Source organism: Narcine bancroftii, chromosome 12 (assembly GCF_036971445.1).
Source record: "Narcine bancroftii isolate sNarBan1 chromosome 12, sNarBan1.hap1, whole genome shotgun sequence".
Classification (NCBI taxonomy): Eukaryota; Metazoa; Chordata; class Chondrichthyes; order Torpediniformes; family Narcinidae; genus Narcine; species Narcine bancroftii.
Window position 1 is genome coordinate 97,305,006 of NC_091480.1, and position 124,044 is coordinate 97,429,049.

At 42.5% G+C, this 124,044-nt stretch overlaps 1 protein-coding gene across 3 annotated transcripts; it reads left to right on the plus strand.

Annotated features, from left to right (window-relative positions):
* The first annotated feature begins 59,346 nt into the window (after positions 1 to 59,346).
* On the plus strand, positions 59,347 to 119,523 carry gosr2 (golgi SNAP receptor complex member 2). Of its 3 annotated transcripts, XR_011347069.1 has the most exons (7): positions 59,347 to 59,451; positions 69,714 to 69,778; positions 73,893 to 74,001; positions 76,242 to 76,374; positions 83,302 to 83,442; positions 105,757 to 106,027; positions 113,774 to 113,861. XR_011347069.1 is itself a non-coding variant. In XM_069905062.1 (6 exons), exons 1-6 carry the CDS (start codon positions 59,423 to 59,425, stop codon positions 113,933 to 113,935), a joined length of 639 nt encoding a protein of 212 aa, XP_069761163.1. In that variant the 5' UTR covers positions 59,347 to 59,422; the 3' UTR covers positions 113,936 to 119,523. The 3 variants fall into 3 exon arrangements, 2 of the variants coding, with proteins under 2 accessions (XP_069761163.1, XP_069761164.1); XM_069905062.1 differs by lacking the exon at positions 105,757 to 106,027 and having other exon boundaries at positions 113,774 to 119,523; XM_069905063.1 differs by lacking the exons at positions 83,302 to 83,442; positions 105,757 to 106,027 and having other exon boundaries at positions 113,774 to 119,523.
* The last annotated feature ends 4,521 nt before the right edge of the window (positions 119,524 to 124,044 follow it).

Genomic DNA, 124,044 nt, shown 5'->3' on the forward strand with positions numbered 1-124,044 from the left:
CTAAAGTCAACAATCAGCTCCTTCGTTTTGATGATACTGAGTGCAAGGTTGTTGTTGGTGCACCATTCAGTTAAGTTTTCAATCTTCCTCCTGTATGTTGACTCATCCCCTTTCTTTATACAACCCACTACCCCGGATTTATCAGCAAATTTGTAGGTGGTGTTATTGTTGAACCGAACCACGCAGTTATATGTATGAAGTGATTGGAGCAGGGGACCTTGTGGTGCTCTGATGAAAATTGTGGAGGAGATGGTCTCACCAATCCTCAATGACTGTGGTCGGAGGTGAGGAAATCCATGATCTAATTACATAGTGGGGTGTTGAGTCCCAGGTCTTGATCAGTTTTGAGGGGATGATGGTGTTAAATGCCGAACTGTAGTCGATAAAGAGCATCCTGGTGAATGCCTATTTATAGTCCAGGTGCTCCAGGGCTTTGTGTAGAGCCAGTGAGATTGCATTCGCTGTAGACCTGTTGCTACAATAGGCGAACTGTAATATATACAAGTCACTGCTCAGACAGGAACTGATATACTTCAACACCAGTCTTTCAAAACACTTCATCACTGTTGATGTAAGTGGTACTGGTCGGTCGATAGTGATTACGGCAGGTTACTATGCACTGTTGTGGGAAGTGGCCTTCAAAGTTTCTTTGACTCCATGGAATTCTTGGGCACATGACTACTTACAATAGTGAAGGAACATCTGGGATGAACTAAGAACTTCAGCCCCATGATACAGGAGGCCACCAACGTCCAAACTATCTACCCGCACACACACACACCACCAGGCGCCTCCTGCACCCACCGCGAATGACTCTATTTCCACGATCTCACAAACTATCATGCCAGCATCCATCCCAGAACCCACAGAAATGGAGTGGAAGCAATTCATCCTTGACCTGAGAGTAGAAGACTTTTGTGGTTTCCCTCTGATTTTCCCATGGCTCACTGCTGTACTCAGACATGGCTAGAACTCCTTTGGATCAGCCTCTAAAAGGCACCATGCTTATATTTCAATCACGCAAGGATTTTTTCCTCTGGACCAAAACGTAGCAAGTTCCCATTGGTCAATCATTGTAAGGGAAGTATAATGCCCATTCCCCAAAAAAAACTTCTGGATGCTGTGCAAATGGAGCAAGCACTGTGGTATCTGTAGAACCAACTCCACCAAAGAACAGTGAACACTGAGCATAGAGTCTCAGGCACTGGAGTTGGAATAATGGACGATGTTAAATTAGGAAAGAAAATAAAATGGATTAAGAGAGAGTGATCATAGAGACCAATCAAAATTCTGTTTAATGTTCCACACAACATTCACTAAACTAGAATCAGAATTTATTGTCATGAAGATTTCACGAAGTTTGCTTTTTTGTGGCAGCGTCACAGTGCAAACATTTATATTACCCCCCTTACAAAACAAATAGCAATAGTGGAAGAAAAAGAAAAAGCCAAGGGCAGTGTCTGTGGTTCATTGATCATTTGGGAATCTGAAACTGTCCTTGTGGCGCTGAGTGCTCATCTTCAGGCTCCTGGACCTTTTTCTCAATTGGAGAAGAGTGAAGAGGGCATGCCCTGGGTGGGTGAGGGTCCTTGAAGATAGAGGCTGTCTTAAGACACTGCCTCATCGAGATGTCCTCGATGGAGTGAAGACTCGTTGCACCCGGTTAATATCTCCCTTCCTATTCTGAAACTTTGAATGTAGAAATTTGCTCTATTCCAACAATCACTATTCCTGAACTCATGAAAAGATGATATTAATTTGAATTCATTCTTACTTTTGATCCAACACAGCCTCGACCACGCAAACCGCTTCTGAGATGATCTTTTTTGCATGCAAGAGAGTGGGGGAAATTAGTTGAATCCAATATCTTGCAAACTGGCTTTACTGCCAGAAAAGAAGAGAAAATTGCTACCAATGAGGCTTTTTTTTCCATTTATTCCAGAGATTTGGAAGCAACTGACAAGGTCAGTATCATTGTCCATTCCTAAACCCACCTTGGAATGGATGTCTTGCTTTACCACTCCGAACACCCAAGATTTGGCACCTCAATTCATAGAAATGTTTCCAAAAAGATGTAGAGGTGGTTCGAAGACACAGACCTCATGGTCATCAATACTCATTCCACCTGTGGAGATCAGACTTCAGATTTATTGTCAGAGTACATTCATGACATCGCATACAACCCTGAGATTTCCTTTCATACAGGTGAGGCAGAATTTACCATTTATTGGCAGTGCAAAAAAAAATGTACACAGCGTATACATGTAAACAAATAAAGAAATGTAAACCAATTGACTGTACAATACAGAGAGGGGGAAAAAAAAGTGCAAAGGTAAGAGTCCTCAAATAAGTCTCTGATTGAATTTGTTGTTGAGGAACCTGAGGGTGGAAAGGGTAACAACTGTTCCTGTACCTGGTCGTGTGAGCCTCTTTCCTGATGGTATCAGCGAGAACAGAGTGTGTACTGGGTGCTGTAGATTCTTGATGATTGCTGTTGTGCTCTGACAGCAGCATTTCCTGGAGATGTTCTCGATCATGGGGAGGGTTTTGCCTGTGATGTCCTGGGCTGTGTCCACTACCTTTTAGGAGGGATTTCTGCTCAGGGGTATTGGTGTCCCCATTCTAGACCCTGATGTAATGAACAACAATAACAGCGACCACAGGGTACAAATTATTTCATCTTCTTGTCAACAGAAGCTCATTGAATGCACTGCCAAGTCAGATCATTTAACATGGCATTAAAACTGGAATACTGAATTTGATGTTAAACCAGGTTCAGAGGGTAAAATAGAGGGCAAGTGTTCTTTCGATGCTCAGCTCCCATTGCTTCTTTGGATTTTTAAACATTTCTTTTTCTCCCTTAGGAATATTAAGCTTCTCGTTCTTTCTTACAAAATGATGCACAGCATGCATTATGGCCGTTCAATTCCGTGCTCATTCTGCAGATTTGTTTTATTGTCCCCAGTACTCGTTGCAATCACATTACAAAATGGACTTCTTTTCTATCTCCCAAGTCCAATTCATTTAAAAGCGATCAACTGGCCTGTTCTCAGGTTACACAGACTCAGTGGATCTGAAAAACGAACCGAGACCATGCCCTTTATGTACCTTACAAACTTTATGTTGCACCTTTCTTGTTTCACGAATAAAATGATTAATGCAGGTTAAAATATTTTCATGAAAATTCAAATAAAAAGAGAAAACCAGTGAAGTGCATGACCTGGCTTATCTGTTTTCCCTGCTAGAATGGGTTTCAGATGCCCCCAGGCCTGGGGTTGTGACCTCTTCACCATGTCCCTGGCCGGGGCACAAGGTAAAGTATTAAAACAATCAGTACTTTTTTTCCTTCAAGTTACACATTCTCAGTTCGGGGGTGATTGTCAGATTAAGGCTAGTTCAAGAATGTTACCACACAAGATTAACTCCTTGAATACCAAACCCACTTCCAAATATAATTTTTTTAAAATATAGACTTACAACATGGTAACTGGCCCTTTCAGCCCCTGAGCCCACGCTGCCCAATTAACCTACAATCCCCATACATTTTGAAAGGTGGGAGGAAACCAGAGCACTTAAAGGAAACCCACGCAGACACAGAGAAAAAGTACAAACTCCTTACAGACAGCACGGGATTTGAACCTGGGTCGAGGTGGGTTTCATCTTGGCACACTATGGTAACGGCTTCATTAAACATGCTGCCCAAATATGCTCAGTTCTCAAACACCTTCATGAAACTTTCAAAATAAATCCATCAACTTTGCAATGGGAATAAAGGGAATAAATGAAACTAAACACAGTAAGTGATTTGGATGTAGTAAGGCACTGTTATGCTATGAATGGCTGCTGCCGGCTGGACATGCCTCCTGAGACCAATCCTACCCATAACCCCTTGCATGCTCCCCATTCCACTCTGCCTCAATCAATCAATGAGGTTGATGGCTGTTCCAGTATATAGTTAATAAAAGCCTGATAGTTTCACAACTCCAGTCCTCTGTGATTATTGATGGTGCATCACTGGAAAATTGAGATAACTTGCTCGATGGTAATTTTTGGGTGCCTTTCCCTTCATTTAGCTCTCCCATTTGTGCATGCTATTAATATATATTGTTGAATCATTTTGTTGCATTTTCATATTTATCAAGGAAACAAATCTGCACTACAAGACTATTTCTATTAGCAGAATCCTTCAATTAATCATGCAATTTTAATTGCTGTGGTGAGCAATTTACACTTTGCAAGGCGGTGCGATTACAACTTCACTAATTCAATCTTTAAAACACAAGTAATCCTGACGGTGATTCACTACTCCAGGCAATCAACTTGTGTGATCCAGTGAAGTGGAAGCACTGCCACACATGCTGTGGTTCCTTCAGATCTGACTGATGCTGTGACAACTTCTTGACTCTCAGGCAGTGGCAACTCGTGAGATGATAGAGAACACTCATTCTAACTCACAAAGAACTCCAAGCCCCACGGACACCTCCTTCCACCAGGAGGTTCAACTCAGGATAAAATGAAAAAAAAAAGGTTCTGGGAATTGTAATTGGTGGCCATAGGAAAGAAGTATTTTCCGATAGCAAGGTTGGTGGTCGAAAGATCAAAACAAGAGTGGATCAGAGAGGTGAAGGCAAGGCTAAAGTTAAATAAACCTGATATGAACTCTTCAGGAAGTTAGGTGTCATCCGGCCCGATGAGGCAACAAACACCAAAGTGTAGAAGGTTAAGGACCAACAACTGGTAAATGCTTGATGGTCAAAGTTCAACGTTCAGATTTATTGTCAGAGTACATACATGACATAACATACAACCCATTAACAATTCATATCCTGAGACAAACAGTAAAAGGTTCTCCTATTAGTATGGGAATGGAGCTATTGTCTTGGAGGTAATTTGAGACTATCCTCAGTACATACTGGTTGTTGGACATTGTGAGAAAATTTTATTTATAGTTTTACTAACTCGTATTAGCCAGGTATTGAAGGGAACAATCTTCTCCTTTTACAGGTCATTATTTGCTGAGTCCTCTCTTTTTCCTTTCCCTGCCCTCACCTCCTCCTCCCACCCCCCACACCCACCAACCTCAGTAAAGGCATAAAAATCGATTACTGTAAATATTCATGTATAATGCGACCCGTGTATAATGTGACCCCCCCATTTTTGAGGGGAAAAAGGGGGAAAAATTTTACCCGTGTATAATACGACCCCTCCCCTCACCGGCCTGAGTCACGCTGGCGTCTCTCACGACTCTCCCTCCCCTCACCCGCCTGAGTCGAGCTGGTGTCTCTCACGACCCCCCTCCCCTCACCCGCCTGAGTCGCGCTGCCACTCACCTGCTTGCCCATCTGAGTCATGTTGCTGTTCGCCTGCCCGAGTCGCGCTGCCGCCGGCCACCCGCTCGCCCAAGTCGCGCTGCCATCTACCGCGCCCGCTAACCTGCAGAAAAATTTTTTAAAATTTTACTCTTGAGTATAATGCGACCCCCCCCTATTTTTGAGGGGAAAATTTTTTTGCATTATACTCGAATATTTATGATACTAAGAATAATAAAATATATACATGGAGAGGGGAAAAAAATGGGGGTAGCTGGCAGGACTTCCAAATTCTTTGTTTTTCAGTATTTCAGGAATTGTGTGATCCTGTTTTTCACTGTATTCCTATTGAGAAAGGTCGTGGGAAGGTTAATCAGACCTGCGTTTCGACGAGCCGCAGGTATGGCTGCCACACATCAATGAATGTGTCATGCCTCCCTCTTAAATTATAAGTCATTTTCTCCAGGGGAACACAGCTCTTCATCTTGCTGTGTGTAGCTGAGAGTTAGATTTCCAGGTAACCATTAGCATTTCCTGGCCACTGCCAAGGCGACCTTCACAAATTGAATTTGGTGTTTGGACAATCTCAGACTCATGTCCATGATATCCTCCAGCAGGAACAGCATTGGATCTTGCGGATACTCCAGGTCTGTAATTTTTTTCAAAATGTCTCCTAATTCTACCCAGAAGGGTCTCACCTTGGCGCATAGCCACGTTGAATGCACAAAAGTTCCTGTCTCTGTGCTGAACCTAAAACACAATTCAGGGATTTCTGGTTTGACCTTATGCAATTTTTGCAGCATAAGGTATGGCTGGTGCAAAAAATTGTATTGCACCAGCCTACATCTGGCATTATGTTGGATGTTGTGTGGATCTCCAGTGAACTTCAAGTGTTAGAGGCAAGGCAGCAGATCCATGGTAAGCAATTAATCAAATGATATACTATTCAAAAAGAATCATCTATCAGAATCCATGCTTACCAGGACTCTGCTTCTGGCTGATGTATTCAGTCAGTCAACGGATACTGAGTGGCACTCAGGAAGTCACATATCAGAGACAGGAAATGAGGTGTGGTAGCCCACTGGAAGACCCACAATATTGCGCACCGCAGGGTAGTGTTAATGTTTATTTAATTTTATTTACCACACGGTAGAAACCGATTCCAGCCTTTTAAACCCGTGCCACCCAATTACCCTCAATTAATCTACAACCCCATTATTTTGGAAGGAGGGAGGAAACTGGAGCACCCAAGAAAATCCCACATAGGTCACAGGGAGAACAGGCAAACTCCTCACAGACTGTGCCAGATTGGAACTCAGATCGCCGGTGCTGTCATGACATCAAGTTAATTGCTAAGCTAACCCCGTGGTTGATGGAAGATGACAACCCCACGTTGACATACCAGTTTACTCTTCATGCTGCATAGTAACAAGGATCGAGGAGTAAATTAATTGATTATTTCTGATGTATTAATAATCTAACTACATATACAAGTGTAAAAGGTTCTGAGTGGTCATTGGCCAGAGGTCCCATTTTGTCATCCTGAAGTTTTAATAGAGAGTTTGGGGAGCATCTCTTCAACCACTGGGAGCCGGTGGTAGTCATTCATTGCACACACCATCAGCAGAGCTTATCAAAGGCAGTCATGTGATGTTATCATCCATATTTGCTAGAATTTAGAAGAATGAGGGGATCTTATAGGGCGGCCTGGTTGGCGTAGCGGTTAGTACAATGCTTTTTCAATGCCAGCATTTGGGACCGGGTTTCGAATCCCACACTATCTGTCAGGAATTTTTACATTCTCCCTTCTCCCGGTTTCCTCCCACTGTTCAAAACGTACCAGAGATGTAGGTTAATTGGGTGTAAATTGGGCGGCACGGACTCGTGTGTCTAAATGGCCTGTTACCTTGCCATATGTCTAAATTTAAAAAAAATTAAATGTATAAAATGATGAAAGGCATAGATAAGACAGAAGTATGTAAATTGTTCCCATTGGTGGAGGAGACTAGAACTAGGGGACATAGCCTCAAGATCCAGGGGAGTAGTGGAGGTGACCTCAGTGAATATTGGTAAGACAAGGCTGGATAGATCTTTATATAGAAGGGGAATTAAGGGATATGGGGAAAAAAGTAGGTAGGTGGAGATGAGCCCATCATCAGATCAGCCATGATCACATTGAATGGCAGAGCAGGCTCGACGGGCTGAATGGCCAACTCCTGCTCCTAGTTCTTATGCTCTTTTGAGCAATGCCATATATACTCCTCTGTTTAATATAGTGAGGTATGATTTTTAGACCATAAGATCATAAGATATAGGAACAGAATTCGACCATTCGGCTCATCGAGTCTGCCTTGGCCATACTGCTTTACTATTCATTTCAACCCCATTCTCCTGGCTTCTCCTGTACCCTTGATCCCCTTACAAGAATTTACCAACTTGTCTTGAATGTACCCAATAACTCAGAGTGAAACACGAAAGTCTACAGTCACTGGGATTGTAGTAAAAACGCAGAAATATTGAAGAAACTGAGCCAGTCCCAGCATCCATAGGAGAGAAAGATATATTACCGACATTTCAGGCCTGAGCCCTTCTTCAAGGTTCGACAAGGTGTGACCAATAACGTTCTTCACATCCGTCCGTGGCAACTAATTCCATGGATTCACCATCCCCTGGATAAAGAAATTCCTCCACGTCTGATCTAAAGGGCTATTTTTGTATTCTGAGGCAGTGCCCTCTGCTCCCAAACTGCCCCCCCCCCACCCCTCCCACCACTGGAAACATACTTTCCATATAATCTTTTCCGAAAGAGGTTCAGGAACTGGTGAGCGCTTGGGAGTTAGTGGAAAAGAATTCGAAAAACAGGCAAGATGGAAGTGACTGTCTATCACTTCCAGTCCCCCCACCCTTCCTATTGTTCTGGGGTGAGGAAATAATGATAATAAAGGAGGAATATCATCACAGGGTCCTAGCCCACACTTAACAAGGATCAAGTACTTCTCAATTTGACTTTGATCTTTACTAACAGAGAAGATGCCTGCCTTGTTCCTGACTGCTTTATGAATAAAACCACTGCATTACCTATTTTTATGCTTGGACACCAAGTATCCTAGAATTGTCAAATTTTAAATTTAACTTTTAATCTGGACACATGGCACGGTAACAGGCCATTCCGGCTAAAATACTTCAATTAATTTACAAACCTTGTCCATTTTTAGAGTGTGGGAGGAAACCGGAGCATCCAGAGTAAACCCATGCAGACAAAGGGAGAGCATGCAAACCCCTTACACACAGCGGTGCATTCGAACCTGGTTCGCAGGCGCTGTTGTAGTGTTGCACTAACCACTGTGTCTTTTTCTCAACGGGGATCCAGATTATTTGAGTCATTTTGAACGGGTGTCGTGTACTAAAGCAATAATACATCGCCCATTTTATATTTACTCACAAGGAGGCCATTCAGCCCATCCAGTCTATGCTGGAACCACTTTTCCGCGTCACCTAATCTCTTGTAGGTGCCACGAGACTCTGCTCTGATCTGTGCCCACAACTCCCATAGTAGTGTGCTCACCACTGGATGAGATCCATTCCTGACTTCACCTCAGTTTTCTGGAGGTGTGGGAAATTCAAGGTCCAATCTAGAGTGAACCAAATTATTTTAGAGTTGGACTGTGGAAGAGAGATCAGCAGCTGAATTGGACATAAATTTCCCTGACATTCAGAAGGAAGGCTGAAATTATGGGTGGAGTCAGACGAGAAGAAGAATGACCTTGCTGTGCCCTTGACCCAGATATCATGAATTACCAGCTGAGGAGAAGGCAAGACATTTACACAGCACAGCACCACACTAAAGATGGCAGATGCTGGTGTCTAGAGAGAAAAACAAACTGCTGGAAGAACTCAGCAGGTCAGGCAGTGTGTTTGAAGGAAATGGACATTTGAGGTTTCAGGTCGATGCAAGGTCTTGACCTGAAATGTTGACCTATCCTTTCCCTCCATAGAAGCTGCTTGGCCTGTTGACTTCCTCCTGCAGTTTGCTTTGTTGCAGAGCGGTAATGAAATGGGGTCAGGTAAAGACCTAGGGGACCTGATAAGCCTTCTCATCAGGTAGGCTTTGGAAAACTCAGAGGGGAACTTCAGAAATAGGAGTAGAAGTATGTCATTTGGTTCTTCAAGATCTTTCTGCCATTCAACATGGTGAGGATTCACCTGATCTTGACCTTGGTTCCATGTTGAGGCTTTTTCCAAAATGCCCTAATTCCCCATAGTTCAATATTCTGTCTTGAATACATTCAATTACTTTGTTAAATTGAAAGAAGATACTTTTTTGAGTGCTCTTCATTTTATTTATGCTTTTATTCTTTCATTTCAAGTCTGTGGGAAATCTATATTTCATTGAAAACAGTTCAATTACTTCATACTGACTGAACCATCCAACCTTTAGTTTCTGGATTCAACCTCCCGGGAATTTTTTTGAGCAATAATTGTGAATTTTGGTCTTAATGGCTGTGAATAATTAGTCATTTTACCAATGTATTGTTTTGGAGGAACGCTTTAACCTTGTCAATATTGTTTCTTTTGAGTCACGAACAATGGGGGAATGTCGTGACTAATGGAAAATCCCCACTCATTTCAGAATTTAGGAGGGGATCTGGAACTTGGTGGGATGCATGGGAAGAAACTATACACACAGTGTGGTAATCATGAGCACTGGCCAGGTATCGTGCTTGTGAAAATAACTGTATTCATGCACCCATGACTTTGCTTTTATATTTCCTGTGACTGAATGCTCAGGAAAACAGTGTGCGTATTTGTACACTTAACCCTGCATGGGAAGATTCAGGAAAACAGTGTGCGTATTTGTAAACTTAACCCTGCATGGGAAGATTCAGGAAAACAGTGTGCGTATTTGTAAACTTAACCCTGCATGGGAAGATTCAGGAAAACAGTGTGCGTATTTGTAAACTTAACCCTGCATGGGAAGATTCAGGAAAACAGTGTGCGTATTTGTAAACTTAACCCTGCATGGGAAGATTCAGGAAAACAGTGTGCGTATTTGTAAACTTAACCCTGCATGGGAAGATTCAGGAAAACAGTGTGCGTATTTGTAAACTTAACCCTGCATGGGAAGATTCCACCCAGATTCAGCAGGGGTGATTTTCGGCTTGACACTTTTAATTGAAGTAGGATGTCAGATCACCTGCCTGTTATTAAAAAAAATGGTTGATTTTCACCTCTACTGGAGACAAATGACATTTCTCTCTCTCTTTCCAAAATTGTAAGTCAATTGGTTTCTCAAAAACTCGCTCCGGGACTGTAAGCGGAACTACCCAGTTAACCCATCCTTAGATTAAAATGATTTTTAAATCAGAAAGCACAGATTTAAATAGCTCTGGTATAATAAAGTGATCCAGGTTTGGATCTACCACTGTCTAAAAGGTGTTTGTATGTTCTTCCTATGTCCGCGTGGGTTTCCTCCCACAGTCTAAAGTTGTACGGGGCGAGAAGGTTAATTGGTCACATGAGGGTGTTTGGGCGATGTGGGCTCATGGACCAGAAGGGCCTGTTACTGTGATGTATCTCTCAATTAAAAATTAAAATATAAAATAAGCCATTTATTCAAATTCTCAACCCATCTTCGGTGATAATGCGCTGCATCTTATTTGCAATTCAAAAAATAAGTGGTGAACTTGGCTGAACACAGCTAAGTCACTCAGTGAAGAATTCCATACCAGGTCACTCGTCTGAGTCCTTCTGGTACCTGTAACTCAGTACTAACTGTCACATGGTCAGGTAGTCGGCGACTAAACTGGCTCCCCCACTAGGCTTGCCTGGTGAGGAGGGTGGATAGACCCTGCAGGATGAAAATCGAGACCTGTCAAAGGGAGGATGAACACTCTCGTAGGGCCAACGAACATCTAGCGAACATGTGCTGTGAAGTGCAGAAAGGGCTTCCCTTCCATCGAAGCTTGGTCTGGCCATTCACTGCAACAGAACTTCTCCCAGCCATCCTGGACCTCGTCATGCCACTGGATCCAGGAGGAGATGTCAAGAGGGTGGGTCTGGACGTGCAACCTCTGACTCACCTAAATCCATTCACGCACATGTTATGCCTTTCTGAGGAGTCGGGTATCAACACATCCAAGTCCTGTAGCGATGGACAAGTGGCGAAGCAGTCGGCTTGACCATCTGGGAGCCGTGGTCACAAGTCTGCATCCAGGCAGCAGAATACCAGAATAATTCATTTTGGGGAAAGATTCGGAAAAAATGAATGCCACATAGACAGTGGCTGTGGAGAATTAACAATGTGGCCTGCACCATGAAATATGAGGTAAAGCTTTATACACACCCACTGATTAAAGAGCCCTGGATCTGGTCAATATAATGATTGACAAGGGTCAGATGTCAAAGGCCATCCAAAGCACCACATTTTAAATTAAGTCTTAATCATTTTGGGAGGAAAATGTGCTTTAGACTTTTGAATTTGAATAAAGAGCAGTTCAATGCATGCTTGTTGATGTTGTTAATTATGGTCAGTTTAAGGTGTAAAATGGATTTTGATTCTGCAGATTTGACACTGTTTAGATTAGCATATTCCTTCAGAAAATATTTTGGTAATATGTTAATCTAATAGGATAAAACTGCCTTGTATGTAAACTTAAATAAAGTAGCAAGAAGAACAGCTCACATTAATAATCTAATCACAAATATAAACAATATTTGTAATATGTAATAACAATAATCTGATTTGTAACTGCAAGTTTGAACAAGAGTGAGAGAGAGTGAAAACCCAGCGCTGGAGAAGCTCAGCAGGTCAAACAGTGCACTTTGTAAAGCAAAGATATAGGTACAACACCAACTTTTAGGACTTGAGCCTTCCATCTAGGTAGAATCAAAATGTAGACAGGCGCCAAATGAAACAGTGGGAGAGTTTGATAGAACCCATTGGGTCTTGAATGGTTGTTGTTTTATTGTGAACAGCAGAGCAGAGGGTCTCTGTGAAACATTGACTTCTCTGGTTTCTGCTTGACCACTCCCCGTTTTCCCTCCCTTCCTTATCCCTCTGCCTACCTCTATACCCCCTTCCCTCTCCATTCACAGAGCCATCCCCCTCACACCTTATCCACCTATTACCTCCTGCCTGTGGGTCTATGCCACCTGCTTTTAACATCAATCACTGCATCTGCAGACTTTCGTGTTTCACTCACCGAGAGGCTGTTCCAGGAACACTAGTGTTCCCAGCAAAGGTACACCATCAAGTCAGAAGGAAAATTATGGAAAAATCTCGGCAACTGGATTTCCTGCACCTCTGGCAAATTTCTGAATGATTGATATGGAAAATCCACCTACAAAGTTCCCGTACACAGTTCTTCCTCACCATCGCCAAATTTCAACAATCTTTCAGGGAGATTTCCATGTGTCTAACCTGCAGGTACTGAAACCCTTGATGGGACAGCAAATATGTTCTGCCAAGCAGACAGTCCATTCGTTGTAGGAACCAAATGCCATACCATACATCTATCCCACTCTGTCCATATCCTGAGCTGCAATTTACAGGAGTTTAGAAGAATGAGAGGGGTCTTTGCTGATTGGTCACCTAACTGTAGGGAGGATATGAATAAGATTGAAAGAGTGCAGAGGTTTACTAGGATGTTGTCCAGACTTCAGGAACCAAGTTACAATGAAAGGCTAAACACGTTGGGACTTTAATCCCTGGAGCGTAAAAGAATGAGGGCACATTTGAATTCAAATTATGAAGTAAATGTAGATAGGCTTTTTCCACTGAGGGGAGGTGAGATACAAACCAGAGGTTAATGGTGAAAGAGGAAAGGTTTAGGGGGAACTTCTTCACACAGAGAGTGGTGGGAGTGTGAAGTGGTGAATGCAGGCTCAATTTTGACATTTAAGAAAAATTTGGACAGGTCCATGGATGGAAGGGGTGAGGAGGGATATGGATTGGGTGCAGGTCAGTGGGACTCGGTGGAATAAAATTTGGCACAAGACGAGAAGGACTGAAGAGTCTGATTCTGTGTTCAATGGTTCTAATCCTGATGGGATTGGACAAACAAGATTCAGGAAGGATCTTCCCAATGCTCATGAAGTCCACAATCAGAGGTGACAGCTGAAGTATACAGAGTATGCCATTTATTACTGATTTGAGGAGAAATTCCTTCACACAAAATGTCAGGAACCTGGTACCACAAAATACATTTGAGAAAAAAGCATTAAATATATTCAAGGGGTCAGATGTCATACTATGGCTAAAGAGATCATAGGATATGGAGACAAAGGAGACACATGGTGCTCATTTGGAAGATCAGGCGTCATTGTACTCATTGGTGGGGCATCCTCATGGAGATGGGTGAATGGCCTCTCCTGTGCAGATGTGTATGCTTATATTTCTGCAAAAAAAAACTCCATCAATAATGCTAGAGGTCATGTGATGGCATGTATGTACTCTGACAATAAATCTGAACTTTGAACATTAATATTTTCTTGCAACCTGGAACTATCCTCAACTCCATCACTGGCAATTTTCACACAATCAACCACCTTCTTAATCAATGTTAGAGACATATCATTAAAAGAGAGGGGGTGGGGAAACAGAGCTGCATTATCAGGCTCATCATCTGAGATTATTGTTAATCCAACTTGCCACTTTCCATGAGTCCTGTGGACTTTGAGATCAATCCACAAGGGCCATAAAGGTGGCAGAGAGGATCACTGAAGTCTCTCTCATCCCCACTGGTGTGATCTATCGGGATCATTGTCTGAAGAGGGTGCGCACTCTGCACACGACATCTTTCAACTGCTTTCCTCAGTAAAGAGATACAGGAGTATCAGTCAGCTTTACTAGGCTGAGGAACACCTTCTTCCCACGGGCATGAGAATGGTGAACAACTAAATAAACTGCTCACACTAACCATCCGAAACTCTCATATGTATGAAACAATATTTATTTATTGATTTGTATAGATGAAATACTTGTCCTGCATATGTATTGTTTGCCTGTATGTGTTATATCTGGTTGTATGTCTGCGTGTTTTGCACTGAGTCCAGGAGAATGCCATTTGGTTGGGGTGTACTTATGCAATCAGATGACAATAAACTTGACTTGATATTTAATGGTGATATATATGTGTGCATAAATCGCTCCTAACATTTGTAATTGCTTTACTGGCAAATGGAACCTGACTGCACATTGGATTTTAAGAGATGCGTTTCTTTTCTAAGAAGAGGCTCCAAGCAGACCAGGTGCACCTGTGGTGAGGGAACAAATCTTTGCTTCAGTGCTCCCACACCCTCAGTGGTAAACAGCAAGGAACAGTTGAGAGACAAATTCATTAGTGTTTTGTCTTGCTCTTCACATTGAATCAAAGGCACGAAGTGTTATGGCCAGACACACAGGTGCACGGAGAACGATGTATCAGTGTGACTGTATCTGAGGAAACAACTTCTATCCCGTTTTCCTTGCACTGCACGGTGCATTGATCCGACATGTCCCCATCATTGGGAATATCCTGGAAACAATGCCTTCACCAATTTTACACTTTTTTGTGTTGCATGTCATCAATTTAACATTATTGACTTCTATTCTATCTACACACCACAGGGTTTGTAAGTAACAGAGTGTTTTTACACGGCAGTGTGGGTGTTAACATCTGACAGAGATGTCAAGACAAAGTTAAAGACTCCTCATCAGAATGCACAAAGCATTCGTAAGCCCTACCTGCATCGTGGGACGAACCTCAAAACATTGTGGCTGTTATGTATACAAAGCAGATGGAATTGTGGAAAATGACTGCAGTTTTCAAAAGTAATTTGGCAAATTTGCTTGTAAGAGAGAATCAGAAGCTGTATGCACTTCATACTTACTGAAATGTTTACCGTATAACGCATGTGTTATATGCATTTTTTACAAACCAGGTAAATCTTCCCATTAAATCATGTCTGATGAGGGTCTTAATTTGATGGATATTTAATCAATACAATCCTTTGATATGAAACATCTCATCATTTCCTTCAAGGAAAGAAGAAAAAAATGGTGGCACTGCCAGAACTGCTGGTGCAGACCTGGGAGAGCGGAGAGTGGGGACACGTCACTGCTCCAAAGGATCAGCCGCCCAGTCCTAATGCCGAAGATTCCATACAGGTTTTAAATGGCCTGTTAAAAGAACCAATGGTTTTTTTTAAATCCTGAAAGCGCAGTATTTGTGGATGGTTACACTGGAGCCACTGAGTGCTGATGGTGGAGACACTTGAGTGTTTAGGGCAGTGGATCAGGTGCCGCTCGAGAGTTATTGGGATTGCATTGCAATTTTAAATAAATTTTAAAATAACCAAATATTTTTTCCTTTCCAAGATATTACATTTGTACAGTGTAAGTTCCCACTTGAAAAATGGCACTTCCTGATCGTTTGCCCTCCCTTGTGTGGAATGGTTACTCTATAAAACCCACACTTCTAATTAACCAGGAGTTATGGAGCCAGCCCTCCCCTGTGACCCTGACTTTACTCTGCATTACAAACCTACCCACTGAAGGAAGTGTGAAATGGGCAAGTGACCATCCCCCTTGCATTCTCTGCCCTGTGTGGACATTTACTTTGGCTCCTGCCCTCTTGTAAGGCTAACTTAATAATTTAAATGAAATATTCCTTCAAATTTGACAATGGAAAACATTTGGCACGTGTGTGTGTGTGTGTGTGTGTGTGTGTGTGTGTGTGTGTGTGTGTGTGTGTGTGTGTGTGTGTGTGTGTGTGTGTGTGTGTGTGTGTGCACGCAGAGTGTTGTTTTCTTTCAGATTAGTCAAGATATGCCCCATACTTCAAGTCAATGGAATCTCCAGATACTGGGATAAGCATGTTACCACACAGGGAGGATTGGCTGCCTTGTTCCCACTAATGAAGTTATATCTGTTGTGCCTTTCTTTGTTCACAGACAGGTGGATAATTTGAGGTGAAGGGGGTCAGGCTGTCCTGCTGGTGTGTCCCAGATTTGCCTCAGGGTCATTGGGTAAGATTGAGGGTCCCTTGAGAGCAGCCAGGTCTCTGGGTTAAAGGTACGACATACTCACAGGAAGAAGGGACTGGGGAAATTAGTTGTCCAAACTGTTTGTAATATTTAAAGTCGCAGATTGTCAGGAGGTTTTTGTCTCACTCAGACTGATGCACAACAAATGGATGTGCCTGGAGGATTGTGGAGTCCAGCAGTAAGATCAAAAGCATACTTAACTGCAGAACAAAGAAGGACAGTTATTGTGTCTAGTTTACCTAGTTGTTCCTTGCTTGTTCTTTATTTCTTGGTGGAGCTTTAACACTTGGGAGATTAAACAGAAATCCTGTAGCAAGAGAAAAGAAAGCATGATTCTGACACCACAGAAATCTGTCCAACAATGGATACCAGTAAGGGTGACCCAACCATCAGGCTCAATGCGTGGCCTATGTACTCTGCCAGCCACAGTGGGCAGAACTACCATTTGGGGTGAGCACTGTTGATTTAAAGTTGACACTTGAAATAATCTTCATCCTTCTCAAGTGAACTCTGGGAGCAGAGAGGAGGAATTTTCTTTGTTGAGGCAGAACAAGAACTGCCTGCAAAATATTTTGACAATCGATGAAGTAAAAATACTTCAAAATACTGTGGCAGAAGTTGTCACGGACTTCTTCCTCTACTCTGTGAAAGGCATGTGAAGGAAATATTGCCAGCAACTCTGGAAGTACAGGTGGGAAGGACACGATTAGTTTATCATGACCAAAAAGAAGGTAGAGCACGACTGATCTGAACATCAAGTTGCTTCCCATCTGCGTTTATATGGCACCCAACTATAGTAAAACAAAGTCACCTCCAGTTATGCAGAGGGTGCCATCTGCTCATTACTCACTGGACTGCTCCAAAAGCACCTCCAACTTCCACAACTTTCATCTCCAAGAAGGGGTGGGGACTTCAGGTGCACATGAAAATGAAACCTCATCCCAATTTATCCTCTTCTTTTTTCATCATCACCTGGCACATTCCAGGATACAGGATTACATGCTGAAGGACACACTGGGGCTTGATCCAGTCAATGCAAGAACTCTTTGGAGAAAGATCACAGTCTGGAGTCCTTTCACTACTGGATATTGAGGGGCTAAGATTGATGAGGAAGTCCCTGAAACAACAGAAGTCGAAGTAACCTTAACAGAGATCACAGTAGTGGCCATGGGGCTATCAATAGTTGATATTACAGGGTACAATAACAATATTTCAAACTAATGCAACACTATGTTTTATTTTGTGTCAGCACAAATACAGCACTAAAAATGTGAAGACCATGCACTGTACATATATTTTTTCTATTGTGAATAAACTCTATTTTAGGAAAAAAAATCACTGGGTCTAAGCACTAAAGCTCAGTACTTTTATGGAATTTTTCTAACCAGGTTTCAAGGAGGTGGCTCACTTCCACCTTCTCAAGGGCAATTAAAGATAAGGCATAGAAGAAATATGTTATTCACCACATCAAGTCTGCCCCACCATTTAACCATGAGCTGATCCATTTTCCCATAGTTCCACTGCCTGCCCTTCTCCCCATAACCTTTGATGGTCCTGGCTAACAAGAACTCTGCCTTAAACACATCCAAAGACCTGGCCTTCACAACTGCCTGCGGCAACAAATTCCACAGATTCACCACCCTCTGACTCCCTTCAATCTTGAAGTTGTGTCCTCATCCTAGACTCTCCCACCATGGAAAACAACCTTCCTATATCTACTCTGTCCACACCTTTCAACATTTGAAAAGTACAGGCCGAGAACTGCCAAACACTTCTCATATAATAACTCGAAATCATCCTTGTGAACCTCCTCTGAATCTTCTCCAACATCAGCACATACTTTCTTAAATGAGGAGCCCAAAACTGTTCACAATTCTCCAAGTGAGGTCACACCAGTGCCTCATGAAGCCTCAAGATCAGATCCTTGCAATGGGCAATAAAACGCTGGCCTTGTTCGTGACATTCACGTCCTTTTAAAAAAATAATAAGTGGGAACAAAGAGAGTGTGTTTGGGAGCACTGAGGAATCAGCAAGACTAACTGTGAGGAGCAGGGATAAGCAATGAAGTTGCCAAGTCCCGACAGTTCCAAGAGGCTTTGACAGATTGATACTAATTTGGTGAAGAGATGAGACAGAATGTATGATTAATTTACAAGGGGAAAGGTTCAGTATTAAAGCAGTTCAGCTTGGAGAGACTACAAAATTCATTATTGCTGAAATTGCATGACCTAAAAAAGTTTCAGATCTCAGACAATTCTCTTGGTAGAAAAAAAAATCATTCTGAGGTGATCATTGAAAATGAGTATATTGTTAAATACATTGTACAATGTACATATCCACTAAAATTCTTAATTACTGCGGCTGGTAAGAGCGTAAAGCCCTGCAAAAGGTAGTGGACACAGCCCAGGATATCACAGGCAAAACCATCCCTACCATCAAGAACATCTACAGGGAATGCTGCCGTCAGAGATCAGCAGCCATCATCAAGGATCCACATCACCCAGCACACACTCTGTTCTCGCTGCTGCCATCAGGAAGAGGTAGAGGTGCCATGAGACTCGCACCAGCAGGTTCAGGAACAGCTGCTCCCCCTCCACCATCAGATTCAACAACCAACTCCATCAAGGACTTATTCAAGGACTCTTAGTCTTTTAAATTTCTTTACAGGTGTGTATTGAGTCCGTTTGTTTTGCACTACCAATAAGTGGTAATTCTGTCACGCTTGCAAAAAAAAGAATCTCAAGGTTGTATGTGATGTAATTTGTGTTCTCTGATAATAAATCTGAAATCTGAAACAGGCACTTTGTTGAGAAACCAACAAAATAGCTAAAAAACATAATAAATACTTAATTGAATTAAAAAGACAAATATTCAGTTCTCCTAGTTCAGAAACATTCAGAAACCTTGCCTTTTTGTCCATTAACTGTAGGAGAGAGATTCTCCGACTGAAGTTCTGAACAGTTGAAAATCAATTTGAATCACTTAGTGCTTTACTGTGTAGAACAAACTTTTTATATCAGCTAAAATTTGTCAGAGAGAAGCACAGAGGATGAAATGGCAGTATTTGTGGTAAGTGTGATGAATGATTTTGAGGTTTTATGAGAGGGATGGGTAAACGGCAGGTGGGGACTTGTTTAGCAATCCCAAGCATAAAACTGAGTCTATGAGATTGAAATGTGAAAACTGGTCGTCACTTTGGTTGTACATAATCAGTGATGTGCAAATATAATTGAATAATGAGTGACTATGTATCTTCTGGGCAATTAAGAGGAGCAGCTCGTCCAGATCTAGTGGATTAAAACCAACTATATAAAGAATCAAGGTTTTGCAAACGACTGCCGTCTCAACAGAGCTGCTGGAAGACCATCAACTCGGTGAAAGACGCACTTCAGTCTACCTGAAACCTGTTGGTCTTTCAGCAAATGGAGATGTCGGTCCAGCAATGCTACTGACTGACACATTCCAGATTACACGAGTGCATGCTGAGGAACACACTGACGATCGGTGCAGCCAACATGAAGGCGCAGTGGAGAAGGACCACAGTCTAGAGTCCTCCCATTACTGGGCATAGAAGGGCTGAGTCCGAGGGAAGCCCCTCAAACACAGAGGGGGGAGAAATGTCAAGGTGCCACAGGGGTGGTAATGGTGCAAATAGAAATTAATGTAAGAATGTTCAGTGAGGAAATATATGGATATGAAACTAAGGGTGGGAAGAGACTTTGAATGGGTTTGTTTTTGTAAATGATTTAAAAATAATTAGCATACAGCACAACAGGCTCTTTCGGCCCACAAGCCCATGCCGCCCAATGACACCCAATTGACCTACCACCCTGGTACGTTTTGAACGGTGGGAGGAAATCCATGTAGACACGGGGAATACATAGAAACTCCTTACAGACAGCGCCAGATGCAAACCCTGGACACTGGAACTATAACAATGTTGCATTAACCTCCTATTGTGGATTTATAAAGTCTATTTTTGGAAAAAACAGTAAAGATTGTGAAATCTTATGCATTCATCTACCATCATCCTATTGTGTATTTAGGAGATGTTAATGATCATCTGAGGGATGTACTTTATCATGTAGAAGTGAGGTCGCTCGGGAAGGGTCAAGTCTTGAAGAGACTGGTCATTGCAGCTGAAGATCAAATTGTGAGAAGCTTGTGACCCCACCTGAGAACAATATTTATTTCCTGATGGTACTACCCATCTTACTGATCTGAACATTAGACCAGGGAAAGGAATGGCACAGGCTTAACCTCTCCAGCCAATTCACAACCTCACAGACTGAACTGAATCTGTTCTTCTTCCCCTCCGGATCGAGGAGTGTTTGCTTCCATTTTGGTTCTGTGGTTCTAAAGTGGCTGGTTTTAAATTAAATGTATTTACAACATGGTAGAAGCCAATTCTGGCTCATGAAACCCACACTGCTCAATTACACCCAATTAACACACTGGCTCTGTTCATTTTGAAAGGTGGGAGGAAACCGGAACCCCCGGGGAAAACCCACGCAAGTTACGGGGAGGACGTAACATAACATAACATATAACATAACAATTACAGCACGGAAACAGGCCATTAGGCCCTTCAAGTCCGCACCGAACCAAACACCCCTCTCTAGTCCCACCTCCCTGCACAATGCCCATAACCCTCCATCTTCTTCTCATCCATATACCTGTCCAACCTTTTCTTAAATAATACAATTGACTCCGCCGCCACTATTTCTCCCGGAAGATCATTCCACACGGCTTCCACTCTCTGAGTAAAGAAGTTCCCCCTCATGTTACCTCTAAACCTCTGCCCCTTAATTCTTAACTCATGTCCTCTTGTTTTAATCTTTCCTCCTCTTAACGGAAATAGTCTACTTCTATCAAATCCCCTCTCAACCTTCTTCGCTCCAAAGAATAAAGACCCAATCTGTCCAATCTCTCCCTATACTCTAGATGCTTAAACCCAGGTAACATTCTGGTAAACCTTCTCTGCACTCTCTCCACTCTGTTTATATCCTTCCTATAATTAGGCGACCAGAACTGCACACAGAACTCCAAATTAGGCCGCACCAACGTCTTATACAATCTCAACATCACCTCCCAACTCCTATATTCCATGCAATGATTGATAAAGGCCAGCATACTAAAAGCCTTCTTCACCACCCTATTCACGTGAGTTTCAACCTTCAGGGAACGATGTACCGTTACTCCTAAATCTTTCTGCTCTTCTGTATTCCTCAATGCTCTCCCATTTACCACGTATGTCCTATTCTGATTCTTCTTACCAAAATGAAGCACCTCACACTTATCAGCATTAAATTCCATCTGCCATTTTTCAACCCACTTTTCTAAGCAGCCCAAATCCCTCTGCAATCCTTGAAAACCTTCTTCATTATCCACTATTCCACCTATCTTAGTATCGTCTGCATATTTACTAATCCAATTCACCACCCCATCATCTAGATCATTAATGTATATAACGAACAACAATGGGCCCAATACAGATCCTTGAGGCACACCACTGGTCACCGGCCTCCAACCTGACAGACAATTATCCACTACCACTCTCTGGCCTCTCCCTTTCAGCCAATGTTCAATCCATTTGACTATCTTAAAATTTATACCTAAAGACTGCACCTTCCTAACTAACCTTCCATGTGGTACCTTATCGAAGGTATGTTATATGTTATGTTATGTTACGTCCTCCCCGTACAAATGCCTTACAGTGTTGGATTCAAACCCAGGTCACTGGTACTGCAATAGCACTGTGATAACCACTACACTAACTGTGCCTCTCTGATGAAGCCATTTTGGGAACCACAGACTCTTTCACAGGTGAGGCAGGAGATGATGGTAGTTTGCAAGGTGGTCTTCTCCTGCCAATGCTGAGGCTGACACATGGATGAGAGATGCCAGCCTGATTTTTCCTTCTCCCCTATGTATGTTAACAGACCAGAGGTTGCATGTTTGCAAGTTTTAAAACCTTAGAACATAAAAAAATAGGAGTAGAGTGGACCATCCGGCCCATTCCGCCTGCTCCGCCATTCAATAAGATCACGGCTGATCTGATGATAGACTCACCTCCACCTACCTGGCTTTTCCCCATATCCCTTAATTCCCCTACTTTGTAAAAATCTATCCAACTTTGTCTTAAATATATTCACTGAGGTCACCTCCACTGCTTAAATGGGCAGTGAATTCCATAGATTCATGACCCTTTGGGAAAAGCAGTTCCTCCTCATCTCCATCCTAAAACTTTTCCTGTCTGTCTGCTTATCTCTTCCCAAGCAAGAGCTGGGATTGAAACTCTTCCAAACTTATCTGCAGTGAGGTGATCTCTCTACCTTCCCTACCGCAGCAGGTGTTCTCCGAGGAGAGTGGTAACTCAAGCACCAACTCTGAAGTCATGGGAAAACTTCAATTTTCATTTAAGCAGGGAGTCTCAGATGTCCCGAGTGACACAGAAGAACTGATTATTTCCTGGCCCTATTCCAAGCAACCCAGATGCAGTAGAATTGAGTAATGGTCATGAACTTGTCAGTGTTCAATCTCTGGTCACACCAGCCTCTGAAAACAGTGCTCCAACTCACCTTGCAGTGAATTGTACATGGAGAATCTACTGTGGAAAACTGTTCTAAATTACAGTGAGGAGCCTAGAAGTCTATCTGTCCAACAAAATGTTCATTTATGAGAGTAACTTTTCTTGGCAGAGTCACAGCAAATCAATGCAGCCAGCTGGATTATAGATAATAATCTTGAATCAGAACTCCGTCCAGCAGTATTGAATATAAAGCCACAAATCATCTTCCAGAAGTAATTTCTTGTTAATCCCAAGAAAGCAACCACAGAAAAATGTGTATCATTTTAATAACCAAATTGCAATAAACTTTATTGAATAGTGAATATTTAAAATCAAGGGTGAACTTCAAAACACAAACCTTTATTGAATGTTCATGAGTGAAAAAAACTGGAAACATAATTTCGAATATATTTCAAATGAAAATTCCCCGTATCTTAAAAGATGATCCCACTGTTTGAAACATACCGGGGTGTAGGTTAATCGGGTGTAAATTGGGCAGCTCGGACTCATGGGCCTGTATGTCTAAAAAAAAGCTCTAATATTTGTTGAATTGAATTGTTTATTGTCACATGGTCTGAGATAAGATGAAAAGCGTTGTTTTCTTCCTTCGATGAATAGAAGGAAGTGCAAAACAAGACAAAAACACGGAGTATAGATTTACAGAGAAAATGTTCAGTTCAAACAGTCATGTGCAGTAGCATTTTAAGATAATTGTGACTTAATATATGTATAATTAATATGTATAATTAAGTAAGGACTGCCTAAAGAAATCTCTTGGTGCCTGCCACATTGACCACCGCCAGTGGGCTGATCTCGCCTCCAACCGTGCATCTTGGCGCCTCACAGTTCGGCGGGCAGCAACCTCCTTTGAAGAAGACCGCAGAGCCCACCTCACTGACAAAAGGCAAAGGAGGAAAAACCCAACACCCAACCCCAACCCACCAATTTTCCCCTGCAACCGCTGCAACCGTGTCTGCCTGTCCCGCATCGGACTTGTCAGCCACAAACGAGCCTGCAGCTGAAGTGGACTTTTACCCCCTCCATAAATCTTCGTCCGCGAAGCCAAGCCAAAGAAGAAGAATTAAGTATTTAGAATGGGTCCCAGCCATGCCTGCCTTTTTGTTGGTTACGTGGAGCAATCCATGCTACAAGCCTCCACAGGCAAGGCTCCTCGACTTTGGTGCCACCTCATGCACCCATGAAGAGTTTGTCAACTTTATCCACTTTGCTGCCAACCTCCACCCTGACCTCAAATTCACTTGGCTCATCTCTGGTAACTCTCTCCCTTTCTTGTGCCCATTTTGGGAGACAAACTATCTATAGACATCTTTTATAAACCCACTAACTCCCACAGGTCCTGCGACTATCCTGTGTCCCGTTTGGATTCCATTCCTTGCTCTCAGTTCCTCTGTCTCCACTGCATCTGCTCCCAGGATGAGGCTGTTCATACCTGGTGCTCCCGGGATGAGGCTGTTCATACCTGGTGCTCCCGGGATGAGGCTGTTCATACCTGGTGCTCCTGGGATGAGGCCGTTCATACCTGGTGCTCCCGGGATGAGGCCGTTCATACCTGGTGCTCCCGGGATGAGGCCGTTCATACCTGGTGCTCCCGGGATGAGGCCGTTCATACCTGGTGCTCCCGGGATGAGGCCGTTCATACCTGGTGCTCCCGGGATGAGGCCGTTCATACCTGGTGCTCCCGGGATGAGGCCGTTCATACCTGATGCTCCCGGGATGAGGCCGTTCATACCTGGTGCTCCCGGGATGAGGCCGTTCATACCTGGTGCTCCCGGGATGAGGCCGTTCATACCTGGTGCTCCCGGGATGAGGCCGTTCATACCTGGTGCTCCCGGGATGAGGCTGTTCATACCTGGTGCTCCCGGGATGAGGCTGTTCATACCTGGTGCTCCCGGGATGAGGCTGTTCATACCTGGTGCTCCCGGGATGAGGCTGTTCATACCTGGTGCTCCCGGGATGAGGCTGTTCATACCTGGTGCTCCCGGGATGAGGCTGTTCATACCTGGTGCTCCCGGGATGAGGCTGCTCATACCAGGTGCTGACCTTCTTCAGAAAGCATGGCATCCCCTCTACTGCCATTAACTCAGTCCTCATACACGTCTCCTATTTTTCCTGTCCTGTGCCGCTCCACTCCTAAACACAAGGGCAAATTCTCCTCATTCTCACCTAACACCCTACCAGCCTTCGCATTCAACATATAATTCTCCACAAATACTGCCACCTACAATGGGATCTCACCACCAGATACATCTTCCTCTTTCCTCCCTCTCTGCTTTCCTTAGGGATCACTTTATCCGTGAGCCCCCCTCATCCTTTCCCACCAATCATCCCCTTGATAACTATCCCTGTGACCTCAAGGCAACTCTACAGCGGGAATGTTGCTTAAATAGGGCTCAAAGAATTATTGAGGATCCCCACCACCCATCACATAGGATCTTTAACCCACTACCATCAGAAAGGAGGTACAGGAACATCAAAATCAGGACTGCCAGGCTGGGAGAAAGATGAACAATACCCTGTAACCGTAAATTATTCCAAAATATTGATATATATATATCAATATTTTCTATTATATTTTTATCCGTAAATGGTTATATGGTTATATATGTACAAATGTGATCATTGTGTGTCTATGTGCATGCATGGTGGCCTGGAGAAAGGCTGTTTGGTCTGGTTGTCTAGATGATAATCATCTTGACCTTGATTTTAAGGAAGTTCTATTTCCTGCTGCCCTAGCCTGTATTCGTCTCTCAACCTTTGCCACTAGAGCACATAATCATATTTGAAGGAATCAGCTTAATTCTGAGTTTTACAGTTTGCATGAGGCAACCATGTGTAAATATTAAATACATTTATCTAAATTTTAAAATGCTTTAATATTGTAAAGAGTGTCACAATGTAAATTCTTCCTCTTGGGTCCAGGGCTTTGGCCAGCAGGTTCAATGATAAACATCAGGAGATACTTAACCTTATTACCTGTTGAAATGCACTGATATTGTTATATTATGGATGCAATCTAAAACATAATGGGCATGAATTGACACCTTGTGGTTAAAGTGATCTTACTGAGGGAAGGTTTTGAGCATCTGATTACTTCTGTTGCCCTTCTCATTCTAAACAAAGCTTTATTCTGCACATATATGATAGACTAGATTTGAGGTTTTGAGTTTGGTTGGATCACAGGATTAAATTTGTTTAATCCTCTATTCTGGTGATTGAGCAGCTTAAATTAAATATATTTCTGTAATTATATACACCTTTAGTGACCTCAAGTTTAGAGCAACTTGGTACGATTCAAATGGGTGAGAGAGTAGGTCAGGTGGTTCATAATGCAGAGTCCCAGGTTCGACCTTCAGCCGCTATCAGCACAGAAGTTGCACAGGCTTCTCCCCGTCACCGCATGGGTTTTTTTTCCAGGTTTCTTCTCATGTCCAAAGAATGTGCAGGTTGGTAGGTTAATTGGCCACTGTAAATTCCCTCTACCGTGTTAGGGAGAGGTAGAATCTGGGGGGGGAGTTGATGTGTGAAAGGTACGTTGCAGAGAAAAATTTGTTGAGGGGATCAAATCACTTTGTGAGGCAGAATCGATGTGATGGGTTGAATGGCCTCAATTTTTGTTGTGAAGCAACATAGAGCTGACTTTTCCAATAGAGGATACGCAGGAGCCAATTTATGGACAATAAGGTCAACAAATAAAATTGTGATTATGACCAGATCATCTCAGGTTCAGATTTCAGATTTATTGTCAGAGTACATACATGACATCACATACAACCCTGAGATTCTTTTTCCTGTGGGCCAGGCAGAATTACCACTTATTGGTAGTACAAAAAAAACTCTACACAACATACACACGTAAACAAATACAGAACTGCAAACAGATAAAGAAATGTAAAGAAACTGACTGTGCAATACAGAGAGAATAAAAAAATGAATAAAGTGCATAGTGACAGTCCTTAAATGTGTCCCTGATTAAGTTGTTGAGGAGCCTGATAGCGGAGGGGTATCAGCTGTTGCTGAATCTGGTAGTATGGTGACTTCCAAGATAGTGCCAGTGACCCACAGTAACATTCTGTGGGCTGCGGAACCCCCTAATTATTTTCCCTAATGATCCATGTTGTTTCTGGCACTGCTCTTTTTCAAGTACTGCTATTGGATCTTTTATACTCACTTGAAGCCCATGTTTCACAACTCTGTGGGATGGTATTGTGCTGTCATCTAAGGACCGGAGAATCTGGTTATGTTGGGTTGTACCTGATACAATCAGATGGTAATAAACTTGACTTACTTGTGCCATTTGAGGCACCTGGTCTGTGTAAATTGATTGCTATAATTCGGTGCATTATAAATGTGATTACACTTTAAAAGTGCTATGAGATGTTTTGAAGCCTGGAATCTGCCCTGCAGGACTGTTCTTAAAATAAGGTTAAAGTTTAAAATATTCTTATGTAATTGAGAATAAATCTTTTGACCAAGAATGTAGAAAATTCAGGATGAGCAAAGTATTTTCAAACGATGAAAACCTCTGCCCTTGCTTCATTAAAACATTCTTAATGGCCTCCAATTCTACTTTGAATAAGCCCAGATGTTTTGACTTTTATGCATGAAGGGGTGAGAATTCCCAATACAGAAATGAATCCCACTGTTGCCATGAGTTTCATGATTGCCAACTGTGTGAATTCTCTGGAATTAATTTTAAGGTTGGTCTTGGAATCCTGAAATAATGCATTCCCATGGTGAAAGGAGAAACATTATCACTGAGATTGATACATTCATTCCAGTCACAGTTATGGCTTGCTCTCACTGGTGGAAAATTGTAAACTGGAGTAGCGGGGAATTCTGGGAGACTTGTGGGCATTCTGGGATATTTATGGGAATTCTTGGAGACTTTCCACCTCCCTGATAGTTACATCTGCACGAGGTGCCTTGAGTTGCATGCAGCTCCTTATAATGCTAGAGAAATGGTGCTACAGCTCAGTGGCCTTCAGTGAGTACAGGAAAATGAGGAATTCATAAATAGGAGCTACAGGGATCCAATCTCACCGAAACTGCAGGAGGAAGGAAGTGAGGTGACTGCCAAGAGAGGGAGAGCCAGGTAGTGCAGGGTTCTCCTGTTACCAATCCCCTCAATAATAAGTACACCGCTTTGGACACTGTTGGGGGGGGATGACCCACCAGCGCAAAGCCGCAGTGACCACTTGTCTGGCACTGAACCTGGCCCTGTGGCTCAGATGGGAAGGAGGGAGAGAAGGAGTGATAGGGGATTCAATAGCTAGAGGGGCAGACAAGAGGTTCTATGGATACAGTTTGTTGCCTCCCAGGTGCCAGTAAATGGACACTTTGGATCATGCCCATGGCATCTTGAAAAGGGAGCTAGCTAGGAAGCCGAAAGAAAGGTGGTAATCTCAGGATTACTGCCTCTGCCATGTGCCAGTGAGGGTAAGATTAGGAGGATATGGTGGGTGAATGCATGGCCATATAACTGGTGCAGAAGGCCAGGTTTCAGTTTTCCGGATCATTTTCTGGGGAAGGTACGATCTGTACGAAAAAGGAGGAGTTACACCTGAACCAGAAGGCACCAATATCCTGGCGGAGAGGTTTGCCAGAGCTGTTGAGAAAGGGGTTAAACTAGTTTGGCAGGGGAATAGGAGCCAAAATGAGAAGGCAGAGAATAGAGGAGATGGGGAAAAGTTGATGCAATGTGCAGAGAGATTGTGAGAAAGGACAGGCAGTGGAGGGAGCAGAAATGTGTTTATTTCAATGCAAGAATATGAGAGATGAATTTAAAGCATGAATTATGATGTGCCCATTAGAGTGATTTGTCTGGAGGAAGGGCAGGATTAATTGATGCAGGCACTGGGGTTTAGATGTTTTAAAAGAGATAGAAAGGGAGGTAAAAGAAGGGTGGGGCAGTAGAGTTACTAACCAGGATTGGTATCACAGCTAAGGAAAGGGAAGACATTGTGGGCAGATTGTCGACTGAGTCAGTGTGGGTGGAAACACGATGGGAGGGATCACTCTATTCGGAGTCTTCTATAGGCCCCCAAATAGCCCTTCAGACACCGAGGAGCAGATAAGTAGGCATTTTGGAAGGGTACCGAAATAACGGGGTTGATGTTATGGGAGACTTCCCAGATACTGACTGGCACCTCCTTACTGCAAGAGGGATAGATGGGGCAGAATTTGTCAGGTGTGAAGGATTCCTGACTCAATATGTGGACCATCCGACTAGAGGAGGGGCTGTACTGAATCTAGTACTGGGTAATGAACCTGGTCAAGTGACAGACCTCTTTCGGTGTTTTGGTGACAGTCACCAGGAGCATTGCTTCAATAGGGTTCGAGGAATTATTGAGGATCCCAACTATCCATCACACAGTATCTTTAACCCACTACCACCTGGAAGGAGGTGTAGGAGATTCACAATCAGGACTGCCAGGCTGGGAAATAACTTCTTCCCACAGGCTGATGAATAGTATCCTGTAACCTTATCTTTCTATAAGTGAAATGGAGTGAATTATTTATACATATTTATTTTATATTATTTTATATGTATGCATGAGATTATTATGTGCTGAATTTGTGAGAAATTTATTACGTGTGTACACCGTGTTCTGAAGAAAAGTTATTTTGTTTTGTATATGTGCGGTCAAAGGATATTGAACTTGAACTTGCTTGGCCCAATCAGATTGTTTTATACCATGGCAATAACTCATCTGTTGTAATATTTTAATCCTTCCCCCACCAAACCCATATGATTTTATGGGAGAGACAAAAAAACAATAAAAATCCAATCTAATTGGAAAAACATTTCTGGAAAATTCCTTCCCAATGTGTCCCTGATGACACTACATGTTGTTTGTACATGATTATCCCTGCCTCAGCCAGATCTGGGCTGGCTCTTGCGTGATGGCTTTTGGTGAATTCAGGTCCAAAGCCAGAATTGACAGTCTGTTCACCATACCTTGGGGAAAGAACGGCTTCCTGGCGTCCAACTCAGCTCTCACCGAACTCACAATTTTACAGTGAATTGTTAATAGGTCCTTCCGGCCCATGAACCCATGCCACCCAAATACACCCATGTGACCAATTAACCTACTAACCCCATACATCTTTGGAACCGGACACCCAGTGTAAGCCAAAGCGGACAAGGGGAGAAAATCCAAACTCCTTACAGACAGCGCTGGATTCGAACCCCAGGTTGCTAGCACTGTAATATCATTGCACTAACGGCTACAATAACTGTGGCTCTCCCCAGATTTCCCTCATTCATTGACCTATTGTTTTGTTTTGCTTTGGAGCAAACTTTGGAGTTTTGGAACTAGCTTTGGAGCTAGTTCTTTGCTTATGTTCTCACCTTTGGATGAGGAATCCTACCCCACACATAGAATCTTTCTCCTGCTCCCATTAAGGAAGAGACCAGCAGCACCAGGCCGATAAACAGCTTCTTCCCACTGGCAGTGAGAATGCTGACCGACCAAAGGAACTGCTCAACACTAACCATCCGAGACTCTCCTATTTACAAAGCAAAATTTATTTATTTCTGTATATTATTTATTTTGCATCAAGGACCAGAGAACGCTGTTTCATCAGGATGTACTTGTGCAATCAGATGACAATAAACGACTTGACTTCACCCTCTGAGTGAAAAGGTTGCCCCCTGAAACCTCTCTTAAATCTCTCCCCTCCAACATTAAAGTGATGCCCCCCTAGTTCCACAATCATCAATCCTCTCAGCATTCACATTATCCATCCTCTCACATACCTTATACATTTTATGTACAGAACATAGCTTGGACCATTGATAAAGGTAAATGTCATTTGAGTGGTTTTTTTTGAAAAAAATGAGTCAAATTCAGTGTTGACAGGTAGAATAAATGCACTAGTAGAAGATGGAAGACAGCAACACCAGAACGTAAGAAAATCGGTATTAGACGAGACCGCAAAGTCCACCAAATCTGCCCCATTCTATATATTTTTAATATGATTTTTAGAGTTACAGCACGGTAATTATCCCTTCCAGGCTGGCCAAATTATAGCAATGGGTAGTCTCAGCTGGGCTACAATTTCTCTTCTTTGCCAAATGCCCTCAATTTCCTGATCTTTCAAAAATGTATCTACCTCTTCTTTGGGTATCTCCAGTGATCTGGCTGCCGGCGATGGAAATTTACTGCCCCCCGCGACAAGAAATTCCTCTGCACCTCAATTTTAAGTCACTGCTCATTATTTTGTAACCGTGGCCCCTTGTCCTGTGAGAACTTCTCAACATCTAACCTATCATGCCTGCCTTTTGTTTAAGTTCAAGTTTATCATCATCTGACCCCTCCCCACACACCACAGACCCCCACCACCTAAGCCATGCCCTCTTCAAACTGCTGCCATCAGGAAAAAGGTACAGGAGCCTGAAAATGAGCACCCAGCGACATAAGGACAGCTTCTTCCCCTCTGCAATCAGATTCCTGAATGATCAATGAACCACAGACATGACCTCACTTTCTCTTGTTTTCTCGCACTATCTATCTATCTATCTATCTATCTATCTATCTATCTATCTATCTATCTCTTTATTTTTGAAATGAAAATTTTAATGCCGCTGCAAAACAATTATGATTTTAACACAGAAATAAAGGAAATATTCCATTAAAAATTTGCATACTTACCTCCAGAGTGGTAGTTTACACAGAAAGGTGATTTACACCTTTACACTGCCTTCCTGTGTTGTCAGAAGGTGAACGTTGTATTCATTAGCCCAGTTTCTTACGGAGTGCCTATGGCCAATTTATACCGCAGCCACTCTGTAAAAATGTGTGGGGGTCTTGGTGGAAAAATTACAGGATGGAATTTAGCAAATCAATTCCGTCGAGTCATTTTTACACTGCCAGCGGAGCGGGAAATTTGAGCAAACTTTCTGTTTCTCAGAAGTTGTGTAGAAGTGCCTAAAGCAAATTTTTTTTTTTCATTTCTCACATCATTAATCCTTAGGATTACTCTGTCTGAATTCAAATGAATAAAAAATTAGAACCAGTTTTAACCTGGAAGGATTGTGTTGCCTTGTTTCACACAAGGCTTATAAAACCAGTACAGAGAGAAGATTCTTCTTCCATCAGTCTTCAATAGATTTGAATGTTGACCCTGGGGATACAAAGAGAGAGTGCTAAACTGTGGTGTTGCCCTGATGAATCATTTCTAATTTTACTATAAGGAAAAAGCCAGGGATCTAAATTTGGGGATCTGAAATCTGGTTTATAGAATCATGGAAATCAAAGAATCATTGAGTATTTATGACGCTGGAGGCTATTTGCTCCACGTTAACTGTATTGGTCAGATGTTGATATGTTATGCGGAGGGAGCAGGATAATGGTTCTGAGCTAGGGAATCAGCCATGGCTGCATTAAATGACAGAAGAGGTATGAAGAGCTGAATGGCCTAACTTACACCTCGTTTTACTGTAAGTAAAAACACAATGTTGGGGAAACTCAGCAGGCCACATTGGTACTTTAGTGTGTTGATAAAGATGCATAGCCAACTTTCAGGCTATGGAAAAATGTAGACAGCTGCCTAAACAAAATGGTGTGGGAAGGAGCACAGTCTCACAGGTCGAGGTACAGTTGAATAAGGGAGGGAGGGTACAATAGCAAACAAGTGGAGGGAAGATATCCCACTGTTATGCCCTCCTTCATCCACCTATGACCTCCTGCCTGTGGGACTGTGCTCCTCTCCCTGTTCCTTCCCACACCATTTTATTCAGGCATCTGTCTACATTTTGCTCATACCTTGATGAAGGGCTCAAGCCCAAAATGTTGGTTAGTACCTTTATCTTTGCTATATAACAATGAAGACGCTGTTTACATCCAGTACCGCACGGATGGCAGTCTATTCAATCTGAGGCGCCTGCAAGCTCACACCAAGACACAAGAGAAACTTGTCCGTGAACTACTCTTTGCAGACGATGCCGCTTTAGTTGCCCATTCAGAGCCAGCTCTTCAGCGCTTGACGTCCTGCTTTGCGGAAACTGCCAAAGTGTTTGGCCTGGAAGTCAGCCTGAAGAAAACTGAGGTCCTCCATCAGCCAGCTCCCCACCATGACTACCAGCCCCCCCACATCTCCATCGGGCACACAAAACTCAAAACGGTCAACCAGTTTACCTATCTCGGCTGCACCATATCATCAGATGGAAGGATCAAAAATGAGATAGACAACAGACTCGCCAAGGCAAATAGCGCCTTTGGAAGACTACACAAAAGAGTCTGGAAAAACAACCAACTGAAAAACCTCACAAAGATAAGCGTATACAGTGCCATTGTCATACCCACACTCCTGTTCGGCCCCGAATCATGGGTCCTCTACCGGCATCACCTACGGCTCCTAGAACGCTTCCACCAGCGTTGTCTCCGCTCCATCCTCAACATCCATTGGAGCGCTTTCATCCCTAACGTCGAAGTACTCGAGATGGCAGAGGTCGACAGCATCGAGTCCACGCTGCTGAAGATCCAGCTGCGCTGGGTGGGTCACGTCTCCTGAATGGAGGACCATCGCCTTCCCAAGATCGTGTTATATGGCGAGCTCTCCACTGGCCACCGTGACAGAGGTGCACCAAAGAAAAGGTACAAGGACTGCCTAAAGAAATCTCTTGGTGCCTGCCGCATTGACCACTGCCAGTGGGCTGACATCGCCTCAAACCGTGCATCTTGGCGCCTCACAGTTTGGCGGGCAGCAACCTCCTTTGAAGAAGACCGCAGAGCCCACCTCACTGACAAAAGGCAAAGGAGGAAAAACCCAACACCCAACCCCAACCAACTATTTTTCCCCTGCAGCTGCTGCAACCGTGTCTGCCTGTCCCGCATCGGACATGTCAGCCACCAACGAGCCTGCAGCTGACGTGGACTTTTACCCCCTCCATAAATCTTTGTCCGCAAAGCCAAGCCAAAAGATAAAGTACACTGTTTCTCCGTGTTTTTACTTCAATCATGGTGGCTGCAGACTTTCGTGTTTTACTCCTTGTTTTACTATGTTATTTGTCCCACATTCTAGAAGAAGGTTAACAGCTCTGCAGGACAGGCCTCTTCCGCACACCTCCAAGTACCTTTTAAATGAGATGAGGATTGCTGGCCCCATCACCCTTTCAGGCAGCAGATTTCTGGCTCCACCCAGAGGACTTATTTTTCCCTCTGATCCTTTCACAATTTTGAATCTCTGCCTCCTGGTTTCCCTTCATCGCTGACAATGACCCATCTTGCAGCTTGCTATCTCATTTCAGGAATCTGGAGCATTCTGACTGGTTGCATCACTGCCTGGTGCAGAGGTGCCAATGAATGCACAGGACAGGGAAAGGCTACAGAGAGTTGTTAACTCGGCCAGCAACATCATGGGCACTTCGTCGAGGACATCTACAAGAGGCCGTGTGTTAAGAAAGTGGCCTCTATCCTCAAGGACTCCCACCACCTAGGGCCATCAGAGCAATGCCCTCTTCTCACTGCTACCATCAGGAAGGAGGTGCAGGAGCCTGAAGATGAGCACCCAACAGTATAAAAACAGCTTCTTCCCCCCTGCCATCAGATTTCTGAATGGACAATGAAGCACAGACATGTCTTCATTTACTCTCCTTTGGCACTAATTATTTATTTTTAAAATGTAATTTATAGCAATATTTGCACCTATAATCCTGCTGCAAAGCAACAGGTTTCATGAAAATAAATTCTGGTTCTGATCTGGGCATAGCTTTACGATAGCTGTTCTGGTTTGTCAATTTCATTTTCCAGTCCTAATTATTTCTTCATCCCCTTATTATCTGTCAGGTGAAGACAACAGAAAATTCATTTTGATGTGGGCGGGGTTTATGATCATAGCTTCAGGGAGAGAAATTCCTCTATGGACTTTCTACAAGGCCTGCAGAGGCGCATAGTTGCATAGCCCTTGCCCGTACATGTGGCTGTGTTTCTGTACGTCTGATAACATCTAGAATATCTCATTTACGTGCCTGAAATATTAGGTAATGCTAAAGCAAATGTATCCAACCTAAAGTGACCAGAATCGGCACTGAGTTTTCATTGCAAATTCAAAGTGTTTTGACAGAAGCAAATGTAACAATCTCAGCAATTTCGAGAGGCAACTATTATAACAATGGTGGCTTAGCAAAACAACAGTGATTACGATGTTCCTTTGCCCGGTTGTGCAGACAGGTATTAGCCTGAGGTGTTGTTTATCTTTTAAATCAGCTTTATCTTTCCATCAAGGGCGTCCAACTCCAAATAAATCAAAAACAGTAGCCTAATGGTTTTAATACAAGAATAGTAAGGCAAAGGTCCCAACTTCAAATCTGTCCACTTTAATCTGGGCTATAATACGTCCTTCGAATAAATGGAGTCTGCCTACATCTTCCCCGCCCTGTGCGATGACTCTGAATATTCCAATTTGCTATTAAATTTTAAAATTTAGACGTAAAGCATAGTTACAGGCACTTCTGGCCCATGAGCCCATGCCGCCCAGTTACACCCAATTAACCTACAAAGCCTGTACATTTTGGAAGGATGGGAGCAAACTGAAGCACCTGAGAAAAACCCGTGCAGAGTGAAACACAAAATCCTGCAGAGGCTGTGATTGTAGTAAAAACACAGAAACGATGGAGGAACTCGGCTGGTCTCGCAGCGCCCATAGGAGGTAAAGATATAAGACTGACATTTTGGGCTTGAACCCTTCTTCAAGCAGACACGGGGCGGGGGGGGGGGGGGGGGCGGAAACGTGCCAACATCTTACAATGCCAGATTCAAACTGAAGTTGTTGGCTCTGTAATACCATTGCCATTGTGCTAACTGCTACACTAACCATGCCACCAGATTCTTTTATGAAAAGGAAAAAAAAATTGCTGTAAGGTATGATAGAATGTTAGAGTGGGACAATCTCAGACAGCCAAGTTTTCCTCATTAACTTCTCTGAAGGACTGCCATTCTGATAAATTTCATATTTATTAGCCAGCATCTTGTTGGCCACATCCTCAATGCTGAGAAAGTGAGGACTCCACTTGATGAAACAGGAGCAAGGAACGCCCTTTGAATTTTATATCAATTGCTTTGAGTTTGCTTGGCTGATTTTCAAACAAACTAACCAGCTCATGACACTGTGTTGGGTGGTGAGGGTATCAATGCAAGCAGGCTTTTCCCACTGAGGTTGGGTGAGTCAAGAACTAGAGGACGTTGGTTCAGGGTGAAAGGACAAATGGTTAAGGAAAGCAGTAAAAAAAAATCACAGGTCAAACAGTGTCCTTTATTTAGCAAAGGCAGAGATACAGAACTGATGTTTCAGACTTGAGCCCTTCATCAATGGTTGTGGGGGAACTTCTTCATTCAGAGGTTGGAGAGAGGGTGGAAAGAGCTGCCATCTGAAGTGGTGGGTGCGGGTTTGATTTTGACACGAGAGAACTTTGGATGGGAACATGGATGGGAGGGCTATGGTACGGATGCAGGATGACGGGATGAGGCAGAATAATTGTTTGGCAGGGAAGGGCTGAAGGGCTGTTTCTGTGATGTAATGTTCTGTGGAACCATCTGCCTGAGCTGGCCCTTGTAAACATAATAGCCCACTTTTGCAGTGATATAGAGTTTCAGCCAGCCCCCCCCACATCTCCATCGGGCACACAAAACTCAAAACGGTCAACCAGTTTACCTATCTCGGCTGCACCATTTCATCAGATGCAAGGATCGACAACGAGATAGACAACAGACTCGCCAAGGCAAATAGTGCCTTTGGAAGACTACACAAAAGAGTCTGGAAAAACAACCAACTGAAAAACCTCACAAAGATAAGCGTATACAGAGTCGTTGTCATACCCACACTCCTGTTCGGCTCCGAATCATGGGTCCTCTACCAGCATCACCTACGGCTCCTAGAACGCTTCCACCAGCGTTGTCTCCGCTCCATCCTCAACATTCATTGGAGCGCTTTCATCCCTAACGTCAAAGTACTCGAGATGGCAGAGGTCGACAGCATTGAGTCCACGCTGCTGAAGATCCAGCTGCGCTGGGTGGGTCACGTCTCCAGAATGGAGGACCATCGCCTTCCCAAGATCGTGTTATATGGCGAGCTCTCCACTGGCCACCGTGACAGAGGTGCACCAAAGAAGAGGTACAAGGACTGCCTAAAGAAATCTCTTGGTGCCTGCCACATTGACCACCGCCAGTGGGCTGATCTCGGCTCAAACCGTGCATCTTGGAGCCTCACAGTTCGGCGGGCAGCAACCTCCTTTGAAGAAGACCTCAGAGCCCACCTCACTGACAAAAGACAAAGGAGGAAAAACCCAACACCCAGCCCCAACCAACCAATTTTCCCCTGCAACCGCTGCAACCGTGTCTGCCTGTCCCGCATCGGACATGTCAGCCACAAACGAGCCTGCAGCTGACGTGGACATTTACCCCCTCCATAAATCTTCGTCCGTGAAGCGAAGCCAAAGAGAAAGAGAGTTTCTTTCTCAAGTATTTACAGGATGTGAACGTCATTAGGCAGAGACAACGTTAATTGTCCAGGCTTATCTGCTCTTGAACTCACAGAAAGGTTCAGAGTGATTACACAATCTGCAGTAAGTAAAACTTTAATTCAATCTGTACGTTGTACTTAGGTGTATGACAATAAGTTTCATTCATTCATTTCAAAGATAGGTCTGAAGGGTGGTTACTAAAACCAGTATTAATTTTCTTAAATTCTGGATTTATTTAAATTTCCCTGCTGCAAGGTAGGAATTTAATGTAAGGCTTTGGGCCAATACTTCAGAACTGATACAAGATGAAAATTAATATAAAGAGGAAGAACTTTATGAGGAGTTTGAGGAGATTCGGAATGTCACCAAAGACGGTGTTGCAAATTTCTACATCAGTACCATTCAGAGCATTCTGACTGGTTATGTCACAGTCTGGGATGGAGGTGCCAATGCGCAGGACAGGAAAAGACTACAGTGAGTTGTGAACAGTCAGTGCCATCAGTCTCCACTCAATTGAGGACAGCTTCAAGAGGCGGTGTCTTAAGAAAACAGCATCTGTTCTCAAGGAACCCCTCTTCCCCCCCCACCACCCAGACCATGCCCTCTTCTCATTGCTACCATCAGGAAGGAGGTACAGGAGCCTGAAGATGAGCACCCAACAGCACAAGGACAGCTTCTTCCCCTCCACCATCAGATTTCAGAATGGTCAATGAAGCAGACACTACCTCACTTTGTTTCCTTTTCCACTAAATATGTTTTTAAAAATTTAATTTATAATATTTGCACTTGATGCTGCTGCAAACCAACGAATTTCGTGACATGTTCATGTCAATAAATTCTGATTCTGAGGACCCCTGATGATAACAATCATTCATAAAAAAAACAATGCTTTTTACAAGACAAGTAATTTCATGTCCATACACAAAAGTGCTGGAGAAACTCAGCAGGTCATGCAGGCATCCATAAGAATTAACCATATAACAATTAACAATTGCAGCATAGAAGCAGGCCAACTTGGCCCTTCTAGTCCATGCCAAACACTGACTCCCCCTAACCCCATGGATCTACACTCGCCCCTTGACCCTCCATTCCTTTCCCGTCCATATCCATATCCAACTTCTCCTTAAGTGCTAATATTGAGCCTGCCTCCGCCACTTCGTCTGGAAGCTCGTTCCACACACCCACCCCTCTCTTGAGTAAAGAAGTTCCCTCTCATGTTTCCTTTAAACTTTTGCCCTCTAACTCTCAACTCATATCCTCTTGTTTGTATCTCCCCCTTTCTTAAAGGAAAAAGCCTCTCCACGTCAACTCTATCTATACCCCTAATAATTTTTACCTCAATCAAATCCCCTCTCAACCTTCTACACTCCAAAGAATAAAAACATAACTTATTTAACCTTTCACTTTGGAAAATTACTACCTCTAAAGGGTTCCTTTAGATCAAATCCAGTTCATCCCAACACCAAATCTAAAATGGCCATTTCCCCTGTGGACGTGGCCACAAGCCACTCTAAAAAGCATCTCAGAGTATTCCAGCGTTTTCTTTCCTGGGATCTAATGCCAACTTGATTTTCTCTGTTTACCTGCAGATTGCTCCTGGCATAACGATCAATTCTCTCACTGCCCTTCCTAACTCCTGTTGTGATCTACAGCCACATCCTTGCTGCTTTTTGAAGGCTTCTATGTGATTCCCTTTAGGGTATTTTTATCCTTGCATTTTCTAAACTCTACAATGACTCTGAACCCCCATCATCCTGTGTCCCATCGTGCTAGACATACAGCATGGTAACAGGCCTTTTCGGCCCATGAGTCCGTGCCGTCCATTTACACCAATTAACATAAATCCCCAGTATGTTTTGAATGGTGGGAGGAAACTGGAGCCCTTGGGGTAAACCTACACTGACACAGGGAGAACATGCAAATTCCTTACAGACAGCATGAGATTCTAACCCCAGTCCCGATCACTGGAGCTGTAACAGCATTGCTACACCAACCATTCCACAAAAAAAGTAAATAGAATGTTCCCATTGAAATGCTCAGGTCAAAATGTCACCTGCTTTTTATTTCCTATGGATACTGTGTGACCTGTTGAGTTTCTCGGGCATTTTTGTGTACTGCACTTGACCCCAGCACCTGCAGATTTCCTAGGTTAACTCCATTTCACTGCTCCACTGCGAAATCTCTTCGAGGGATGCATACCCTGGAGAAGTTCTCTCTTCACATTCTTGACAAAGGGCTCAAGGCCAAAAATCTTGACTGCCCTTTACCTTCTATTACTGCTATGTGACCTGCTGAGTTTCTCCTGCACTTTTGTGTATTGCATTGGATCTGCAGGTTTTTGTGGTTAACTTCATCACAGGAATCAACCGAGCGAACCTTCTCTCCGCTATTTCCACAGGGCTAAAATATACATGGAACTGCAGGTGTAATCTAATCAGTTCCCTGTAAAGTTGTCTCAAAATCTCCTCACTGTTATACTTCATATGCTTTGCAGTGAAGGCCACCAATCCATTAGCTTTCTCAGTTAGTTGGTGAACTTATGTCAATCCCTTGTGTTTCATGTACAGAATGCGCAGATTCTTTGAGCTGCAACATCTTGTTGTCATTTTGCAGAAGAACTTTGATGGTAGGTAAAGTAGGAAGGCTGTACAGTTTATCGTAGATCAATCCTCAAATTTCCAAACAGGACACTGATAATTGCACTGGCATAGATCCTGCAAACCTGAAGGACATTTTCCATCTTTTGTTCAATTCAGGTGGCTTCATGTTCAGTGAAAGCTAAAGACAATAACTTTTTTTTGGACCTGTTACAAGAAACATTTGGTAATACTTTATGACAAGAAGAGCCAAAACAAGAAAGGCATTTATGTCTGATGCCATATCCTCAACGTGTGCTATGCATCCCCCCCCCCCCCCCACCCCCAGTCAACATTACTGGGTGAGGTGTAGATTCTCCCACGCCTACTGTTCATCATTGATCACATTGGACAACAATTTTTTTTCAAAAGGTTTGCTTCCTGAAACAAATTGGATTATGACAGACAACCTCAAGCTGACCACACAGATAATTTCAGATTTGCTGTATCATGTAGGTTGTAGGGAGTTGGAGAAATGTTAAATTAACTTTTATTGAATTTAGCATGTTTAATCGGATAATGATGTTGACACATGGCATTAGTTCAACTGACCTAAAAATGTTTTGCCACTAAGTTTCATTTGTACTCAGCATCTGATGCCTCTTGAGTCAGTGTCCAATAATAGTCGGTCGGCATTGATGGATTCCAGTTGCCCTAATACTACTTTTCCATGGTTGTAATGTCCTGGTGAAACCTTTCATCATGTTCGTCATTGACGGCACAAAGATCAGCAGGGAAGATGCAGAAAATGAACTTTCAATGACATGTTGCACTTCGTGGTTTTGTAGTTTAAAGTAGACAAAATATGAAATCAAATCACCAAAAAATGTTATATCTTAAAAAAGGGTATGTGATAGGAAAATTTTAAGGGGACTTTTGTGATGAGCAGCCCCACAATCCATAACGTACACCCAAAAGTGTTCAGGAAGCAAAATCTTCATTGTCCAGGGTCATCAATCCTGAAAAAAGTTCTTGCAAAAACATGCACAGCAGAAACATTCATGTTTTCTATGGTTGGTGGGAACTTCAAAACCATAATTCATCAGAATTAATGGATCAACACTGCTGTCGAAATGAGTTGACTCAATTCACTACGGGTCTGTGTTTTCAAATTAAATCGTAAGTGACAAGTTGAGTTGAGCTATGGTAAAGAGGGCAGTGCATTACTTAGAGGGTTAACATTAAAGTAACTCTGAGGATCTGCAGCTCTTTTGGGAGCTTTTGATGGATGATCTCCTTACACACTTGTCAAGTTTATCCCCTGCAGTGGTGGAAGGTATAGCTGGGACCTGTTTTGTGTAACAGAGGCTGACAAAGCTGGGATGTGTCAGCCCACATCTCCAGGTGCTTCACTTAACAAAGTCATCAGCTCTTTGCTTTTCGTTTCCCCCACTGTCTGCCCCAGGACATGAAGGCTCCTCCTAATAAAGCTCTTCGTTTGTCTTCCGTCCTGGGCGAATCTGGCTGAGCTCCAGTGAGAGGATCACCTGGGGACATGCAGTACAGTGGTAGCGAGCTGTCCCTGATATTCTAATCCTATTTACAATACTTTGGCTTTATCTGACATGCTTCATTTGCTTGTTGCTGCTGGCTGTTGTGGCTGTGTGAACGGAGTTATTGACCAACTGTGGTGAGAGGAGATTGATTGGTCTCTGATGGATTTCCTCGGTCACACACACACCTGCCCTAATTCAGCACAAATCTGCCCAAAAATGACTAACTTCCAGCTATAATTTTCTCGTTGACTAGTGAACTCCCAGAGCAATGGGCTTGTACCAGAGCTAGTCAGAAAGTTCCATAGGTAAGGGTTTTCTTTTTAATTTCCCTTAATTAAGATCAATAAGCCTGGTTTCTTTCAGAATTTCGTAGGGGGGTGGCACAGTTAGCGTAGAGGTTAACACAACGCTGTTGCGGCGCAGTAGGGACTGGGGTTCGAATCCTGTGCTGTCTGCAAGGAGTTTGTACGTTATCTCCACGCTTGTGTGGGTTTTCTCCCACCTTTCAAAACACAGAGGTTGTAGGTCAATTGGGTCTATTTGGGTGGTATGGTTTCATGGGTCAAAAGGGCCTGTTACTGTGCAGTATGTCTAAATTTAAATTTTTTTTAGCACTATCTTTTATGAATTTCCAGCATTTCCATTTTTCTTTCACAGGTAATTGCCTTTTCATCTTTACAAAGTGTCCAAAATCTACATTTTCCAATAGTATTCATGTAGCCATATTTTTAAAAGTTATTGCAATTGAAATGGCTTGACCCTGATCTGCTTCACTACCCGGACGTTCCACAAAGGATGAAAGCTACACCACACATTGGAAAAGGCAATCTCTGCTCCGCTTGCTTTGATTTACAGAGAAAAAATGTGGTGGCGCAGCCAGAGCTTCTGTAATAGCAGTACTACTGCTGGTGTGGACCCAGCAAAGAGTGGGGAGCAGAGACTCAGCTCTCCCCTGTGGTGTCCAACCACTCAGTCTGATGGCCGTTGGCTCTGTACGGGCTTTAAAGGGCCTGTGAAATCCTGGGACCACGGGGTCTGGGCCCAAGATGGCAGCGCCTATGTTCAGCAGAGGCTTCAAGGGGTTGCACATTCCATGGAAGCAGAAAACTGGCGCAGGGCACCAGAAAACTGGGAGACCACCTGCCCATTTGAGGAGAAGCAGAGGAAATGACCCATGGGTCGATGACCACGCAGCGGACCGGCGAGGGGTCTCTAAGGCTGAAGAACACACAGGCAGCGGGCTGTTGGTGACTTGAAGTGAGGTATTCATATGGAGTGCTGGTGACTGCAGTCAAAGGACTCACACCAGGCTGGCTCAAGACTGGACAGAGGGACACCAGGTATTGGAATTAAGAGGCCAGATGGTACTAAAGGCGCTGAAGTCTTCCTGTTTGTGTCAGAGGTTCGTTATGGAGCTTGGGTTGCCAATGGTTTGGACTGAACGCTGTGTGGATGTGGAACACTGGAGACGGATCCATGGAACTCTGTGGGCACTCTCTTTTGCTTCTCTTTCCTGACTGTAAGGGGCACCAGGCAATTAGTGCTAAGGGCAAATCTTTGCCTTGCTATTCTCAGCAATAGCCTCATGAATTTTTATGCATCCTTACCATCTTAATTGACATCTTGCAAATCTGGGTGACCAGAACTGTGTTCAATACTCCATGTGGACTGAAAAATATCTTGTACCTTTATAATCTGATGTCCCAACTTCTTCATTCAATCGCCTGTTCAATGCAGACAAAAGGGCCTTCTTCACCACATGGTTCCCGCACCATTAGGGTTCTCTCTTAGATCACTCTCCAGGGCACTGACATGGACTGTGTAAGTCCTCTTCAGGTTTAATGTACCAAAATGTTCTGTTTTGTTCATGAAATAGAGCAAACTGGGATGTAATTCTTTATCTGTCATTAAGCATGCCACAGAACATTTGATTCCAATGTGAAGAGCTGGATGGTGATTCACAAAAACAATGTACCGTATCATCTTCAAAGAACACCTACTTTCATCCCACTGAGCTGATACAACCCATTCAGTTTAATTATAACTGATTTGTCTCTCAACTTTATCCATCCACCTGCGTTCCATATTTGAATGAGTTTTTGAGGAGTGCAATGTTCTTTGTCAATGTTCCTGCCCCCATATCTTGCTTGGCCATTTCTATCTATATAACCCTCCTTTGTTGTCTTATTTTTTTATTTTTATTTTCCTTGAATCCATGGTAGCCTCAATTAATAGCTGTGGCAGCATATTCCCTGCTCAACCGTTTATCTGTTCAGGATTTTCTCCAAAATTCCCTTTTGTGTTAATTGGTGATGATCTTACAGATTATCACTTGGACTATGCCTGAACAGAAATTCAGATGTGACATTAATCCTACTTGTTGGAGTCAGAGTGCTTGGACCAGTAAAGTGAAGCTGTAAGCTCCTCACCTGATACCAAAGGCAGCTACCTTCCAGGTATTCCACTTTGAATGGCGAAGAGGTCATTGCACTAAAGGCACAGTTAGTGTAGCAGTTAGTGCAGCGCTGTTACAGCGCCAGCAACTGGGACCAGGGTTCGAACCCCACTGACAGTAAGGAGTTTGTATGTTCTCTCCATGTCTAGCTTTCCTCCGAGAGCTCCAGATTCCTCCCACTTTTCAAGATGTACTGGGGGTTGTAGGTCAATTGGGTGGCACGGGCTCATGGGCTGTTACCGTGCCATATGAATATCTAAATTTTGTCAACTGGATGTACTCATAAGGAGTCTCTCCTCACTGCTCATTTAGTTTTACTATCTAGTTTGGGAAAACAGTGTGTAAACATCAAAAATATGCAGGAGAACTCAGCGGGTCAAGCAGCACGATGTGGGAAACAAAGAATGGCTCAGAACTCTCCCTCAGGACAGTCTAGATTCAGTCCAATTTGATGAAGGGCTCTAACCTGAATGTTAAAAAGTACTAAATAGCTAATACCAGTGATGAACTAATATTTTGAGTACATGTTTGGGTGGGGCTCTTTGGTGGAAAACCAATTGCATCAACGTTTAAGAATAAGCTAGAACGCAGGTGAACACAGTTTTGAACCTACAAGAACTGGCTTGAGTTCCCTTGTGGCAGGAATTTGTTTTTGAGAATCTTTGCTGTTGTTTTATACCTTGGCCCTCTGATCCATCCCTTATCCAGCAGAGCTCTAAGTTGGGATCACTGCCACCAACGGAAAAGCATTGATTTCTACTGCACATTGGTTAAAGCAACAGTTTTCTATGGTAACCACTGCATGAGGTCTATAACATGATATCATTTTATGTGGAATTAGGACAATGTAATTAACGTTGACTGCAGCTGGATCCAGATTATCCAAATTGATTTGCCCAAGATGCTTCTAATTCACAGGAATGTTTAATAACAGTTTACATTATGCTGAAGAATGTGTCATCACACCAGGCTGGAAAGGACAGTGTCCAAATTGACAGCTCCTCCCAGTCCACAGGGGGTTAGCTCATTTGGGGATTAACATAAACCTTAACAAGTCTTATAAACAATTGAACATCAATTGGAATGACCTGTTACTGTTTACACAGTCTACACTTGTAGGTGAGATAATCATGAGGTGAAACAATTCAAGGAATATTTTGAGGAAATTGATGATTCTCTCATTCAACCTTCCAGTGGAAAACGACCTTTATAGGAACACACCTCAGGAAGTCATAAGCACTTAAGCCAAATGATCTTTACTTCGATTAATTTCTTGGCAAATTTGAATCTGCCAGCTTTGCTAACAATTATTTTATTAGATATGTTTCCTACATTTGGCTCTCCACTTGGTCAGCTTGATTATGATGTAACCAGCAAAAAGAAAACTTTTTAATCCCTCTTATCAGGAATCGAAGGTTTTGGAGTATAATTTAGAGGGGGACATGGGGTCTAATCATTTCAAGCTGCTGGAGTTGTACATGCATCCTGATGTAGGCCACTGCAGATATACCTCAGGCTCAAATCAGAAGTAGATGCCAGTTCTGTTATTTATCCAGATGCATCCCGGTATATTTATTTTTCAGTATTAAATTACGAGCAATGGTGTAGCGGCCTATCACTTGCTCTGCTCACAGTTGCCACAGACCCCTTGGCATCAAGAGCGTCCTGGCTGGCTGCATCACAGTGTGGTATGATTGGTGGAGAGATTGGGGTCAATCCAAAGGACCACAAGAGCAGTTAAGAGGATCGCTGGGGGGGGGGGAGTCTCCCTCCCCCATCTTGACGTGACCTACGGGGATCATCGTCTGAAGTTGGTTTGCAAAATCATTGAGGTCCCCTACCACCCTGCACGCAGCACCTTCCAGCTGCTCCCATTGGGAAAGAGATACAGGAGGATCAGAGCCAGCAGGGTTAGGAACAGCTTCTTCCACGGGCAGTGAGAATGCTGAACGACTGATGAACTGCTCACACTGACCATCCGAGACGCTACTATTTATTTAATATTTATTTCTCTCTCTCTCTCTCTCTCTCTCTCTCTCTCTATTTTTAATATATATGTATGCTGCAGATAAATCATTTGTAAATAAATCATTTGTAAATATGCATGCTATGTCTATCTGTGTTTGCATGTTTTTACACCAAGGATTGAAGATCACTATTTCATCCAGTTGTACATAAAACTTGGACTTAACTTAGTAGTGAACACCACTTACAGATGTTTCTTCTTCACCCGGAGTTGCACCTATGCAGACAGATGAAGCAGGACCTTGCTGGTCCCACCTTGATTCCCCCACCTGGGACAAACTGAGGCCTTGAAATTGGCAAGAGGTCTGGAGTCTAATTTTAGGTGATTGTAAAGATCTCAGTCGGAGTCCGGATAATGGAGCAAACTGTTGGCAGATGCAGGGACTGCAGAATGCTGGAATCTGAAGCCAAACACAATCTGCTGGAGGAACTCAGTGAGTGAAACAGCATCAGTGGGAGAAAAAGGATGGTCAACATTTTGAGCAGAAGCTCTTCACTGGATGTAAGGGTAGATAAGAGTTAGAAGTGACAAAAGGAACTAGATGATTCAGTGACTGATGGAGTTCATCATGACAGATTCACTTTGTATCCAACATAAATGGTTTGAGACCCTCCTGGCCACAAGCCCGAGCATCTAAACATTTTGAAGGGTGGGAGCATCTGGAGGAAACCCACACAGACACGGGAAGAATGTACAAACTAACTGTGACACCCTTGTGGTGAGAATTTTGGAGGTGAGAAGAAACAATGATTTTCCACTTGCAGAGTTTGCTGAAAGTGGACTAGTGCACAAAATGTAACGACAAAGGATAATGGCATATAGAGCTTTACGATGAGATAAGTTTGGCTTGAATATTGACAACTAACAAAAGAGATAATCTTGGAGAAACATCTGTTTAAGGAAAGTGGAGGAAAGTTTAGGTGAGACATCAGAGGTAATATTTTTCATGGAGAATGATGGATGCCTGGAATGGTTATCGAAGCTGGTACTGTACAAGTTTACATTATTTGGACCAATGTTCTATTACAATACACAAAAGTGCTAGAGAAAGCAGGTTACGCAGAGCCCATAAATTATATTGCTCACATTTTAGAAGGAAAATGCCTGAGCCCTTTGTCAAGCCCTGCATGATCTGCACTTTTGTGTATCACACTGCACTTACAGCCTAGGGCCACATGGTTAGCGCAACACTGTCTGTAAGAAGTTGTACATCCCGTGTCTGCGTGAGTTTCCTCCAGGGGCTCCAGTTTCCTCTCAATGTTCAAAACGTACCAAGGGTTAATTGGGTGGCACAGGCTTGTGGGCGAAAGGGCCTGTTACCGTGCTCTATGTATGTCGGTATGTCATCTGCAAACTTTCCTATTTAGTTCTAGGTTCAATGTAGGTCTTTGGAAAGAAATCACTAAATAACTTCCTCTGTCACAGGTCCCAGAACAAGGAGAACATTGTTAAAATTAGAAATAGATTCTTTGGAATGTGAAATCAGGAAACGAGGTGAACAATATTGGGAATATTGGCTGTAGAAGCCCCTGGTCTAATGGCTGCATGCTGAGGGGAATGGATTTTTCCACTCAATATCAATGATCGGAATCAGAATCCGAATTTATTGTCATGAACATGTCATGAAATTCGTTGTTTTGCGGCAGTGACACAGTGCAAACATTCATATAAACAATAAATAATAATAGTACACAAAAAGTCAAAGAAAGGCAGTGTCTGTGGTTCATTGTTCATTCAAGAATCTGATGGCAGCGGGGAAGAAGCTGACCTTGACCCACTGGGTGCTTGTCTTTAGGCTCCTCACCTTTTTTCCGATGGTAGCAGAGTGAAGAGGGCATTGCCTGGGGTGGGGGTCTTTGAGGATAGAGGCTGCTTTCTTAAGATACCACCTCTTGTAGATGTCCTCGATGGAGTGAAGTCTGGTGCCCATGATGTCGCAGGCCCATTTACTCTGGAGTTTTTTCTTCTCATGAGCATTGGCACCTCCATACCAGACATGGTTTCCACGGTACACCTGTATAAGTTTTCTGTAGAAGATGGGCAAGGACATGGACAACTGAAATGGACAAAGATAGCGAAATGAAGTTGAGATGCAGATCAGACATGACCTGGATGAATGACAGAATAAGATCGGCTCAAAGGATTGAATGGCCTACTCACGTGTAATCCTCCTCACACCTCATCAAGAATAATGACTTTGTTTGTTGCAAGCTAACCTTCTTTCTTCTTTGGTAGACCCTGGGATTAAAGATGAATTCCACTTCACTGCAAAGGGTTTAACTGCCTGGTCCTAAGACTCCGTAAACAGCTAACGGTATTTGTAAAGTACAACGAGGTCTCTATGCAAGATGGCCTATGCTTAGCAGTGGCCATGAGGAGTTGCAGACACGGGCGGGGGTGGGGGGAGCAGTGGACCGGCACAGGGCACCAAAAACGAAGAGAACACCCTCATTGAGAAGGAGAAGCAGAGGAGACGACCCTACAGTACAGTAACAATGGCAGCCAATCAGCAATGGGCTCAGCAGCTGAGGGACCCACACAGGCTGCAGGGAACGTGAGGCTGGGAGGACCCGCACAGGCTGTGGGCTGCTGGACACTGCCTCATGGGGTAACAGTTATTGGAGCCAGGATTTAAGGCAGTGATGAGGGCAATAAGAGCTCCCGAAGGTCCTCAGGTGCTGAAGGATTCCCGATTGTATCGGAGGTTTGGATCAGGAGCCTGGGTTGCCAATGGATAGAACAGGGGTCTGTGCGGCTGTAGAGGCTACGGGAGGCTGGAGGCGAATCCACGGACACTCAGTGGTTCTGAAGGGACTCTTTCTTTTGTTTCTCTTTCTCTCGTACTGTAAGGGGCGCCAGGCAACACTTTGGCAGCTCTTTGCCTAATGGCAGGCAGAAGGCAATTTCGTGTAATATTCGTGTAATATTACATGTTGGGAAAAACCCAACACCCAACCCCAACCAACCAATTTTCCCCTGCAACCGCTGCAATCGTGTCTGCCTGTCCCGCATCGGACTTGTCAGCCACAAACGAGCCTGCAGCTGACGTGGACTTTTTACCCCCTCCATAAATCTTCGTCCGCGAAGCCAAGCCAAAGAAGAAGACATGTTCTGTACTTCTACATGACAATAAAGGAATCTTGAATATTGAAGTGAATTCTGATGCGTCCAATGACAGTCACGAGACAATGGCAAAGATTTGCCCTCGTGGACTACAAGATGCAATTGATCTGCTAATAATACAGGCTGTGGTGTGTGTCTGATGCATGGCTTTAAAGTGCATCCCAAACTTTGAGTGGTTATGGGCCAGAAATACCCAGCAGCGAATGAGAATCTTACATCTCTTCAAATAGGTTTTGAGCACATCCATGAATCTTTTCCTGTTAATCTCTTCTCAGGACAGAAAAGGTTAACAGTTTTGGGGATCTGGTGTAAGGGTAATATCATTCTGATAAGATGTAGATAGCCATCACGTAAATGTCATTGAAATCTTTGCAGGTTGAATGAGTGGATTGCAGAGATTTCCAATTTATCACAAAATATTCACCTATCGATGTCCTGCCTTATCTATAGCAGAAACAAAATCATATGCTGTTTGGTGTTTTGTCTAACTGCATTAGATTATTCATCAGTCTGAAGGAATTCGACTCAAACTCTCATATAGACCTTGAGTTAATTAATCAACAGCTGGAGACAGTCGCAGGTGCAAGGCTGTGTATTTTATTCAATGCCAGCATGTTAATCAAGTTGATTTTTAAAAAAAGATGATGAATCCATGAGTGGAAAACCAACCCTCAATCTCTTCTCACCCTCCCCAATCACCCCATTCACGGTTAGAAGCAGTGGGGGAATTTTCCTTGTGGTCTTACAGCCAAGCTGCAGGACGTTAAGTGATATTTGAGGTGAACCGGGCTCAAGTTCAGCTTCTTTCCTGTCAGTTTGGATATCGTCCATTCTCTTTCTGAACTGCCTCCACCCTTGTATGTTATTTCCAAACTAATTTGTTTCAGCTTAAAATCATTTTCAAGTGTTTTTATTGGCAAACAAATCCCTACACCAAAGATGCATTGATAGGGTGACAACAGTTTCTTTGCAGAAGCCATATATATTTTAAAGGTTGATGTATGGAAGATACTGAGAAAGGAAGAAGCAAGGAAAATGAAAGGAGTGTTATAACACTTCTTGCATTGGCAGGACTGCTTAAACTATTGTAGTGTTACACTGTAGGAATGTCAGAGAAAATAAAAGACACCATCCTTCCAGAATTCCAACACTTTAACCTTTGTTTAAGACAATCAATTGTTTCTGGGATTTAAATCAGTGTTTGTGACCATTATCATCAGTCCTGGCGAAGAAGGACTCTCTGGATTCTGTCCATACAACAGTTCAGTGCAATCACAGGCCCTTTGTCCCATCATGTTTGTACATTCTCCCCGTGCCTGTGTGAGTTTCTTCTGGGTGCTCCAGTTTCCTCCTGCCATTATCATCAGTCCTGGCGAAGAAGGACTCTCTGGTTTCTGTCCATACAACAGTTCAGTGCAATCACAGGCCCTTTGTCCCATCATGTTTGTACATTCTCCCCATGCCTGTGTGAGTTTCCTCTGGGTGCTCCAGTTTCCTCCCGCCATTATCATCAGTCCTGGCGAAGAAGGACTCTCTGGATTCTGTCCATACAACAGTTCAGTGCAATCACAGGCCCTTTGTCCCATCATGTTTGTACATTCTCCCCGTGCCTGTGTGAGTTTCCTCTGGGTGCTCCAGTTTCCTCCCGCCATTCAAAACGTACACAGGATGTAGGTATAATTGGGCAGCATGGGCTTGTTGAATGGAAGGGCTTGTCACCATGCTGTGTGTCTGAATTTAAAATTAATTTAACTTATCCCATCTGCTTGGACATGGTCTGTATCCCGTTATTCCCTACCTAATCATGTGCCTATCTAAATGCCTCTTAGACATTATATTAAAAAACCTCATGCATCTCCTTTGGACTTTCTCCAATCATAACGTTCTTTCATATTTCCACCCCAGGGAAAAGACCATCTGCTGCATGTATATCTCGCATCATTTTATAAACTTCCATCAGCCTCCAATATCCAGAGAAAACAATCCAAGTTTGTCTGCCCTCTCCATATCTCGTCTCAAGCAGCCAACGCCTTGGTGAACCTCTTATGCTCCCTCTCCAAAGCCTCCAAAAATATACATTGAACTCCAAATTTATGCCCCACTAACCCTACATGTTAATATCACTCCTTGTTTATTTCACTATCACATTAAGTATCAGATGTCCATCTTCATAAGGCAATCCCTAAAATTGAAGGGTATCCAGCTTGTTGAATGATTTCACATTGATCTTCTTTGTAACATCAAAGATTGGACCAGTTACTTCATTCAAACTTCACATCTTACCTATTGGCTTTAAGGTGTGAATGATACACAAGAACATGAACATTCAAACATTTTTTCTGGAGAGTACACTTGCTTTGCTATTTATCCTCAGGCCTTAGAGTGAGACAGATAAGATGGTGCTGAGCAGAGTAGATGTTTATTTTCCAATAGGCTGTACATCTTATTTTCTGACATTGAGGTATATTTACCACTGATTAATCTGCATGAACTTTGGATTTGGAAATTTTGCATTCCCCATTTTTACCACCTTTTATCATGTAATTTCTCCATGAGACTGAAAGCATTACCAGAAACAGGGTGGGATTTCATTTTATCTCCATGGATTTGTACAGGATAGAAACAGGCCCTTTGGCCCATCGAGTACATGCCAACTATCATGTGTGGCACTGTTAGTGCAATGCTATCACAGAGCCAGTGAACCAGGTTCGAATCCAGCACTGTCTGGAAAGAGTTTGTATGTTCTTCCCATATCTGCATGAGTTTTTTTCGGATACTCGGGTTTTTACCCACTCTTCAAAAACGTACGGGGGTTGTAAGTTAATTGGTGTATTGGGGGGGCATGTATTAATGGGCAGGAAGGGCCGGTAACCATGCTGTACATCTAAATTTAAATCATGCCTATCTGAGCTTATCCTACCCGTCTGCATTAATTCCACATCATTCGATTCTCTGTTCATTCAAGTACCCATCCAGATACCTCCTTAATGTTCCTACCTTCAACACCTCCTCTGATGGCTCATTCTGGATACTTAATACTTCATGTAAAAATTATACCCCTCAGATTCCTTTACAACGTAATCCCCTCATTTTTAACCAATGCTTTCTACTTTGTACACCCATAGCATTGAAACAGACTCAGGATTTCTACCCTATCTATGCCCCCAATAACTTTATATACTTCTATCAATCAGGTTATTGTCAGCCTCCTTTGGTACAGGAAAAAAAAAACAGGTTCCATCTATTCAGCTTCTCCTTATAACTCGAGCCCTCCAGTCCAGGCAAGATTCTTGTGGTCAATGGCTCCATATTGGTGTGTCCTTTCCTGGACCCACAACACCTCCTCATTAGTCAAGAAGACACTTCCTGAGGAGGTTGAGGAGGGCATGGCTACCGGCCCCCATCCTGATAACCTTTTATAGGAGCACAAATGAGAGGGTCCTGTCCGGCTGTATCATTGTGGGGGACGGTAGCTGCAAAGCATCAGACTGGAAGTCAATCCAGAAGATCATCAAAACAGCTGAGAAGATCACTGGTGCCTCTCTTTCTTTTACTGACGGCATTCACTTAGACTGTTGCTTAAATAGGGCTAAAGGAATTATTTTTTTTTAATTTTTAAAATAATTTTTTTATTTTTCCCACTGTGAACCGTATCAACCAAAATATATACAAATGTTTCTCATTAAATATACACAGTTGCATTTTCTCCCTTTTTTTCCCCCCTACCCTCCCTCTCCCCTTCCCACCCCCCTCCAAAACCAATAAATATTCAACATATACACCACAATAAAACCATAAAACAATGAAAAATAAACAAGAAAAATGCGTCATCTGTTTTTACACACTGAATCAAATAGTTTTGTCTTCTAATCATTTTACGGGGTTGAGGTCCGAGGCAAGCTCTCTCTGTTATGTTCCATGTATGATTCCCAGATTTGTTCAAATAATGTGACTTTATTTTTGAAATTATATGTTATTTTTTCAAATGGAATACATTTATTCATTTCCATGGACCATTGCTGTATTCTCAGGCTCTCTTCCATTTTTCAAGTTAACATTATGAACTTTTTTGCTAGTGCTAAGGCTATCATAATGAATCTTTTTTGCGCTTTCTCCAATTTGAGGCCTAATTCATTACTTATGTTACTTAAAAGAAAGATCTCTGGAATTTTTGGTACGTTATTTTTTGTGATTTTATTTAATATCTGATTTAGATCTTCCCAAAACTTTTTCACTTTCTCACACGCCCAAATTGCATGTACTGTTGTTCCCGTTTCCTTCTTACAGCGAAAACATTTATCTGATACTGTTGGATCCCATTCTTTTAATTTTTGAGGAGTGATATGTAACCTGTGTAACCAATTATACTGTATCATGCGTAACCGGGCTGAAGGAATTATTGAGGACTCTTTCCATCCAGCACACAGTATCTAACCCACTACCACCAGGAGCATCAAAATCAAGACTGCTAGGCTTCTTCCCGCAGGCTGATGAACGATAAATAAGTAAATAATTTCAAAATAATGATAAATATTTATTTTAGAATATGTATATCTTTATATATGTATGCATGTATGAGATTATTATGTGCTATATATGCATATGTGTATGCATGCGCACCATGGGCCAGAAAAATGCTGTTTCATCTGGTTGTAGATGTAGAGTCAAATGATAATAAACGTGAACTTGAACCTGATCCTTTTCTGCATCCTCTCTAGCTTAAAACACATCCTTCCTAAAGTGTGATGACAGGAACTGCACACAATGCTCCACCCAATATTTTGTACAACTGTAACATGGTGTCTCAATGCTTGTACTTAAATCCTTGGTCAATTAAGGTAGGCATGTATTTGCCTTACTCAACAAGCTGTCTATCCGCGTGGCCCCTTTCAGGAAACTACATGTTTGTACCCATGGATCTTTCTGTTCAGCAACATTCCCCAGAGCCTTGCTGTTCACTATGTACATCAGTGGTTCTCAACCTTTTCTTCCCAATCACATCCCACTTTAAGTAATCCCTATGCCATTGGTGCTCCATGATTAGTAAGGGATTGCTTAAGGTGGGATGTGAGTGGGAAGGGAAGGTTGAGAATCACTGCTCCAGACCCAATTGTTACTGAAATACTTTGAGAAAAATTGTCATCGGCCCATTTCCTTTGGAGTTATGAAGCTGTGCACATAACGAGTCAATTAGGTACAATCAAAACAGTGGTTTTCAAACTTTTTATTTCTTCCCACATACCACCTTAAGCAATCCTTAAGGACCTATGGCATAGGGAATTTTTAAAGTGGCATGTGAGTGGAAAGAAAAAGGTTGAGAATCACTTATGTATATCCTTCCCTGGTTTAACTTTCCAAAATGCATCACTTTGAGTTAAATTCCATTTGCCATTCCCTTGTCCATTTTCTGTATGCTGTTGTACCTTTAGGTCAGGGGTCCCCAAACATTTTAGTCCATTGACCCCTTCATGGAATACTTAATCCCACATCGACTCCCAGGCAATGGAATCCAGGCGCTGGCCGGGGAGGGAGAGGTGGGAGGGGAGGGAGTGGCGGTCCTGGACAGATGTTGGGGTGGTGGTGGCAGTGCTGGGGAGGTGGGGGGGAGTTGCTACAAAAGGTACAAAGAACACATACATCTTTCTTCTACACTCAGTCCGTCCTCCCATTCGCTCTCAACTTACTCAAAGGCTGAAGCCAAATAAAACAGGGCGGCCATCAAAGCCTGCCCACTTTTGCAAGAGGTTGGCCATCACTACCATCAGTGTTATTTTCCACAAATGGGGAGACAGGTTTGCCGAAAGTGCAGGCAAGAGCTTTAGTGATGGTCTTTTGCATCACAATTTTCCACACAAACTGACATATTTCCCAGCACCCCATGCAAAATCATTACTTTTGTTAACACTCCCTTTCTCTCATCCATCTAATTTGTTGTACCACTTCCATTCATTTTAAGTTTGGTCACAATAAATTTGCGATTGCTTTGCCGACATTCCATTGTAAAACTTGGCAAATGAAAAATTTGTTTTCTCTGTTCTAAAGTGCTTTGTAAGTACCTGAACTTTGGAAGTGCTTTATTTTTTAAATTCAGGTATTGTTCTAATGTGGGGACTGTGGCAGCCAAGTGGCTAACAGAGCTTTGGCTATAGTATTTGATCCATGAGAGTGCAACTACTCATTGAGAAGATGAGCGGATCACCTTCCCCCTCCTCCATGCTGTGCTCAGCTACAGATGGCTCCATGAAGCAAGCTTTGCCTTCATTCTATTTAATTTTATTTCAATTAACATCCTTTCTAAGCTTCAACCTTCCTTTTTCCAACACATTTTCTATTTTTTCAATTAATTCTACATCAATTTCCGGCTCTTGCCCAGTGTAGTGCGTGTCAAAAGAACCAAAGACTTGTTGATCCAAACCAAGGCTTTTATTAACTAAAAGACTGGAGCCTATCACAAGTAGGTCGACCAGTCCAGAATGACCTGGTCTGGCTAGGAGCAATCCTTTAAGACCTGCCAGTAGGTGTAGCTACACTCTCAGCCAATCACAGTCATCCTACACGACCATCTGTACATAGACACATTGGTGATAGAATCTGTTCTATCACACCCAGATGGTCTATGACAATTCCCAATTATTTATTTCCTTTTGTGTCACAATTTTCCACCCTAAATGATTCATATTTCCCAGCACCCCAAGAAAAATCATTACTTTGATAATATTCCCTTTCTCTCTTCCCTCTAATTTGCTGCATCACATCCAAACAATTGAAGTTTGGCCATGTTAAATTTGTGATTATTTTGCTAAATTCCATTGAAAATGGTTCAAATTTCCAGATTCATTTTATTGTCACGTTATGTGACCAGTGTCATATTACACAAAATAAGGTACATAATTTCACCATCAACAGAAATTGCCTAAAGTGCCTATCACAGTCAGAGAAAGGGAAGTCCTCCCAGAGCCATTGAGTGTCTGGATTTGCCTCCAGTGCTCCTGCAGCCACACAGAGTCCAGTCCAAATGATCGGCAACCCGAGCTCCAGGTCTGAACCTCTGACACAATCAGGAACCCTTCAGTGCCCTCGGCTCCCCCTCGCATCCTGGTTCCGATACCTAGTACACCTTTAGCTAGTTTCGATCAAGTCTCCAGCAGTTTGCAGCCTGGTGTAAGTCCCTTGACCGCAGTCGCCAGCAGCCTCCATGGGTTCCTTGCCTCGAGTCACCAGCATCTGTGGTCACCATCCCATGGGTTGTCTCCTCTGCTTCTCCTCCTTATACGGGGGTGGGGGGGGTGGGAAGTGGTGGTCACTCCATTTTCTGGTGCCCAAACTGCCCCCCTTCCCTCATCCACCCCTGCCCACACACATGCAGATGCAAATAAACGCACACTGAGTACACAGTAAGCATACGTATACACAGCCATACCCATGAGTGACCACGCCTACCCCTTTTCTTTGGCCCACTTCCCTAACCTGACTCTCCTTCTTTAGTCTCTACCTCGTGTTCTCTTTTCTATAATGCCATAAATTGTAGGAGCAGAATTAGGCCATTCAGCCCCTTGAGCCTGCTCTGCCATGGCTCTACATGGCTGATGTATTTTTCCTGTCTTCTCCCTGTTACCTTTGACAACATTACTAATCAAGAATCTATCAACCAGCACTTTAAATCGACCCAAGGATGGGCTCGACAGCTATCCGTGGCAGAGTTCCACTGATTCATCGCTCTTTGGCTGATGGAATTTCTCCTCATCTCTATTTCAATGGGATATTCTTTATTTCTGATGCTGTGCCCTCCAGTTCTAGACCCTCCCGCCACTAGAAACGTCTTTGTTACATCTACAATATTCTTCTCTTTCAATAAATTCTGATTCCTTCCATGGCCCAGAGCCATGAAATGTTCCTTATAAATTAATCCACTGCGAGACCAGCTGAGTTCTTCCAGAATTTCTGTGTTTTGACTACAATCAGCATCTGCAGATTTCTCCATTAAGCTTCTGATCCCTGGGATCATTCTCTCCCTGAATGCCTCCAACAATTTCATCAGTCTCCCTCCCTTTCATCTCTTTACCATCCCATGAATTCTCACTTTTTTTGACTCCCGATTCTTTTACTCCTGCACTCAGTTCACTGTCCTAGACATTGTACATTTGCACTGAAATTCTAACTTGCTGCAGTTGAACATGTAGTTCAATAAAACCTGCAGTCTTATGCATTAAAATAACAAAAATCATGAATCATCAAAGATAGATAGTAAATGTTCACAGTTCCCATAGTGCAAGATAAAAGTGGCATTACAATATTGCAAAGTGTCCTTTGTGGTGTCTGAGAGTCCATGATTACTGTAACAAGGGTAAGTTCAAAAGCCTGACAGCCATTGGAAGGAAACTTGGACAATGTTCTCCTTACCTGAGGAAGGACGTACTGGCTTTGGAGGCAGTGGAAAGGAGGTTCATCAGGGTGATTCCACAGATGAAGGTGTTAGCCTATCAGAAGAGATTGAGCCGTCTGGACTGTACTCACTGGAATTTAGAAGAATGAGAGGGAATCTTAGAGAGACAAATAAAATTATGAAAGGCATAGTTAAAATAGAGGTAGATAAATTGTTTCCATTGGTAGAGGAGACTAAAATTAGGAGACATAGCCTCAAGATTCAGGGTAGTAGATTTCGGACAGAGATGAGGAGGAACTGCTTTTCCCAGAGGGTGCAATTTGCTGCCCATTGAAGCAGTGGAGGCGACCTCAGTAAATATTTTTAAGATAAGGTTGGACAGATTTTTACAGAGTAGAGGAACTAAGGGATACGGGGAAAAGGCAGGTAGGTGGAGATGAGCCTATTATCAGATCAGGCATGATCTCAATTGAATGATGGAGCTGGCTTGATGGGCCAGATGACCGACTCCTGCTCCTATTTCTTTAACTGTTCTTGAACCTCAAGAGGCTTCTGAATCCTGCATTACTTTTAAAATCAGTGGGCCTAGACAACAGTAATTGTCAACCTCCACTTTTCCTCTGCTAGCCTCTGGCTCACCACATCCTCTCACCTCTTTATACCGCCTGCCCTTTACACTCTCAGTCCCGATGCAGCGTCCCAACCCACAACGACAACCACCCCTCTACCTCCATAGATCCTGCTTGATCAGCTAATGTGCTCCAGATGTTTGTTTTCCTTTGCTAACCAACTTGTCTGGCGGTCCACCATCTCAAGATTATACAGGTCAGTGGTTCTTCCCCATTTACAGAAGGTGCTCAGTGGGATCATTTAAAATGGATGTGAGGGGAAAGAAACATTTGAGAGCCCTGCCTGAAGGTTGATCAGACGGACTCCTGGGATGGCAGGACTGATGAATGAAGAAAGACCAGATGGTTTATACTCATTGGAAGTTAGAAGAATCAGAGGCGACCTTACAGAGATGTTTAAAATTCAGATAAGACGCAGGAGGGATGTTCCTGATGTTGGGGAAGTCCTGAAGAAGGGGACGGCCGCCCCTGTCCCGACATCCCCCAGCCCCGAGGACCCCGCCGGCCGCCCCTGCCCCGAGGTCCCCCGCCGGCCGCCCCTGCCCCGACATCCCCCGCCGGTTGCCCCTTCCCCGACGTCCCCCGCCGGCCGCCCCTTCCCTGACGTCCCCTGCCGGCCGCCCCTTCCCTGACGTCCCCCGCCGGCCGCCCCAGCCCTGACTGGAGGCCGGACTATGACCACAGTCGACAGATGCCGGCAGTCGCTCGCGAGGCGCCTCTCCCCGCTGCGGACCTTTCAGGTGCCAGAAGAGCATTAGGAGCCGCCTTCTCCCAGCTTATTCCACCTGAAAGGGCTGGTCTGGAGAAGGGGGGGGGGGGGGGGGGGGTGGGGGAGGGGAAGGACCCTTAACAATTCTTCACTCCATGATTTACTATGATTTACATTCTTTTTCTTCAGAATGACGAGAGGTACAAACGAGGTCGCCCGTGGCCACTGATCAGGGCGATAACGGCTCAGGCAGAGAGGGGGGCAGCTGGTGGTCCTATCAGGACGGGGCGGCCAGGTGGAGGACCTCAAGGTGGCCGACCTCAAGGTGGCCGCCAATCCGCCTGCAGGAAACGCCCTCTCTGCTGCCGTTAAACTCCGGCTACGGAGTGGAGTAGGATCAGCAACAAAACGAAGCGAATCAGGGGGAGGCGGGTAAAACAGGAAGGATCCGCCGTGGGGGGGGGGGGGCAGGAATTTTATGGACGGGGTTGGTGGCGGGGTCCTGAGGGGCCGGGTGGTGACGTGTTGCTGATGGCGGGAGAGGCCTAGAGCAGCGACGAGCCCCGCTCTCCGGTACCATGGAGGCCCTCTATCACCAGACCAACAAGTAAGCGGCCGGCGGGGGGAGGTGGCGGGGGGAGGTGGCGGGCGGTGTCAGACCGGTGGGTGCGGCTGCCCGGTAATCGGGGCTGCTATCCCTTACACCCCCACCTCCCCCCCCTCCCCCCTTCCCCCCTCCCTCCTTCCCCCTCCCCCTCCCCCGCCCCCCCTCCGGCCCCCCTCCCCTCCCCCCCCGGCCCCCCTCCCCTCCCCCCGCCCCGGCCCCCCTCCCCTCCCCCCCCCCGGCCCCCCTCCCCTCTCCCCCCCCCCGGCCCCCCTCCCCTCTCCCCCCCCCGGCCCCCCTCCCCTCTCCCCCCCCCCGGCCCCCCCTCCCCTCTCCCCCCCCCCGGCCCCCCTCCCCTCTCCCCCCCCCCGGCCCCCCCTCCCCTCTCCCCCCCCCCGGCCCCCCTCCCCTCTCCCCCCCCCCGGCCCCCCTCCCCTCTCCCCCCCCCGGCCCCCCTCCCCTCTTCCCCCCCCCCCCCGGCCCCCCTCCCCTCTTCCCCCCCCCCCCGGCCCCCCTCCCCTCTTCCCCCCCCCCCCCCCGGCCCCCCTCCCCTCTTCCCCCCCCCCCCCCGGCCCCCCTCCCCTCTTCCCCCCCCCCCCGGCCCCCCTCCCCTCTTCCCCCCCCCCCCCGGCCCCCCTCCCCTCTTCCCCCCCCCCCCCCCCCCCGGCCCCCCTCCCCTCTTCCCCTCCCCCCCCGGCTCTGGACAAGTGGGGCTGCTGCCCGCACCAGGTCCCCTGCCTGACCCTGGGCATCAGGGCTGCTGTTCTCCCCCCTCCCCCTCCAGCCTGACCCTGGGCAATCGGGGCTACTACCCCCACCTGGTCCCCTGCCTGACCTTGGGCAATCGGGGTTGCTGCCCCCCCCTCTCCCCTGTCCCCCTCCCTCCCTCCCCTGAGGAGCCCAGATGCAGATGGGAAGGTGAAACAGTCGGTTGAAGCTGAATCAATACTGCAGTGGGCTTGGATTAAAAACGTTGCAAACAGGAGGTTGCAAACCTATTGGCTTGAGACCAATTAGGAAGCTGTCAGTACAGAGTAGATGGGCCAAATGAATATCTTCTGCAAGTCCCCTGATTTTTGGGCACTGCCTTAAATTTTTTTAAGGGATGCATTTCCTAAAGTTTACTCCCCCACCTTTAGATTTCAGATTTCCTGTCAGAGTACATAATGACATCACATACAATCCTGAGATTCTTTTTCCTACAAGTGAGGCAGAATCACCACTTATTGGGAGTGTTTAGAAAAAAACTGTACTCAACGTACACAGATAAACAAACTGCAATACAGAGAGAAAATTATCAATAAAGTGCAAAAGTCCTTCAATAAGACCCTGATTGAGTTTTGTCATTGAGGGGTCTGATGGTGGACTGTTCTTGAACTGATGGTGTGAGTCTTGTGACACCTGACTTTCCTGATGGTAGCAGCAAGAATAGAGTGTGTGTTTGGTGGTAGGGATTCATGGTGATTGTTGCTCTCCGACGGCAGCATTCCCTGAGTACAGTTTTTGTTTAATTTGGGCTACTGCCTTATGTTAATGCGCTTGGTCAGTAGTTGCTGGCATCTTTTCGTTCAATTGTATCAATTATCAATTGTTCATTAGTTTAAAAAAAATATTATTCGCATAACAGGGTTAGAGTATGTATTGCCGCAAAACACCGAATGTCATGACTTGTTCTTGGCAATAAATTCTGATTGTGATTGGCTGCAGTGAATGCCTTGAGTTTCTTTCCTACGTGAAGTTAGTTCTCAGGCACCAGTTTTGTTTCCTCTCCCTGACCTCTATCTAGTAGCAAGGAACTTTTACAAACGTGACATTGTTGAACTTTATCACATTTACTACAAGGACCTGGTGTCTACACTCAGTGACATAAGATCACCAAAGGAACTAGCTTAGTTAAAGTCTGCAGATGCTGTGATTGCAGGACAAAAACAGAAGTGTTGGAGGATCTCGGCAAGTCTCGTATTGTGGGGGTAAAGATAGATAACTGTCATTTTCTGGCTTGAACCTTTCTTAATGGCATAAAGGGCTCAGGCCTGAAGTGTCAGTTACACACCTTTCCCTTCCTGGACACTGTGAGATGTGCTGAGTTCCTCCTGCATTTCTGTGGTTTTATTAAGGAATAAGTGTGGGCCATTTGCCCCTCAAACCAGTCTGGCCCTTCAGTGTCTGTGGCTGATCCACGTTGGCCTCAACTCCTCTTCTGATTCACTTCCCAAATGACTTTAACTTCCTTGATCTTTCAAATATTTATCTATTTCTATCATATTTAATGTTGTGGCCTCCAGCCTTGGGAAGAAAATTCTGGACATTCATCACCCTCAGAGAGGGAATTTTAAAAGACTGGCCACTTGTTCTTTAACTATGTTGTCATGTTTGTGACTCACGGGTGGAAACATCTCAACATCTCTTGCCTGTCAAGCCCCCTTGGGATCTTGTATGCTTGAATAAGATAACTGCTTGTTCTTCTAAACTCCACGGAATCCAAACCCGTCTAACCTCTCTTGACAAGACTCGCTTCTCATCCCAGGAATTAGCTGGACGAGTCTCCTTTTGACCACCGCTGATGTTGCCATCTCCTTTTTTATGTGGGGGTTTTCTGTGTCATCTCATTAACATCATGTATAAGTATAAACAAAATATTCTTGTTCTTAAACTTCAATCCCTTTGCTATAAAGACCAACATGTTTTTTGTTGTCTTAATTATTTGTCAGATCTACTTGCTAACATTTTGTGATTCGTGTGCTAGAACAGCTAGATCCATCTAAACTGCACTCATTTGCATTCTTCATATATTGATAGCGATTTGCTTTTTGATTCCTTGTACTAAAGTGCATGATTTTACTCAATGACTCAACCTATCTGATTCCTGTCGCAGAATTACAATGGCCTCGTGCCCTTCCACCTACTTTGAAAACTTGCACTTTGATACCTCCCTGAGGTCATGACTATAAGTAGAAAACAATAGAAAGCTGAGAACCGATCCCTGGGATTCTCCACTAATTACATCCCTCCAGTGTAATAAGAACTCATTTATTCCAAATCTTTGTTTTCTATTTGACAGCCAGAATTCAGTCTGTGCTAACATACTTAATCTCACATCTTGGGCTCTGAATTTGTGCACCAGCCTCTTGCGTGGCACTTCATCAGATGTCTTTTGGAAATCTAATACACCACATCAATAGGTTCTCCTTGATCAAATCTGTCAAATCTTCATTGAGCAAATATGTCAAATGGGATTCATCTTTTTTGAAACCGTGTTTTCAGTTTTCTTGAAGTTAGTAATTTCATCTTTGATTATTGATACCAGCATCTTGCCAGTAACGAATCTCTCACTTATTGGAGTATTTGGCTTCTGCCTTCCTTCTGCACACAGTTAACCCGTTGGTCCCAATCTTCTGGTGTGCTCGCTGAATTTAGGGAGTTCTCAAGTTTCAATCATTAGATCTATTATCTCTGCAGCTGGTTCCTTTAAAACCCTTGGGTACAAGCCATCATGTCTTGGTGATTTGTCTGCCTTGAATTTCTCTAATGCTTTATCCCTTGTGATTGGGAGTGTTACAAGTTCCCCGTTATATAAAATTACCCCATCTGTTGTCTTTTTGATATTTGTAGAATCATCCATGGTGAATACCAATGCAAAACAAATGATTTAACATAGCTGCCATTTGTTAATATTTCACTAACTTTATGTTCTTGTGGTCTCACACCAACATTTGCTTGTTTCCTCTTTATATACCTATTGAAACTTTGTGTATCCATTTGATATTGGAGGCAAATTTTCTCTCAAAATTGTATCCTTCCTGCTTGTATCTTCTGGCCTACCAATAGCTCTTCTCCAATTCTATTTTTTTTCCATTTTAGCATTATCCTTAATCTCTTAATCACAGATAATGCCCTTTTCTTAATGGAATACCTCTTTGTCAGGTGCTGGTTTTAACCATATATAACCATATTACAGTTTATGGCATGGAAACAGGCCATCTCGGCCCTTCAAGTCCACACCAGTTCATCTACACCAATTTATATTCCGAAATCACTCACTTGATTCTTTTATAACATCTTACATGTGGCCAGGAAATTGCCCCATTTAAATACAGTTCATCTTCAAAAGTCTAAAAGCAATGGTGGCACTTCCCAACGTCAGATTTTATTACTGGGCGATCAATGTATGTGACCTGTTCTTGTTCCCATTTCTTCATCAAGTTCATTCTCCCACTTGGATAGAAATGGATTTAAATTCACTCAAACAACTCTACTCGATCTCCCTCCTATTCTCCACCCATAACCCTCCAACCCCCTCCCATCCATATAAATATCCAGCCTCCTCTTAAATGAAAGAATTGACTCTGCCTCAACTATTTCCATCCTCTAATGTTTCTCCTAAAATTTTGCCCCCTTACCCTCAACTTCTGTCCTCTTGTTTCAACCTCCCCTGCTCTTGGGATAAGAGTCTACTTGGATCTAGTCTATTTATTCCCTTCATAATTTTAAACACCTCTATCAAATCCTCTCTCATGTGCACTCCAGAATAATACTTCCTTTTCTTTGGTTTTCCTTTTGTTTTCTTAGTTGACTATATTATATATTTACTATATTATATATTCTATATAGTGGGGGGTAAGTGGGGGGTAGGGGAGGGGTTTAAACACTGTGTAATTGTTGTATTTTAAATTTAGTATTTTTATATATAGTAAACTTATATATTTGAAAATTTTAAATAAAATATCAAAGGTAGATTATTAAGTTCTCTATGAAGTTAGTTGTTTGCAAATATTTTTGCATTATGCTTGTGAACCTGATGCTTCATTTCACTTTCTACCCAAAGACCACTGTTTGGAGGGTTGAGCTGAATCCATATGAGACAACCATTATATAAATGATTGGAGATGCTGGAATCTGGATCACGACCCAAAACACTGACAATTTCTTCTCCTACCCCCCCACGAATGTTGCTCAAACCACTGAGTTCCTTTTTTTTTTGCATTAAAAGAATGATTGGAATTGGAAAGAGGGAAAACCTCTGAAAATACATACTGCGATGTATTTGTTAGGTGGCCAGCTGGACCTTATTCAGGTTGTGTGGAAGTATGGCCTGGGAGGTTCTTCAGGTCTTAGAACATCTCTCAGGATCAGATCACTTCAATCAAGACCCTCAGTAACTCCCTCAATCCAACAATTAAATATTTGTAACATCCACCTCTGTGATATTGCCCACTGACGTGTGGCCAAAGAGATCACAGATACAGGGTTGAAGCAGGAAGAATGGACAGAATTTGGACAGTCTCCCATTATATTGAATGTCTCAAAGGCTGTGGCCCTATTCCCTCTCCTAATTTGTGTGTTTAGATTAAGATTCTTCTTTCTTTGGCTTGGCTTCGCGGACGAAGATTTATGGAGGGGGTAAAAAGTCCACGTCAGCTGCAGGCTCGTTTGTGGCTGACAAGTCCGATGCGGGACAGGCAGACACGATTGCAGCGGTTGCAGGGGAAAATTGGTTGGTTGGGGTTGGGTGTTGGGTTTTTCCTCCTTAGCCTTTTGTCAGTGAGATTATTGTTGTCATATTCCCATATTTTGCCGACCTCTGGAGCAGGTGCAAAGGTGTGTTGCTGAGATGTTACTGACCTTATCGCAAAGCTTTTGGTTACTCGTCCCCTGCTCTTAATTCACCACTGCTATCTTAAGCTGCGTAATGTGTTTTAATAAAAAAATCTGCGTGCCTACACCTTGTCTGAAAAGAAATTCAATCCTGCGCTTTTGGCATTCAAAAGTAGATAAGTTTTGTTCTCTTTGTTCCTGGAACTGTTTCACTGAATTGCTTTAAGTTGCACCTTATTGTTAGCTATCTATTTTTTCTAAAAGAAGTCCTCTTCACTGATGCAGATCAAATCTAATTCTTTGCTTCTCCTTGAGGCTACACGTCACTTTGTAGCTTAGCTATTGAAAGCAGTCAATTTTATTGCTGCAATGGGACTGCCGCACTCCTGCTTAGGGAGATTTAATTCAGTTTTTTAATTGCTTTCATTCTTCCAAATTGTAAATTGAGCCAAGAAGTGCAACAAAAATCTATTGCATGGACTGATGATGCCACAAATTCTTGGAAGTACAAAGGATTGGAGCTAGTGGCAGCAGAGATTGTAATTGCTCAGAAGCTAACTGAGTTACCTGGCAGCTCGTACCATTTGTCACAGAGATACACAGAACAGAAATGAGCCTTTTGACCCTTGACTTCCTTGCTTGCAAGAATTCATATGCATCTATGCCTTGCCTATACGTGTATGTCTAAACAAGTCTTAAGCATTAGTAATTATAATCTGATTCCACCATCACCTCTGGCAGTGTGTTCCAGATATCAGAGTATATATTCTTCTAATTCACTTTAAACCCGTCTTGTATTTAATGCTCTGAATGATTTTCTCCACTGACATTTCAGAAAAAATGAAGTGAAGAGAAACTTTTCAACCTTAAGCAATCTAACTTACTCGCTGGAACTAATATAAATCTTTTGTGAAATATACAAATCTGATGTTCCACCTCTTTAAGAACATTGTCACCAAGTTGTCAGTATGTCAGGGGCATTTTGAACAGATTTTTCCTCAATTAAAGCGATTTGTGTGTTTTAAGAATTCCCACAATTGCCGTCTGTTGGTTGGTCAATTGTAGTAAGTGATTTTTGTTTTTATCTTCCGTGAGTGGCACCCCTCAGTGAGAGAGATTTCTGCAGATTTTTAATTAATACTAGCACTAGTTATTTAATTTTTTTAAAATCTCGTATTTACAGAATTGTAATTTTGCACCTTGTTCTGCACAATTTTTGCTGCTGCAAAACAATATTCTCGATGCATGTTCGTGACAATAAACCTGATTGTAATGTCAAGTGAACAGTTGGAGCAAGTAAATTCAAAGGTTCCAGACTTTTGAGTGTCTGGAACTCTCCTACTGTGGAGCAGTGGGAAATGATGGTTCCTCGTCGTCAGTCTTGTCCCCAACCAACCTGGAAATCTGAGCGTTTTGGTAGCTAATGATCATGTTTTAATGTTGGCCTTGCTGATTGGCTGGGCTGAACCTAGCTGGTCTATAGGTCTGTTTGTCTCTCATTTTCTCTTTTTCTTTCTTCCCCCCCCCCCCCCCCCCCCAACCTTAATTTGGGGACCAATACAGCTGAATGTGATTTACTCCTGACTTCATTAACAGTTATTATGAATCACTGGTGACTGAAATGTTAATCGGGATCCTCCTAAAGTTGATCCTAGATCCTTCCTAGTCTGTGGTCCAGCATGGAATGCTTTAGAACATGAGAAATAAGAGTGGGAGTCGGCCACCCAGCCTGTTGATCCTGCTTCGTCATTCAATAAGATCAACTCCACCGTCCTGCCTTTTCCCCATATCCTTTAATTCCTTTTTTATGCAAAAATCTATCTAGCTGAACCTTAAATATTTTAATGAAGTAGCCTCAACCATTTCCCTGGACAGAGAATACCACACATTCACTTCTCTATGGGAAAAACATTTTTTCCTCAACTCTGTCTTAAATCTACTCCCCTGAATCATGAAGCTGTGCTCCCTAGTTTTGGTTTCACCTATTCCTTTCATAATTTTATATGTTTCCATAAGATCTCCTCTCATTCTTCTGAATTCGAGTGAATATAATCCCAGCTAATTTAGTCTCTTTGTAGGTCAACCCCCTCATCTCTGGGATCAACCTGTGAACCTTCTCTGGACTGCCTCCAAGGCCAGTATATCCTTCCTCAAGTATGGAGATCAGAACTACACACAGTTGTCCAGATGCAGCATCACCAGGACCTTGTACAGTTGCAGCATGACCTCCCTGCTCTTGAATCCAATTCTTCTAGTGATGAAGGCCAACATTCCATTTGCCTTCTTAATAACCTGTAGTACCTGCAACCCAACATTTTGTGATTCGTGCACCAGCACTCTCAAGTCCTTCTGCGTGCTGCATGCTGCAGTTTTTCACCATTCAAATAATAATCTTCTTTTCTATCTGCCAGACTTTTGCCCACTCACCCACCTTAACTAGATCCTTCTGCAGCCTCTCCACATGCTCTGTACAATTTGCTTTACCACTCAATTTAGATTCATCCACAAACTTGGCTCCACGACCCTCTGTCCCCTCTACCAAATCATGAATGTAAATGGTGACCAGCTGCTGGCCCAGCACCGACCCCTGTGGCCCCCCCACTTCCCACTGTCTGTCAATCAGAAAAACACCCATTCATCCCGACTCTTTCTTCCTTCTGTCAGTTAATCAATCCTCAATCTATGCCAATATACTTTCCCCGACTCCATTCATCTGTATCTTATTGATAAGTCTCTTGTGTGGCACCTTATAAAACGCCTCTGGAAATCGAAATATACAATGTCAACCTGTACCCCTCTATTTACCGCACCCATTATATCCTCAAAGAAATCCAGCAAGTTTGTCAAACAAGACATACCCTTTCTGAATCAATGCTGCATCTACCTGATAGAACCTCTTTGTTCTAAATGTCTCGCTATTTCATCCTTAATGATAGCGTCAAGCATTTACCCATCTTCTGCCTACATCCCTTTTTAAAAAGTGCGCGACATTTGCTGTCTTCCAATCTGCCAGGACCTGCCCAGAATCAGGAGAATTTTGGTAACGCATCGACTATAACTCCTGCCATTTCCTTCATTACCCTGGGATGCATCCCATCAGGACCAGCGGATTTGTCTGCTTTCAGTCCCATTAGTTTGCTCATCACTATCTCTTTTGTAATAATTATTTTATTGAGGTCATCACCTCCCTTCGCATCCCTATCACCACTCTTTGGGGTGCTGGACATGTCTTCCAATGTGAAGACTGACACAAAATATTTGTTCAATATCTCAGCCATTTCCTGATAATACAATATCAATCTCCCTTTCTCATCTAGCAAGGGACATGTGTTGACTCTAGCCACCCTCTTCAGTTTTATACATTTATAAAATTTTTTGCAATCTGTTTTTATATTTTTTGTAATTTACCGTCATAATTCTTCTTCCTTTTCCTCATTTCCCATTTAGTTCTCCTTTGTTGTCTTTTAAAGTTTGCCCAATCCTTCAGTTTCCCACTACTCTTCGCTACTTTGTACACATGAGCTTTTAATTTTATACTTTATTTCCTTAGTTAACCAGGGATGACTCTTTCCTCTCTTACTGCCCTTATTTTAATGGGAAGATATTTCTGTTGAGCATTGTGAAAAACCTCTGAAAGTCTTCCACTGTTTCTTAACTGTTCTGCTATCTAGCCTGTGCTCCCAGTCCATGCTGACCAATTCCTCCCTCATCCTGTTGTAGTCTCCCCATTCAAGCACAATACATTAGTTTTAGATCTAACTATTTCATCCTCCATCTCTTTTAAAAAATGTTTTAATTTTTCACTCTATGAACCATACTGACCAAAATACACGCAAACATTTCCCTCTTGAATATACACAGTGTAATTTTCTCCCCTTTTCCCCCCCTCCCTTCCCTCCATCTTTATGGGACATTCAATCATATTATGATCACTTTCTCCAAGATGATCCCTAACTACTAGATCATTAATTTTACCTATCTCATTGCACAGTACTAGATCTAACATTATCCCTTGTTGGTTCCTTAACATGTTGCTCAAGAGTCACAATGTGGCTGGGTGTGTGTTTGGCTGACATGTTTATTGCTCACAAGAACCCCATCCTGCTCCTCATCTAACCATTCATTCTTCCCTTTATTTACTTGACCTTGTGATGATGTGGCACAATTCAGTCGCTTTCCAGCTGCACATTGGCACATTTATTTACTTCACTTGCTGTGGAAATTTAAATGAAAGATTTTAGGGGGCTTAATTGTAAACTCTCTGGAAATAAATGCAGCTATAACTTGGGGTTTTTCATTTGCAAGTTCATGACGGCATCTGTCATTTCCTGTAACTGCAAGGTCCCACTTGTGAGGTGGTGGTCTCACTTGCCCAGAAGCTGAGAATCTACAAGGTATAATTCATGTAGAAAGAATCAGAGATTCAGAACATTGTTCATTGCAGTACACGCATCCAGTCTCACACGATCTTTGTCAAGAATGGTGCTGTGAAAATGGAACCACTCCTTTCGCCTTTGTCATGTTTCACCCCCCCCCCTCCCTCCCCCAGAACTGATAGGGACTTCTTGTGCAGAACAGTGGCAAAAAATAGTCTTTCCTTTCACTGGCCTTGCCTAGAAGTTTGCAGATCGATGTTAATCCACCCATTTCCTTTTGCGTCTTCTCCACAGGCAGATCCATGAGGTGCAAACCCACATGGGGCGGCTGGAAAAGGCGGATGCACAGTCTGTTCACTGTAAGTCTTCGTAATTAAGAGATGTAAACAGAGCCTGCTTGGTGCCAAGACAGGGTGGGGAGTGGTGTGGGCACAAACCTTTGCCAAAAGAAATAATGACATTGTTTTCTTCCTGGTGGGGTGCCTTATTACGTTGCTTTTTTGAGGGGATCCAGCTACAATGACTTGCATTTAAACAGTGCCTTTAACGTAAGAAGGCCCTTCATAGGAGGATGGCCAAACTTTATTTAATATTGAGCCACAAGGAAGTACAATGTACATATGTACAAAATTCGTACTTCTGAAGCTGAACAGGTACTTCATGAAAAACTGCAGTAGTGTATGTAAAATCACAAATAGATAATAAATACAAAGCAGTTGAAAAGTAAGTCTTCAAATGCTGTGATTGTAGATTAATACACAAAAATTCTGGAGAAACTCAGCAGGTCATGCAATGTTCTTTATGGCAAAGATATGTAATCAACGCTTCAGGCCTGAGGCTTCCATCAAGGTATGAGAAAAAGGCAGGCAGTTGCCTGAAAAATAAATGTGAAAGATGCTGTGTATACTTGTTGATCTCATGTAATAGTTAACCACCCCACCTCCTTTTTTTTGGATTGCATGTTTTCCATATGACCCATGTAAAAGTTGACTCCCTATTTTTTGGCCCTGGCCGCCCTCCCAACGCCATGGCCACCCGCCCCTCTGGGCTCCTGATGTCCTGGCCACCCGCCCCTCTGGGCTTCTGATGCCCTGGCTGCAGATCCTTGCCCTGTTTGCCTGCTCACTGGAGCTCCCGACACCCTGGTCACAAACTTTCCTATGATCCACCTGCCCATCCAAGCTCCTGACCTCCAAGCTCCCGACGTCTTCAATGATGCAGATACTTTTCACGGTCAAAAGTATGACCTTTATAAAAGTCGACTCCTTCAAATTTGACTTGAAAAATTGGGGCTTAAAAAAATCCTAATATTACATGAGTACGTACGATAGGTAGTTAATATATATTCACAGTTACCATAGTGCAAGTGGGAAAAAAAAATGGTGTTACAATAGTACAGGTTGTCCTTTTGTGATGTGCAGACAATGAGATTCGTGTCACAAGGGGAGGTTCAAGAACATGATAGCATTGTAAAGAAACTGTTCTTGGAACAGTCTTCAGGCTTCTGCCCCTTCATCTTGAAGGTAGCAGTGAGAAGATGTTGTAAGCAGGGTGATGGGGACCTTATGATGTTGGCTGTGTTGTATTTTAGATGTGTGATGGAAGGAAAAGAGATGCAGATACTTTGGAAGAGGGAATCCTGTGCTCAGAGCCTTGTAATACAATTAGAGCTAGCAATATCAAGTGTCCAAAATACGAGGGACAAAAACCACGGTAGAGGTTGTAGTTAGAGAGAGTGGAGATCTCATTCGGAGGAATTCAAAATAAATTAAGATGTCGTTTAACAAGAGATGATGAGTAAATAGAACATGGTTAACGCAGCATTTTTCCTCATTTGCAGAGAGTGGAATGAAGGTGTGCATGTAAATAGTCCGATATGGACAAAGATTGGCATGTTTGTGGTTGGACAAAGAGAGCCTCCATCTGTCCTGTCCAACTCTCATTCAAAAGCAAAATCATGGTCTAGGGTAAAAGTTAAAAAAAAAAGTAAAACACAAGGGTGTTAGGAGGTTAAATGGGCAGCTTTTAAGATGATACACATAAGCAGAGTGAAACTCTTCTCAGTCTAATGTGATATTGAAGTTGTGAATTGTCCAATTTAGCTTCATCGATTGCCAGAGAGAAAAATGAACCCAATAGCTGCCAATTGGGAGGTTTTTTGCAGAGATCAAAGATAATATTTAGTGTTTCCAACATTGTCAAAAGTTTCTGCCTTTTCAGATGCAGATATTGGACAAATTTGAGTCAGGGAGGGGGTCAAGTGAGGTGGCGATAAGTTATATCTGGTTGCAACTTGTATTTTTGTTTTGCCAGGTAATTTCTGTGAAAGAATCCAAATGTTACTAGACAATGCAAAACACATAATTATTAATGTAATATTGAATCTGTCATTTTTATATTTTTTATGATAAACAGTAGTTTTTTCATACTAAGTGTGTTGGGTTTATCCTTCAGTTAGTCGCTTGGTACAATGAGCACTTTGGTGGTTGATTCACACCATCATACTTGCTGTCTGGCCAGGTGCAGTTGAGTCGTGAGAACTATTCTACTAAATACCAAAAACATTGTGTATAGAGATATAGTTGTGTTAATGAATGTGTTATTTATAAGCCGGTGTGTTTTATGCTTGTTTTCCTATTAAGTCCTTGATAAACGTAGCCCTTATAAGTACAAAAACTAAACTATTGTTACTAAAATGCAGGAATCCTTTTTTCTCAGTAATATATTTTATTGGCTATATGCCCAGAGGAAGGGAGTTGGTGTATTTTCTTACTGTAATCTAATTTTGATGTTCAGCATGCAGATAATTTGTGTGTTAGCCTTTGAGTTGGGCTTGTGTGACTTCAGTACTTGCCCCGTTAAGGGGAGAGCCAGGCATATGATGGCCTTTGTTTCTAGAAGACACAGACCTTTGTCCCCATTTTGTTGGACATGATTCCCCACTCATACAGGGGATCCTTCTGTCTCCAACTGAACTACTTCCTACTCTCTCTTGATCTGTTCACTGTTCACACAACATAGATGATCTAAGTTTTCTCAGCACCTTTTCTCTGACCTACTAGTCTCTGACCTTGTTGCATTTCACTCACTATGAATCAACCCCACAATTGCAATCGGGCCAACTGTCAAGATTTGGTAAGTAGACGTTTCATTTCCACGAGGCACATCAGTTCTCAACCATTACCTCGTATCTCCCACTGAGCCATGAATCCACCACTGCATATCTATTCATTGTCTCACAGCCACACATACTGCTTCTACCCCATTTATAAGATCCCTTTCACCCTCACATCATATTCTTCTTGTAGCCCCTCAGAACCAACTTTGAAGTTCAAACTTATTGTCAGAGTACATACTTGACATCACATACAACCCTGAGATTCTTTTTCCTGCAGGCCAGGCTGAATTTCTACTTGTTGGTAACTGTAAACTCTACTCAAGAAAAAAAGATGTATCTATAAAAGAGAGAAATGTAAGCAAACTACGATACAGAAAAAAATCAGTAATAAATAATGTGCAAGGCAAGAGTCTTTAAATTTCTTCCTGTCTTGACTCCATCCTTTCTTTCCGAGTCCACTCACTTCCTAATTAACATCGGTGACACCTCTGACGTGCTCTGCGACTTTTTCAGTTTCCAGTTTCCTCGTCCCATTGGCTCCTCTTCATCACAATTGTCCAGCTTATCCCTCCAGCCCACATCCTTCACTATTTCCTTAAACGGGTCTCAGCATTCCTCTTCCACCACCACCTTGCTGGCTGAGCTTGTTCTCACATTCAGCAAGATCTCCTTCAACTCGTCCCCTTTCTTCAAGCCCAGGGTAGCTATGGAAGCTCATATTGATGCACAACGAAACGGTGGCTTTGGTGATTATGCAGTAGAATCCTTCCTTCAGTATTGTTCCAGCCCCACTCCCACAACTTTATTTCTGTTTTATTGACTTCATTGGTGTTGCTTCCTGTGCTCTTACCTGAAAATGTCTAAATGCTCAAATGCTTTTGTTGCCAATTTTCATTCTGCTCTTTTCTATCACATATCTGCAGAAGATGCTGCCTTTTTAACTCTTCCCGCCATCCGGGAACCCACTCATTTCAGGTGAAGCATTCACTCACTTGCACATCTTCCAATTTACTGTTTTGCTTTGGTGCTTTCCATGTGGTCTCCTTGACATTGGTGAATCATATGGGCAGGGGGCAGATCAGGGGGCGAAGTGGTTGAGGCTGCCTCATTAAACCTATTTAAAATTCGGTTAGATAAATTTTTACATGATCGAGGAATTAGGGGAGATGGGGAGAAGGCAGGTAAGTGGAGCTAGGTCATAAATTAGATCAGCCATGATCGTATTGAATGGCGGAGCAGGCTCGATGGGCCATTTTTCGCCTGCACCTGTTCCTACTTGTATTACTTGAGCTTGTGCAATCTCCTATTATTTCATTCATTGTTTTAATGCGTTGACAATTATGATGCATCTACAGTGGTGGAAAATGAAATCCAGGCCCGAATAGATCAAATATTCAGCAGTTTGGAGCGACTTGAAATATTGACCAGCAAGGAACCACCAAGCAGACGACAGAATGCCAAGCTGTAAGTGTGGTCACGATTTTCTTGCTTATTCAAATTAATGCTGGATATTGCCAAAAAAACTAAATAAACTCAAGTTTTCTGGATTATTTTTTGTTTATTTGATCTTCTGCTGCATCATTGAGATTCAAATAATATGTTGAAATTGGACTGGAATAAATCAGGTCTAATTTACTGGAAAATGATTTTGTTGTGAATGTTTGGTGTGATATGTTAGAACAATTGACTTGACCTCTCATACAGAAGTGACTCTCTAACAGGGACTATAGAATAAGGGTGTACAGAGGGCAGACTGTTTCACAAATTACACACCCTTCCACTTATACGGTTACAATTTTGACTCAACAGTCATCTCAAAACCCACAGAACCAAGATGGAATTAAATCAACCTCAACCCGGATCACCTTAAGGAGTGGAGTGGATTAAAAGGTTTTGTATCTTTTCTGTGTCCTGCGGCACGGTTAGCGAACCAGATAGCGCAACCCTATTACAGTGACAGTGACCCAGGTTCGAAGCTGGTGCTATCTGTAAGGAGTTAGTACTTTCTCTCTGTGTCTTCCCCCCCCCCCCGGTGATTCGGTTTCACCCTTTAAACCAGTGGTTCTCAACCTTTTCTTTCCACTCACATTCTTTGGCTTGGCTTTGCGGACGAAGATTTATGGAGGGGTATGTCCACGTCTGCTGCAGGCTCGTTGGTGACTGACAAGTCCGATGCGGGACAGGCAAGCACGGTTGCAGCGGTTGCAAGGGGAAATTGGTGGGTTGGGGTTGGGTGTTGGGTTTTTCCTCCTTTGTCTTTTGTCAGTGAGGTGGGCTCTATGGTCTTCTTCAAAGGAGGTTGCTGCCCGCCGAACTGTGAGGCACCAAGATGCACGGTTTGAGGCGAGATCAGCCCACTGGCGGGGGGTCAATGGGGCAGGCACCAAGAGATTTCTTTAAGCAGTCCTTGTACCTCTTCTTTGGTGCACCTCTGTCTCGGTGGCCAGTGGAGAGCTCGCCATACAACACGATCTTGGGAAGGCGATGGTCCTCCATTCTGGAGACATGACCCACCCAGCGCAGTTGGGTCTTCAGCAGCATGGATTCGATGCTTGCGGACTCTGCCAGCTCGAGTACTTCGATGTTGGTGATGAAGTCATTTCAATGAATGTTGAGGATGGAGCGGAGACAGCGCTGATGGAAGTGTTCTAGGAGCCGTAGGTGATGCCGGTAGAGGACCCATGATTTGGAGCAGAACAGGACGTCATGCGCTGGAGAGCTGGCTCTGAATGGGCAACTAAAGCGGCATCGTCTGCAAAGAGTAGTTCACGGACAAGTTGCTCTTGTGTCTTGGTGTGAGCTTGCAGGCGCCTCAGATTGAAGAGACTGCCATCCGTGCAGTACTGGATGTAAACACCGTCTTCATTGTTGAGCTTGTTTCAGCATCATGCTGAAGAAGATAGTAAAGAGGGTTGGTGCGAGGACGCAGCCTTGCTTCACGCCGTTCTCAATGGAGAAGGGTTAGGAGAGCTCATTGCTGTATCTGACCCGACCTTGTTGGTTTTTGTGCAGTTGGATAACCATGTTGAGGAACTTGGGGGGGCATCCGAGGCGCTCTAGTATTTGCCAAAGCCCTTTCCTGCTCACGGTATCAAAGGCTTTGGTGAGCCTTTCCACTCACATACCACTTTAAGTAATCCCTATGCTCTGTGATTAGTAAGGGATTGCTTAAGGTCGTGTGTGAGGTTGAGAATCACTGCTCTAGACCCAATTGTTACTGAAATAATGTCATTGGCCCATTTCCTTTGGAGTTCTGAAACCATGCACATAACGAGTCAATTAGGTACGATTAAAACAGAGGTTTTCAAACTTTTTCTTTCCACCCACATACCACTTTAAGCAATTCCTTACTAATCACCTGGCACCTATGGCATAGGGAATTACTTAAAATGATATGTAAGTGGAGAGAAAATGGTTGAGAACCACTGCTTTAAACCATATGGGGGTTGTAGGTCAATTGCGTGTAATTGGGCACCAACGGCTTGTAGGCTAGAAGGGCCCATTACTGTGCTGTATGTCTAAATTTAAAGTGTTCTTTGAAATCTTTGTGAGGAATGGGCTCACCACATTAGCTTTTGCACTGGTGTATTTCATAATGCTTGTTAAACTTGTTTTTAAAAAGGTGTTCACAAGATGCTGCATGACCTGCTGAGTTTCTCCAGCACATTTGTGTATTGTGTTCACTGTTCCCTCCCCTCTTCTAGCCGAGTGGATCAACTGAAGTACGACTGCCAGCACTTGCAAACGGCTTTAAAGAATTTCCAGCACCGCCGCTATACACGTGAACAACAGGACCGAGAGCGCGAGGAATTATTGTCGCGCACATTCACAACTAATGTAAGGATTTATTAATGCGGCTTTAATCTGCCTCGGTGAAGGTGGTGGCTAGATTTCATGGTAGATGATGGCCGACATTGGAATGACAATATTTTCCATGTGTGATGGTGGTATTTGGGTTTCTGACCCATTATACAAGTCTGGGGTTGTCATGTAAGGAAGGAGGGACATGATTAGCTCTGGTTTAATGTGGCAACCACTCATCATCCACTGCTGTGGAGCAGATAGTGGGTAACTGGGAGGAAAGGAAATCTGCAAGTAAGAAAACAAAACCTCCAGATCAGCCATTTTCAACCTTTTTTTTTGGGTATGGCCACCTTAGGACTCTGCTCAAAGTTCATGGGCCCCCTTCCCTGCAAGCAGTCAAATTTTCATCCCTACTTCTATCGATAACACAAAATAGCCTTATGTTACATAAGGGGAAAAGAAAACAAGACTTTTACTTAAACTTAGGGCCCTTGCTGAGAATGGCTGTTTGAGATGGTTCTGTGGCTTTTCAGTGCTTGTGTCTCTGTTATGTTTTCCTCTTTCCAAAACTATGACTTCCTCTTGACCACAACGGAACAAACCTTTGACTGCATCTTGCCTATTTGTTGCACCTCTGCTCTCACCCGTCTCCTTCAGGGCAGAGCAAGATTAAAATTCTGCCCTTGCTCTCCACCATAACAGCATCCACATTCAGTGGATCGTCTTTTAGGATTCTGCCTCTGGATCCCTTTTCTTTCCAATGCTGTAAAGGGATCACTCACATTGTGATTCCCTGGTTTGGTCTTCTATTCCAACTAGCCACTTTCTTTTGTCTATTTTGTGCAAGCAAATTTCTTCCTGCCATCAATTCTTTTCCCTCCCTTGAGAAACCCTCCTGGTTCCTCCAGGTGAAGCAGTGATTCACTTGTACAAGCAAAGTGCCCACCTTTTGTTAGAAAACATGGTCTCTGCAGTGGAAAAATAACAAACATTGATTGAATGCCCAAATTTTGGAGCATCTGCATTCAGTCCACAGGAGTAAATATATTTTAGGTTGCCTGTCGCTTTAATTCTCCACCCCACCATGATCTTATGCTGGAGCCCTCTGTGTTATCGCAAGGCCCAACACAAGCACCTCATCTTCTGTCTGGGCGTTTTGTAGCTTTCCGGACTCCACTGTATTCTCCAATGTAGAGTAACTCACTCTTTCTTTCAGTATCATTTGGATTCCTGCTGTCATTTTTGGCTCAGTTTTTCTTTATTAATGTATTCTGGCTTACTAGGCATTTCTCACAACCTTGCTATTAACAACATATTACACAGACAATGTAGCATAAGCTGATTCTGATTGCTTTATTAACTCATTTGGTCTGGTTTCTATGAGAACTATTTCCCTTTATTCTTTACTACTGAAACTAACTTGTTTTCTCTCTTTCCTTGTTCTCTTTCATACCTGAAATGTTCATTGTATTTCCTTCCACTGGCGTCGCATGACGTCTTGAGTATTTCCTGCATCTTCTGCTTTGGTTGTGGGAAACTATAGAAACTGAGAGAAGTTTAGGTTAATAAAGCAGAGTCAATGCCAATTTATATAATACATTTTGCATTTGATTAACTTGTAAACTTTTGAATTTTTTAAAAAAAAAGGTTGATGTTGCTATGGTTAGCATGTGGATGTTGTCAACACAGATTTTTAGAATGCAGTGAATAAAGTCTCAAACAGTGTTGATTAGCAAAAGTGAAGCTCTTAGAATTAAATTGTCAATAGCATCATAGGCTGCAAATAGGGCTAAACTAAGGATAAGAAGCGAAGAGTAGTGGCAATGGTTGGTTTTTAAACCACAGAATAGTAAATAGGGTGCTCCTGAGGGGATTAGGTGCTGAGAGCACCTTTGCCTAGACACTTGTAAAATTTCCATAGAGGCAGTTGACTCAAAGTTAAAACACTGAACGGAATGGAAAAAGAATTTAGGAAGACATTGGCAGGTTGAAAAGGAAGGTGCAGGGAAGATTAAATTTAATACTGAGATGGATGAATTGATGCACCCTGGCAGAATAAAGAGGAGAAATAAAAGCCAAATGACCTAGATATAACTAATGGGTGTATGGTGACAGAGGGATCTGGGTGTTCATATGCACATCCTTGAAAATGGCAGGACACATTGGGAGGATGGTGAGAACACCGCCTACGATTCATTAATAGGCGTATTTACTATTAAAGCAGGGACATTGTATTGAACCTGCACAAAACATTGGTTGGGGCAGAATGGAAGTATTTTGTCCAAATCTGGTGAGCATACTTTGGAAGGATGTGCATGAATGTTTCTTGGGTAAAGAGCTTTCAGCCACAAGACAAAGAGAGAAGAAGCAGAGGATCTCATTGGGCAAAGAAGTTGGGAGCATATTTGATAAAGTGTTCAAGATTATGATGGTAAATGGTGGAAAGCTATTTCCATTATCAGGTGATTCAAATGATCAATGTACATAAAAAAAACAGGAAAAGCTGGAGGATATGGGGGGCGGGGGAGAAAGCATTCAGTTATTGTAATTGTGATTCAAACTGCTTGTGAGATCAGTCAAAACAGACTCAATAAGTGCCTTTCAAAGGGTATTAGACAATAATTTGAAGAGCACATGTCTGAAACTGATGTGATGCCTCTCATTGAAAGTGGCTGTGTACAAAACTGCTCATAGTCCTGATGTGAAAGTACATTTCCATCTGGGTCTGAAACTGAGAACACCTTGCTCTGTTTAATGCAATAAAAAATGACAAAGAATAGTGGTGCAGCAGGAGCAACTGCTGTCTTGCATCTTGGCTTCAATCCTGACCCCAGCGCTGAGTGTGTGATGTTTGTCTTTTCTCCCTGTGACTGTATGGGTTTCCACAAAGTGGTCTGGTTATATCCCCCATCTTAAATAAGGGCTGGTTGGGAGATAAATTGGCACTGACAATTGACCCTAATGTATGGGCGAGTGGATGCGTTTGGAAGAGGTGATGTTAATAGGGCGTGTGTAAAAATGGGCAAGGACTCGGGCTAACGGCCTGTTTCCATGCTGTATATCTCTGAGTTTAAGTATTTAATATTTAGAATCTGCATGAGCTAATCAGTGTCAAAATTCTTGGTAAATATTCTATACAAAGGAAGTTTACCAGATTGTTATACAGTAAAACCCCTGGTATCCAGCACCTATGGGGATTGATAGATGCTGGATAAATGTATTAAGATACTCTTACAATGCCTAACTAATATACCTGCATCAAGAATAAGCAATTTTAAAGTTAAAAATGTTATATAGTACTTACATTGAACAAACTTCACTTGCATGAATATATAAACTTTTAGACACATTCTTTGAAAATATTTAACCATTGGTGCATCCGCAGGTGTCCCCCCCACTCCCCCCACAGAGCTACCCAAAAGACATTATGCATAATTAAGTCCCCACCAAGTTTGCAGATAAAGCCTCTGACCAGGGCGACTCTTACATAGGAGAGATAACGAGACACCTTAAGTGAGTCACCCCAATGGTGAACAGCATCAATCAGCTCCTCATCCTGGGTGATGCCACTTTATTTAAACACAACTTTATTCAACCTTTATTCAAACAGCTGCTCCAAGCAAAGCATGACCCAAGGCACTCTACTGGCTAAATATTTGCCCCATCTTTACCAAAGTTTTATGAGTGATTTCAAAGAACATTTACTTTTACAATTTTAAACTTTTGCATATTTTACCTCTTATTTTATTATTTATTTTAATTTTAAAAAAAAATTATTTTCCTCAATTAATTTTTGCTGGTTGCTTGAGGCTGCCGGTTGTTTGAATTCCAGATACCAGGGGTTTTGGTGTACTTGGTTTGGCTCACCATCATCTCATCCTTGCTGTAAAGTCTTTTGTTTGTTATGGAGGACCTCTGGTCACTTTAAAAAAGGGTGCAGATATTCACTGCACTGCTGTCCCCTTGTTTAGAACAGGGTGAGATTGATAAAATGTTTATCCAGCTGGGAGAATGATTGTTGCAGGCTTGGTCAGTGAGAAGAGATCAAAAGAATAGCAGTGAGCTCATTGTGGACACGTTCGCCCAGACTCCTATGAGGAACATAATCTGGGAATGCCTCCTTTCCACTCGGTGGGTGGTGTTTCCATCCTGCCTTTCCCAACCTCATTTAATTGTCAAACATTGTTATTTTGATGGCGTGAACTATCTCCTGAATGCATGACTCTTTACTTCATTTTTTGTTTAGTTACAGAACTTAAGCCAAACAGTAAGGGAGACAGCAATCGCTGCTTTCACTGTAAAAATGACAGGGCCATGAATCATTCGGTCATCAGTTGTAGAAGCTATATTATTGCTCGATTAATGTCAGAATATCTTTTGCTTTTTTTTCTAAAATTCAGGTTTAAATATCAACTTATCATCTCTCCAGTGCGAGGAAGTAAACCTGCTGTGAGTTATGAGGATGATTTTAAATTTTATTTTCTTAAAATTTAGACATACAGGATGATAACAGGCCATTTTGGACCACGAGTCCATGCTGCCCAATTAACCTACAACCCCCAGTACACTTTGAACAGTGGGAGGAAAATGAAGCCCCCAGGAAACCCCCATGCAAACGTGGGGAGAATGTACAACCTCTTTACAGATAGCATGGGGTTCAAAGCCCAGTCCCGAACGCTAGCGCCATAAAAACATAAAGCTAACCCCTAGGCTAACTGTGCCACCCCAAAATTAATAACCCACTCTCCTAAATCTCCTCTGCACCCTCTTTATAGCATCCATATCTTTCCTATAATGAGGTGAACAGTATTGAACTCAATATTCCAAGAGGGGTCTAACTAAGGTCTTGTATGCACAGCTCTTCAACTTGATCCCACAGTTAATGAAGGTCAACATGCCATAATACTTTCTTAACAACGCTATCAACTTTTTATTTTAGACAAGCAGCATGGTAACAGGCGATTTTGGCACATATGTCCGTGTCGCCCAGTTTACGTACCCTCTGGTACGCTTCATTTGTACAGCAGCTTTGAGTGTCCTCCAGATCTGTGCAGGCTATACAAAAACATAGTAGTTGTGTCCGTACGTGCAGGATCTCATTTCACAAGCTGCCAAGTGCCAGGAGAAAAATGTTGTCAAGATAAAATGAGGCTATGAGAATTAAAAGGTAAAGGCTGGTAGAATTTTAGTAAAACTTGGTCTCTATTCTCCACTTGGGTATTTAGGTATTCTGTGGTAAAACAATTGTGCAAATAGAGTGTTGTTGGTCACTTTTTAATATACAATCCCTTTATATGCAAAAGGCTGTAATTTCTGGTACTTTGCCCACCAATTAAAGAAAACTATGTTAACTTATTGGATAGAGTAAAGCAGATATTCTCAGCCAATTTTTGGCTATGGCCTCATTTAGGACTGCTCAACGTTTATGGGCCCTGTTCCCTTTGAAGCAGTCGACTTTAGTTAGCTTCTGAGTATTTATCTCCTACTGACGAAGTAAAATATCTTTTAAAAAAAAATTCAGTCCACGCCACTCCCCCCTTAAATGCGCTCTGGCCCCCAAGTTGGACTGTAGGACCCCCATTGAGAATAGCTGGTGTAAAGTACTGAGGTGCCCACCAGTAACTAATCATTGATTTAGTGTGAAGAAAACTGGGAGTTGATGCACTCACAACTTTGTACTATTTGATATTATGCAAATATCTTCCCAGGTAGACTCCAATCTGACTCTCTTAAGAAGCCATTTATGCTTGTAATCTCCCTTATCTAGCTGAGCAATTTATTGTTGTGTGGGGAAATACTTTTCATTACCCTGAACCTGTCATTTTATTTCTGTAAATATCAAAGTATTACTAGGTTTAATTTTTTTTCAGATCCGAGACCTCGTGAAATGTGTGCAACTTTAAAGAGGCCATCCTTATCAAATTTTGGTTTCATTCCTACAGGAAAAAAAAAATCAGACTTGTCCTTGAGCTGGTTTGGTTTCACATTTGGGAGGATTTTTTCTTTTTTTTTTGTCTCCTGGGCCTCTTGTGTTGATTTGAGTGAATACTTTTTACATGAGCCTGGATGGTGGTGGTGGGCAGAGGTACAAGCCTGGTCCTGTCTTTGCTCAAAGCCCAATGAAATGTACATTTCCTGCTGCAGTTAGTGATGGAAAATTGGAGATCTTAACCTGTCTGATTCACCTATTGAACAGTATGACCAAATTTGGTATCTTTATCCCTGCTGTGGGGAATACTGAACACTAGAGCATAGAAGTTCAACGTTTTCATAATGCCAGCTGACTGTCATAACTTTTTTAAACCAAAAATAGAGTTATTCACAATAAATTATTTACAAAAGAGATTAGGATTAGTTTGTATCCATACATTCCCATGACTGTACATTGTTACACTGATTTCTAATTTCACCATTATCACCACTGTGGCACCTTGTTGCTTCTCCTCCCCTCTGTTTGTGGAGAGATTTCCTCTCGGTCTCAGCCTCTCGATGCCCGATAAGAGGAGGACTGTAGACTGTGGTCTTTCATCACAAAACCCTCATGTTGGCTGTATCAAGCCTCTGAACATCCCTCAGCATGAACTCCAGCCTGGAAGGAATGTCTCTGTGTACTGGGCGGCGTGGACTGTGCTTTATCTCTAAAATTAACATAAAAAATAATATACCTTGTAAAATTACAAATATTTGGTGATCCATCGGTTGGGGCAGATAAATAGTGTATGTAGAAATAGGAGCCCAGATGAGGGAAGGTGATCAATGTTCTGGCTCAGAAATTAAAAGTTTGTGTTTTAATCCTATATTTCTGCACTAGTCCTGTTTTTAAAAACAAAACAATTACGTGATAAACTTAAAGGTGCCTTGAACAGTAAGTGAATGTTTCAAAAGTATTGAGCAGTAAAAATGTCTACTGATTCTGAAAGGAATGTGAATGGGTAATGGGACCTCCTGTTTTTTGTGTAGGATGCTGAGACCTCAATAGCAATAGACGAGACCTTGCAGTTTAACACTTCTTTACACAATGCACACAAAGGAATGGATGATCTCCTGGGGAGCGGGTCCTCTATTCTCACTGGACTGCGGGATCAGCGGATGATTCTCAAGGTTGGATATTATTAATCTCTAAAAGGACACTGTTGTCTGTAACCCTTCTGTTTTGAACTTCCCTTCGCCAGCCTACTCAAATTATTTCGTGATAATGTCTCCTTTCATTGACTAAGGTTACTAATACGGGTGTGAGATAAATGAGGCAAGTGGTTCGTGGGTTTCTATATTGTTTATGTTCCTCCAGTGGCAATTGGTGTAATTACTTGCTGGCATCTGGATTTGATGCTGCTCTCTGGCTTCAGAACTCTGTTTCATATTGAAGCATCAAGACCAGTTCAACTTTGCGCAGCGAATACTGACAAAATAATGTAACAATGAAATAACGTGAAGCTTCTGTTTAAGTACTGTACCTTACAGTATCTCCACAAAGTAGAATAAAACCCCACTGGTGATGGAAGGTAGACCCAGAGCAATGTGGCTTCCCTCTAAAAGTGAGATTCATAAAGGGAATATAAATTGAAATACGAATAAAATGAGATGCATCATGTGATGCGAGACTCAGTATTTGATTTGGTAAAGACCAGAGTAACCAAATCCTACTCACTGACACTTGCATCCATGCAAAAATTGGGAGATGATTGATTGGAAATATTGTATCACCGTGAGAACTCTGGCATTGTCTCCAAACCTCACGGCATCAGCTCAAGTCGAGTCAAATAAATGACTGCTAGTTGCCATTTACCTGTGGCTAATAATCAGCACTCAGATACTATATATTGTAGTGTAATAAAACATAAATGCCATACAGGTATTACACAAAATTGCCTTTAGTCTGCCATAAAGCAGACAAAGATTTTCCCTTAGCAGTGCCTGGGACCTCTTGCTGTCAGAGAACGAGAAGCAAAAGAGAGTCTTCTCAGACTCGCTGAGTGTTTGTGGATTCGCCTCCAGCACTCGAGAGAGTCCTTTATTCTCACCAGCAATCCATGGCCTGCGTGGATCCTCGCCCACAAGTCGCCGACAGCTCAAGGCCTGAGCATGTCCTTCAGCCACAGAGCACCTCACTGGTCTGCCACTGTGGTCGTCTCCTCTGCTTCTCGTTCTCCACAGGGAATTGTTCTTCCCCAATGACTGCAACCCTTCATGGCCGCAGCTGAGCAGGGGTGCCACCTTCTTGGGCTCAGACACCACAAGACACCCTCAGCTCTTTTAACGTGCTGTTTAAAGCCACTCCATGTTAAACATTACATGACAGCAAGGGCACAAAATCTGCTTTGAGGAGGAGTAAGGCACAGTAGGGACTTCTTTAGTCAACTGTGAGGCATTAGCACCAGGGCTAATTGGTCCATCACCAAGAGGCATGGCTGCCTGGGGCTTGTGGTAGGTTTCTAGAAAACGAGGGCAAGGCAAAAGTCCTATTTGTTCGCATTGATCTACCTGTGCTAATGCAATTGTTCATGACTGTATCAATAGCTTCTAAGGGCCACAAGGAGAATTTTATTCCAACACAATCTATTAAATTACGGCACTGGGGAAACTACACTCTAACATCACTCAAGCCAGGTAACCAATTCCTTTTCATGTAATATAGAGCATCATGCTTAGATTATAAACAGGCTTGCCTAAGAATGAGATGTAAACACGATGAAGGAATGGACCATAACAATAACCATGAAAGGACCAGAGCAAACGACCATGGCCTGTTACATCCCATCAAGATGGATGAATAATGAAACCACACACAGGTGGAGGAAGGTAACTGGACTTCCCTAAACAGTCATGGTTGAGTTTAACCCACGTTTAAAAACCCCATTTTCAGCCGTCTTCATCTTCATCCAGAGGTAGTTACTTTGTTGATCCCTCTGTATCTCCCCAATCTCTTGCTTCAGTTGATTGAAGTGCTTCTTTGAGCATTGCTGAACACCGATTTCTAGATATGTGTTGTTCTGATAAATCTGATTTTACTTTGACAGACATTTAAGTCTTGTTGCTCATCACTTGATGTTCTTAAACATTTGCTCATTGTTGTACTGTCAAGGTGGAAAATGGCAAAAACCCAACCTTGGTATTTTATGAAGATTCATCCTTTATATTTGGAGATGTGTTGCAGCAAGTAACAGAGGAGCAGTTGTTACTGGAATCTTGTTCAAGTGCTATAATTACTGTGATTCCTAAGAAAGATAGGGATCCATTGAAAGTATCTTCGTATGGACCTATTTCTTTATTAAATGTAGATTATAAAATTATAGTGAAGGTGTTAGCGAATAGACTTGCCAAATATTTACCTCAGTTGATACATAAGGATCAAACAGGTTTTATTTAAAATAGAAATGCATCTGTTATTTTGTTATGCGTCTGTTATTATGTTAGATTGATAACATTAGTCAATGCATTTAGACAGCAACCCAACCATCCAATGGTGGTTGTGCTGGATGCGGAAAAGGCCTTTGATAGGGTCGAGTGGAACTTTTTGTTTAAGGATTTAGAGAAGTTTAATTTGGCCCTTATTTTATAGGCTGGGTTAAGGCCTTATATACAAACCCAACTGCTAGGGTGGTGACAAATGGTTAAATTTCCTTACCATTTAACTTAACGCATTCGACTCGACAAGGTTGTCCATTGTCACCAGCCTTATTTGCATTGGCTATTGAACCATTAGCTCAGACAATAAGACAGAATGATAAGACTAAAGGAATGAAGATTGGGGAGGATGAATATAAGATTAATTTATTTGCGGACGATGTGGTGGTATATTTGACAGAACCAGAACAGTCTTTGAAATATTTACAAGACTGTTAAAATTTGGGGAGTTATCTGGATATAAAGGAAATTGGGATAAGAGTGAAATATTGCCAGTTGGGGATGGAGATTATTCAGAATATAAAGTATTATAAAATTGAAGTGGTCAGATAGAATTAAATATTTGGGAGTGGTAGTAAACGCAGACTACCAGTCTTTATATAAATTGAATTATGTCCCTTTATTAAAAAGGATTAAAATTGATTTGATTAAATGGAAAGATTTGTCGTTAACATTAATTGGTTGAGTAAATTGTGTTAAAATGAATATTTTTCCTCGAATTCAATATTTGTTTCAGTCTATACTATGTTTACTTTCAAAGGGTTTTTTTTCAGGACTTGAATAGGGCAGTGCGGGAGTTTTTATGGAAGGGAAAATTAGGCCGAATAGCTTTACATAAACTTACGTGGAAATATGCTTTAGGTGGATTGCAGTGACCTCACTTTCAAAATTATTATGATGCGGCTCACTTGAAATTTGTTAGCAGATTGATGGATGTGGACCAACCTCTGAGTTGGGCAAAAGTGGAAATGGCTTGCATATCTGAAGTTGAGATACATCAGTTTATATTTAAATGGAATGTGGGTTTATTGCGGGAATGTAATATGCTGGTATTAAAACATTTGTTAAGGATATGGGTTAAAAGAAATAGGGTTTTAGGATCAAAGGGTAAATTACCAATTCAAACCCCGTTATATCATAACCAGCTTATACCTTTTTCAATGTTTAATAATCATTTAGAGAGATGGAATTCTCAGGGCATAAAGATAATTCAGGACTGTTTTGAAGAAGGCCAATTTCTTTCTTTTATTCAATTGAGGGAGAAATTTGATATATCTGTAAATTCTCTATTTGTGTATTATCAACTCAGAGCTTTGATAAAAGATAATTATGGTAAAGAGATGAATTTACCCATGTTGATGAAATTTGAGTCTTTGATTTCTTTTGTACCTAAGAAAGGTTATATTTCAGATATGTACCAATTGTTACAGGATAGTCTGGATAAACCGGAATGGGAGAAATGTAGGCTTAAATGGGAAAGTGATTTAACCTATATTTTTCCGGAAGATAATTGGGAGTTTATGTGATAGTGTAACTAAAGTGACAAATGTTCATTATGGAATGGTCAATTATAATTTTTTACATCAGTTAGATTTGACTCCAGAGAAATTGAAAAAATATGGATTTAGTAACTCGGATTCTTGTTTTAGATGTGGACTATGTACTGGAACTTTTTTACATGCTGTTTGGTCTTGTTTGAAATACAACCATTTTGGGAAGGAATTAGAGTGGTTTTGGAAAAATTATTTAAGATTAAATTACCATTAGACTCATCAATCTTTTTGTTGGGATATATGGTTTCTTTGAAAGGACTATGGTTGGATAAATTTCAAATTGGATTTGTACGTCTACTGTTATCTGTAGTACGAAAATGTGCAGCTGGTACTTGGAAGGATAATGTGGAGGTTAATATAACATGCTGGCATAATGAGCTGTTTACATCCGGTACCGCACGGATGGCAGTCTCTTCAATCTGAGGCGCCTGCAAGCTCACACCAAGACACAAGAGAAACTTGTCCGTGAACTACTCTTTGCAGATGATGCCGCTTTAGTTGCCCATTCAGAGCCAGCTCTTCAGCGCTTGACGTCCTGCTTTGCGGAAACTGCCAAAATGTTTGGCCTGGAAGTCAGCCTGAAGAAAACTGAGGTCCTCCATCAGCCAGCTCCCCACCATGACTACCAGCCCCCCCACATCTCCATCGGGCACACAAAACTCAAAACGGTCAACCAGTTTACCTATCTCGGCTGCACCATTTCATCAGATGCAAGGATCGACAATGAGATAGACAACAGACTCGCCAAGGCAAATAGCGCCTTTGGAAGACTACACAAAAGAGTCTGGAAAAACAACCAACTGAAAAACCTCACAAAGATAAGCGTATACAGAGCCGTTGTCATACCCACACTCCTGTTCGGCTCCGAATCATGGGTCCTCTACCGGCACCACCTACGGCTCCTAGAACGCTTCCACCAGCGTTGTCTCCGCTCCATCCTCAACATCCATTGGAGCGCTCACACCCCTAACGTCGAGGTACTCGAGATGGCAGAGGTCGACAGCATCGAGTCCACGCTGCTGAAGATCCAGCTGCGCTGGATGGGTCACGTCTCCAGAATGGAGGACCATCGCCTTCCCAAGATCGTATTATATGGCGAGCTCTCCACTGGCCACCGTGACAGAGGTGCACCAAAGAAAAGGTACAAGGACTGCCTAAAGAAATCTCTTGGTGCCTGCCACATTGACCACCGCCAGTGGGCTGATAACGCCTCAAACCGTGCATCTTGGCGCCTCATTTGAAGAAGACCGCAGAGCCCACCTCACTGACAAAAGGCAAAGGAGGAAAAACCCAACACCCAACCCCAACCAACCAATTTTCCCTTGCAACCGCTGCAATCGTGTCTGCCTGTCCCACATCGGACTGGTCAGCCACAAACGAGCCTGCAGCTGACGTGGACTTTTTACCCCCTCCATAAATCTTCGTCCGCGAAGCCAAGCCAAAGAAGAAGAATGAGTTGAGAAATTGTATTATGGAAAAATTACATGTAATTTGCACAATAACTACTCATTTTTTGTTAAAATGTGGTCTCTTTATTTGGAGTATATGAATTTAGAAATTCTTTGAAATATTCTTTATAATTACTGTATTATCTTTATATTTGGCTCCCCTTAAGGGGCTGGCTGAAGGGGTGGGAGGGTGATTGGGTTTTTTTTTAATATATACAAAAGATTGTTTCTTTTTCTGTTATGTTTGATTGTAAGTTGTCTAAATTCTTTGTTTTCAAAAAAAAACCCAACCTTGGTGATTTGGGGTTTCACACAAATATCTTTCAAATATACTTCAAAACTTTTTTTTTCAAATTAAGATCTTCAAGTACTTGTTTATTTTACCAGGTCAATTACATTGAATTTGTTTTTGTTTTTAAAAAAAAAAATACATTGTGCTCCAGTTATTATTTTGTTTTCTATTTCCAGGGTGAGAGTTTAATTGATGTTAACACTCTTCATAAAGCACCAACCAAACTATCTGGTGCTAGACTTTGCCCCATCAGGAAATACCATTTCTAGCCTTACAATATTCAGTAGGTTTCAAAGCGTTCTCCCCTTATACTTGAGCCACCAAATGTTCTTAATCTCAATCTCGGGCTCATTCTCATAAACTTCCTCTGGACCAACACCAGCACATCCTTCCTGAAATGGGGCCCAAATCTATGCCCAATATTCCAAATGAGGTCTGACCAACATCTTATAAAGCTTCTGCATTGCATCCTTGCTTTTATATCCTAGTCCTCTTGAAATTAACGTGATCATTGCATTTACCTTCCTTACTACCGACTCAACCTGCAAGTCAACCATTAGGGAATCCTGCATTGGGACTTCCAAGTTCTTTTGGACCTCTGTTTTCTGAATGATCTCAAAATTTAGAAAATACTTTATTCCTTCTGATCATACACTTCCCTACTTTGTATTCCATCTACCAGTTCTTTGCCCATTCTCTCAACGTGACTAAGTCCATCTGCAGATTCCCTGTTTGTCACCTACAAACATTTGCTGCATTTGTTCCCATTGAAGGGTGGCACGGTTAACATAGCGGTTAGCACAATGCCGTTACAGTGCCAGCAATTGGGACTGGGGTTTGAATCCTGCCCTATCTGTCAGGATTTTGAACGTTCTCCCCGTGTCTGTGCGGGTTTCTTCCGGGTGCTCCGGTTTCCTCCCACCGTTCAAAACTTAGAGGTTGTAGGCTAATTAGGTGTCATTGACCAGCATTGGTTCATGGGACGAAAGAGCCTGTTACCATTCTGCATGTCTAAATTGTAAAAAGTTAATAAAATTTGATAGCTTAGTTCTCCCTATTCTAAATTGCATCTGCCCAAAATGTTCTTGTCTGAAGAGTCATGGAGTCGTCCAGTAAGGAAACAAGCCCTTTGGCTCAATGACTCTCATCTATACTAACCATGGCATCCCCATCAGCTCTTCCTTCCTCCTCTAGAGTCTCCTGCCAACCACCTGGACTTGGGGCAATTTACAGTTGTAAATCAACCTACTGCCTAGCACATCTTTGACATGTGGAGGGAAACTAGAGCAAAGGAGGAGCTGGAGGGAAACCCATTCAGTTATAAACTCCACCAGGCAGCCCAAGGTGAGGAATCGGGGTCTCTGCAGCTGCAAGGCAGTAGCTCTGACCATTGTGCTGTCCCACACTTGGAGTTGATGTTTATTATTGCTTGCCTTGAGTTCACATAAAAACACGAGAGATGGAAGATGATTACTTCACTTTGATATAACATGCTGGAGGCCAGGTGACAGGTAGTTGTCACCTCGAGAGGGTAACTGTCACCTGCATGTTTTTTCTGGTTTGCCTTCCGAGCAAATAGTAGGCCATTCTGTTGATTTGGATTCAACTTTTCAAAAATATTTTGGAAGCCAAACAGCTTGTGAAGTTCTTTAATTTGCTGCAGTTTTAATTGACTGCAATCTATAAGTTTTTAGCCACACCTGATATTTGTTATCTATGCAAAAATGTGAATGTGTGTAGCAGCAGGCTACAATGAAAGAGACTCACAGCCACCACGTTGGATGCTCTCAACGACTGTTTATTTTAAATCCCGCGTGCACCCCCTTAAGGGCAGCGTGAGCCACCCTTCAATGGGAACAAATGCAGCAAATGTCTGTAGGTGACGTCATAATGACTGCCTGAACCATGAGGCAAGGAGGACCCCCAACGGCGCCATCTTCTCATGGCTGCCCCGCCACGCGGTGGTACAAGCGGGGTCGGTTCGCCATGAGAATGTGCGCCGCCACACGTGTAAGACTAAAGTGATTCTCTGGCAACATGGAACATGAACTAACCAGTAGAGAATACTGATGAAGTTGAAAAGTTCTCTAATTAACTGAACTCTGAGAGTATCTTCTCCATGCATACTACAGAAATTTAAGAAGCTTTGTCACCGTGGCATTTGTATATGCTCCATAAATATTGGCCTTCCTTGAGGACTCTCACATCCTGTAAATGATTTTTGTTAATGTAGAAGAAGATGTGGTATTGTGATATCTATGAGAAAGATGTGTTTTAAAGTCCTTGATCAAATCAGAATAGCTCCCAGGAAGGGAATGTGCTCTGTCTACATAACTTCTTTACTTCCGTATAAAAATGTCGGGGAAAGAGGGCTGGGTACCTCTCCTATGCATGTTCCATTTATAACAGAATGGTACAAGGTGCACATGACTGGATCAGAGTAATTGCTTGCCCGACTTCCTTCCTTCCTGCGTGAACTCTGCACAATCATTTTATTTGAATGTATAACCAAAGGGAAGATAACATCTCAGATTTTCACGCTGGCCCGCAGATATCATAGTTAGAATTAATAATTGGATTTCCTTTGTGAAAGGGATAAGATCTATCTTGATAATTGAATGAAAACTGACTGCAATTTGAGCTAATCTATTTCTTGGGGCCATTTTTTTTATATCGCTGTTGCCTTTAATCTAAAAGTTCAAGCCTGATTGAGAGCTCGTGCTTTTCAGTCTGTAATTTGTCTTTCACTCTACTTTCTGAAGAATTACAGTTTAATTATTAACTGTATATATTAACCTGATGGTAGGCTTTCTTTAGGATGTTCCATCTTTTTTTAAAAATGAACATTTCATGTGCCAAATGGAGCTAACAAAATGTCTAACATAACCATAAAGATGTAAATCAAACATGAAAAATCACCGAACACCTCTGCAATTCACAATCGTGTTTATTTTCCCTATTGTCCATTGACGTACCAGACACGCGACTTGCAGTGGATTCTCATGTGTCTTTCTTTTGAGGTACAGAAAAATTGAATTATTGTTTTTAATCTAACAAAATTTAAGTCACACGCGCAAATCTCACATGAGAGCAATTGCCAGAAGCCTCTCTTGAATTTTAAGACCTGACTGATTCTCTTGCTTTATATCCTATCTCCTTTAAAGAAATAGTTATGGATGTTTGACAGTCCTGCAGATTATGGTAGCCTATGCTTTGATTTGTATAATTAAAAAAAAGTCACATGGAATTGAAAGCAGCAAATACAATCTGAACCCTCTAGTTCAGCGGATGCAGGTTGTAGTGCACAACACCTCCTTTCCTTGAAGCTCTGCTGCAATAAACTCGCCAAGTATCTCTGCTCAGTCATTTTAGGTTTAAATAAAGTGAGTGGAATTCATCTCAAATATAAAGTAACACCCTTTGGAGTATATTTAGTGATCATTGTTGAATAGTGAGGATGAAATTATCTAACGATCAAATTATCTAAACTAAAGAAATTATCTCAAAGCAAATGGGAAGACAAAGATTGTGGCTTGTCACTGCTTTATAAAAATAAACTAAAAGACTGTACTTTGTGAAAGTGTGGGATTAAAATGAGCATTTATTGAAAATAATCAGTTCCTTTCCATAAGCTTGATATTCCTTCGTATTGTTCAATAATTATTCAATACCACTTAACTAATCTTCCATACTCTAGTTCAGAGCAGATCTGCTGGAATAAGTCAAGGCTGTCCACTGTACCTCAACTGTATGATGTGCACCTTGTTCTATTTCCCCTCTGAAGTGTTGCAGCTTCCCATTTCGTACAAGTTCACAGTCTTAATGTGGTTTTACTTTCCTGAGACTTCTCACCATCTGTTTGCTTCATTCCTCCTTTTGTTACTGGCTCAGGTGAACGTGCAGTTGGATAGATGCTGGCACATCTCCAATGCCTTACTGAAAAGTTAATTATTTCTATGTGAGTCAAGCTATTCGACGTGGAATATGGAAATCATAGTACACCACCTGATCAGTAACCCGTGGCACGAGTCATGTGGCCAGTATGCAGAATGATGAGGCTAATTGCTGCACCTTTGATCAGTTAACACTGCACAAAGATCACAGTAATTAATTGACTAATCGCAGGCCATGGATGCTGACCAGAATGTATGCAACTTTGATCGTTGACTCTCAAAATGAGATTCTGAATCCTTCTATCCATTAGATTTAAAGTTGCCTGTTTCTAGCTATTCTGCTGGGGTGAAACATGGACAACGAGATAGACAACAGACTCGCCAAGACAAATAGCGACTACACAAAAGAGTCTGGAAAAACAACCAACTGAAAAACCTCACAAAGATTAGCGTATACAGAGCTGTTGTCATACCCACACTCCTGTTCGGCTCCGAATCTACCGGCATCACCTACGGCAACTAGAATGCTTCCATCGGCGTTGTCTCTGCTCCATCCTCAACATTCATTGGAGCGACTTCATCACCAACATCGAAGTACTCGAGATGGCAGAAGCCGACAGCATCGAATCCACGCTGCTGAAGATCCAACTGCGCTGGGTAGGTCACGTCTCCAGAATGGAGGTCCATTGCCTTCCCAAGATCGTGTTATATGGCGAGCTCTCCACTGGCCACCGAGACAGAGGTGCACTAAAGAAGAGGTACAAGGACTGCCTAAAGAAATCTCTTGGTGCCTGCCCCATTGACCCCCCGCCAGTGGGCTGATCTCACCTCAGACCATGCATCTTGGCGCCTCACAGTTCGGCGGGTAGCAACCTTCTTTGAAGAAGACCACAGAGCCCACCTCACTGACAAAAGACAAAGGAGGAAAAACCCAACACCCAACCCCAACCCACCAATTTTCCCTTGCAACCGTGTCTGCCTGTCCCGCATCGGACTTGTCAGCCACAAACGAGCCTGCAGCTGACGTGGACATTACCCCTCCATAAATCTTCGTCCACGAAGCAAGCCAAAGGAAGGACAGATGCTCTGATTGTAGTAAAAACACATAGAAATGCTGTTGGAACTCAGCACAGCGTCCATAATACCTATTGTCTATAGGTCTGGACTCCTCCCCCTCCCATTCCCCCCCCCCCCCCACCTTCTCTCCCCAGTCTTTATTCAGACACCTGCCTTCTTTTTGCTTTTACCTTGAAGAGTTCGGGCTCGAAACGTTGGAAACGTATATTTACATCCTATGGATGCTGCGAGGCCAGTTGAGTTCCTCCAGCATTTCTGTGTGGTTTTTTACTAGCTCCTCTGCCTGGTGAACTTGTCATCAAGACCTGGAACTTCACCTTTCTAGTTTTGTGAACAAGCTAATTCCAAACTCTGCTGCCTTTCTCTTCCAGGGTTTCAGTTTTTCCCAAGTTTGTTTTGTTTCCTTTCCACTTCAACCAGAATAGGCTTTCACATCATCGTCTCTTTCCTCAGTAACTGCTTCTAGATGGTGTCTACTATTTTGATCCATTATTTATTACAGATATTATTTCCCCAATGATTACTCTTACTGCTACCTGGCCCAAGATGGGAGTGTGGCAGCAGCCCGCAGCAGCCTCTCTGGACCTGGTGCTACTGTAACTTTTTAAGTAAGGCGCCATGCACAATTTATAATTGGGAAAAATGGAAGGTAGAGCATCTCAAGACATTATTGCAATATGGAAATCACCAAACAATAACAAACCCTTTGGGAAGAAGCTGTGAGGTCTGAGCCTCTGCTGTCGAGTCTTCAATATTGCTTATTGCTGGTGATCGAGGTGGGGGTGTCGTGGCGCATTCTGCAGAGGTGTCCAGACCGGCTGAATCGTGTGCCTAGTTCAGGGATTCTGGAGGTTGCGCTCTCTTAGATCGTGGGGGCCTGTGGCGGATGTTGAGGTCACTTGAGGAGGTTGTCAAGTCTCTCTTCTGCCATGGCAGGCATTTCTTTCATTGTGCACCGTGTAGCACTGTGGGGGAACCACACACATCATCATGTGAAGACTTCTTCCTCCTGCCATTGGCATAGGCGTCGAAGCATTCAGGCTCCTATGGATTGTGAACTGTATGGCAGTTTTTTCACTCAAGCTACCAGGGTTTTAATATCCAGAGTCTATTATATTGCAACTTGTCTCTACTATGCCCATTGTCTAGTTTTTTTTAAAAATTACTATATTTGCACTGTTTTATTCACTTCGTCGTTTTGTGTAGGGGATTACTTAAGGTGGTATGTGAATGGGGGAAAAAATGGTTCAGAACCACTGGTCTAGGTCTTGCGGTAGTTGCGGAGGCCATGTCATTGGGTGTATAGTATTTAAGGCAGAGATTGATAGATTCTTGATTAGTCAGGGCATCAAAAATTATGGGGAGAAGATGGGGCAGACTCGATGGGCTGAATAGCCTATTTCAGGTCTTGCAAGCATTGATTTTCTGCTTCATTTTGTGAGGAACTATAAATGGAATTAAGCTAATCATCACCAAACATCCACAACTCTGATAAAGCAAGAAAGGACATGGATGAGGATAGTTAAGTCCGGTGATGTCCTGGGGTGAGTGCGATTGATCCAACAACCACCGCCACGTGTCCCTCCAACCACAAGTTTTCTTTATTGTAATGCCCAATGACCTCTCTTTGACAGAGATTTTTTGGGGACACATTTGTTTAAATGTTTTGATGTCAAGGGCAGTAACTCTCACCTAACCCCATTGATTCTGCCTTTTGGCTTGTGTTTGGACAACAGTATTAATCAAGCCTGGAGCCAACTGGTCCTGACAAAACCCAAACTGAACATCAGTGAGCAGGAAACACTGTCGCAATGACACTGGCATCATTTTACTGGTGACTGAGAATAGACTAATTTGATGCTAATCAACTGGATTGGTTATGTCCTGTTTTTGTGGACAGGAATTTTTCATTTTTGCTGGATATGTGCCAGTATTTTGACTTTATTTGACTTGTTTGGCTTGGAGTTGTTCTGAGTTCTGGAGCATGGATCTTTGACATTAAAACCACAGTACTCTCTGAATGCCATAAACAGACTTGGACTAATTATTTAGTTAGAAATAAAAGGAAAGAAACTGCAAATACTTTGAAGCCTGATAAATAAAAAGGAAAATATTTGAACACAATTATGTGTTTCCAGCATTTCTAATCGTGCGCCGAATTCCCTCACAGATATTGCATCCTTTATTTACTTTACTAGAGAGTACTTCTAAAAGTGATTAATCTCCACTACAAGTCATAAATTACAGGAGACTCATCTGGTTTGCTTTTTTTAAAAAAATTCTGTATTTTTTTGGAAAATCTGCCTTTTGTAGAGGAGAATGCCACAGTCTGACAGATAATTGTTTTAGATTTGGAGAAATGGACAAATTCTTCTGGTTTCCTCCACTGCAAATAACACAGCTTCCCACCATCCTTCTAATTAGACAGCATACTAGACAAAATAAATGACTAAATCCTCCTGTAACTGACTAAACCAACTAATATTGTTTGAATTGTCACTTATTGGCATGAATACTGTGGAGAATGGGTCATATATATATGCTTACAAATCCCATACACTTTTGGAGGGCAGGAGGAAACCAGAGGAAACCCACGTAGACACGGGGAGAACGTACAGACTCCTTGAACACAGTGCCAGACTAGAACCTGGGTAGCTTTTGCTGTAATAGCGTTGTGCTAACTCCTTCTCTGTCCGTGCCACCTTACAATGGAATGTTCTTGTTCTATTGAAATGAAAGCTGGATCCCACAAGAAGTTGCTCTTTTTCCATGTACAGTATTTACATATACAGTAAATTCACCTCAAACCGTGCATCTTGGCGCCTCACAGTTCGGCGGGCAGCAACCTCCTTTGAAGAAGACCGCAGAGCCCACCTCACTGACAAAAGACAAAGGAGGAAAAACCCAACACCCAACCCCAACCCACCAATTTTCCCCTGCAACCGCTGCAACCGTGTCTGCCTGTCCCGCATCGGACTTGTCAGCCACAATCGAGCCTGCAGCTGACGTGAACTTTTACCCCCTCCATAAATCTTCGTCCGCGAAGCCAAGCCAAAGAAATTCACCACAATAGGGCCTGTCTTCTCCACTATTCCACTTATTTGATACATGGTCGTGGATTCCTTATTTGCATATAATCTGCCTTTATTGTCTTGGTGTTCACTTATTCTTCAACTCTAGTCTGTGCTTCATGGTGTATCAAAGTGTCTTGCAGCCAATCATGCCCATCTGAAATTTTTAAGTTTATTCATCACAAGAAACCAGGCCAGCGGGTTATTTCAACCATTGCAAATTGCTGTTGACACAGTGTGGGATTACCAATGAAAAGGAAGATATAAAGAAAGGGCAGAATAAGACCACCGTTATGGCATTCATTCAGGAGCCTGATGCCTGCGGGGAAGACTCTGTCTTTCAGCCTATTGGAGTGTGCTTTCACACTTAAGTCCTCTCCCGTATGGAAGGAGTGAAAAGAGTGTGTCTGTACTCTGAGTTTTTCAGTATGTCGTCTTGCCTTTCCGAGGCAGGGGGAGATGTCGGGAAATGAAGTTTGTGTACACGACCTCTGAATCGTGAGCATCCAAATGCTGCATCCAGGAAGAATGTTTTCAATGGTGCACCTGGGGAAGTAATTGATGGACAGGGTGGGTGGGGAGGGGGGATTCATGCTGAGCTTCCTTAGTCTTCTCAGTAAGTAGAAGCTCTGATGTGCTTGTCCCAGGTCAAGATATTGAGATGTACATTCTGTAAAACTTAAGATGTAATCATGGAGTTTCTTGCTACAACATGTTTCTTACCCTCATAGAAAAATTCTTCTTGCCAATGCATATTTTTTTTGAAAAAACATGTGACTGGATACTATTGTTCAAATTCAAAATGATTTCCACAGTGGTTCGGACGTGGAATGAAATCTGCTATGCTGTCACATGCCCCAGTTTCCTTCATTTTGAAGCTGACATGTTCCCATTTCTCTTGTAATGCCACTATTTCCAATAAGTAATTGAGCTGATGCAAAAACATATGAATCACACCACTCAAGTATTTATCAGCACAGTGGTACATCAGGTAGAACTGCTGCTCCCAACGTCGATGCCGAGGTTCAATTCTAACCTCGGTTGCTGCTTGTGTGGAGTTTGCATGTTCTCCCTGTCATGGTGTCTGTTTCCTCCTGCGTACCAAAAAAAGTGTGGGTTGGCAAGTCGATTGGCTGCTGTAATTTGCTCTTGGTTAGTAGGTAGAACCTGGGAGGAATTGAGAATGTGGGAGAATCAAAAATTGATTAATGTAGGATTGGTGTCAATGGATTGGTTGAAGGGCATGTTTCTGTGCTGTATCTCTGTTACTTGCCTTGCAGCTACTGAAATCCTCTGCTTCCACCACCCTTTCAGAAAGATAATCCCCAAGTCTCATGAGCTACTGAGAGGAAAAATGATGTTTCATCTCTCTCTGCTTAAATGGCCAACCCCTTACTTTTAAACCATGATCCCTAGTTCTAGTGTCTCCCATAAGAGGAAATCTCTCTACGTCCCTCGGCATCTTGTCGGTTGGATTGTACCAGTACCACACAAAAGACCAAAGCTCTGTTGAGCAAATAGCAAATCTAGGAGTTCATTTTGTGATCAACGTAGGAATCCAGCAACAAGTTGATAAATTGTAGATATTGAAACCCAAAAATTAAAGTTCAAATTAATTGTCAGTGTACACACAGTACATGACATTGCATTATAACCAGAGATTCTTTTTCCTGCAGGCAAGTAGAATTTCTACTTATCGGTAACTGAAAACTGTACTAAAGTAGAAAGATATGTATGCAAAAGAATGTAAGCAAAGAAAGAAATGTAAACAGAGTGCAAATACAGAAAAAAATAATATTCACTCAGAAAGGATATGCAAGTAAGTGTCCTGAAATGGGTCTCTGATTGAGTGTTGCTTTAAAGTCTGATGTTGGAGGAGCAGTCTCATTTTAAAGTCAAAGCAGCAGATAAGATTGTCTGAGTGGATTTGTTGAATGCCACTGCCTCACTGGGTGGTAAAGTGGCATAGCCAGCAGATATGTTGCCTTATAGCTCCAGCAACCCCCGTTTAATCCTGATGTCTGTGTGATGTTTGAATGTCTTTCCTGTGACAGGTGGATTTAATTCAGGTGCTCCAATCTCACATCCCAAAGGCATGCAGGTCGGAGGGAAACTTGCTCCAGGTGTTTGTAAGTGAGTGATAAAGCCCACAAAGGAATTGATGGCAATTAAATTGAGGCATACAGCATGGTGATGGGCCCTTCTGGCCCACGAACCTGTGCCACCCAAATACATCAATTAACCTACAATCCCTGTGCACTTTTGAAAAGTAGGCGCAGGAATATAATCCCATGCAGACACAAGGAGAATGTACAGTCTTCTTACAGACAATGCCAGCCTCGCACTATGTCGCTGGTGCTGTTAAGTCATTGCGCTAAATGCTACGTTAACCACCCCGCCGACGGAATGGGCTCCGTGTTGCATTATTGTAAATGAGTGCTTTATAGTCATTGTGGCCCGAAGGGCCTATGACTGGGCTCCATGACTTTGATACCTCTCACTTTTCCTGTAACTTCACTCATTCCAAAACCCTTCAAGAACCCTCTTCATCAATACTGGCTTCTTTCACAGTCCTGGTTTCCTTTGCTGCAGAGGTGATAGTTCAGTGTTGGGTGTTGGAGCTTCAAGCTCAATTATTCTCTCCCAAAACGTCTCTGCTGCTCTTTTTAAGATATTCTTTAAAACCTACTTCTTTGATCAATCTTTTGTCTGGCTGCCCAAATAGTTCCTTGTTTAGCTCAGTGTCAGGTTTTGTTTAATAATTCCTTCTGTGAAGTGCCTTGGGTTGTTTTACACTGTGAAATGGCATGTTTTGTTGTTGGTGTCACGTTGTGTGGCCAGAGCTTGTAGCCCTTCTTCATAATAAAGTTCTCGACATTGAAGGAAGGTACTTTCAAAGATAGTCGCCATTAATCAAAGTAATTTTAGCAAAGAATGAATCAGGCTCTTTTTTAAATAAAGTTCCCAACACTGAAATAATCGCTAAGGAACAATGAAATACAGAGTTATAAAATGGGAAGAATGTGTGAAGGTGCCAAAAAATGAGATGTCACACGCCAATAACTTGCCTAATGACACCAGACAATCTAATTTTTACAAAAGGTTTCCTTCCTGAAAAAAAATGGGGATTGTAATAGACAACTTCAAGATGAACGTATAGATAATTTCAGATTTGCTCTATCAGTTAGAGAAACAATAAATGAACTTTTATTGAATGTAGCATGTTTAATCCTTAATGATACTGACACATTGTGTTAGTACAACTGACCTAAAAATGTTTTGCTGGTGATTTTCACTTGTACTCCGTATCTGATGCCTCTTGAGTCATGTCCAACAATAGTTGGCCAGCATTGATGGATTCCAGTTGCCCCATTATTGCTTTTCCATGGTCGCAGTGTCCTGGTGAAACCTTTCACCGTGTTCGTCACTGACTGCACCAAGATCAGCCGGGATTAAGTCCAAGTGTGAATGCAGAAGATGAATTTTCAGTGACGTGCTTCACTTCATGGTTTTGTCTGCTTGAAATATGTTGTCAATCAGCTGGATGTAGTTTGGTGCTCTATAGTTGTCAAGAAAATTCTTAACATCTTAAATGCTTTCCATGCCTAAGACAACATTTGTGTAGCACCTGCACTGGGTGTACTGACTGAACTGGCTTGCTTTGTGGCCAGTATACTAGTTGATGTAAAATATGATGGGAGATCATATTTTTAAAAAAAAAAAATCGCATGATAGGAAAATTTTATTCGTGATCAACAGTCCAAAATCCATAAAGTGCACCCAAGTGTTCAGGAAGCAAAATTTTCATTGTCCAGTGTAATTGGAGTTCCACCATTTATCAGTGCATGTCCTTTGTGCTTGTGTCAATTCGGGTCCACCTCAAAATAAAAGAAAAAACTAGTATATAAAAAAAACAATGAAAAGAAAACAAATCTGGAGATACTGAAAATCTGAAGCAAATACAATGATGGGAATACTCAAGCAGCGTTTGTGGAGAGAGAACGAGAGAGGGAGACTGAATTAGGTAAAGTTTATCAGAACAGCAAATGTTTTTTTCCAGCTTCGACGAATGATCTGAAACATTAATTCTGTATCTCTTTCCATAGATGCTGCCTGTTTCTAACATTCTGTGGTTTATTTCTGATCAAAACCCAGTTGGAATTGAGATTAAATTAGTTTTGGGCTCGAAAGAAGCTTCAAAACTGACCCCTCTGTACCCAACAGCACCAGATTCAATCTATAAAACTGCTGACACAGTGGTGTACAGAAATCATTTGAAAGCCTTAAGACCTGAAAGGCATGCTCCTATATCAGCCTGATGGCAGTATCGCACTCCGTGAGAGAGAGCTCCCTGAGTTTCTGAGAGTAGCTACTACATCAGGAGTGAGGTCTTGTCTGCCAAGTAACCTACCTGAGGCACCATTAGTGAATCCATGAGTAGTGAATCGATGTCAAGTGAATTGTTATGATCTTGTATGTCAATATGAGCCACATTCCAGTGAGAAGTAATTTTCTTCTACTTGTTCAGATGAGTAAATTTATGAATGCCACCAATATTGGTGGTCTAGTGGAAATTGAGGAACGATTTCTAAGCTTACAGCAGGGCCTAGATCAGTTGGGTAGGTGGTCCAAAGAGTGGCAAATGGAATTTAAGTCTGACAAGTGTTGAACTTTGGTAAGTCAAACTAGGATAGGACTTGCACAGTTGATGGTCGGGTCCTGGAGAGTGCTGTAAAAGAGGGAGGGGGTGCATAAGTCCTTGAAAGTGGCAATTCAGATGGGCAAGGTGGTAAGGAAGGAGTTTGGCACACTAACCTTCATTGGGCAGGGTATAGAGTCAAACATGGTTCAGCATACAAAATGTTGGTGAGAGCACACTTCAAGTATTCTGTGCGGATTTGGTACCCTGTTTTAGGAAGGGCATCAATCAATTGGAAGGGGTGCAGAGGAGGTTCACCTGGATGTTACTGGGACTGGAGGGCTCAAGTTATAGGAGGAGTTTGGGTATGCAGGGTCTTTGTTCCTTAGAGCAATGGAGGCTGAGGCATGACCTTAAAAAGGTTTACAAAATCATGAGGGGTCATGGATAAAGTGATTTCTCACAGTCTTTTTCCCAAGGTAGATGATTCATGAACTAGATGACCTAGATTTAAGGTGAGAGGGGAACGATTTATGATGAACCTGGGGCAATTTTGTTCCACTCAAGAGGGTGGTCAGTATCTGGAATGAGGAGCAAGAGGAAAATGTAGAGTGGGCACATAGCACCTTCAAAAGTTGTTTGGATGGATTTCTGGCAAAGTCGTCGTGTTCGACCTTTTTCCTCTCACGTACCACCTTAATCAGTCCCTTCCTAACAACAGTGCACCTACGGGATGTGGGTAGGAAGAAAAAGGTTGAGAATCACTGGCTTAGAGGGATATGGACAAAATAGGGGCAAATGGGGTTAGTCCAGAATTTCAAATTGATCCTTCCTGGATGATTGTTGTGTGAAACTTTAGGCTCCAGTTATGTTGATGTGGGTGCGATTGTACATCCTACAAATCAGAAGTGTTTGATCCACTTTGTACTTGCTGCGTTTCATTCGGAGATGAGACAATTCACTCCAGGCAGGATTGGTTTTGGTTCATTTAGCATTTAATAAAATAGCACCACACAATCTAATTTCTACTTCAGAAGCTGAGCCAGCTAATTAAGGGAACGAATAAAATTAAATTGAAAAAAAAAATGGAAATAGCCTTGGATGTAGGTCACCTGGTCTGATACAAGAGGGTTGCAGTCATTATAAAGGGCATTGAGTTTGCCGGGCTTTTTGTTAATAAATTGTTCCATCATATGAACAATGGAGAAGGTATATGAGCTGACACACTCGAGACAAAGCAAGACTCCTGTATGTTATTAAATGCATTGAATACGTAGAATACAATTTTAGCTCCAGGCTCTACAAAAATGCTGAGGTGCCACCTCTCTTTATTAGAAATCAAGAGCAAAGGTGTGTGGTGTCAGTTGGGAGCTGAAGTTATTGTCTCATTTAATTTCACTGTCCTAGATCTATACTTGAGGATTTGCGAACTACTTCATGCTGGGTGGAAGTGGATTGATACACTGATATTCACAATGTTCTGCATTTGCCCCTGGCCTGTGTTTAAACAGTTTCTGCAATGTTGCTGGAAGTTGATGACTTCAATCAAATGGTTCAGGATGACAAATGAGTAAGGATTTTATTTTGCTTGAGTGAACATGTCCTGTGAAATGGGGAGTCATGTATTTGTCCCACTTGGGCATGATTGAGGATTGGTGGAAGTGCCAACTTTTATGTGCAATTTTAAAAAAACCAAAATTGGACATATTTACAAAAGGAAAATCGTTTAACCTCTGTTCCCACCCATAGTTTCATATCCATGCATTCACGTCACTGTGAATTGTTACATTCAATTCTATTTACACAATTACCACCACTATGGCACTTTGTCGCTTCTCCCCCTCCCACTTCCCCTCGGTCTCATCCCCTCAAAGTTGGGTAATGGAAGGGCTCGTACCTGTGGTCCATCCCGTTACTTCGATGCTAATGTTAGGGGCAGTCTGCTCCTTTGGATGGCAGGGTTTTAGAGGAGCAAAGTTAAATTTAAATTTAGACATTCAGCACAGAAACAGACCTTTTTGGCCCACAAGTCCGTGCTGCTCAATTACACCCAATTGACTTACAGCCCCCAGTAACGTTTGGAATGGTGGGAGGATGCCTGAGCCCCTGTGGAAAATTTATTGCAGACATTTAAGTCCCAACCTAGATAACTGGCCACCCATACCACTAAATTGCCTTGTGCCCTCTGCATGTAAATCCGAGAGACCCACGATTACAATTGTTAATGTGCACCTCCTGATTCTTGATCAGTTTATTGTCATGTCCATTGTACAATTTACATACACACAGGTACTTTGTAATAAAAGGAGCCTCTCTAGTAAACTTGATTGAATTAAAAAATGACAATAAATACATAAGATAGATAATAAATATTGACACTAATCCTACAGCAAAACAATTAACTTGCAGTAGTGCAGCCAGCCTTTTGGTGCTGCTGGAGCAGTCCACGATTATTGGAACAGAAGGTTCAAGGATCTGATAGTTATTAGAAAGAAACTTTTCATGAATCTAGAGGTGCTGCTTTTCAGGCTTCTGCATTTTCTCAAAGGTAGAAGTGAGAAGAGGTTGTGATCAGGATAGTGGGGGTCCATTATGATGTTGGCTGAAGTTACCTTATGATGTTACCTTGCATTACGACTGTTGGTTTCTCTCCTTCAGGTCTCGTTCACATTCAGTTGCATTTATCATTCTTTATTTTGCCTATTTTGTTGCATTGAGTTGGGTCAAAAGTCCTCACAATATCAATGGGATAAATATTAAGGATTAACTTCAATTTCTCATAATAAGCAATCATTTCCAAACTCTCTGATCAGTAGGTTCATCTGCGATCTTAGTCAGCTCAGCGACAGTCCTCAATTGGTGGTGCTTTTGAATAAAACTGAGTAACAGCGACCTTGCACTCAACGATACCAAAGCCAAGGAGCTGATTGTGGACCGGGGAAATTAGGAGAAAACAAATCAGTCCTCATCAAAGGGTGAAGAGGGGACAAGAACTTCAAATTCCTGCGTGTTAACATCTCTGAGGATCTGTCCTTGGACCTCCATGTCGATACGATTGCTAAAAAGGCTCACCAGCGACTAGACTTTGTGAAGAGTTTGAGGAGATTTGGCTTGACTCTCAAATTTCTAAGGTGCATCATGGAGAACATTGCTTTTGATTTCATCTCTGTCTGTTATAGAGTTGCCAATGCACAGGACAGGATGGCCTGCACCATCTTGGGCACAATCTTCACTCCATCGAGGACCTCTACAAGAGGCAGTCTTAAAGCAGCCTCTCTCCTAAGGACCACCATCACCTTGGCCATGCCCTCTTCACACTGCTACCACTGAACTTCATGTCAATAAATTCTGATTCATGGGGGAAAAAGCTATAGGAGCTTGAAGATGAGCACTCAGCGGCACAAGGGCAGCTGCTTCCCCCCGCCATCAGATTCCTGAATGGACAATGAACCACAAACACTACCACATTTTCTCCATTTTCTTGCACTACTTATTTTTGAAATGTAATTTATAGGAATATTTGAAATGTCTTTCTTTGGCTTGGCTTCGCGGATGAAGATTTATGGAGGGGTAAATGTAACACTTCTGCAAAACAACAAATTTTGTAACATGTTCATGACAATAAATTCTAATGTTCAACAATTGTCTTAAGCTGCTGCATGGATTCACATTGTGCTTGTCTATTCATGAATGGGCAGATGTCATCTCTAAACCTCTGGTAACAGTCCCCAACAATACATTAAAAACACGGAAATGGTGGAGGTAAAGATACATGACCGGTGTTTCGGAAATGCCAATTTTTACTACAATCACAACATCTGCAGGCTTGTGTTTCTCCCCAATGATGTATCAAAGCAAACAACCAAATAAAAGAATAAAGAGTTTATTGTGAATACAGCAAACAGAATCAGAATTTATTTTCTTGAACTTGTCTTGAAATTTGTTGTTTTGCAGCAGTATCACAGCGGAAATATTTATATTAACCACCTTACAAAAGAAAAGCAGTGAAAGTAAGACAGTGTCTTTTGATCATTTAGGAATCTAATGACCGAGGAGAAGAAGCTGTTCTTGTGCCGTGGAGTGCTCGTCTTCAGGCCCCTGGACCTTTATCACAATGGTAGCAGAATGAAGAGGGCATGGCCTTGATGATGGGGGTCCTTGAGGATAGAAGCTGCTTTCTTAAGACATTTTGCAGATGTCCTCGATGGAGCCGGTGCCCGTGGTATCACAGGCCAAGTTAACAACCCTCTGGGAGGTTTTCCTATCCTGAGTTTTGGCATCTCCGTACCAGCCAGAATCCTCTCCACGGTACGCATATAAAAGTCTTCAAGAGTCTGCTCAAACTCCTCAAAAAGTATAGCCGCTGGCGAACCTTCTCTCTAGTTGCATGGAAAGTCTTGCTGCAACTTCCCAGCTACATAAAACTGACAAAGACTTAAGTATAATTAACCCATGAGAAAAAGGAGAGCATAAATCTAAAAGAATTATGGCAGAATTTGGTGGAAAGAGCAATTTCCAAACATCAGATTACTTTAAAAGTTGGGTGACTATTTTACAAGATTTAAAATTTATAGGGTAAGAGTTTCTGAATAAATTGTCACTTGAGCGATGGTTATTTTGGAACCAGTATTGAAAGATTTGCTATAAATTGTCAAACTTTGAGAAGTCGCTCCGCCCATTCTATCAACCTCAATGATAAGGGCATTTCATACAGATTTAAAAATGATTGCAGAAAAAACTTATCAATAAATGTAACTTTCCCCTTGATTCTTAACAATGTACCTGCTCAATTACAGTTCTTGTGTTATGGGCATTTTACAGATTATAAAGATAACAGATTATTTGAAGTCTGTTTTTTATAAAACTTTCCATTATAGTGTGTGAAATGTTCCTTACAATTGCAAAGGTGGCTCCATGGAAGTGACTTGGCTGGTTATTTTTTTGTTTGTTCAACATTCAGTTCAATTTGTTTCCTTGTCTGCTCTAGCTGTGTCAGCTGCCAGTGGAAAACATGTTAGCCTCTTTATCTAAGGTGTGGTCCCTGGGAACTGAAGAGCAGAGAGTGGAGCTGCAAGAAACACAAGCCCTGACCGCTTCTATCAGGGAATTGAGAATTAAGTGAAAGCAGGATCACTTGCACCAAACTCGCACAGCTGGTCAGCAGATCCCTGCCAATTTATATGCCCGAACTATTCCACTCGATAGCATGAGAACCAGAATGTATACAGTGTGTTCACCCCACCCTTCTTCTGAAGAGATGTTTTGGATTTGGTGCTATTTTTTAATTGGATGGTTCAGATCCAGGCTATCTACTGATCACCAGAGCTTGCTTCCCACAACTATGGTCCAACCATCCATTCCAATGTGCCTTCCTCCAGATAGAAAACATCTGTGTCCTTGGGCTGTGTACACAGCTTCAGAAATGATCTCACCTCTAAACTATACAAACAACAGATAGAGTATAATGACAATTGGGTGTCTGTTGAATTTATGTAAATAGTCGATTTTACATTCTGCTTGGTCATTTAGTGTCTGATGTTTATTCCCATTGGGATTCAGTTGAAAATTGATCGTGTTTGAATGTGAGCAATTGTTTGCTGCCTTTTTCCACTTTGCTTGACAGCAAGTTTTTATGGAAAACTATTTGATTAGTATGTATATTAAGGTGTCTGTCAGCGTTGTAGATCAACACTGAGGTGTCATCTTCCACTTAGTCCCTGAAAACTGCACCTTTTCCCATCTTAAAAGCTTGGTTCTTTTTAAATTTACATTGCATGAATCCATTCAACGACGGATATTCTGCAAAAACCCCTTTCTCCCTGCTTACGGATTATTGATTCCATATTAATTCAAAGCAACAGACCGTTTAGCAAAAACACATAGAAATGCTGGATGAACTCAGCCAGTCTTGCTGTATCCATAGGAGGTAAAGATATATAACTGAAGTTTTGGCCTTCTAGGTATAAGCAAAAAAAAACAGGAAGGTATCTGAATGAAGAGAGAAAGCAGGAACAAAGGGAGGAAGTCGGACCAACAGACAAAAGGTGTTAATTGGATATGATAGAGGAAAGGTCAGAATTGATTTTGGCTCTGTGAAGGGAGAGAGAGTTTGGGGGAAAGGCGACGGGGAAGAAGGGAAGTGGGTTTAATGGAAACAGGAGAAGTCGATGTTAATGTCATCCGTTTGGCAATTGCCAGTTAAAATGGATTCTCTGTCGGATGGAGTGCCAGTATGCAGAAGGAATGGATTTGGTTGGCTATAGTCAACCCTGTATTTCAGATGCCTGGAACTGAGTACAACCAGTCTGTGGCCCATTTAGCAATGTGTTTTGTACTAAATAGTTACGAGAAAGCAAACTGTTTCATGGGTAACTCAGGTCTGACACTTTGGTCTGACAGTGCTCTTTGGATGACCAGAATTGATTCCTTCTGTTGAGCTTTAAATCAATGAATTATAGTCATTCAGCAGGGCCCACTGAGGCCGTGCTCACTATCAACCACCCATAAGTATAATTTGTGCCATTATAGTTGGTGTCATTTGTGAACCTGCTTGGCGGCAGCAACAAGTATATTGTGCATCTGTACTTTATACTTGTTTGTTAAACACTGGACAACTATTTTTTCACAAAAATAATTTCAGATTTGCTGCATCACTTAGGAAGTTGGAGAGACATTAAACGAACTTTCACTGAATTTAGCACATTGAATTGTAATAATGATGCTGACTCCTTGCGTTAGTTCAGCTGACCTAAAAAAAAATTTCCACTCATTTTTGTTTGTACTCAGTATCTGGTGCCTCTTTAGTCAGTGTCCAACAATAGTCGACCAGCGTTGATGCTTACCGCTTTCCCATGGTTGCAATGTCCTGGTGAAATGTTTCACCACCAGTCACTACCTGGAAAGGAGTGCAAGTGCAGAACATGAATTTTCAGACACATTGGACTTCATGGTTTTGTGTGTTTGAAGTAAAATATGTCAGGAAATCACAAAAATAGGTTGTGTCTTTAAAAAAAAACACCGTGAAAAGAACATTTTAAGCAGATTTTTGTGATCAGCAGGCCAAGAAGCAAAATGTTCGTTGTCCAGTGTAATTAAACTTGCTATAATTAACAGAAAAAAAAGGTAGAGCCCATTCAAGATGACCACTGATGATCTCTGCTGACCTCAATCCCTCTTCTGTCCCAGTTCACTATAATTCCTTGATCATTCAAATATTTATCCAAGGCCACCACAAATAAATCTAATGATCTGGTTCTCCGCCACACTGGGGCAGAGAATTCTGGGGTTTCCACACCCAAGAGAGTAAATTCCTGCAGTAAATTTGCAGCTTGGTCCCCCTTGTTTGAGACTCTACCATGGCAGAAAACTTCTCCATGGCTCCCTGTCATCTCACTTGAGATCTTGAATGCTTGAATAAGGTTCCTCCCCACTCTTCTAAACTGACCTGGATGGTCCAGCCTCTCTTTACAGGACAACTCTCTCATCCCAGGGATTAGCTTGGTAAATCCCCTTTGGGGATTTTTATGTAAGGGGGCCAGATTTGTGCATTATATTCCACGTGTGGCTGTGCTAACCCCCTGTATAACTGCAATAAAGCAACCCTAATCTTAAACTCCAGACTGTTCACAATAAAAATCCACATTCTGTTTACCACCTTAGTTCAAAGTTGGAGATCTCTGCAAGCATTTTGTGGCTCATGCACTCGACCACTGAGATCCCTATGAACTCATGTGAATTCCTTCTACTTTTGGATAACAGTCTGCCTCTTGAATCCTCTTACCGAACTGCATGACCTCTCACTTCCCCATTTACCAGCTTTTACCCAATCACGCTATATGCACCCTGTTGCAGAATTGCAATGTCCTCACCACAACATGTTCTTGTGTCATTGGTAAACTTGCATTTAATTCATTTTTCCTGCCCAACAATTGGGGTGAAGCACTGAGCTCTGGTTCCTCCACTAGTTACATCACTTAAGTTTGAAAAGGATCCATTCATTGAAACAATTTTCTTGTGTGCTAGCTTTCAATCCACACTAACTTACGTCCTCTTAATCTATGCACTAGCCTCTGCTCCAGTATCTTTCTCAAATGCCTTTTGGAAATTTAAATACACTCTATCTACAGTTTGCTCTCTACCAACTCTCCTTGTCACATCCTCAAACAATTCAAGCAAATTTGTCAAATATGAAATACTTTCCATAAGACCATTTAACTAGGCTTGGTTAGATTCAGCTTTCCTAAATGATCAGTTATTTCCTCTTTGATTATTGACTCTAGAAGCTTGCCAACAATAGATGTTAGACCAAATGGCCTATAGTTCCCTACCTTCTGTATTCTGTCCTTTTTGAACCAGGAAGTTACATGGCTGTTTTCCAATTTTCTGGTACCCTCCTATATGACTGTATTTCCCCTTGACTATTCATTGATGTTTATTCATTATTATCTTAAACTATTAATTAGAGACATTTTAGGAGATGCCATTAGCTGGAATGCTGCCCACTGTTCTTTACTAATTATGTCACTGAATGATGTCAGTGAGAAATTTTGGATATAATTGTCACTTTGCCTGCTTAAAGAAAATACGAATTGCTAGAACAATGGTTGCTCCAAGTGAGTCACTGATATATTGTAAACAGAAAATGCTGGAAACACTCAGCAGGTAAGGCAGGATCTGTGGAGAGCATCTCTCGCTAAAACTAGGAAAGGAGAAAACAAATTAAACTTGGGTAAGCAGAGAAAGCAAGGAAGGAATTGACTGAACAAAGGAAAGATCTCTGATACAGCAAGACCAGCTGGCGATGTGTCTGTTTAACTGATGAAAGTCCTGGACCTGAAACATTTAACTGTTTCCCTTTCCACAGATGCTGCCTCACCGTTTGAGTGTTTCCAGTTTTTTTTTTGTTTTGGATGTGGATTTCGAGCATCTACAGTTATTTGTTTAACTTCCAAATGAAGTATAGTGTTAGACAGATCACTGGAGTATACTTCCTGTTTATATTGTGAATGTGAAATGATACAAAATGTACCAAATAGGTAGATTTTTTAAAGAACTTGGATGAGTTATGTTGATAAATCTTGAATGTATTGTGTGTCCTGCTCCATTAGTGCATAGATAGTGGAACAAGATATCTGATGTTCTGTTCAAGGGTCATTGCCCTGAAAGTTAACTCTTTCCACAAATGCTGCCTGCCCTGTGCAGTGTTCCTAGTACTTTGTTTTTCTTTCTGCGTAGAATTGAGAAAATATGCAAATGTTATGAACCCAAAAATGCACCTTGTGTTTGTGAGCTTTACCCTCCTGGAGGAGAACATCTGTGGAGAAGGATTCTGTAGAGAGGATAGTGTGTTCTGGTACGGACCGTGTTAGTCATACAAATGTTGAGTGACCCTGCATGGAAGTGGCCTTTCTATCCTCCAAGTCCATATCGACAATCAACATTACATGAATCCGGATTTTTAAAAATTCTATCCACGATTTCATCAACTTCCCCTGAGTGCTACCACTCAGGTACATGCCGGGGGAAATTTACAGTGCCCTTTTAACCTATCAGCTTTCACATCTTTGGGATGTGGGACAGAACTGGAGTTCTCAGGGGCAACCCCTACAGTCACAGGGAGATTGTATAAACTCAACATAGACAGCAGTGGAGGTCGGAATCGAACCAGGGTCTCGGACGCAGTGGGGCAGTGGCTCCTCTTGCTTATGTCTCTTTGTTACCCCAGAAGTGTATGGGTTTGCATGTTGATGACTGGGAAATAATAACCATTTCACTTGTTCATTTCTACTAATACAGTTGTGCTCTGTTGCAACTCTTGGCATTTTAAAACTCAGTTGTGGGCATAAAGGAAAATAATAAATTGTATACATTTAAATTTATACACACAGCACGGTAACAGGTCCTTGCAGCCCATGCAGCCTAGTTACAACTTTCCAGCCTCTACCTTATCTATTCCATTCATTCCTTTCCTGTCTTATTCTTCTAACTTTTGAGAGTTCATGTCTGATGCCATCAAAATGAGCCACACATCAATTTAGGAATTTAATTTGAGGATCAGTCCAATCTTTTTCCATGAATATCTTGAAACTGATAGAATGGAATTTAAAAAAAGATTCCAGCCATTGATACTCATGCTGTCCAATTAACCTACAACCCCCCCGTATATTTTTGAAGGGTGAGAGGAAACCGGAGCACTTGAATGAAACACACGGCAAACATACAAACTCCTTACAGTCGACGCTTGGTTCAAACCCAGGTCGCTGGTGACACTAAATGAAAAACCTCAAATACCACTGAGATTTATTAATAACTGCTTCATATCAACTAGATGTATTCTGTAGAGCTCGTGATTTGTTTCATTAGGACATACCTAGAGTGGTGATAGTAATCTTTTTCCACAATTTTCTCATTTCAAGTGTTAACCCACTAACTTTAGTGACGAGAGTTGAAAACCCCCTTTGCTCTTATAAACTTGTCCTTTTGCGAAGAACCTGGATCTGTAAGATATAATTTATGCCAACCCATGATTGTACTTTCTTACTGTGGGAAACATTGGGAGTTTTGTTTGGTTTAAATAAATGCAGATTTGAAGATAATTTATTTGATGGATATAGAGTTGCATAATTGAACCTTAGCAAGAGTGAATGAAGATTTGCCAAAATTAGTTTTAACAGCAGGAAGTCTGCAAATTGATTTACTTAATGACGTTGTAATATAATGTGATTCTACTGATAACTCAAGCAATCAAATAGATGTGAAGGACCGCATTTATTGAAGCATTTCATGTATTGAAATGCAAAATTGAATCCTGACTTTACAAACTAATAGAAGGTAATTAATTGAATGCAATTTTGGTAAAATAAGGAAATATGACTTTATCAAATCTTAATTCGAAATCAAGTGATTAAGCAGGCAATCTTATTGTTAGTGTCTATTCAAAAATGATTGTACAAGATTTTTAAAGTTGTGTGCTCCATGATTTAATTTCATCTCATGGCATCGAGGAGCATCAACCATCCTGTCAAAAAGATATCGTCCTGCAATTCGTGATATAGCCAGAACTCAGCATCTTCACACCTCCCTGACCATCAAATAGCATTTCTTTCTTTTCAGTCAGTCATGTTCCAGAATCGACTATGCAATAATTCAGCAAACACAATCCTTAGATAAGGCCATCAATGTGGGTTTGCTATTGACTCGAATATGTAGAGCCCACTGAGACTGTACTGGTCCTCAACGCTTTGTGCTAATCTGACATTAATCCCCTTGCATTCTATCAGATGCTTGATCCACACTTTTTTGGGATGTGAGAAAAAGCGGGAGCAATCCAAGGAGACCTTTGTGGTCACAGGGAGAACATGCAGACTCCACACAGACAGCGCAAAGTCAGAATAGTACCTGGTTCTCCGGGTTTCGCTCACTGGGATACCTGGAAGCACAATTAGATCAGTACTTTGACAAGTGCAAGCTTGGCTTTTACTGTACCCAGTGAAACAATAGTCTGCAGAGAATGTGATTATGATTGCGATTCCTCCAGCATTTCTGTGGTGTTTTTTTTTTTACTATGACCTCTTGTCATAACAGGGAGGCCTGGCGGGTTAGCTGAATCTCCCCAGATAGTGGAATTTACTTTGGGCAAGATGGTCGTTTGAAGCATGGAACCATGTCTGGTGTATATGTGTGGCTAATGGTCACTCTTGTAATGTTGGAGTCAAGATTAAATATAGTCTTCAATTGGAACTAGGTTGTAAATAAGTTGATCTGTTCCTGCCTTCTGTCCTTGTTCTAAGTTATTGTATTCACATTTATAGTGAAAACTTGTCCTGCTATGGGTATACTGTTCAGCCACTGCTGCTACTGTCAGACACTTATTCTTGGGAATGTTCCACAGACAAATAAATTGGATTTTTTTTTACTGTATGCTGAATAATAAATATCGAGTAGAATGTCTAGAAATTTCTGCTTTGAACCAATGCTGCAAGATGAACTGAGCTGTTCATCGAAGACATTTCAAATGATTGAAAATAGTCTAACAACTGTATTCTTTCACTGCAGGGCGCACAAAAGAAGGTCCTAGATGTGGCAAATATGTTGGGAATGTCAAATACAGTGATGCGTCTGATTGAGAAACGGGCTTTCCAGGACAAGTTCATCATGATCGTTGGAATGGTTGTAACCTGCACCATTATGGTCTTGGCAGTTAAGTACTTGACATGATGAGCAGATGCTTTGAGATGCAGCCTGCTACAGGAACCAATCAGTATCTCCTTGAGAAAATGACCAAGTCTCTGTCCGCTCATTGATTTCAAATTCCCCTCCCCCCCCCACCCATGCTTTCTCCCCCCGGCCCAATGCAGGGCGAAATTGGGGCAGCTGATGTTAATGAAGAATCTAGTGCATACAATTGGCAATAAAGCTCCCAGTGGTGTCTGATGGGAAGACTGATCGATGACCTGATGATGAAGAAAAAGAATTCTAGTCATAATGAATAAAACACTGGATAGCAATGAACTTCAATTTCTTGTACCTGGAATGGACATATGGTTTTGATTTTGGTAATGGTTTTGAGCTGGGAAGCTACCTGCTGCCATCTATCTCTTCTTTCCCCCAATATGCCCCCTTTTTTAATTCTTAAAAAAAGTTTTATATTTGCAGATTGTTGCTTCAAAAGCAGTGCTTTTCAATAGAACCCTTTTAGACTTGACTCTGTCACAGGTTGGGTTCAGTGAATGCTGGGACCACTGTTACACCTGGTGCTTCAGAATCCGGCCAGGCACTGATTGCAATGTCCCAAAATCTGCATTTCATTATTGCAGAGGAAAGAAAAGCTCCTGATCAAGTTGCTTTCAGATCCGTTCCGAGGATAGATCTTGTGTTTGTGTTTTGAATAAAACAGGTGAATTTTCACCCTCTCCAGCACGTCCTCCCAAGGTTTATCATTCATTTAACTTTGCTCAGAAAAAAAGTTGAGAGTTTGCGTTGTGCATTTGGGCAACAGTGGTTACACAGTGACACCACTGGCCAAAACCTGTAACTGCAACATGAGAAATTTTACATAATTCAGTTTGAAATCTCTCGTCTAGCAACCTTGGGACCTGACCGACACGCCCCAAGTTCCACAAGGGTTCTAAGAATGGTCCATAAACCTAGCCTCCATTAGTTGGAAATGCTGTCTTCTGAGATCATAAAAGTGGCACTGGAAGGTTAATTAGCCTGAAGATGGTACAGTTATTGCTAATTTTAGATCTTCATTAGCTCTTGGTTTGAATGAGTCCACATATATGGATCCAAGCTGCAGATTCAAAACATTGCCAGTCCACCGAATGCTGGAGCAGAGATTTTCAACCTATCCGGAGACCCTCAATGACAGTTGACACCAACCACCTGCTACTGCCAAATAATGGGTTCCTCACAATGCTACTTGGCAAGTGTGCAAGACGTCCTAACCCCCTACCCATTGTAGTTTGCTCCCCAATTGTTTCCAAAGAGAAGCCACAATGATGGGAGGACGGGTTTGGAGAAAATTTCTCCATTACAGATATTTGTTTGACCCTGTATTTATTATAAAGCAGCCAACTGCTTTTTATTGCTCTTGATAGTCTCCAGATATTATTGTGTTTTCTGGGGATATTAAAATCGGTTGCACCTGCAACCTACAAAGTTTGATTTTGAGAAATAATGTGATGTAACTTCAATATTAAATGTATTGTCATGTAATAAAAAGAGTCATTATGACATGAAATTGCCTTTTGCCTGCTGTAAGGCAGATAAATTTACCATCCGCAGAAATTGCCTGAAGTGCCTCTTAGAGAAGCAAGAGAGTTTCCCCCCAGAGTCACTGAGTATCTGTGGATTTGTCTCCAGCACTCCCACAGCCCCCGCAGCCACACAGAGTCCAGTCCAAACCATCGGCAACCCGAGCTCCAGGTCCGAACCTCCGACTCAATCAGGAACCCTTCAGTGCCCTCGGTAGCCCCTCACATCCCGGTTCTGATTCCTGGTACCCCTTCAGCCAGTCTCCAGGGGTTCTCAGCCTACAGCGAGTCCCTTGACCGCAGACCCCAGCAGCCCACAGGCTGCGTGGATTCCTCGCCTTGAGCCATCGACAGCCCGCTGCCTGCATGGGTCCTTCTATTGAAGGAACCTTTTTGTGGACAGTGCATCAGTGTCCCCCTAAACTTGCATTCCATCTTAAGCAATCCCTGTGCCATAGTCCTCTGTGATTAGTAAGGGATTACTTAAGGAGGTAAGTGAATGGAAAGAAAAAAATTTGAAAACCATCATTTTAATCATAACCTAATTGACTCATTATGGGCACAGTTTCATAACTCCAAACGAAATGGGCCAATGTCAGTTTTTCTCAAGCAAAATATTTCAGAAACAATTGGGTCTAGAGCAGTGATTCTCAACCTTCCCTTCCCACTCACATCCCACCTTAAGCAACCCTTACTAATCTCAGAGCACTAATGGCATTGGAAATGCTTAAGATGCAAGTTTAGAGGCAGTGTGAAAACCACTGGTGTATCAGAACTGTGTTTGCTTACCCCACAAACCTCCCTTGTGTGGCCTGCAGCTTTACTTTGCCAAAATACCTGCTGTACTGTAAATTAAAAAAAAAAGTCTAAATTGCATCCTGGCTCATTACTCCTTTGTCTCCAGTATTCTATTTAGCAAGCAAAAAGAGAGCATTTCCTTTCCCACTGGAGATTGGCCTCAAATTGCATTTAAAAAAAAACCTCAATAAAATACCCACTGTTCAGTCACTAAAGTTCAAAGGGGCTTTAATTTCAGCCACCATCAAAATAAAGACACAAACCTTCATGTGTAATTTGTGTTCTGGAATATATTATGGTGATATTGTGAATATATGAATATCTGATGCTGCAGCTCCACTTACTTGTAATTTATATTCGGATCTGTCCATCATACTGAATCCTGGCTTTTCACCTCCGTAGTCTTTGAAGGTAACATGTTGACTTTAATCCAAATTTAATGAGGCAGATTTTCCTTTCCCTCAGCTCCGATTATTGAATCACCTGAGCAGAGTGAAAGTTGTATTAGGCAAGTGAGCATTCATGAGAGGGCTTGACTAATCTCCTGTCGGCATAAATTAATTCTGAGGCAGCCCCTCGGATCAAGGCTAACTGACTTCCACTCTGGCGTGATGTAGCCTGTGTTGGCTAAGGCAGCCCGTGTGGGAACTGTTGACACGTCAGGGGGTGGAACAAGAAGTGTTTGACATGATGGACAGCGGATGATCTGCAAGGTGGCCTGCTCTTTTTGTTGCAAATACAGCTCACCAATGCATGGACTAGAGCAGTGATTCTCAACCTTTTTCTTTCCACTTGGATACCACTTTAAATATTCCCTATGCCATGTGATTAGTAAGGGGTTGCTTAAGGTGGTATGTGGGTGGAAAGAAAAAGTTTGAAACCACTGTTTTAATCGTCCCTCATTGACTCGTCATGTGCATGGTTTCAAAACTCCAAAGGAAATGGGCCAATGACACTATTTCTCAAGCAAAATATTTCAGTAACAATTGGACCCAGAGCAGTGGTTCTCAACCTTCTCTTCCCACTCGCATACCACCTTAAGCAATCCCTTACTAATCACAGAGCACCAACAGCATAAGGATTACTTAAAGTGGTATGTGAATGGAAAGAAAAAGGTTTAGATGGCTGCTCAATAGCATCTCAAAAGGCAATAGATGATGATGATTCTGAGCCAAACATGGGGTCCTCATCTCCAAATACTCTTTACCTCATTTGCCCTAAATTTGTACTGATACATTAAAGGCAATGGTGAATTTCATCATCAATGGGGAGTGGGGCAGAGTTGCAGAAGGGATCAGCTCATGATGGAATGGCCTACTTCTGCTCCTGTATGTTATGGTCTTGTATCCACTTTCACTAAACAAAGGCTGGGAAATGGCTCAAGCTTTCCAGGAAGCTTTACCTTCTCAATGCATAGTAGCAGGAGGTTGACACGGGCCCTTTTTTCTTGCAGATTTTGAGTGCAAAGCCTGTCTTTATTGACACTTCTGAGAAAGAGTTGATGAAGGCTTGGAGCTTGGGGGCTCAGCAGACATGAACACACCATCTGCATGTTGAAGTTTGACTAGTGAACTGTGGGTAACTTTGGTCTCTAGGCTAAACAGCTTCCCATCACTTCTGAACATGGCCTCTATCCCACAAAAAGTTTGTTGGAGGTTAGTTGAAGCCCAATGGCAAGAATGATTTGGAAAAAAAAAATTGGTGCAGTTATGCAGCCATGTTTGCTACCAGTCTTCTTGGAGAATGACTTTATTGTAGAGACATTTTTCGGATTCATGCTATTATGGAGCAAGTGTAAGATGAAGATAAATTTTCTGAGGACAACTGAATTTAATTAAGTTGTTCTGATGAGTCGAAAGCTGATGTGAGACCATAACAGCATTTTGTTTTGCAAGTTATTGCATTGTGAACAGCTTCCAGTTTTAAGTTTATTATTTCCAATTGTAAAGTACCAACCAGCGTTCTTTGGTCCTCGGTGTAATAACATGCAAACACATATACAGACATAGCACACATACTGTACTTACAAGCTTTTTTTTTTGCAGTGTAAAATTAATAAATATTCTTAAATAAATAGTAGAATCTCGGAGGGATTGAGCAGTCTTGCTGCTTGTGGGAAGAAGCTGTTTCTCAGCCTGGTGGTTCAGTCTCTGAGGTTCCCTGATATGTATTTTTCTCTTAAGATGTGGGGGTGTGATTATGGATTAGTCACTGATTTTATTTTAGAATTTCAGCTGGGATGCCATCTACACCCGAGGACTTGTAATTTATATCCTTCCTGACTTCTTAATGGGGCGGTAGGTTGGATGCAATGACCTTGTGTCCAGGACAGTCGCGGTTGAGGAGGATTTTGAAGAATTCTTTCCAGGAGCTAAAGGTTCCATTATTGTATCGTAATACTACATTTAGAATATAACATGCATGAAATTCTTTAACTTTGTCTTCCTTACGGAAGACAGAGAGTTGCCATTTTGTCAAGCGTCCCTCACAGAAATGAGGCCTTAGCGAGGAACAAACTCGTGACCCCTGGTTTTTAAGTCCAGTGATCTAACCACTGAGCTGTTGGAGACTCCTTGTTGGTTATCTTTCAGTCCCTGATGTGTTTGCCCTAGTTTTAGCACCTCAAGGGTGGGGCCTAGCGACAGCACTGAATAACCCACACATTCTGTAACCTTCAACCAATTGCTGAATCTTGGTATTTGTGATTTGAATTAGTGGTTTGGTTACGCACACTTCCCTACTACATTCTCCTGTAATCACTGTGCCCAATTCACCCAGGAGCCAAAGCACCATGACAACTACCCAGCAACTGCAGAACTACAACGGACTGGTTACATCATTGTCTGGTACACGAGACAGGGAAAAAAAAAACTATAGTGTGAACTTGGCCAGCACCATCATGGGCATCAGTCCCCACTCGCATCGAAAACATCTACAAGAGGCGGTGCCTTAAAAAAGCAGCCTCTATCCTCATGGCCCTCACCACCCAGGCCATGCCCTCTTCACACTGCAACCATCAGGAAGGAGGTCCAGGAGCCTGAAGATGAGCACCCAGTGGAACAAGGACACCTTTGTCCCCTCTACCATCAAATTTCTGAATGGACAATGAACCACAGACACGACCTCACTTTCTTTTTGCACTAATTTATTTGTTAATTGTAACCGTATTGCAATAGTTGGACTATGACGCCTGCAGCAAAACAATGAATTTTGTGACGTGTTCATGACAATAAATTCTGATTCAGACTCTGACTCATTGTTCAATTTGTTCTGTCTCTTTTCTGATCGGTTTTTCTATCATCTTGGAAGTCCATATCATTTGATGGTGCTTCAAATGCTGAGCTAACTTCCTCATTTCATCCAGATTACTTGGGCAAAACAACCCATTTTAGAGCTATTACTGTCCAGAATGCTTGTCTGGACTTCAAAACTATCCATTATGCAGTTTGAAAGAGTCCACTTTATCAGTTCCGATTCCTTTCCGATATCATTCCCAAGTGTATCCCTGGCACATATGTTGCACCTGTAATGATCAATTATACTTTAATGAGATTAAAAATGACGATATTTAGCCACATGATATGCTCTCCTGTCACGTACTAGGATTACGCTGAAGAAAGAGTGCTAAGGGTGGAACGGTTAGTGTAGCAGTTAGCACAATGCTATTACAATACCAGTAATCTGGGTTCGAATCCAGCGTGGTCTGCAAGGAGTTTGTACGTTTTTGCCGTCTTTGCGTGGGTTTTCCCCGAATGCCCTAGTTTCCTCCTACATTCCAAAGACATACAGAATTGGTAGATTAATTGGGTCTATTTGGGTGGCATGGGCTTATGGGCCAGAAAGGCCCATTACCGTAGAGTATCTTTTAAAAAATAAAACTTACTGATGCCAGTAGAGAGTGTGGGTACAAACTTGAAAAAGCTTGGTCTAGTCTTGTTTCAGGACCATCAGATTCAAATCTGATGTCAGGACTCAGGGAGTTCATGCTGGATTTTTTGTGCACTCCAATCCATTTCCAACATCTTTTCAAATTTGCTTCATGTGAAAATTCCCCAGAATGGCATTCCAAGCTGTGTGTGCCCCTCTTGTGATGGTCAGGGGATTGTGGAGTCTCGAAGCGAGACCCCAGTGCATAGGTGTGATGCTCCAGCTACTTCTGTCAGATGAACAACTGAATAATTTGCCAAGGTGGGGGGGGGGGGGGGGGGGGGGGGAGAAACTCAGCAGGTCATGCAGTGTCCTTTAGAAGCAAAGGTAAAAATAAGTGCATACCTGACGTTTTTGGGTTTGTCCTTCATCAAGGTTGATGAAGGGCTCAAGCCAGAAACGTTGGTTATGTATTTTTATCTTTGCTGTATGAAGGACACTGTTTCACCTGCTGAGTTTCTCCAGCTTTGTGTTTTTAATTTAACCACAGTGTCTGCAGATTTTACTGCAATTGTTTGCTAAGGGCCACTGAAAATTTATCAGGCAGACTTGATTAAATTAAGATTTGAAGTTATATTGTGAAGATAAGAGAGGATGCAAGCCAATAAAGTACCACCATGCCAACATTCTGTCCACTCTATTTCCTTTGTGTAATCTCCTTGCTGACTTCTGCTGTTTGCACACTTTTTGAGTATTGTGCAACTTGCAGAATATTTTAGAAAGCAAAGTTTGCGATTGCAGCCTCTTCAAACATGGTGTGTGTGAAAATCACAGGCTAGGCTTGCTGAATACATTGCTTTAATTCAAACAGGAAGTTGAGCAGATCAGCTCCAGCTCTACAGAGCAAAGCTATGGGCAGACAAGATATACTAAAGATCACTGCTGCCAGTTGTAGATGCACAGGGTAAACATCCATCCAGTTCAGCCTTCAACTCTGAACTGTAAAGATGTCATTGAGATTGTGACAACTAAACATTGTGGGTTACATTCTTTGAAATTCTTCATTATTTCAGGCAGAGATGGATCATAGAATTAAATAGCACAGAAACAAGTCCTTTGGTCCAATACACCTGTAAATTAGAGGAGCAACTCCCAATATTCCGTTTGGGCCCTCTCCAAGCGAATGGCATTAACGTCGACCTCCAGTTTCTGTTAGACCACTCCCTGTTCTCCCTCTGTCTTCTTTCCTCCAGCTCTTTACCTCTTCCCTCTCCATTCACAGAGCCATCCCCCCCCTTCCTTGTCCGCTTATTACCTCCTGCTTGTGGCACTTTGCTCCTTTCCCTCCCCCCCCCCCCCACCATTTTGTTCAGGCACCTGCCTACATTTTGCTCATACATGATGAAGGGCTCAAGCCCAAAAAGTTGATTATGTACCTTTATCTTCGCTCGTTAAAGTCCACTGTTTGACCTGCTGAGTTTCTCCAGCGTTGGGTTTTTACTTCAGTCACTGTGTCTGAAGACATCTGTGTTTTACTCCCTCAGTATAATTTGTCCATGCTGACCAGATTTTCAACCTAACCTTTTCACCCATATCCCTTTAATCTACTGAATGAACTTGGCCATTACATTTATAGATAATGGAAAATCCAACAAAGTATTCAATTGAAGACATTGAAAAGGTTTTTGAATCGAATCGTTATTCATTCTTGCTGACAGCTGCTGTGAATTTATTTGAGAACCAAGAAGCTTCCTCTTGGCCAAGCCTCGATGCATTTACAGTATCGTCGTCATTAAAATAGCCACAAATTGACAATAAATATTCCCTTGGCCCTACTTGTGGAAGAGGTTATGTTATTTGTCCCATCATAGTTCATTTTATATGAGAAGAATCTAAACTCTCCCTCCAGCACCAGAGCCCAGAAGCTCACGGCTTGGAGCACACACCCAAACACTTAAATGCAATGATGGCTTCTGCCTCCAAAGCATTTTCAGGCCCTGACCTTCAATCGACTGTTCCCTGGGTGAGAAAATGGCCACAACACTTGCAATGCCAGCCACCCGAGTTCGAATCCAGCAGTCTTTTAAGGAGTTTGTACATTCTACCAGTGTCTGCATGGGCTTCCTCCCACATTCCAAAAGCATACGAGGAGATTATCCTTTTCAAACCCACTCTCCTGCCTTTCTCCATAGCCCTTGATTGCCTTCCTAATCAGGAACCGATCTACCTTGGTCTTGTATCTACTTCATGACTTGGTCTCCACAGCCATCTGAGGCAATGAATTCCATCAAGGTACCACTTTGGCCTTCGTTTAACATGAAGATGCTTGTTTTACCTCTACATGATAGTCTACATTTTTTGGGCATTGCTCTTTGAATGTAATCTTTCATCACTTTTCAAGTTAGCTTGAATAGGCTTTCATCGCACCTTGTTATCAGTTTTTAAGTATTTATTTTAAACATTTGGCTTGTGAAAATTGCAACTAATCACACTGAACTGCGCAGGGTGATATATCTCTTGATAAACTCATGAACGTTCTTGAACTTGAGCCTGTAGTTAAAAACTCAAAAGCCATCAGGAATGAGAACTGAAGTAACAAGTAAATTTAAACAAGGGAAGGGTGATTGGGAAGAACGTTGGGTCGAATCTGCCTGATACACTCTTTGCAGATATATAGCACAAATGGGCAGGGAAGGTTTAACTGCTGCAATGTCCGTGATGATTGGAACACCTTATGCTTGGAAATTTGTCCTTGTCCAACTGTTACCAATGACATTGGGCTTGAAGTGGTCATCTGCAGTTCTTTTCTTTCTTTGGCTTGGCTTCGCGAACGAAGATTTATGGAGGGGGTAAAAGTCCACGTCAGCTGCAGGCTCGTTTGTGGCTGACAAGTCCGATGGACAGGCAGACACGGTTGCAGCGGTTGCAGGGGAAAATTGGTGGGTTGGGGTTGGGTGTTGGGTTTTTCCTCCTTTGCCTTTTGTCAGTGAGGACAGGTCCACGTCCTCCCCCTCCACGTCCTCCCCCTCAAAAGATGCTCACATCTGCAGTAGCCAATTAACAAAACAGCATGTGGTTGGAAAGGGAAATAGGAACCGTTTCATTTAATGAATAATCACCTCACCATTGAGGGTCTTGAAAAGGCTTGTTTGGTATCAACTATGGTTTCCATTAGATCTGGAAATTTTGCTTTCAAGACCCACCACTTGGATGTATCCTTGCAAAGCAATGAGATTTCAGAGAAGTCTTTCAGAAGAGATGTGTTATTCACCTACCATTTCCCTTGACCAGGTGAAGGTGAGATCATGGAAATTTTCATAGTGCAGGGAAGAGGTGAGGGTGCAGAGGAAACATCCTGGTGCGGCCTGAGATGAAATAGTTCAGTTATGAGGAGAGGCTAGAGTTTCACCTCACTGAAACAAAGAAGGTTAAGAGGGAATATGGTTGAGATATCTAAAATTGTGAGTAGAATTCATGTTGTAGATAAAACTAGAGGGTTTAGGGCAAGGGGATAAGATGTGAGGGAGGCATTCTTCACCCAGAGCGTGGCACCTGAGCGCCTACCATGCCCTAGATACACTCTTGACGCCTCCATGATTCGCTGCTGGCCCTCCGCTCTCTTCACGTTAATCTCCACGGCCCTCTCTAATTTTCTCAATACAATAAATATTTGCGGAGCCAATCCCTCAGCTATCAACTGATACAACGTTCCCCAATGTTTATTTTCTCAGACCATGTCAAAGAATGGGCTCCATGTAGACGTGTCGGCCTGGTTGATTCACCGTCACTCTTGTTTCTATATGATTGTGTGTTCAGGCAATACTCCAGGATTTAGGCACACAGCAATCTGTCATTTAATAAGGAGTTCAGTGGGTTCTTCAATGGGTAAACAAGAGTTTGGTTAAC

Coding starts and splice junctions, on each gene's coding strand:
- gosr2 (XM_069905062.1), top strand. CDS start 59,423: ATGGAGGCCCTCTATCACCAGACCAACAA. Junction 74,002..76,241: donor AGACGACAGAATGCCAAGCT/GTAAGTGTGGTC, acceptor CCCCTCTTCTAG/CCGAGTGGATCAACTGAAGT. Junction 83,443..113,773: donor ATCAGCGGATGATTCTCAAG/GTTGGATATTAT, acceptor CTTTCACTGCAG/GGCGCACAAAAGAAGGTCCT.